Source organism: Prionailurus bengalensis, chromosome B3 (genome assembly GCF_016509475.1).
Source record: "Prionailurus bengalensis isolate Pbe53 chromosome B3, Fcat_Pben_1.1_paternal_pri, whole genome shotgun sequence".
NCBI lineage: Eukaryota > Metazoa > Chordata > Mammalia > Carnivora > Felidae > Prionailurus > Prionailurus bengalensis.
The window spans coordinates 22,999,501-23,143,679 of NC_057355.1; the positions used below are offsets into that span (position 1 = coordinate 22,999,501).

Genomic DNA, 144,179 nt, shown 5'->3' on the forward strand with positions numbered 1-144,179 from the left:
ACCATTATAGAGTGCATAGTTATTTAAACTTAGCTAAATATTTAACAATTTGTTGATATTCATTCCTTTATTCATTTTTATGCTTTCAGCTGTGATCATTTTACTTTGGTGTAAATTAACTCGAGTTAATATCTCCATTTGGATGTGCTGGTAATTAATATTCATTTTTTGTTGTTTCAAAATGATATTTATTTTATCTTAATTTTTAAGGGATATGGTTTAAAAAATGCCCATGAATTCATTGAAATTTCTCACATTGAAAGATTGATTCTAATACCCTCTCTTGGGACTTTGCATGTTGGCTCACTTCTGATGAATAGGATGTGGTGGGAGTGATGCTGTGTTACTTCTGAGGCTAGGCCATAAAAAGGTGATATAGCTTCCACTGGGCTTTCTTCATTTTAGGACATGTGCCTTTAAATCCCTGACCATTATGTAAGAAGTCTAGCTACCACAAGCTACACTGCAGAGAGATAACATAGAAAGTGATATTGGAAAAGTCCCAACTTTTGAGTCTTCTCAGCACCAGACATGGTGAAATGAAGAAGCTCTTGAGATGATTCCTGCCTATAGCAGAGACTCCTGAGTGAGAACTACCTAGCTGAACTTCATCAACCCCGAGGACCATGAGAAATTATAAATATAAATGATCATTATTGTTTTATACCACTAAGCTTTGGTTGCTTTGTACTGAAAGGTATCTGGTACAGGTTATTTTTACTGGTATCAATTTCTAGGTAGGCAATTACTCCTTTTCAGTATTTAAAGAATATTATCTTAAAAAGTATATTCTGGATTGCATAATTTCCGTGGCACTGAGTTTTTCAATATTCTTGTTGCTGTATTTGAAGGTAATACATTAAGATTCTCCTTCCTTCATCTCTTGGACTGCCCTTTAAGATTTTCCCTCTTTTGGCTTACAGCTATTTTGCTAGGATGTACTTTGATGTGATATATATTTCATTTTTGTTGTTGTTGTTGTTGTTGTTCTATATTGCTTATATTTCATTACACTTGAATATGTTTCTTGATGTTTATTGCCAGTTTTGGAAATTCTCACTTTGGAAAATTCTTATTGTCTTTTTAAGTGTTACTTTGGCTGCATTCATCTCTCTTCTTTTATAATACTCAAATTACACAGTAGACTTTCAATCATTTTTATATGTTTCCTTTGTTTATTATTGTATTTTTCATACTCTTTGTCTTTTGGAGCTTATTGGAATATTTTCTATTGAACTGTGTTCAATCAGATGCTTTACCTGTATGTTCTTAATTACAGTTATTCTATTTTGTCACTTCAGAATTTCTATTTGATCCTTTTTTCTTTTTATTCTATGCCAACAATTTTAACCTTATCATCTTTCCTTGGTTATATTTATTAGTATTTTAAAAGCTATTTTGACTGTTCTTTTATCTAGAGTTCCTATGGTACTCCTTTTGACTTTTCTTCCAGTCTCTTGTTTTTTTGGTATGCATGCAGATTTTTAGTTGAATTCTGATTACTTTGTATAAAAATATGGAAAAATTTATTCTTTACAACATTATCATTATCTTTTGCTTTTTTAAATTTTTTTAACATTTATTTATTTTTGAGACAGAGAGATACAGAGCATGAACTGGGGAGGGTCAGAGAAAGAGGGAGACACAGAATCGGAAACAAGCTCCAGGCTCTGAGCTGTCAGCACAGAGCCCGACACGGGGCTCGAACTCACAGACCACGAGATCATGACCTGAGCTGAAGTCAGACCCTTAACCGACTGAGCCACCCAGGTACCCCATATCTTTTGCTTTTTTAAGCCAGTTATGTTTGGTGGCAGATCATTTTAATCTTTTTAAAGTGTTTCAAATATAAGTCTTTAGGCAGAATAATATGCACAAAAAAGAAATAAAAGAAATCCAGATTAGAAAAGAAGAGGCAAAATTGCACATTTTTTCACTTAGCATGATTTTTCAAGGTTCATCCATGTTGTAGCATGTGTATGTACGTATTTTTTTTAATTTTTTTGATGACATTATTTATTTTTTTTAATTTAAATTCAAGTTAGATAACATACAGTGTACCCTTGGCTTCAGGGGTAGAACCTAGTGATTCATTACTTTCATATAACACCCAGTGCTCATCCCAACAATGCCCTCCTTAATGCCCATCACCCATTTAATTTATCCCCCCAGCCACCTCACCTCCAGAAACCCTCAGTTTGTTCTGTGTATTTAAGAGTCTCTTATGGTTTGTCTCCCTCTCAGTTTTTACCTTATTTTTCCTTCCCTTCTCCTATCTTCATTTGTTGTGTTTCTCAAATTCCACATATGAGTGAAATCATGTATCTTTCTCTGACTACTTTTGCTTAACATAATATGCTCTAGTGTATACAGGTTGTTGCAAATGACAAGATTTCATTCTTTTTCATCACTAAGTAGTATTAGATTATATATATATATATATATATATATATATATATATATATACCACATCTTCTTTATACAGTCATCAGTTGATGGATATTTAGGCTCTTTCCATAATTTGGCTATTGTTGATAGTGCTGCTACAAATATTGGGGTGCCTGTGCTTCCTTGAATCAGCATTTTTGTATCCTTTGGATAAATACCTAGTAGTGCAATTGCTGGGTCATAGAGTAGTTCTATTTTTAATTTTTTAAGAAACCTCCATACTGCTTTCCAAATTGGCTGCCCCAGTTTCCCATACCACCACAACACAAAGGATTCCCCTTTCTCCATGTCCTCACCAACATCTGTTGTTTCCTGAGCTGTTCATTTTAGCCATTCTGACAGGTGTAAGGTGGTATCTCATTGTTTTGATTTATATTTCCCTGAAGATGAGTGATGTTGAGCATCCTTTCATGTCTGTTAGCCATCTGGATGTCTAATTTGGGAAAATGTTTATTCATGTCTTCTTCCTATTTCCTCACTAGATTATTTATTTGGTTTTTTTTTTTTTTTGGAGGGTGTTGAGTTTGATAGATTCTTTATAGATTCTGGTTAATAACCACTTATATAATATATAATTTTCAAATATCTTCTCCATTTCATCTGTTGCTCTTTAGTTTTGTTGATTGTTTCCTTTATCTCGATGATGTCCCAATAGTTCATTTTTGCTTTTGTGTCCCATGCCTCCAGAGACATGTCAAATAAGGAGTTGCCACAGCCGAGGTCAAAGAGGTTGCTACATGTTTTCTCCTGTAGGATTTTGATGGTTTCCTGTCTCACTCTTAGCTCTTTCATTAATTTTGGATTTACTTTTGTGTATGGCGTAAGAAAGTGGTCCACTGTCTTTCTTCTGCATGTCGATGTCCAGTCCTCCCAGCATCATTTACTGAAGAGACTGTCTTGTTTTCCGTTAGATACTCTTTCCTGCTTTGTTAAAAATTAGTTGGCCGTATATTTGTAGGTCCATTTCTGGGTTCTCCATTCTATTCCATTGATCTATGTGTCTGTTTTTGTGCTAATACCGTACTGTCTTGATGATTATAGCTTTGTAATACAGCTTAAACTCCAGAGGAGAAGTAGGGAGGCAGGGATTTTCCTTGTCCCTCAAACACAGCTATATTGGGATCAGATCACTTGGAACACCCAAGAAGTTGATCTGTGGAGGGGTAGAAGGACCTCCACAGTTGGAGCAAGACAGCTTGACAGGAGTGAGGTGTGAGGAAGTGAAGAGAGGAGATAAAATGGCACAACCATGGAGGAGAGGGAACCCTTTCTGTGGAGAGACAAAAGGAAGAGAAAGGGAGAGGGGTTGTGAAAGTGTGGCTTTGAGTTAGCACAATAGGAAAACCTGGGGAACAAGGTTTTGGACTGGGGAACAAGAAGTATGGAATGTGCTAGTTCTTTTTGAAAACAGCCTTTGGAGCTGAAACTCAGAGGTTTTGGAGGTTCACAACATTCCCCTGAGTGGAGATGTGGCGTGCACTCCTGGGGAGGAAGGAGCTGGCCCTGGAGTGCATAGTGTGGTGTAGCAATCTCCAGGGCACACTGGGAGAACAATCGTTCACAGAGTATTTTGGAAAGATGGTTTATTGCCTCTGCAAGGACAAAAAGACCCTGCAGGTGCAAGCCAAAAGCCTTTTATCAGCAGGTGGTGGGGCTCTACTCCGGAGGAGGGGAGCATATCTGGATCTGCACTGTGTTGGGTCTTTTAAGATTTTGGGTTTTGAACCCCAGCTGAATGCCAAGAATCCACAGAATTGTGGTCCAGGACAAGCTGACTGCCCTTGCTATTCTGTTAGGGCTGAAATTGAGAATTTAAAGTAATGATCATAAAGATACTCACTGGGCTTGGGAAAAGAGAGGAAGGCATCAGTGAAACCCTAAATGAAGAGATTTTTAAAAATCAGAGATGAAGAAAACAATAAATAAAATGCAAAACTACACTAGATAGAATAAATAGCAGGATAGAGGGAGCAGAGGGACAAATTAACAAACAGGAAGACAGAGTAATGGAAAGTAATCAATATGAGAAAGTGAGAGAAAAAAATAGGCAAAATGAGAATAGACTTGGGGAAATCAGTGACTCCCTCAAGCATAATAACATGTGCATTATAGGGATCCCAAAAGATGGAAAAAAATGGGACAGAAAATTTTTAAAGAAAAAAAAATAGCTGGCAATGTCCCTTACCTGGGGAAGGAAACAAATGTCCAGATCCAGAGACATACAGCTACCCCAACAAAATAAAACCAAGGAGGTCCACTGCAAGACACATAGTAATTAAATGGCAAAAAGTAATGTTAAAAAATTTAAAAGCACCAAGAGAAAGCAAGACAATTAAACACAAGGGAAATCCCATAAGGCTCTCATATTTTTCATCAGAAACTGCAGGCCAGAAGGGAGTGACATGATATATTCAAAGTGATGGAAGAGAAAAATCTGCAGCCAAGAATAACCTATCTAGCAAGGTTGTCATTAATAATAGAAAGAGAAAGAGTTTCTCAGACAAATAAAAACTAAAAGAGTTTTTGATAACTAAATGTGCCCTACAGGAAATATTAAAGGCTACTCTGTGAGTGGAAAAGAAAGACCATGAATAAGACTATGAAAAGTAGGAAACACAAAAGCAGTAAAAATAAGTATATCTGCAAAAAATCAGTCAAGGGATACACAAAATAAAGAGATGCAAATTATGACACAATATACCTGAAGTGTGGAGGGATAGGAATAAAGAATGAGTTCAAATTCAATTGACCATCACCTTAATATACATTGTTATATACAGAAGATGTTATATACAAACCTAGTGATTACCACGAATCAAAATACAATAACAGATATACAAGTAATAAAGAGAAATTAATCCAAGTATATCACTAAACAAAGCCAGAAAACCATAAAAGAGAGCAAGAGAAGTAAAGATCAAAAAAGAAGTACAAAACAACCCCCAATAAAACAAGTAATAAAATGACAATAAATAAATATCTATCAATAGTTACTTTGAATGAGGCAACAAGATGGCAGCAGAATGAAAGGACCCAAGACTCATCTCATCCCATGTACACAACTGGATAGCTATCGAATCATCCTAAATATCCCACAAATCAACCGAAGACTGACAGTACAAACTTCACAACTAAAGGAGAGAAGAGGCCACATTGAAGATGGTAGGAAGTGTGGATATGTGGTTTAGGGGAGAAATGAATCCCAGTACTGCATAGGGGAAGGAGCCATGGTCACAGAGAAAGGCAAGAGAGAGAGGTGCACTCAGGGGAGTGCACAAGAATGTTTCCCCAAAACCATTGGCTTGGAAAATGAGAGGGGCTAAATTTTGTGAGTTCTTGCAACTAGTGGGGTTTAAAGTCTGGAGTTTTAAAGGGCAGCAGGATTGACTGGGATAGAACCAAAAGGGCACTGCCCTACCTATGGAGAGAAGGCAGGCAAAAACACACAGGGGCAGTGTTGAAACAGCAATCTAAAGAATGCTGAGGCGCATGGTAGGGATGTTATTTGCTCTTCTGGGAGCATGCCACTGAGAAGCAGTGATCACAGAGATGCCTCTCTGTGAATAAATGAGCTGGCTGGCACCAATGCCCTCCCCTACTCCTTAGCATAAAAACAGAGCAACCCTTAGGAAGTAGCCCAGCACTGACAGTGGCTGCCTCACTTGCTTATACCAAGACCCACTGCTCTGCACTCTGCAGTAGTAACCTTCTCAGTCAAGCTTATCTCAGTCCTAGAGCAGCAGGTCTCTCCCCCAGAAGACCAGCAAAAACCCCTGCCTACAACAGGTCTCCTAACCAGACAGTTCTGCAAGGGCCTCAGTTCTGGTGGAAGTGGTGTCAGGTATCGTTCCACAAACAGACAAGAGAATACCTAGTTAAACTTCACCACATTCAGGCTAGGGACCAAACATTGTCCACTCCAGGCAAGGAAAGCCTCTGCAGATGACTAACCTGAAGGCTAGATCAAAACACAACAGCAGAGAGCATGCAGTATATATTAGAGACACTTAGTGAAGCACCAGACCCTGGACACTGCATGACCTCTTCTTCATAAGGCCATTACTTTCAGGAACAGGAGACATAACTGGATTTTCAAACACAAACAACAAGGTAGAGGCTTAGATAAAATGTGAAGATGGAGGAATTTATCCCAAATGAAAGAACAAGACTGGGCCATGGGCCCAGAGATGTAAGTGAAACAGATATAAGTAACATGTCTAATGGAGAATTTAAAGCAATAATTATAAGGATACTCACTGGGCTTGAGAAATAATAGAAGACATCAGTGAGACCCTTTAACAATAGTATCAAAAAGAATAAAATAGGAATAAACTTCAGATAAATTTTGGTTTTCAATTGGGTTAAATTATAGAATTTTATCATTAAATTTGCTCTTTAATTTTATTTATTTTTCTGCTTTTGGCTTCTATTCACTTAAAACCATGTGTTTTTTGTGTAAGTTTTTATTTAAATTCAAGCTAGTTAAGGGGTACCTGGGTGGCTCAGGCAGTTAAGCATCTGACTCTTGATCTGAGCTCAGGTCATGATCCCAGGGTCGTGGGATTAAGCCTCAAGTTGGACTCTCCACTGAGCTTGAAACTTACTTAGGATTCTCTGGCCCTCTCCCCCTCTTGTGTGCTCACTTTGTCTCTCTCTAAAATAAAAATTAAAAAAAATAAACTCCAGTTAGTTAACATACAGTGTAATATTAGCTTTGGGTATACACAGTATAGTGATTTAACAATTCCATACAACACCTGGTGCTGACCATGACAAGTGAACTCCTTAATCCCCACCACCTATTTAACCCATTCCCCACCCCCTTACCCTCTGGTAACCATCAGTTTGTCTCTGATAAATCACTAGAACTGACTTTCTTGGTTAGGGAAAGGGAGGAGGATAGGCCAGTGGCAAGTGCCTCTTGTTCCAAGCCTCCAAATATACCTCCCAGGATTGGGGTTTGCGCTTAGGGAACTAAAGAAACCTCTCCTTGGGACAGCACATTTAGACCTGTAGTACAAACCATCAGTCCCTTCTTATGTTGATATTCAACTGCATTTATTAAGTTCAGAGAACATGGGAAGAGGTCTTGCAATATTCAAGTGATAGAATTACTTTGACAACTGTTCTGATAGAAGGGTTCAGGGGTTGAATATTTCTTTCCTTCTCCCCTTTGGATTAAACATTGGGCTACTGGCCCCAAAGTGTGTGACATAGCACCTTATTCAGGTAGCACCTGAAGGGTAGCAAGACAGCTGGTGACAGCTGCAGAGTACACAGTAGGAAAGAAGACAAGTAGTTTGCTACCCCTGCCTGAACAACATTGACAATGTGATTTGGGTGCCACTTTTACATCATGAGCACATTCTACTAACACCTTCTACCACAGGGCTTTCTCTAGAACACAAGGATAAACTAGAGTTCTTCCCCAAATAATAAGTACTGACACCCCAAAAATAACAGACACCTAGAACAGGCTTCTGCCAAACACAGGGTGTGACTGGAAACACAGCTGAATGCCCACCCCTGGAAAATACGACTCAAGTAGATTATCATTCTGATTGCCCTAAATTGGCCCCCCACCTGGGCCATATACAGTCCCTTGGGTTTAACCAATTAGCAGTAATTATCTTGAATATTTGGACACCTAGGAAATTTGGAAAAGGAGAGGTATGTATGGCAACCACCAGCAGACATAGCAGCAAGGCTAAACTGTAGTTACATCACCAGGTGGAAATTCTGTCCCAAGCCACTTCTCCAGTGGTCTGGAACCAATAGTAATCCTAGAGCAGTCCTCTTACAAAGCTACCCAAAAGTCAGTGTGAATGGCCTAGTGGTCCTGCTTGTAAAGCCACTTGGGGTGTGGACCTAATCAACTATTCAAAAAGGGGAACTGACCGGCCTCTGTGCAGGACCTCAAAATTGAGTCAGAGGAACTTTAAAGACACTATATGACAGAGATATGTTATAGCCAACTTGAAGACATAAGATAAACCTTCCTTCCGAATTTTGTTTGGATATCCAGATTGATAATGACACACACAGGCCAAAAACATATGGAAAAGTTTATTACTCACAAAATGAAGGCTTTCTAAGAGAGTAGCACAGCTCCCAGGCAGGTCCAAAAATGCCTTGAGATAATAGGGGAAAGAGACTGGCTTGAAGTTTGTACAGTGGTTGGACATGCATGGATTGAATTTATCACATGTTCCAAAGGGAGGAGGATTCAGGCTTTCTTATCATCTCACCCAGTTGTGAGGCAGAAGTGGAAGAGAATGGGGTGGGGCTGAAAAGCTTAAAAGTTAAAAGTTAAATGTCAAATATAAATGGTGCTTTATAAACACATAGCTTAAAGCCCGCAATATGGCCGGGATATGATAGAAGATAAACATCTACCTTGAGTCCGAGGTAAGCAAGTTGTCTCCATTAAGGTATTTCAAACCTGCAACCACAGATGCTAAATATATGTGCACATGTACATATATACATGGAAATGTATATCCATGAACAAAATATGTTTATATCATATATATGTATATATATGTATATATATGCATATATATACATATATATATATATGTATTTCAGATTTTCTAAACGAAAATATGCCATAGGTAATAATCCATTTTTTCTTTTTCTGGGAACGATTTTAATTCAAAACATCAAATATATTCAGATGGAAGTTTAACTGATCTAAGTGTTGTGGAGTTAGAAGCAAATTCACCTGCACTCTGAAAACTATAAAATATTGATGAAAGAAATTGAAGATGACACAAACTAATGGAAAGATACTTCATGCGTATGGATTGGAAGAAAATAATATTGTTAAAATGTCTATGATACTCAAATCAATCTACAGATGTAATAAAATACCTATCAAAATATTTATCACAGCATTTAATCACAGATGTAGAGCAACCCTAAAATTTGTATGTAACAACAAAAGACTGTATAGCCAAAGCAATCTTGAAAAAGAAGAACAAACTGGAGGTGTCACAATCCCAGACTTTTAAGTTATATTAGAAAACTGTAGTCACAAAGACAGGATGGTACTGGCACAAAAAATAGACACACAAATCAATGAAACAGAATAGAAAACCTGGGGGCACCTGAGTGGCTCAGTCAGTTAAGCATCTGCCTCTCGCTCAGCTCATGATCCGTTTGTGAGTTCGAGCCCCGTGTCAGGCTCTGTGCTGACAGCTCAGAGCCTGGAGCCTGCTTTGGATTCTGTGTTTCCCTCTTTCTCTCTTTCTCCTTCAAAAATAAATAAACATTAAAAAGAAAGAATAGAAAACCCAGAAATAAACCCACAAATGGCCAGTCCGGGAAATACACATCAAAACTACAATAAGATAGCACCTCACATCTGTCAGAATGACTAAAATTAAAAAAAAAAAACATAGGAAATGACAGGTGTTGGTGAGGAATGTGGAAGAAAGGGAACATTTGTGTCCTTTTGGTAGAAATGCAAAGTATTGCAGCCACTCTGGAAAATAGTGTGGATGTTCCTCATAAAGTTAATAATAGAACTGCCCTATGATTTACTAATAACACTGCTGGGTATTTACACAAAGAAAACAAAAACATGAATTCAAAGGGATGCATTCACTCCCATGTTTATTGAAGCATTATTTACAATAGCCAAACTATGGAAGCAGCCAAAGTGATGATGTGATACATACACACACACACACACACACACACACACACAGGGAATATTACTCATGCATAAAAAAGAATGAAATCTTGCCATTTGCAAAGACAGGGGTGGTCTAAGGAGTATAAAGTTAAGTGAAACAAGTCAGTCATAAAAACACAGATGACAATATGATGTCACTCATATATAACATTTAAGAAACAAAACAATGGGGAAAAATAGAAACCAAAATCAAACTCTTAACTATAGAGAACAAACTGATGGTTTCCAAAGGGGAGGTGGGTGGAGGATAGGTTATATAGGTGATGAGGATTAGGAGTACACTTGTGATGTACAATACTGGGTATTGTATAAAGTGTTGAATCACTGAATTGTATACCTGAAACTAATATTAAAATGTATGTTAACTAATTGGAATTTAAATAAAAAGTTTAAAAAATAAATGTTCAATTAATCTTTGGCAAAGGAGGAAAGAACATACAATGGGCAAAAGAGAGTGTTTTCAAAAAATGGTTTTGAGAGAACTGGACAGCAACATGCAGAAAAATGAAACTGGACCACTTACTTACACCATACACAAAAATAAATTCAGAATGGGTTAAAGATCTAAATGTGAGACTTGAAGCCATGGAAGTCCTGGAAGAAAGCACAGGCCATTATCTCTCTTATATCAGTTGCAGCAAAATTTTCAAGATGGTCTCCTGAGGGAAGGCAAATAAATGCAAAAATATGGGCGTCTGGTTGGCTCAGTTGGTTAAGCATCCAACTTTGGCTCAGTCATGATCTCATGGTTCATGGGTTCAAGTCCTTTGTCAGGCTGTATGTTAATAGCTCAGAGCCTGGAGTCTGTTTCAGATTCTGTGTCTCCCTCTCTCTCTCTGCTCCTCCCTGGCTCACACTCTGTCTCTCTCTCAAAAATAAGTAAACATTAAAAAACATTTTTAAAAAGCAAAAATACAATATTAGGAGTACGTAAAAGAAAAAAAAAACTTCTGCACAACAAAGGAAACAATCAACAAAACTGAAAGGCAAGCTACAGAGTGGGAGATTTTGCAAATGACACATCTGATAAAGTGTTAGTATCAAAAACATATAAAGAAACTACACAACTCAACATCAAAATATAATCTAATTGTATGGAATTGTTGAATCACTATATTGAACACCTGAAACTAACATAACACCGTATGTTACCTACACTGGAATTAAAATAAAAACATTTAAAATTTAAAACAACAACAAAAAAGAAAATGAGTCCAGAGGAATTAAGATAGTGATGTAGTAAGGGGACGCTGGGCTTGTCTAGTCCCTCTAACATACCTAGATCAACGTCAAATTATTTTGAACACCTAGGAAATCGATCTGAGGATTAAGAGAACAATATGCATAATTTGTGGGAGAAAACATGGGAGGTATATGGTGCAGAGGAGAATTTGGGGGAGAGAAAAGCTGCAAAGGGTGCTGCAGAGGGGTGGCCGCCCTTTTTGCAGAGAGGTAAAACAGAGGGGGAGAGGGAGCAGTGTGTTGGGTTTGCACAAGGAAAACATTCCCCCCAAACCATTGACAGGGAGTCCTTAGGAACTGAATATTGCAAGTTTTTGCAAACAGTGGACCTGAAGTTCTGAGTTTTTGGAAATCGACACCATTTTCTGGAGTGGGCAAATGGTGCTCCTTGGTAGAAGGAGGGGAAGCCTTGGAGTGGACAGTGGAAAGCGTGGTGTGGGGAATCCTCTGGGTTTCACTTGGCAAGGAAGTTTCCCTTCCCTGAATGCATTTGGAAGAGGGTATATTGCCTCTGCAAGGACAAAAGATTCAGCTGCTGCATTTGAGTGGCAGTTCAACTTCAGGGGAAAGAGTGTTTGCAGAAGACAGATAAAATGGTCACAGCTTTTCACTGTTCTTCACCATAAACTCTAGACACTTGCTCAGTTGTGAGACCGCTTTTCTGGGACAGAATAGTGCCAGGCGCAACACTGTGAGGCTATCCTCCAGAGTCGGTGTAATGGGTCTGTGTCCTGATCAGCCTTTTAAGATTTGGAGCATTGAATCCCAGTCATGTGCCAGAGATAAAACACCAGGGAGCTATGGCATCAGGCACGTCTATGACCAAGGCACAGAAGGGTTAAGGTCAGGGATCTAATGGAAGCCTGTGACACAGGAGGGTAGATTGTTCCCTTGTCTTTCAGGGCTATCTGAACAGGGGTGGGAAACAGCTTGCCTACCTGGGGACAAGAGAGTAGGGTGATGCCATCTGCTTTGCCCACAAACATTGTCAGACTTCAGCGAATAACAGTGTCCCCAGTGGAGGTTGGAATTGTTTACACCAAACCCTACCCACCCATTCTCCCCCGTGCCCACCCTGCACACTACAGGGTCATCTTTATGAGGGCAAGTCTCGCAGTGGACCTCCTCCCTAGAGGACCAAAACAGGAACCCCTGCATGCACCAAGTCTACTGATTACAGAGTGCTCCAAAGTATCACCTTCAGTAATAAGATCAGTCTTTTGTTTTTTGGTTTTTGTTTTTGTTTTTGTTTTTTAAATCAGGCTTATAATTGTTGTTGTAGTTGTTCATTTATTTGTTCTTTTGTTTCTTTTTTTCTTGTTTTTGGGAACAGGATTCTTCTTTCTTTTTCTTCTTTTTGCCTTATTTTTCTTTAAAATCAGGCTTATAATGTTATGTTTTGTGTTTGTTGTTTTTTTTTTGTTCCCTAATTTTTATCTTTTTTTTTTTTTGGATAAGGCTTAAAAAAAAAAAACCCATGCTTGTTTGAACAAATATATCAAAACACACTTAGATAAAAGTCCAAACACTCCCTACTGAAAACAAAGAGGAGCTCTGCAGGCGACTAACCAGTGGGAAAGAGAATCCAAAATACAACAACAGAGTGTACACAGCTTACACCAGAAACACTTCCTGAAGCACTGGACCCTGAACAATGTATAATCCCTTATTAATATAGCATTACTTTCAGGAGCAGGAAACATAACAAGCTTCATAACACACAAAATACAGAAATCTAGACAAAATGATGAGATGGAGGAATTTTCCCCCAAAGAAAGATCAGGAAGAAACCATAGCCAGGGATTTGCTCAAAACAGATAGAAATAATATATCTGAACAAGAATTTACCACAGCAGTGATAAGAATACTAGATGGATTTTTAAAAAGCATAGAAGACTCCAGAGAAACCCTTGCTTCAGAGATAAGAGACCTAAAAACTACTTGGGGCAAAATAAAAAATGTTAAAGCTGACTGGATGTAATTACAATTGAAGAAGCAGAGGATCAAATAGGTGACATAGAATATAAAATTATGGAAAATTATGAAGCAGTAAAGAATAAAGAAAGAAAAATATTAGATCAAAAATTTAGAATTAGGGAAATCAGAGATATTTTAAAACACAATAATATCTGTATCATAGAGTCCCCAAAGAATAAGAGTGGGGAAAAATGAAAAGGTTTATACGAACAAATTATAGCTGAGAACTTCCCTAATCTTGGGAAGCAAACAGGCATTCAAGTCCAAGAGTCCCAGAGAACTCCCTTCAAAATCAACAAAACAAGTCAACACCAAGACATATCATAGTGAAACTTGAAAAATACAAAGATAAAGAGAGAATTATGAAAGTAGCTAGGCACAAAATGTTCATAACCTACATGGGTAGATAGATAAAGTTAGCAGCAGACCTGTCCACATAAACTTGGTAAGCAAGAAGGGAGTGGCATGGTATATTTAATATGCTGAATGGGACACATATGCAGCCAAGAATACTTTATAAAGCAAGGCAGTCATTCAGAATAGAAGGCAGATAACGAGTTTCTAAGAGAAGCAAAACCTACAGTTCATGAAAACTAAGCCAGCTGTGAAAGAATTATAAAACGAGACACTTTGATCAGGGAAGAGAGGCCAAAACCAAAAAAGACTAGAAAGGAACAGAGACAATCTACAGGAAGAGCGACTTTACATGTAATACCGTAGATATCTATCAGTAATTACTATGAATGTAAATGGACTAAGTGTTCCAATAAAAAGACACAGGGTGTCAAAATGGATGAAAAAAAAAAAGCCTTGTCAATATGAAGGTTACAAGAGACTCTTTTTGCCCCAAAGTCACCTTCAGATTGAAAGTGATGGAGTGGAGAGACATTTATCATGCTAATGGAGGTCAAAAGAAAGTTTGTGTAGCCATAATTATGTCAGACAAACTAGATTTTAAATCAAAGACTGTAACAAGAGATGAAGAAAGGCACTATATCATAATAAAGAGGTCTACCCAAAAAGAAGTGCTAAGAATTGTAAATATTTATGGACCCAAATTAGAAGAATCCAAATATATAAATCAATTAATAACAGAGGTTCTTGGGTGGCTCAGTTGTCTAAGTGTCTGACTCTTGATTTCAACTAAGGTCATGATCTTGTGACTTGTGAGTCTGAGCCCCACATTGGGCCTTGGGTTTTCTCTCACCCTCTCTCTCTGCCCTTCCACCACTCCCATGCATGCACAAAGCATGCATGCATGGGTGTGTTCTCTCTCTCAAAATAAATAAACATTAAAAAATAATAAACATAGAGACACTCATTGATAATTGTGTGACAATAGTAGAGCACTTTAACACCCCAACTTACAGCAATGGACAGATCATATAAGCAGCAGATCAACTAGGAAACAATGGCTTTCAATGACACACTGGACCAGATGGACTTAATAGATATATTCAAAACATTTCAACCTAACAGCAGAATAAACATTCTTTTTAAGTTCACATGGACATTCTCCAGAATAGATCACATACTGAATGACAAATCAGCCCTCAACAAGTACAAAAAGATTGAAATAATACCATACATATTTTCAGACCACAATGCTATGAAACTTGAAGTCAACCACAAGAAAAAAATTGGGGAAGACCACCAATACATGAAGATTAAAGAATATCCTACTAAAGATTGAATGGCTTAACCAGGAAATTAAAGAAGAAACTAAAAATTACATGGAAGCAAATGAAAATGAAAACACTGCAGTCCACAATTTTTGGAATACAACAAAGGTGGTCAAAAGAGGAATACACACACACACACACACACACACACACATACATATAGCAATTCAGGCCTAACTCAAGAAAAAAGAAAAGTACCAAGCACACAACCTAACTTTATACCTAAAGAAGCTGGAGAAAGAACAGGGAATAAAGCCCAAAACCAACAGAAGAAGGTAAATAACAAAGATTTGAGTAGAAATAAATGATATCAAGTTAAAAAACATGCAACAAAACTAAGAGCTGTTTCTTTGAAGTAATTAACAAAATTGACAAACTCCTAGCCAGACTTCTCAAAAAAAGGAAAGAACTCCCCCAAAATACAATCATTAATAAAAAAGGAGAGATCACAACCAGCACCACATAAATACAATAATTATAAGAGGATATTATGAGCAATTATATGCCAAAAAATGGACAATCTGGAATAAATGGATAAATACCTAGAGATATAAACTACCAAAACTGAAACAAGAAGAAATAGAAAATTTGAACAGACTCATAACCAGTAAAGAAATTGAATCACTAATCAAAAATCTCCCATCAAACCAAAGTCCAGGCCCAGATGACTTCCCAGGGGAATTCTACCAAAAATTTGAAGAAGAGATAATACACTTTCTTTTGAAGCTGTTCCAAAAAATAGAAATCGAAAGAAAACTTCCAACCTCATCTGTGAGGCAAGAATTTCATTGATTCTACAACCAGACAAAGACTCGACTGAAAAGGAGAATTAGAGGCCAATATCGTTGATGACCCTGGATTCAAAAATTCCCAACTAGATACTAGTAAATTGAATTCAACAGTACTTTAAGATAATTATTAACCACAATCAGGTGGGATTTATTCCTGGGCCTCTGGGATGGTGCAAAATTGGCAAATCAATCAATGTGATACACCACATTAATAAAGAAAGGATAAGAATCATATGATCCCATCAGTAGATGTGGAAAAAACATTTGAAAAATACAGCATTTTTCATGATAGAAACACTCAAGAAAATAGGAATAAAAGAAACATACCTCAATATCATAAAAATCATATGTGAAAGGCCCACAGCTAATATCATCTTCAATGGGAGAAAACCTGAGAGCTTTCCTCCTAAGGTCAGGAACATGACAGCCATATCCACTGTCACCACTCTTGTTCAACATAATACTAGAAGTACTAGCCTCAGCAATCACACAACAGAAGGAAATAAATGGCATACAAATTGGCAAGGAAGAAGTTAAACTTTAACTCTTCACAGATGACATAATACTGTATGTGGAAAACCCAAATACTACACCAAAAATTGCTAGAACTGATACATGAATTAAGCAAATTCACAGGATATAAAATCAAAGTAAATATATCTGTTGCATTTCTATACACCAATAATGAAGCAGCAGAAAGATAAATCAAGGAATCAATCCCATTTACAATTGCACCAAAAGCCACCAGATAACTAGGAATAAACCTAAGCAAAGAGGTAAACTATCTGTGTGCTGAAAATTCTAGAACACTTATGAAAAAACTTGAAGAAGACACAAAGAAATGGAAAAAGAGTCCATGTCTATGCTAATGGATTGGCAGAGAAAACATGGTTAAAGTGTCTATAATTCCCAAAGCAATCTACACATTCAATGTAATCCCTACTAACATAACATCAACATTTTTCCTAGAGTTAGAACTAGCAATTCGAAAAAGTTTATGGAAACAAAAGACCCCAAATGGCCAAAGTAATACTGGGGGGGGGGGAAGCAAAACAGAGGCATCACAATTTTGGGCTTTTAGCTATATCATAAAGTTGTAGTCATCAAGACAGTATGGTACTGATACAAAAACAGACACATAGAGAATAGAATAGAGTAGAATAGAATAGAATAGAATAGAATAATAGAGAACCCAGAAATGGACCCACAAGTGTATGACCAACCAGCCTTTGATAAAGCAGGAAAAGAGTATCCAATGAAAAAAAGACAGTCTTTTGAGGAAATGGTGCTGGGAGAACTGGACAGTGACATGCAGAATAATAAAACTGGACCACTTTCTTATACCATACACAAAAATAAACTAAATATGGATGAAAAGCCAAAATGTGAGACAGGGAAACATCAAAATACTGAAGAATACAGGCAGCGACCTCTTTGAACTCAGCCACAGCAACTTCTTACTACACACATCACTGGAGGCTAAGGAAACAAAAGCAAAAATGAACTATTGTAATGTCATTAATCTAAAAAGTTTCTGCACACTGAAGGAAATAGTAAACAAAATTAAAAAGGCAACCAATGGAATGGTAGAGGATATTTGCAAGTGACATATCAGATAAAGGGTTAGTATCCAGAATCTATAAATGCTTATCAAATGCAACACCAAAAAATAAATCATCCAGTAAAGAAATGGGCAGAAAACATGAATAGACACTTTTCCAAAGAAGAAGTCCAGATGGCTAACAGACACATGAAAAGATGCTCAGCATTACTCATCATCAGAGAAATACAAATCAAAACCACAACGAGATATCACCTCACACCAGCCAGAATGGCTAACATGAACAACTCAGGAAACAACAGATGTTGGCAAGGATGTGGAGAAAGGGGAATATTTTGGCACTATTTGTGGGAATGCAAACTGATGCAGCCCCTCTGAAAAGCAGTATGGAGGTTCTTCAAAAAAAAAAAAAAAAGAACTACCTCACAACACAACAATTGCACTGCTAGGTATTTATCCACAGGACACAAAACTGCTAACTTGAAGGGGGACATGTTCTCCAATGTTTATAGCAGTGCTATCTACAATAGCCATATTATGAAAAGAACCCAAATGTCCATAGACTGATGAATGGACAAAGATGTGGTTTACAATGGAATATTACTCAGTGATCAAGAAGAATGAAATCTTGTTATTTGCAATCATGTGGATAGAACTAGAGTGTATTATGTGAAGCAAAATAAGTCAGTCAGAGAAAGACAAATGATTTTAGTCATATATGGAATTTAAGAAAAAAAATGATGAACCTAGGGGAAGGGAAGAAAAAATAAGATAAAAACAGAGATGCAGACAAACAATAAGAGACTTTTAAATACAGAAAACAAACTGAGGGCTGTTGGAGGGGTGGTGGGTGGGGAATGAGCTAAATGGGTGATAGGCATTAAGCAGAGCACTTAATGTGATGAACACTAGGTGTTATATGTAAATGATGAATCACTGGGTTCTACTTATGAAAACAATACTACACTGTATATTAGCTAACTTGAATTTAAATAAATAAATTAAAAAAAAAGAAAATGCAAGAATAATTAAATTCACACATTGAAAAGAATGAAGAAAATTTAAGACAGTTTGGAGAAGGAAAAAAGACACAGAAGATTAAAATTAGGACAGTGTACAAGAAAGTAAGTGTTACAAAGCAGTGCAAGAATGCTTCTGGAAGAAGACAGTCTTGAACCCTGTACTTCATCATTCATCCCAAAATAAAAATTTGACAAAAGCTTTTGTGGGAGGTACTTATAACATCTCATCTGGTGAAGGAGGTGGAGCCTGCTCCTGAAGACCTGGATTCAGAGACTCATCACCTGGTGGATGAGGTAAAAATGTTGTTAGTGTTGTTTTTAACATCAGCAAGATAAATCCTTAACACTCAAGTCAAATGTCATATGTACACTGTTCACAGTGAGTAGCCAAGAGGAGCAGGGTTTTATTCTGTTCTTAACTACACCTGCATCTTAAGGCTTAAAGTCAGCATCTGATATAGACATCACCACAAGCTATAGTGGCAGTTGGTCACACTTCACTAAAGCCAGTAACTGTGTTCATTGATTTAATGCGTAATTACTAGTTGGTAGATGAAGCTCTTCAGTTGATTAACAATCTGATAAAAGAAACCTAGTAATGATCCTTCACTTTACAAGTCCTTGCTGGTAGGACAATCTCTGTGACAGGTTGCATTGAATTATGTCTTCCTTGTAAATGGTGAGCCCACCAGCAAGGATTACTGATGGACAGCTGGTGAAGTTGGTTGTTTTTATATATTTTTATGTTCAAGACTTTGTTTTTTAAAAAAGAAACTGTAGGGGCTCCTGGGTGGCTCAGTTGATTAAGTGTCCAACTTCAGCTTAGGTCATGATCTCATGGTTCATGGGTTTGAGCCCTGCATCAGGCTCTGTGCTGATGGCTCAGAACCTGGAGCCTGCTTTGGATTCTGTGTCTCCCTCTCTCTCTGCCCCTCACCTGCTCGTGCTCTCTCTCTCTTGCAAAAATAAACATTGAAAAAAAATTTTAAAAAGAAACTGTAATCATTTTTAATCACAAAGAAAGAAAATGTATTTTTACTAAGTATACCAAAAGTCAAATTTAAGGGTTTTAAGGATAAGCATATATGAACAAGTGGAGATCTAATGAAATTGAAAGTGTGCACTTACTTCCCACAATACATGTGATGCTTCTGAGGCATTTACAAACCCAGGACAAAGATACAGTACATCTGTGCCAAGTATTTCTGCAATGCTTCTAACCTAATACAATTCCATGTCTTTTTTGTCTACAGTCTACAAGGCCTATAGTATAGTTTGTGTGTTTCCAGTATGTTTTTCCAAGCAATGAGCTGAAGAGTAGAATAAGACCATGAGGAAATCGTCAAGATTCTGATTCCTTGTAAATGTTGTTACATAATATATCTACTGGATCTTATAGCAAAGGCAAAGCAACAAATTCAGAATCATGTAGTGTAGTGTTGCTCTACTCACCTTGTTTCTCTATGGTCTTATGTAACATCATCTCTTGAAACAAACGTCTTATCTGTCAGTCTATTTGAACCTGGATCATCAATTTCAGCAAAGTTAACTGCTTTTCCTTTTGTCCCCCTTTTCCTTGAGTTCTACTGCAAGTGTAAAATGTCTGAATTAAGAAATTCTGACTATAGCTGTCTACCAGTTTTTCATCTCTTCCCCTCAAAATGGTTGAGAGACTGAGAAAAGACACAGGAAATGTATATAAGAAAGCAAGACATTTTTTGAAATATAACTGTTAAAATATTAATGCACTTTTGAAATTGAATTTATCACTACATTTAGGCAAATTTTATATTGTACAGAATGAGTATTTTATTTTTATATTAGTTGTTACTGTTGCTTTATCTTGTAGAAAGTTTAGTTAAGATAGTCCATGGTACAGTAGTCCCCCCCCCACCTGTGGGGGGATATGTTCCAACAACCCCAGCAGATGAAACCTCAGATAGTACAGAACCTTATAGATGGTATGTTTCCTACACTTAACTACCTATGATAAAGTTTAGTTTATAAATTAGGCACAGTAAGAGGTTAACAACAATAATTAATAATAAAATAGATAAATTATGACAATAGACTAAATAAAAGTTACACAAATATGATCTCAAAATATCTTACTGTAGTCTACTCACACTACTTCTGATGATGATATGAGATGATAAAATGCCCATGTGATGAAATAAAGTGAAGAAAATGACCTAGGCATTGTGATGTAGCATTAAGCTATTATGAACATTCTGACCATATATCAGAAGGAGGATCATCTGCTTCCGGACAGCAGGTGACTGGAGGTAACTGAAACCATGAAAAGTAATAACACAGATAAAGTAGATCTACTGTAAGGTACTGACTGCCTCATATTTCATTTTATTTGGCCAAGAGCGGTGTAGGGACTTGAAATGACACTATCACCCTAATGCATGTTCTAGATAACGGCTCTTAGAATCACAAGTAAATATAAGTTCCTGGTATGACTTTATCAAAAGCTCTTCTTTTAAGATTTTGTTTTGGAAATTTATTTATTTTGAGAGAGAGAGAGAGGGCTCAAGCAGGGAAGGGGCAAAAAGGGAGAGTCAAGCAGGCTCCACACTGTCAGCACAGATCCTGGTACGGGGCTTGATCCCATGAAAAATGGGATCATGACATAAACTGAAATCAAGAGTCAGATACTCAACCAACTGAGCTACCTAGGTACTCCAAAAGCCCATATGATCACTAGTGTACCCTGCCTTCCAGAGCTTTCCCCTTGTATGACCCATAGATAAGACCCCATCAAGGTTGCCAAAACCCCACTCTTTTGATTTGGATTTACCAATTTGGCCCTTGTCTGGGAACTCCAATGAACTTTACCCACAGACTCTAGTGAAGGTATGTTCCCCAGGTTCTAGGCCTCAGCCTACCTTGATCTTCCAAGGTCGTTTCTCCAGGTATGTTCTGTACCTCCTCCAAGTCCTCTGAGCAATAAAGTTTCTATTTTAATTTCTCTTGTAATCCGTTATTTAACAGATAACAGAATCACCCTCCATGTAGCACCCTGTGCTCCACTTAACAAATGTTCATTTGATAAAATCATAGCAATTGGCATCACCACATAGGATGGTAGAGTAGGCCTTCAGACACAAATCGCTGACTAACTGACTCTTCCACGTGGGAAGTCCTATTTGGGGGAGGTCCACTGTTTGCTGGCCTTTGTGTCACTTCACACTGCAACTTACTACCTATGCAGAGTGCTGTTGCATCTTCCCATCCTTAGATGCAAGTTCTGAAACAACCAGGGTCCTCCTGAGCCAGGCATGGAGCATTGCTCATCAGTCCTAGTTTTAGGTACTATAGATATATCTTCTGCTTGTTAATGCCCCAAATAAGGTAATTCCCCCACTGGGTGTTAGGTTTCAGGTATATTTCCTAACTCTAAGCACAGATCCAGCTGCTGACTGTCAGGTGAACTGGCTAAGATTTTTACAAGTTCTGCAGTGTTAATTAAGGCTCAGTACATGAGAGTAGCAACCTCAAACTCAAGGGTATGCTACCAGATGAGTGTTCTAGGGAGTGCCCTTGGAAGCATGAGAGACAGACTCTCCTCTAACCATGGTGTTTTCAGGTGGCACCAGGACCCTGAGTCTTAGCCAGTATGATTGGAACACCCTGGCTCAGGACGTCATGGCTCCTCACAAAGGCAAGTGCAGCCTGGGTCTTTAATCCTTCTGTATACTTTGCTGCTGTATTGCTGTATACTTTTCTGCTGTCTGCAAGTCATCCCTGGAACCTATGGGGTATTGTCAGTTTTAAACCTGGTGCATGGTGACATAAGGTCTAATGGCCCATATAAAAAGCCTGTGTACCTAGTGTTGAAACTACCTAAAGTTCTGGAAGAATTTTGCAAGTTTCTCATTAAATATAAAATAATTGTAGAATAAGACTGTATACAGCTCAGTGCTGTGGTATACCAACATTGCAAAGCACTGGTTTTATGCTTTGGGGGTCTCGGGTCCAGCCCCAATGATCCTGATACCACTGTATTACTGGTAGCTGACCATAACCCCAGTGAAATTGATTAGGACATCCCAAAGAAAGAAGTGAGCACCTAAATCTGACCAAGTGTGTCCACCACAGATCTTGTCAATAATAATTCTTAAGTTTAAATCTAGAATTGAAAACTGAAACTTGAAACTTTTGACATCTTGAGATTCAAAACATTTTAAAATAATTTGTAAAGCAGGAAGAAAGAAAAGGGACAGACTGGTAATTCAGAGTATTTAATACTTCTCTAAACTGCTAGTCACCACAGAAATGAGGCAACTAGGCAGAATTTCCACAGACCCCAAAATGCATAACATTTGTAAAGAGCTTTAGTGTCTAGGGTCTGCTATCAGGAGACATAGGCCTGGCCCCTAATTCATTTTAGATAAAGAAGTAAATGACCATTTGCTCTAAACTATATTCAACTATATTCAGCCTTTGGGCAGTATTGATATTGCTTGCCCTGAAGGAAGCCATCCCCACACACTAATCAAATGCAAATGCTCTTCTTTATTGTAACTATTGTTCTTGTGTGCAGTCTGGGTAATAGGGTTACTAGAAAAACCCCTTAGGTCTAGCACTGTCTCAGGAGATGTGCTAGAAGAAAATTACCCAGGTGCATTAGTGCATTGCAGGATGGCTGAGCACCAGGTGCTGGCAGACCCTGTTAGAGGAGATTGAACTATCATGACATTAGGCATGGATTCTGATCCAGAACTTGTGTCTCTCTATATTAAATGGTGCCAATGAAAATAATGCCTAAGTAACTCACTCCCTCTTCATACCATGCCTGAAATGATATCCCAAGCAGAATGGCCCTTCCAATGTAACCAAATGAGACCCATATAGCTGGCAGGTTTATGCTCTAATGTTCTTTCTGTAATTCTAATGGGAAAATCTCTGTTGTAAAGCTGCCGTTTACAAATTTACCTATAATTAGCTTACCAAAGAGCCCAGAATCTATATGCATTATGGATGAGTATCCACAAAGCTCCATCACAGACATTAGTTTTTTGCAAGATGCACCCCTGATGATCTGACAGAGCTCACTGAGATTGGCTGAACTAGCAGTAGAGCCCATACTTCTTGTTCCATCCAAAGCCATGCCTCTATCACAATTTAATACCTGCCAACCACTCCTAGTCTTCATGGGTCTACATCTGGGAAAGCTACTTTTTCCTGAGCTGTCCCATCCTCAAGCATACCAGCTACTCTGACATCATTGTTCCAGCACATGAATTCACCATTGGAGATGACCTCACCCCAGATGGAAATGACACAACCCAAGAGGAGGAAAAGGGAAACAATGCACCCCAACCTTGATGGACATCAGGAATTTCTTCTATGGTGACTGTTGACCTCAAGACCAAGTTGCCAAAACGCCTCTAGTTGAACGACCCTGAGGATTCTATAGGATCTATTGTTCCAAAACAGCTAAGTACTTGCCTCACAAATGTTTTCTCTGTCAAATGCTTGCAAAACTCTAAGTCCTCTGCTGATTGCCTGGCAACACTAAACATCATTTTACCTTATGGCAAGCCAAATAATGCATAGTTGACCTTTGAACAACACACGTTTGAACTACATGAGTCCACTTATACATGGATTTTTAAATAAGTATAATACTATAAATGTATTTTCTCTTATAATTTTAATAACTTTCTTTTCTCTAGCTTATTTTATTTTAAAAATATAGTATGGGAAGAGCCAAGATGGCAGAACAGCATGGAAGGTTTTTTTTTTTTTTTGTTTTCTTGTTTTCTTGTTTTTGCATCTTGAGTCTATGAAATACAACCAGATCAACACTAAACCATCCCGCATACCTAGAAAACTGATTTGAGGATTAACACAACAATCTGCACAACCTGAACCACAGAACTCAGCAGATATGTGGCACAGAGAGGTGAACTGAGGGAGAGAGAAGCCATGGAGGGCAGGGAGGTGTTTTTGCTTGTGGAGAGAGGACAGAGATGAGGAGGCTACAGGAAAAAAACTGCCCTCTCCCCCCCCCCAAAAAAAAGCAGCACAAAAGAAAGTGGAAAAGTGGAAATAGCTGTAGGTACTGAACTAAAAAGGGACAAAGGAGAGGGTTTAAATTCCGTTAAGACTCTATAAACAGGGCATATGCAAAGTCTGAAACTTCACAGCTTAATACGTGGTCGTGCTCTGGTAGGAAGGACAAATCCCCAGGAGCAGAGTGAGGTCCAGGCAGTCCTCAGGCCACACAGGGAGAGGCGGTTTCACTGCTGGGAAGACATTTGGTAAAGGCTGTGCAGCCACCCCACAGGCAAAGGTCCCAGCAGACCCCAGAGAATAACCATATTTGCTGGTGCTGGAACAAAGTCCTTAAGGGTGAAGCCTGATGCCAGATGTGTGTTATGATTTTCCATAATCCCTGAAACACTGCTATTACATGATTGCATGAACTTTTTCTGAGAAGGCTGGTACCCAGCCACAGGGCATTGGTAACAGCATGGTCCTGCGAACATTCCTGGGTGCAGTCAGCACCTGGCCACTGCTCAGTGAGAACATGCCCCAGAAGATCTGAGCAGATCAAAGTGGCCATCCCTAAGAAGTGAGGGGTTTGGAAACACAGCCACATCTGGGATAAAACTCAGGAGGAGGTGCAGTCTGGTAACCTGATGGTTTGGCCATGGACTGTAAAAGCAGGAAGTAAATGGAAGACAGAGAGAAAAATGGATGCGTGATTGCTGATAGGAGAGAAAAGAGTTCTGATACTAGAGGCTGGGTAGCTGGGGATGCCATTTTCACCCCTCCCGCACATGCACATACACACCTAAAAGCGCCATAAAAATCCACTGCAATAAACTAAGCAGCGCCATCTAGTGGACAATGGAGCCATTATACTAAGCCCCTCCCAACTGGGCCAGCCTTTGTTTTGAGGAACACTTCATGACTCTCCACCTACTTAGATTATGGACTACAAAGTGCTTCATTCTTTGACTTCTAGGGGAAAATGATCTAATTTCAACTGTATTTCAGCCTGTTTGCTTGTCCATCTATTCAATTTTCCTTTTTTTTTTCTTTTTCGTTTCTTTTCTTTTTCTTGAATACAGAAAGAGAAAAAAATATTTTTATTTTCAATTTTCAATAAAAATATTTTTCATTAATTTTTGCAATATTTTTTATTTTTTTGTAAATTTTTCAAAATGTATTTACTTCCATCATTTCCTTTAATTCTATTCCACTGTATCCAGTTTCCATTTTTTCAAATTTCACACTCCCCCCCCCCTTTTTTTCTCTATCTATCAAGCTCCTTTCAACAACCAGACCAAAACACACCTAGGATCTAAAATCGTTTATTTGATTTGTGTGTGTGTGTGTGTGTGTTTAATTTTTTAATTTTAATTTTCTTACCTCATTAATTCCTTTTCTTCCTTCAAAATGATGAAATTAAGGAATTCACCCCAAAAGAAAGAGGAGGAAGAAACGATAGCCAGGGACTTAATTAACACAGATACAACAAGAGGTCTGAACCAGAAATTAGTATCACAATAATAAGAATACTAGCTGGTGTTGAAAATAGATTAGAATCCCTTTCTGCAGGATAAAAGAAGTAAAAGCTAGTCAAGATGAAATTAAAAATTCTATAACCTAGCTGCAATCTCGAATAGGTGCCACAGCGGAAAGGATGGATGAGGCAGAACAGTGAATCAGTGATATAGAGGACAAACTTATGGAGAATAAAGAAGCAAAAAAAAAAAAAAAAGAGGATACTAAGGAAAAAGAGCACAATTTAAGAACTTCTCTAATTCTTAATTGTCTAGATTAACATTATTTGTTAATGAACAACAAATAATCATGTTGTTCATTAAAAAGGAACAAGATCAGGGGAGGAGCCAAGATGGCAGAACAGCATGGAAGTTCTTTGTGTGTCTCGCATCCAGGAAATACAGCCAGACCAACACTAAACCATCCTACACACGTAGAAAACTGATTGGAAGATTAACACAACAGTCTGCACAACCTGAACCACAGAATTCAGCAGATACAAGGCATGGAGAGCTGAACTTGGGGAGCAAGAAGCTGCAGAAGGTAGGGATCCCCTTTTGTGGGTGGAGAGAGGATGGAGACCGGGGCGGGGGGAGCATATGGGAAAAGCACCCCTTGCCAAAAACAGCTGGAGAGAAAATGGAAAATTGGAAACAGCCACAGGGACTAAACTAAAAAGGGAGAAAGGAGAAAGGAGATGGTTTAAATTCCATTAAGACTGTAAACAAGGGGAGAACAAAGGCTGCAACTCTGCAGCTGGATACCTGATGGTGCTTTGGTGGGAAAGGAACAGAGTGGAGTCCAAGAGGTTCTCAGGCCACACAGGGAAAATTGGTTCCACTGCTGGAAGGACATTTGGTAGAGACTGTTGAAGCCACCAGGTCCCAGCAGACCCTGGAAGGCAGCCACATTTGCTGGTGCTGGGGCAAGGTCATTGAGGGTGAAGCCTGGTGCCAGATGTGTGTTGCAATTTTCCATAATCCCTGAAACGCTGATGCTACCCTGTCTCAGGAACTTTTTGGGGGGTGGGCTGCCACCTGGCCACAGTCTCAGAGCACCGGCAACAGCAGAGTCCAGCGGGCCTTCCTGGGTGCAGCAGACATTCGGCCATTGCTCATTCAGCCATTGCTTGGTGAGACCCTCCCACAGAGGGGCAGAACCAGTTAAAGCCGCAGTCCTTCCAAAGTAAGGGCCAGGGAAAACAGCCGTATCTGACACAAAACTTGGGAGAGAGGTACTGTCTGGGGCCTGGTCACAGTGAAAAAGTGGGGAATGGACGAGAGCTGAAGACAGAGGACCTGTGGGCGATTGCTGATCCAGGAGAACAGATTGGGTGGCTGGGTAGCGCCATTTTCACCACTCCCGTGCATGTGCATGCCCTCAGACGAGCACTGCAACAATCCAGCCCAGTAGGCTAGCAAGGCCATCTTGTAGAGAGCAGAGCAGTTACACTCAGCCCTGCCCAACTGGGCCAACTTTGCTCTTCAAGAACACAAGCCTCACTGCCAGCTTAATTTATGAACTATAAAGAGCTACATGGACGGACCTCTATGGGAAAACAAAGCAATTTCAGTCCTACTTCTGTTAGCAGGTTCATCTATTCAATTTTTTTTTCTTTTTTTTTCTCTTTTTTCTTTTTCTCTTCTAAAATTCTTTTCTTTTTCAATACAGAAAGAGAAAAACCTCATTTTTATTTTCAGTTTTTATTAAATATATGTTTTTAATTTCTATTACTATATTTTTTATTTTTGTGTAAAGTTTTTCAAATTCTACTTCCAACATTTTATTTTAGTCTACTTCAGTGTACTCAACTTTTCAAATTTTCAAAAAATTTCCTTTTTTTTCTTTCTTTTTCTTTTTTCTTTCTCATTTATTTTTTTCTCTTGAATGCAGAAAGAGAAAAACTTCATTTTTACTTTAAATTTCTTTAAAAATATTTTATTTATTTTTATTACCATATGTTTTCCTTTTATGTAAAGTTTTTAAAATTCTATCTTACTCCCATCATTTTATTTTGTCTACTACAGTGTATTCACTTTTTCAAATTTAAAAACGATTTCCTTTTCTTTTCTTTTCTTTTCTTTTGTATCTTTTTTCTGTTTCTTTTCCTTTTTCTTAAATACAGAAAAAGAAAAAATCATATTTCATTTAATTTTTATTAAAAATATTTTTCTTTCATTTTTTTCTACTATATTCTCTACTTTTGTGTATATTTTTTCAAATTCTATTTTACCCACATCTCCTCATTTTAGTCTACTTTAGTGTATTTATTTTTTCAAATTCTCAAACGATTTTCTTTTTTTTCTCCTCCCCCCCTTTTTTTTCTATAATCTGTCAAACCACTTTCAACACCCAGAGAAAAACACACCTAGGATCTAACATCATCTATTGGATTTTTGTGTGTGTGTGTTTAAGTTTCAATTTTAATATTTTTTAATTTTAATTTTTTTGCATTTCAACGTCTCTACCTCATTAATTCCTTTTCTCCCTTCAAAATGACAAAATGAGGAAGTCACCCCAAAAGAAAGAGCACAAAGACTACAGCCAGGGATTTAAACAACACAAACACAAGCAAGATGTCTGAACCAGAATTTAGAATCATGATAATAAGAATACTACTTGGAGTTGAAAATAGATTAAAATCCCTTTCTGCAGAGATAAAAGAAGTAAAAATAGAATGAAATTAAAAATGCTATACTGAGCCACAATCATGGATGGATGCAGTGGCAGCAAGGATTGACGAAGCAGAACAGAGATTCAGCGATATAGAGGACAAACTTATACAGAATAATGAAGCAGAAAAAAAAAGAGGGAGATTAAGACAAAAGAGCACGATTTAAGAATTAGAGAAATCATGGACTCATTAAAAAGGAACATGAGAATCATAGGGGTCCCAGAGGAGGAAGAAAGAGAAATAGGGGTGGAAGGATTATGTGAGCAAATCATAGTGGAAAATTTTCCTAACCTGGGGAAAGACACAGACATCAAAATCCAGGAAGCACAGAGGACTCCCATTAGATTCAACAAAAACCGACTATCAACAAGAAATATCATAGTCAAATTCACAAAATACTCAGACAAGGAGAGAATCATGAAAGCAGCGAGGGAAAATAAGTCCCTAACCTACAAGGGAAGACATATCAGGTTTGCAGCAGACCTATCCACAGAAACTTGGCAGGCCAGAAAGGAGTGGTGGATAATATTTAGCGTGCTGAATCAGAAAAATATGCAGCCGAGAGAGGTCAGAAGATGGCGGCATAGGAGGATGCTGGGCTCACCGCGCGTCCTGCTGATCACTTAGATTCCACCTACACCTGCCTAAATAACCCAGAAAACTGCCAGAGGATTAGCAGAACGGAGTCTCCGGAGCCAAGCGCAGACGAGAGGCCCACGGAAGAGGGTAGGAAGGGCGGAGAGGCGGTGCTCGCTCCACAGACTGGCGGGAGGGAGCTGGGGGGGAGGGGCAGCCTGCCGGCCAAGCAGAGCCCCTGAGTTTGGCTGGCAAAAGCAGAGGGGCTGGACAGACTGTGTTCCCATAGCCACTGCGACTTAGCGTCTGGGAGGTCATAAGTTAACAGCTCTACTTGGAAAGCGGGAAGGCTGGAGGACAAAGGGAGGGAGAGCTGCTGAGCCCCCGGACAACAGAGCTCAGTTTGGTGGGGAACAAAGGCACACGCCAGCGCCATTTCCCTCACCCATCCCCCAGCCAAAATACCAAAGGGAACCAGTTCCTGCCAGGGAACTTGCTGGCTCTGCGCAAACACCCAACTCTGTGCTTCTGCGGAACCGCCCTCTGGCAGCAGATCTGACTCCCTCCCGATGCCACAGGGCCCCTCCTGAAGTGGATCACCTAAGGAGAAGTGAGCTAAGCCTTCCCCTCCTGCCCCCACGCACCTTGCCTACCCACCCTGGCTAATACGCCAGATCCCCAGCACCACAAACCTGGCAGTGTGGAAGTAGCCCTGATGGGACACGCCACCCCACAGTGAATCCCGCCCCTAGGAGAGGGGAAGAGAAGGCACACACCAGTCTGATTGTGGCCCCAGTGGTGGGCTGGAGGCAGACATTAGGTCGGACTGCGGCCCCGCCCACCAACTCCAGTTATACACCACAGCACAGGAGAAGTGCCCTGCAGGTCCTCACCACACCAGGCACTATCCAAAATGACCAAACAGAAGAATTCCCCTCAGAAGAATCTCCAGGAAATAACAACAGCTAATGAGCTGATCAAAAAGAATTTAAATAATATAACAGAAAGTGAATTTAGAATAATAGTCATAATATTAATCGCTGGGCTTGAAAACAGTATAGAGGACAGCAGAGAATCTCTTGCTACAGAGATCAAGGGACTAAGGAACAGTCACGAGGAGCTGAAAAACGCTTTAAACGAAATGCATAACAAAATGGAAACCACAACGTCTCAGATTGAAGAGGCAGAGGAGAGAATAGGTGAACTAGAAGATAAAGTTATGGAAAAAGAGGAAGCTGAGAAAAAGAGAGATAAAAAAATCCAGGAGTATGAGGGGAAAATTAGAGAACTAAGTGATACACTAAAAAGAAATAATATACGCATAATTGGTATCCCAGAGGAGGAAGAGAGAGGGAAAGGTGCTGAAGGGGTACCTGAAGAAATAATAGCTGGGAACTTCCCTGAACTGGGGAAGGGAAAAGGCATTGAAATCCAAGAGGCACAGAGAACTCCCTTCAGATGTAACTTGAATCGATCTTCTGCATGACATATCATAGTGAAACTGGCAAAATACAAGGATAAAGAGAAAATTCTGAAAGCAGCAAGGGGTAAACGTGCCCTCACATATAAAGGGAGACCTATAAGACTCTTGACTCATCTCTCTTTTGACACTTGGCAGGCCAGAAATGATTGGCACGATATTTTCAGTGTGCTAGACAGAAAAAATATGCAGCTGAGAATCCTTTATCCAGCAAGTCTGTCATTTAGAATAGAAGGAGAGATAAAGGTCTTCCCAAACAAACAAAAACTGAAGGAATTTGTCACCACTAACCCAGCCCTACAAGAGATCCTAAGGGGGATCCTGTGAGACAAAGTCCCAGAGACATCACTACAAGCATAAATCATACAGACAACACAATAACTCTAAACCCGTATCTTTCTATAATAACACTGAATGTAAATGGATTAAATGCACCAACCAAAAGACATAGGGTATCAGAATGGATAAAAAAACAAGACCCATCTATTTGCTGTCTACAAGAGACTCATTTTAGACCTGAGGACACCTTTAGATTGAGAGTGAGGGGATGGAGAACTATTTATCATGCGACTGGAAGCCAAAAGAAAGCTGGAGTAGCCATACTTATATCAGACAAACTAGACTTTAAATTCAAGGCTGTAACAAGAGATGAAGAAGGACATTATATAATAGTTACAGGGTCTATCCACCAGGAAGAGCTAATTATAAATGTCTATGTGCCGAATACCGGAGCCCCCAAATATATAAAACATTTACTCATAAACATAAGCAACCTTATTGATAAGAATGTGGTAATTGCAGGGGACTTTAACACTCCACTTAGAGAAATGGATAGATCATCTAGACACATGGTCATAAAGAAACAAGGGCCTTGAATGATACATTGGATCAGATGGACTTGACAGATATATTTAGAACTCTGCATCCCAAAGCAACAGAATATACTTTCTTCTCGAGTGCACATGGAACATTCTCCAAGATAGATCATATACTGGGTCACAAAACGGCCCTTCATAAGTTTACAAGAATTGAAATTATACCATGCATACTTTCAGACCACAATGCTATGAAGCTTGAAATCAACCACAGGAGAAAGTCTGGAAAATCACCAAAAGCATGGAGGTTAAAGAACACCCTACTAAAGAATGAGTGGGTCAACCAGACAATTAGAGAAGAAATTAAAAAATACATGGAAACAAACGAAAATGAAAATACAACAATCCAGACACTTTGGAATGCAGCGAAGGCAGTCCTGAGAGGAAAATACATCGCAATCCAGGCCTAACTCAAGAAGGAAGAAAAATCCCAAATACAAAATCTAACAGCACACCTAAAGGAACTAGAAGCATAACAGCGAAGGCAGCCTAAACCCAACAGAAGAAGAGAAATAATAAAGATCAGAGCCGAAATAAACAATATAGAATCTAAAAAAAAACTGTAGAGCAGATCAACGAAACCAAGAGTTGGTTTTTTGAAAAAATAAACAAAATTGACAAACCTCTAGCCAGGCTTCTCAAAAAGAAAAGGGAGATGACCCAAATACATAAAATCATGAATGAAAATGGGATTATTACAACCAATCCCTCAGAGATACAAACAATTATCAGGGAATACTATGAAAAACTATATGCCAACAAATTGGACAACCTGGAAGAAATGGACAAATTCCTAAACACCCACACTCTTCCAAAACTCAATCAGGAGGAAATAGAAAGCTTGAACAGACCCATAACCAGCGAAGAAATTGAATCGATTATCAAAAATCTCCCAACAAATAAGAGTCCAGGACCAGATGGCTTCCCAGGGGAGTTCTACCAGACGTTTAAAGCAGAGATAATACCTATCCTTCTCAAGCTATTCCAAGAAATAGAAAGGGAAGGAAAACTTCCAGACTCATCCTATGAAGCCAGTATTACTTTGATTCCTAAACCAGACAGAGACCCAGTAAAAAAAGAGAACTACAGGCCAAAATCCCTGATGAATATGGATGCAAAAATTCTCAATACGATACTAGCAAATCGAATTCAACAGCATATAAAAAGAATTATTCACCATGATCAAGTGGGATTCATTCCTGGGCTGCAGGGCTGGTTCAACATTCACAAATCAATCAATGTGATACATCACATTAATAAAAAAAAAGAGAAGAACCATATCATCCTGTCAATCGATGCAGAAAAGGCCTTTGACAAAATCCAGCACCCTTTCTTAATAAAAACCCTTGAGAAAGTCGGGATAGAAGGAACAGACTTAAACATCATCAAAGCCATTTATGAAAAGCCCACAGCTAACATCATCCTCAACGGGGAAAAACTGAGAGCTTTTTCCCTGAAATCAGGAACACGACAGGGATGCCCACTCTCACCGCTGTTGTTTAACATAGTGCTGGAAGTTCTAGCATCAGCAATCAGACAAAAAGGAAATCAAAGGCATCAAAATTGACAAAGATGAAGTCAAGCTTTCGCTTTTTGCAGATGACATATTATACATGGAAAATCCGATAGACTCCACCAAAAGTCTGCTAGAACTGATACAGGAATTCAGCAAAGTTGCAGGATACAAAATCAATGTACAGAAATCAGTTGCATTCTTATACATTAACAATAAAGCAACAGAAAGACAAATAAAGAAACTGATCCCATTCACAATTGCACCAAGAAGCATAAAATACCTAGGAATAAATCTAACCAAAAATGTAAAAGATCTGTATGCTGAAAACTATAGAAAGCTTATGAAGGTAATTGAAGAAGATATAAAAAATGGAAAGACATTCCCTGCTCATGGATTGGAAGAATAAATATTGTCAAAATGTCAATCCTACCCAAAGCTATCTACACATTCAATGCAATCCCAATCAAAATTTCACCAGCATTCTTCTCGAAACTAGAACAAGCAATCCTAAAATTCATATGGAACCACAAAAGGCCCCGAATAGCTAAAGTAATTTTGAAGCAGAAGACCAAAGCAGGAGACATCACAATCCCAGATTTTAGCCTCTACTACAAAGCTGTCATCATCAAGACAGCATGGTATTGGCACTAAAACAGACACATAGACCAATGGAATAGAATAGAAACCCCAGAACTAGACCCACAAACGTATGGCCAACTCATCTTTGACAAAGCAGGAAAGAACATCCAATGGAAAAAAGACAGTCTCTTTAACAAATGGTGCTGGGAGACCTGGACAGCAACATGCAGAAGGTTGAAACTAACCACTTTCTCACACCATTCACAAAAATAAAGTCAAAATGGATAAAGGACCTGAATTTGAGACAGGAAACCATCCAAACCCTAGAGGATAAAGCAGGAAAAGATCTCTCTGACCTCAGCCATAGCAATCTCTTACTTGACACATCTACAAAGGCAAGGCAATTAACAGAAAAAATTAATTACTGGGACCTTATGAAGATAAAAAGCTTCTGCGCAGCAAAGGAAACAACCAACAAAACTAAAAGGCAACCAACGGAATGGGAAAAGATATTTGCAAATGACATATCGGACAAAGGGCTAGTATCCAAAATCTGTAAAGAGCTCACCAAACTCCACACCCGAAAAACAAATAACCCAGTGAAGAAATGGGCAGAAAACATGAATAGACACTTCTCTAAAGAAGACATCCGGATGGCCAACAGGCACATGAAAAGATGTTCCACGTCGCTCCTTATCAGGGAAATACAAATCAAACCACACTCAGATATCACCTCACGCCAGTCAGAGTGGCCAAAATGAACAAATCAGGAGACTATAGATGCTGGAGAGGATGTGGAGAAACGGGAACCCTCTTGCACTGTTGGTGGGAATGCAAACTGGTGCAGCCGCTCTGGAAAGCAGTGTGGAGGTTCCTCAGAAAATTAAAAATAGACCTACCCTATGACCCAGCAATAGCACTGCTAGAAATTTACCCAAGGGATACAGGAATACTGATGCATAGGGCCACTTGTACCCCAATGTTCATAGCAGCACTCTCAACAATAGCCAAATTGTGGAAAGAGCCTAAATGTCCATCAACTGATGAATGGATAAAGAAATTGTGGTTTATATACACAATGGAATACTACATGGCAATGAGAAAGAATGAAATATGGCCTTTTGTAGCAACGTGGATGGAACTGGAGAGTGTGATGCTAAGTGAAATAAGCCATACAGAGAAAGACAGATACCATATGGTTTCACTCTTATGTGGTTCTTGAGAAACTTAATAGAAACCCATGGGGGAGGGGAAGGAAAAATAAAAGAGGTTAGAGTGGGAGAGAGCCAAACCATAAGAGACTGTTAAAACTCAGAACAAACTGAGGGTTGATGGGGGTGGGAGGGAGGTTAGGGTGGGTGATGGGTATTGAGGAGGGCACCTTTTGGGATGAGCACTGGGTGTTGTATGAAAACCAATTTGACAATAAATTTCATATATTGAAAAAAATAAAGAAAAATATGCAGCCAAGAATTCTTTATCCAGGAAGGCTGTCATTCAAAATAGAAGGAGAGAGAAAAAGTTTCCCAGACAAAGAAAAATTAAAGGAGTTTGTGACCACTAAACCAGCCCTGCTGGTTAAAACCAGCAATTTAAAACCAGAAATTTTAAGGGGGACTCTCTTAGGGGAGAAAAGATGAAAATATAGAGCAATAAAAGATTAGAAAGGACCAGAGAGCACCACCAGAAACTCCAACTCTACAAGCAACATAATGGCAATAAATTTATATCTTTCAGTACTCACTCTAAACGTAAATGGACTCAAAGATCCAATTAAGACATAGGTAACAGAATGGATAAGAAAACACGATCCATCTATATGCTGTTTACAAGAGACCCACTTTAGACCTAAAGACACCTACAGATTGAAAATAGGGGATGGAGAACCATCTATAATGCTAATGGTCAACAAAAGAAAGCCAGAGTAGCAATACTTATATCAGACAATCTAGACTTTAAAATAAAGACTGTATCAAGAGATGCAGAAGGGCGTTATATCATAATCAAGGGGTCTATAGACCAAGAAGACTTAAAAATTGTAAACATTTTTGCACCAAATATGAGAGCACCCAAATATATAAATCCATTAATCAAAAACTTAAACTCATTGACAGAAATACCATAATAGTAAGAGACTTCAACACCGAACTCACAGCAATTGATATATCATCTAATCAAAATATCAACACGGAAACAATGGCTTTAAGTGACACACTGGACCCGATGGATTAACGGACATTTTTAGAACATTTCACCCTAAAGCAGTAGAATATACATTCTTCTCCAGTGCACACGCAACATTCTCCAGAATAGACCATATACCGGGACACAAAATACCCTAAGTAAGTACAAAAAGATCGAGAACATACCATGCATATTTTCAGACCACAATGTTATGAAAGTCGAAATCAACCACAAAAAAAGATTTGGAAAGGTAAGAAATACTTGGAGACTGAAGAACATCCGACCAAAGAATGAATGGGCTAAAGAGGAAATTAAAAAGTATATGGAAGTCAATGAGAATGATGACACCACAACCCAAAACCTCTGGGACACAGCAAACACGGTCATAAGAGGAAAGTATATAGCAATCCAGGCTTTCCTAAAGAAGGAAGAAAGATCTCAGATACACAACCTAACCTTACGCCTTAAGTAGCTGAAGAAAGAACAGCAAATAAAACCCAAAACCAGCAGAAGACAGGAAATAATAAAGATTAGAGCAGAAATTAATGCTATCAAAACCAAAAAACACAGTAGAACATATCAATGAAACCAGAAGCTGGTTCTTTGAAAGAATTAACAAAACTGATAAACCACTAGCCAGTTTGATCAAGAAGAAAAAGGAAAGGACCCAAATAAGTAAAATCAAGAATGAAAGAGGAGAGATCACAACCAATGCAACAGAAATAAAAACAATCATAAGAGAATATCCTGAGCAAGTATATTCCAATAAAATAGGCAATATTAAAGAAATGGACAAATTCCTAGAAACATACACACTAGTAAACTGAAACAGGAAGAAATAGAAAATTTGAACATACACATAAACAGTTAGGAAATCAAGTTAGTAATAAAAATTCTGCCAAAAAACAAGAGTCCAGGGCCAGATGGCTTTCCAGAGGAATTCTACCAAACATTTAGGGTTAGAAGGGTTAAAACCTATTCTCTTGAAACTGTTCCAAAAAATAGAAATGGAAGGAAAACTTCCAAACTCTGTCTATGAAGCAAGCATTACCCTGATTCCAAAACCAGACAGAGACCCCACTAAAAAGGAGAACTATAGACCAATTTCCCTGATGAACATGGATGCAAAAATCCTCAACAAGATATTAGCCAACCGGATCCAACAATACATTAAAAATATTATTCACCACGATGAAGTGGGATTTATACCTGGGATGCAGAACTGGTTCCATATCCACAAAACAATTAACGTGATTCATCACATCAATAAAAGAAAGGACAAGAATCATATGATCCTCTCAATAGATATAGAGAAAGTATTTGACAAAATACAACATCCTTTCTTGATAAAAACCCTCAAAAAAGTAGGGATAGAAGGAGCATAACTCAAGATGATAAAAGCCATATATGAGCGACCCACCGCTAATATCATCCTTAATGGGGAAAAACTGAGAGCTTTCCCCCTAAGGTCAGGAACAAGACAGGGATGTCCACTCTCGCCACTGTTATTCAACATAGTATTGGCAGTCTTAGCCTCTGCAATCAGACAACACAAAGAAATAAAAGGCATCCAAATTGGCCAGGAGGAGGTCAAACTTTCACTCTTTGCAGATGACATGATTCTCTATATGGAAAACCCAAAAGATTCCTTGAAAAACCTGCTAGAACTGATTCATGAATTAATCAGGATATAAAATCAATGCATAGAAATCGGTTGCATTCCTATACACCAACAATGAAGCGACAGAAAGAGAAATCAAGGAATCAATCCCATTTACAATTGCACCAAAAACCATAAAATACCTAGGAATAAATCTAACCAAAGAGGTGAAAAATCTATACCCTGAAAACTATAGAAAGCTGATGAAAGAAATTGAAGATGACACAAAGAAATGGAAAAATATTCCATGCTCCTGGATAGGAAGAACACATATTAAAATGTCATTACTACCCAAAGCTATCTACATATTCAATGGGATCCCTATCAAAGTAACACCAGCATTCTTCACAGAGCTAGAACAAATAATCCTGAAATTTGTATGGAACCAGAAAAGATCCTGAATAGCCAAAGCGATCTTGAAAAAAACAAAAAAAACAAAAAACAAAAAACCTAAGTAGGAGGCATCACAATCCCAGACTTCAAGCTATACTACAAAGCTGTAATCATCAAGACAGTATGGTACTGGCACAAGAAAAGACACTCAGATCAATGGGATATAACAGAGAACCCAGAAATGGACCCACAAAAGTATGGCCAACTAATCTTTGACAAAGCAGGAAAGAATATTCAATGGAATTAAGACAGTCTTTTCAGCAAGTGGTGCTGGGAAAACTGGACAGAGACATGCAGAAGAATGAACCTGGACCACTTTCTTACAACATACACAAAAATAAACTCAAAATGGATGAAAGACCTCAATGTAAGACAGGAAGCCATCAAAATCCTCGAGGAGAAAGCAGGCAAAAACCTCTCTGATCTTGCCCGCAGCAACGTCTTACTCAACATGTCTCCAGAGGCAAGGGAAACAAAAGCAAAAATGAACTATTGGGACCTCATCAAAATAAAAAGCTTCTGCACAGCAAAGGAAACCATCAGTAAAACTAAAAGGTGACCGACATAATGGGAGAAGATATTTGCAAATGACATATCAGATAAAGGGTTAGTATCCAAAATCTATAAAGAACTTATTAAACTCAACACCCCCAAAAACAAATAATCCAGTGAAGAAATGGGCAAAAGACGTGAATAGACACTTGTCCAAAGAAGACATCCAGAGGGCCAACCAACACATGAAAAAATGCTCCACATCACTCATCATCAGGGAAATACAAATCAAAATCACAATGAAATACCAACTTACACCTGTCAGCATGGCTAACATTAACACCTCAGGCAACAACAGATGTTGGTGAGGATGCGGGGAAAGGGAACTCTTTTGCATTGTTGGTGGCAATGCAAGCTGGTGTAGCCACTCTGGAAAACAGTATGGAGGTTCCTCAAAAAACTAAAAATAGAACTACCCTATGACCCAGCAATTGCACTACTAGGCATTTATCCAAAGAATGAAGGTGCGTGTTTCAAAGGGACACATGCACCCCTATGTTTTTAGCAGTACTATCAACAATAGCCGAAGTATGGAAAGAGCCCAAATGTCCATCAATGGATGAATGGATAAAGAAAATGTGGTATACATATACAATGGAGTATTACTCAGCAATCAAAAATAATGAAATCTTGCCATTTGCAACTACGTGGATGGAACTGGAGGGTATTATGCTAAGTGAAATTAGTCAGTCAGAGAAAGACAAAAATAATATGACTTAACTCATATGAGGACTTTAAGAGACAAAACAGATGAACATAAGGGAAGGGAAACAAAAATAATATAAAAACAGAGAGGGGGACAAAAAAAGACTCATAAATATGGAAAACAAACTGAGGGTTGCTGGAGTGGTTGTGGTAGGGGAGATGAGCTAAATGGGTAAGGGATATTAAGGAATCTACTGAAACAATTGTTGCACTATATGCTAAGTAATTTGGATGTAAATTTTAAAAAATAAAAGATAAAGTTAAATCCCCCCCCCAAAAAAAAATTCCCCCCAAAAAATTAAACGACTTTGTGACCACTAAACCAGCCCTGCAAGAGATTTTAGAGGGACTCTATGAGGGGAGAAAAGACAAAAAAAAAATACCAAAAGCAGCAAAGACTACAAAGGACCAGAGAACATTACCAGAAACTCCACTCTACAGGCAACACAATAGCAATAAATTCATATCTTTCAATACTTACTCTAAACATCAATGGATTAATGCTCCAATCAAAATACATAGGGTAACAAAATGGAGAAGAAAACAACATCCATCTATATGCTGTTTACAAGAGATCCATTTTAGACCTAAGGACACCTTCAGATTGAAAATATGGAAATGGAAAACCATCCATCATACTAATGGTCGACAAAAGAAAGCCAAAGTAGCCATACGTATATCAGACAATCTAGACTTTAAAATAAAGGCTGCAAAAAGAGATGAATAAGGGCATTATATCATTGTTAAAGGGTCTATCCACCAAAAAGACTTAGCAATTATAAACATTTATGTCCCAAGCATGACAGAACCCAAATATATAAATCAATCACAAACATAAAGAAACTCATTGGTAATAATACCACAATGGTAGGGAACTTGAATACCCCACTTACAACAATGTACTGATCATCTAAACAGGAAATCAACAAGGTAACAATGGCTTTGAATGACACACTGGGCTAGATGGACATAACAGATATATTCAGACATATCATCCTAAAGCAGCAGAATATACATTCTTCTCCCAAGCACATGGAATGTTCTCCAGAATAGATCACATACTGGGACACAAATCAGCCCGCAACAATACAAAAAGATTAAGATCATACTCAACATAGTTTCAGACCAGAATGCTATGAAACTCCAAATCAACCACAAGAAAAAAATTTATAAAGATAACAAATATTGGAGACTAACGAGCATCCTGCTAAAGAATTAATGGGCTCACCAAGAAGTTCAAGAGGAAATTAAAAAGTACATGTAAGCCAATGAAAATGATAACACAACAGCCCAAAAACTCTGGGACACAACAAAGGGGGTCACAAAAGGGAAGTATATGGCAATCCAGGCGTTCCTAAAGAAAGAAGAAAGGTCTCAGATACACAACCTAACCTTACAGCTTAAAGAGCTGGAAAAGAACAGCAAATAAAATCCAAAACCAGCAGAAGACAGGAGATAATAAAGATTAGAGCAGAAATCAATGCTATCGAAACCAAAAAAACCAAACCAAACCAAACAAAACAAAAATAACAGTAGAACAGATCAAAGAAACCAGGAGCTGGTTCTTTGAAAGAGTTAACAAAATCGATAAGCCCCTAGCCAGTTTGATCAAAAATAAAAAGGAAAGTATCCAAATAAATAAAATCAATAATGAAAGAAGAGAGATCACAACCAACACAGCAGTAATACAAACAATAATAAGAGAATATTATCAGCAGTTATACGCCAATAAAAGGGTCAATCTGGAAGAAATGGACAAATTCCTAGAAACATATATACTGCCAGCACTGAAAAAGGAAGAAATAGAAAATTTGAACAGACCCATAACTGGTAAAGAAATCAAATTAGTAATCAAAAGTCTCTCAAAAAAACAAGAGTCCAGGGTCATATGGTTTTCCAGGGGAATTATTCCAAACATTTAAGGAAGAGTTAACACCTATTCTCTTGAAGCTGTTCAAAAAAAATAGAAATGGAAGGAAAACTTCCAAACTCATCCTATGAGGCCAGCATTACCTTGATTCCAAAACCAGACAAAGATCCCACTAAAAAGAACTATAGTCCAATTTCCCTGATGAACATGGATGCAAAAATCCTCAGCAAGATATCAGCCAACTGGTTCCAACAATACATCAAAAAAAAAAAAAATATATATATATATATATATATATATATATATATATATTCACCACGACCAAATGGGATTTATACCTGGGATGCAGGGCTGGTTCAACATCCACAAAACAATCAATGTTGTACATCACATCAATAAAAGAAAGGACGAGAAGCACAGAATCCTCTCCATAGATGCAGAGAAAACATTTGACAAAACACAGCAACCGTTCTTGTTAAAAACCCTCAAGAAAGTAGGGATAGAGGGATCATTCTTCAAGACCATGTAAGCTATATATGAAAGACCCACTGCTAATATCATCCTCAATGGGGAAAAACTGAGAGCTTTCCCCCTAAGGTCAGGAACAAGACAGGGATGTCCACTCTTGCCACTGTTATTCAACATAGTATTGGAAGTCTCAGTAATCAGGCAACACAAAGAACTATAAGGCATCCAAATCAGTCAGGAAGAGGTCAAATTTTACTCTGCAGATGATATGGTACTCTATATGGAAAACCCAAAAGATTACACCAAACAACTGCTAGAACTGATTCATAAATTCATAAAAGTTGCAGGGTATAAAATCAATGCACAGAAATTGGTTGCATTCCTATAAACCAATAATGAAGCAACAGAATGAGAAATCAAGGAACCGATCCCATTTACAATTGCACCAAAAACAATAAAATACCTAGGAATAAATCTAACCAAAGAGGTGAAAAATGTATACACTGAAAAATATAGAAGGCTTTTGAAAGAACTGGAATAAGTCACAAAGAAATGGAAAAACATTCCATGCTCTTAGATAGGAAGAGCAAATATGGTTAAAATGCCCATACTACCCAAAGCAATCTACATATTCAATGCAATACCTATCAAACTAACACCAGCATTCTTCACAGAGCCATATAAAACAATTCTAAAATTTGTATGGAATCACAAAAGACCATGAGTAGCCAAAGTGATGTTGAAAAAGAAAACCAAAGCAGGAGGGATCACAATCCCAGACTTATCCTCTACTACATAGCTGTAATTCTCAAGATAGTATGGTATTGGCACAAAAACAGACACATAGATGAATAGAATAAAATAGGGAACCCAGAACTAGACCCACAAGTGTATGGTCAACTAATCTTTGACAAAGAAGGAAAGAGTATCAATGGAAAACAGACAGTCTCTTTAGCAAATGGTGCTGGGAGAACTGGACAGCTACATGCAGAAGAATGAAACTGGAGCACTTTCTTACACTATACATCAAAATTAACTCAAAATGGATGAAAGACCTAAATGTGAGACAGGAAACCACAAAAACTATAGAGGAGAAAACAGGCAACAACATCTTTGACCTCACCAAGAAGTTAAAGAGCACACAGCAATTTCTTGCTCGGCAGGTTTCCAAAGGCAAGGGAATTAAAAGCAAAAATGAACTATTGGGACCTCATCAAGATAAAAAGCTTCTGCACTGTGGATTGCTAGATGTAAGAGTGACTGGTGCCACTCCCACTGCTACACCTTGCTTCTTGGACCCATGAAACTTGGCTGTGGTAAAAACAGCAACATACTGAATGTTGATTCAGAGTATATATGCCCTTTATTTATAACATTGCCTTAGTCTCACAAAGTACTGTCATCTATCTGGCACTGTAACTAAGTCTTAAAGAGGCCATTCCACTGTTCTGTCATGGCAACTGACTCAGGATGGTGGAAAACATGGTATGATTATGAATTTCATGAACATGGAATCATTGATACATTTCATTTCCTGTGACATGATGAGTTCCTTGATCAGAAGCAATGTTGTTGGAATAGCATAATGGTGAGCAAGGTATTCATTAAGTTTTCAGAAGGTAATTTTGGCAAAAGCATCACAAACAGGGAATGAAAATATGTATCTAGAGTATGTGTATATTTCAATAAGAATAAAACACTACCTTGGGGCACCTGGGTGGCTGAGATGGTTAAGCGTCTGACTCTTGATCTTGGATCAGGTCATAATCTTAGTTCATGAGATGCAACCCTGCATCAGGTTCTGTGCTTACAGCACAAACCTGCTTGGGATTCTCTCTCTCCCTCATCTCTACCCCTCCCCCACTCACACACAATATTTCTCTCAAAATAAATTTTTAAAAAACATTAAAAAATTAAAAAAAGAAAAGAATGAAACACTACCTCTGCTGTGATGGAGTCTAATGGAATCAAGTTGCCACCAGCTTGCTGGCTGAACACCCTGGGAAATGATGCCATATAAGAGAATCCGTGTTGGCCTCTATGGCTGGTAAATGGTCACTCAGCAGTAGCCATAAGCATATTGGCCTTTTTGAGCATAAATCCATGTTGTTGGGCCCATGATATCTTCCATCCCTGCCAACATGGCCACTGCATCCATGAGCCCATTGAGTGATGATGGGTGGCAGGGGAAAACATTGACTGCTATCCATAGAATGGGTCATCGTATCCACTATATTGTTAGAATCATCCTCCTCTGATAAGGGAACCCTTTGTTGAGCATTTACATGAGACTCAAATATTTTCACATTTTGCCCATTCAAAAAGATCTAACTGGTTCCAGCTGCTTCTTCTCCCCCCACTGCCATCAGTCACCAAGGATCATCTATCCCTTGGTGCAGACAAAAAAGCAAGTAGCAATTGGTCAGGAGAATAGCATCAAAGGAATTACAGACATTTTTTGAATATGACAGTGTTGAGCTGAATGCAAAATGAACTTTGTTATCTACCACCAAAGGCAGAAAGTGGAAAATGCCCTGCACTATATTGGCTGTCTGGTTTAACTTGCAACAAACAAAATTTTATGTCAAAGTCTGGTCATCATCAAGATACCTCAGAACATGGTTGTAGTCATTGTTCAAGATACCAGCCCTTGTGGTTGCAATATTAAAGGAGAACATGAGAGCTGGGATTTTGACACCAGTGCTGGGTTTTTTTGTGGGTGCCACTGAAGATCCTTGGAAAACTAATTGCAGAATGTACTTTTATGTAACTGAGGAACTTCTCCAAATCATAAATGCCATTTTCCAGTGGATATCCAAAGGATGTCTATTTTTGGACACTCCATGGGGAACTTTGTGCTTTGAAGAATCCTAGAAAGTACAAATCTCTGCCAACATTTGCTCCAATTTGCAACCCAGTGATCTTTTTGCCCTTGGGGTAAAAAAGCCTTTAGTGGATATTTGGGAACAGATCAAAGTAAATGGAAGGCTTATGATGCTACTCATCTTGTGAAGTCCTACCCGGGTTCTCAGCTGGACATACTAATTGATCAAAGAAAAGGTGATCAGTTCCTTTCTGATTGACTGTTACTAATTGATAAGTTCATAGCTGCCTGTACATAAAATAAATTCCTGTTGTTTTCAGATTATGAGAATTATGAACGTAGCTAAATATTTCATTGCAACCGTTATTACTGATCACATCAGACATCATGAAAAGTATCTGAATGTATTAAAAACTTCACATAAGAGAATTTCTCTAGGATTATAACATTGTCATAAACAGAATTACATGGAAAAGGGATTTCAGAACATCAGATTTCATAGTGCTAAAAATGCATAATTCCATAGTTGAAAGACTTTCTGAATAAATATATAAAACATGAAAAATAAAAAAAAGGTCAACCCACATACCTCTTTCTGAGACCTCCTTATCACCAATTTTCCAATAATGTTCTTTCCAGTCTCTGACCAACGAGCCAAACCAATGGCCACATCCTAGGAATCAGTATATTATCTCAAGTCTGGTAATTTTTTCTTCCACGCAGAGTGAACCATAATATATACTTATCAAAATTCTGCTCACTGGGAGGTTTTCTCTTCATCTTAGTCTTTGTAATTGCTGCAGCTATTTATTTTCACATGGCGTCTGCATAACATGCAAATTATCTGTGAACAGAGCCTGATCTGTGAACAGAGAGCTCTCTCTGTCAGCTGATTGTAGAGAACTGTCTGTGAGACCACAGGTACCGGCTAGAAGAGAGAAGGTAGTGTAACAGGAATGAGAATTATGGGCATTTGGGTCACTTCCACATGCAAATTACTTGTGCTCCTGGGCCTGCTTAAGCCTGATCTTAGGCAGACTCTCAATCAGTAGTGTCTATACCACTTCTGTTTGATGATGGAATGCATCTGTGGTTGGTGAATAAAACAATATCCGTTTCATGATGAACACATAACATGGTAATTTAGTATCCAACAGTTAGTATTTCATTCTCTACTAAGGCCCACTAGCAACTAAAAGTTGTTTCCCAGAAGGAGGGTAGTTATCAACAGAGGATGGCAGAACTTTTCTTGAAAACCCTGGGTGCTGTGATTCATCTGTAGGGACCTGCCAAAGTCATTTTTATCTGTCACTGACACATCAAATATCATTGGATCTGTGGTGTCATATAGTCCAAGTTTCCAGAGAAGCTTGTATGGCTGCTTGGATCTGTTGAGGAGCCTTCTCTTATTATGAGCGCCATTCAAACCTAGAAGTTTTGGGGGTAAGTTGTTAGATGGGCTAGAGTAACACATACAAATGACAAATATGTTGTCTCTAAAATTCAAGGATGCCCACTGGATGTTGTGTCTCAGCTTTGGTTGTAGCAGGGGCCAACGCAACAATTCACCCTTCATCCTGGAAGGGATAGCTTGACATGGTCCATACCACTGGACTTATAGGTAGAAGGCCACTGAATTTCAGTTGGATTTATTTCCCACACTGTGACTTGCACGTGTTTTACCAATACCTCTGGAGTACTTGCTACTTCTTGCTCACTAGTTCAATCAGCATGATGTCATCAAGGTACGACCAGTGTGATATCTTATAGAAGACAAAGGTGAGCAAGATCCCTATGAACTAAATTATGACACAAGTTAAATTTATACACCCCTGAAGTAGGATAGTGAATGTGTATTGCTACTTTGACAGCTGAAAGCAACTGCTTCTGATAGTCTTTAATAGCAGATAGAAGAAAAGAGCATTTACAAGATCAATAGCTACATACCAGGTACTGAAGTATATGTTTATCAGCTTAAGCAATGAAACTATATCTGATACAGCAGTTACAATAGAAGTTGCCATCTAGATAAGCTTGTGATAATCTGCCATTATTCTCTAAGATATATCTGTTTCCTGAACAGGCCAAGTAAGTAAGATGTGTGAAAATTAATAAGAGAAAATATCATTTAGAATGAAGTTGGGAGGCCAGCAGGGGGGCCCTCATACCCAGCCACTAGTCCTCAATTGGAGACCCCACAGGAAGAGATTTACCTCACTAGTGGATACTACTTTACAATCCCAGCAGGAATAAGAAAGGTTTCCTCCTTCCCCAGCAGCAGCCCAGCCAATGAGAGACTGTCACAACTCAGCCAATAAGAGGCCACTACAGGGGTGCCTGGGTAGTTCAGTCGGTTAATCCTCTGACTTTGGTTCAGGTCCTTATCTTGTGGTTCATGAGTTCGAGCCCCAAGTGGGGTTCCGTGCTGACAGCTTAGAGCCTGGAGCCTGCTTCAGATTCTGGTGTCTCCCTTTCCCTCTGTGCCTCCCCTAATTGTTCTCTGTGTCTCTCTCAGAAATAAACATTAAAAAAATTTAAAAAGCCACTACACTTGGAACTCCCAGTTTACTCCAGTGGACTTTTTGTTTATAGCATCCCTCCCAGCTTCCTCCTTTACTCTGTAAAAGAGCATTCTTCTCTTTGGTTCTCCAGACCTGACTATAGTTTTGCTGTACCTTGTCCCAAGAATTGAAATTCTCTGCTATTACTGAATAAACCCATTTTTTGCTGGTAAAATAGTTGGCAGTTTTAAGGTTTACAGTTTAATGGAACTATGGTGGCAGTCAACAATCCTGTGCCCTTCAACTCCTTGTTCATTGCATTTTTATCCACAATCCCTACAGGAATACGTATTGCTCTTGGTTTAGTAAAGACAGTCTGGTTTTAAAGTGTAGGTTTTATTATTATTCAGGTGTGGTGAGATAATTGCCATTGAAATGGTAGTTCATTACTCACAGTTCCTACTAGACAGGCACATGCTATGAAACACAGGGCCACATGGGGAAGCACTGAAATCTCTCATGAGGTGGAATTAATTGGGAAAAAAGATGGACAAAAGAGTTTATTATAGCTTCCCCAGAAAGGAAGGAATGAAGTAGAGTAAGGAGGTTTAGGATTGGCTAGTTTGAACAATGTCAGTGATATCTGAGGTATAGAAGCTGTCCCCAGTTGCTGAGTACCTGGCCATAGGTTGATAAAGACAGATAAATAGGGGCCTATGAGTGGGAGCCCTATGAGAGCACAATAGAAGAACTGGTTGAAGATGGGCTCTGGATTGACTGGTTTTCTCCCAGGGAGTTATTTGCTATTCCTATGAATTAAATAATTCTATGAGGGGCAGTCCTTTTCAGTGTCAGCAAGGCTCCAAGATTTTGAAGCATCATTAAAAAAAAAAAAGAAGAAAAGAAAGAAAAAGAAAAACATGCTTACTTCCAGTGGCTTCCACTAGGACTTTCCTTTTCCCTAATACCCCTCACTCCACAGCACAAGAACCAACGAGGAGAATCTGCCAGTTGCTGAGTATGTCTAATACAATTACACATTCCAGACTGGTTTAATAACCATAGGATAAACTTACAGACCCGTACACCCACTGTGAGATGGACTTAAGCTCTAACTCCATCAATCAACCTCCATTAGCCCCTACACTGGTGGGCCACTGTGACATTATGGGTCTTTTGGAAGTAGTTTCAATTCAGAGACAGTGTCCAGTAATCCCCCAAAGGTCTTATTATTTCCTATTTTTCGGTGAACAATCACCCCAATGAAAGGTCATAGTTCCATAGTTGAAAGGCTGGGAGAAAGATTAACAGCATCATTTTGGGTAGCACAGTGAGGTTCTTCAAGATCTGGCCTCCTCTTCATTCAAGGGGTTCTGGATCTGTAAACTGGATCAAGTATGGGAAATGATTGAGAAACCAAAATTCTATGTTTTTTATGATTTAAGTTAGACTTTTGCTCACATGATCTAGAACTGTTCCACTTCTACAGACCATGTAAGAATTTAGTAGACATCCCATCTCTTTTACTTTTAAGAACTTCCCGATTAACTAGCCAAAAGCATAAGTCTCTACAAATCAGACTTCTAAATGCTGCTTGGACTGTGCTGTCCATTATGCTAACAATGCCAACTTGCTCTTGGATACTAAGTGCCTCCACTTGGCCTCTGCCACCAAAAGAATCTGATTGTCCCAATTGCATTTAGGTTTCCCAGTTTGGTGGTAGCAGTTCTCATTCTAATTTCTGACCTACAGAGAAGAATTCGAAAGCTCTCCAAAGAACTTCTCAAAGATGACTACTCTTCCTGCACAAATTTATTTCCAATAATTGTGGTGAAAATTGTGCTGTCTGAATCTCCCAGGGTAGTTGAGCGGATCTGACATGATAAATCCTCTCTAACGTTCCAATCACCCTTAGCCTTTGGATTCCTTCCCATACAGTGTATTGAAACAGTTATGGCATCTAAATTTATTGTGCCCCACTCTTAGTTTATGTTTCACCCAACCAATCAAACAAACTTCCATAGTCCTTTATAACGCCTAGAGTTACAATATTAAATCTATGATATCTGCTTAGTGAACCTATGCCAATAAACTCAACCTCATCCAGCTTTGTGTTCCTTCCACTGTTCCATTACCTCACATGCTTTCTATCCATTCCTACGTATATCCCTCATATTTCTGTGAATATAAATTGGGAAAAAGTCATGTACTTTTTTTAGAATGTCTTTTCATGAGTCATACTTTATATATACCTTTTGGAGCCTGTTGGAACTAATTCAGAAAATGCATCCTTATGATTCTGTTCTTCTAGAATTACACTTGGTACCAAAATATGTGTACTTCCGGGTTCTTAAAAAAAATGAACTAGTAGGGTGTGTGTGTGTGTGTGTATGTGTGTGTGTGTGTGTGTGTAGAGACAGAGAGAGAGAGAGAGAGAGAGAGAGAGAGAGAGATTTACTTTTTACTTTTAGGAACTGGCTCATGCAAGTATGAACGTTAGTAAGTCAGAAATTTGTAGGGCAGATTGGTAGGCTAGAGACCCCAGGAAGAGTTAATGCTGCAGCTCAAGTCTGAGAGCAATATGGAGACAAAATTCCTTTTCTCTGGTGGATCTTAGTCTTTTTTTTAAAGGCTTCAACTGACTATATAAAGCCTACCTATGTTATAAAGGATAACCTAATTTGCTCAAAGTCTACTGACTTAATAATAATGACATCTAAAAAATGCCTTCACAATAATATCTACACTGGTGTTTGACCAGCAACTTGGTACCATGGTCCATTCAAGTTGATGGATAAAATTAACCATCAAATGCTACAACTCTACAAGTGAGCACTCAGTGGAGGAAAGGAGGCTACAGCTGAGATCTTCTTGGTTGGCTTCTCCTGGGTGAAACCACAACCCTACGATAAGAGCTATATAAAACCACCAGCAGACATAGATTTCAATCTCAACTTTGCTATGTCCCATGAGAGCTACAAGCATAAGTTTTCTCACATAAAATGGAAATGATATGATACATCAGGGACTAATTGTGAGTATTAAATGATAAAATATATGTAATATAACTGACATAAATTTTGATACATCATAGGAACTTAATAATAAATATTAAAGCAATTATGATGGTGATGGTAAAAATGATGATTACAGTGTTAATGGTCATGATATATTTATTTTTAACAGAGGTATAAAACTGGATGTCAAGGTCAAATTCAATATAAAGTCATGTATTATTTTTTCTGTACAAAAATTAAAGACAAATTATATCAGCTTCCAACTTTTTAAAATGTGAGATTTTACATAAAATTGTATCTTTAAGCTTCTTGTGGAAATTCCAAAATGGACCTCCTGGCCCTAAATTCTCATAGAGCAACAACTGGCAAGGACTGAGTAGATCTGCCCCTTTCCAACTAGGACGTATTCTCTCTAGTCTTCACTAGCCAATTCATTCACTTACTTTCCTGGACCTTGTTGGCATTTACTTTTTCCCACTCTAGCATTTTGCAGTTTATAAAGAGTAATGCAACATATTGCTATTAAGCATGTATTTCATTCTGGTGTTTTGACATTTGGGGTTTTACTGACCCTGAGGAGACCATTCCTCCCCTGACTAGCCAACTTCTAGAGAAGATATACAACTCATTTTCATATGTAAAGTTACCAATATAGAGCCTTATTCTTTCTTAGAGTCCTATCCTTTCTTTCATCCCATTCCTTCTACCTACTAATTACGTAAGTGTTCCCCAGGTGGCCGTGTGTGGTGTGTACACCATCCTCATGGAAACTGTGAGTAACAAACTATCTTTTCAATGGCAGTTTTCTCTTGATCTTCTTGCCTCAACATACTGGAATAACACCAAGACTTACATCAATCTGGGAAAGTGCCGCCTTGCTTGCACTTGATACCACTGCTGTCTGCCTTTGCCAGCTGGTCTTCAAGTCCCAACATTAATTTGGAACTTGAAAGTTGAATCCTCCCTTATTTATGGTCTGAGATGTGTTATTTGCCTATTGTCTCTAACAATACTCTTAGGAACACCTGTTTTCTTAATAAACTAGGTAGGTTTCCAAAGGATTCTTTAGAGGAAGCCAAGTATGAATTCCCTTCAAGTTCCATAGAATGATTCTGATTCACTGAACAGACAGCACTGATAGAAAGTGAGCAAACCAAGTTTTTGCTCTTTTCCCACACATTTAAGCCTACTCCAATGAGTAGGTGGAGAATGATTTTCAGAGATTCTCTTGAGTTGTGAGTCATATATTGGGTCACTATGAGAGTATCTGCCTCATGGACCATGGCCCTCCACAAAATGTATTATTCTGAACATAAACTTTGTGCAGTTTTTTTGCCTTGCTGTTATTGCAAATTGTCCCCTGACCAACTGTGATATAAGGTATAACTTACTTTAACTGAAGTTAAAGTTCCCATAGTCATAGCACCCATTGTCCTAAAATATGCCATAGTCGGCACTCATGCTATAATACAATGAATAATGCATTAAAATTAAGCTATATCTTTGGCATTTACAAACTTATTAATAAAATGTACTAGACCCTGAATGTAAATTAAATAGGACATTCAAGAATTAAGACCTCTATAAAACATAGTTAACAAAGAGGTATTATATGCATTGCTTCTTGACTTTAATCCAATGTTGCATGTTTTAAAAATGGAGAAGAATAAAGGGCACTTCATAATCGATTATTACAACTGTAATGCTGTGATCCAGTCCAGTAACGTCCTCACATCCAATATTCAGTATTATTAAAATTACTGATTCTAGACAACGAGTAAATATTTTTCTATTATATTTTTGGCTGATATGTTCCATGCAGTGCTCTTTTGTGTTATTATCAGAAAATCAATAATGATGCTATCTGATAGGAATGCCTGAGAACACTCTCTTAGGCCCATGTTACCTATTATGAGCTCCCAGTAACATTTCCCCAAATGGAACCAACAATGTAGTTGGACCAGAACTAGTGGTTCTTTTTTTTTTTGCCTTTTTTTCTTGTATTTAAATCCAAGTTAGTTAACATATAATGTAATAGTGATTTAAGAAATAGAATTTAGTGATTCATCACTTACATATAACACTCAGTGCTCGTCCCAACAATAGTCCTCCTTAATGTCCCTCACCCCTTTAGCCTTTCCCCCCAACCCAACACTTCACCAGAAAACTTCAGTTTGTTCTCTGTATTTAAAAGTCCATATGGTTTGTCTCCATCCTGCTTTTAGCTTATTTTTGCTTCCCTCACTCTATGTTCATCTGTTTTGTTTCATAAAAATTAGCATTTTTTGTATATTTTGGATAAATACTAGTGAAATTTCTGGGTCATAGGGTAGCACTATCTTTAATTTTTTGAGGACCCTACATATTGTTTTCCAGAATGGCTGCACCAGTTTGCATTCCCACCAGCAGTGAAAAAGAGATCCTCTTTCTCTGCATCCTCACCAACAGATGTTGTTGCCTGAGTGTTAATTTTAGCCTTTCTGACAAGTGTGAGGTGGTATCTCGTTGTGGTTTTGATTTTGTTTTCCTGATGATGAGTGATGTTGAACATCTTTTCATGTGTCTGTTATCCATCTGGATGTCTTCTTTGGAAAGGTGTCCATTCTTTCTACCCATTTCCTCACTGGATTATTCTTTTGGGTGTTGATTTATCTGTTCTTTTTTTTGGGGGGGGTGGACAGAGAGAGACAGAGCATGAACGGGGGAGGGGCAGAGAGAGAGGGAGACACAGAATCGGAAACAGGCTCCAGGCTCCGAGCCATCAGCCCAGAGCCTGATGCGGGGCTCAAACTCCTGGACCGAGAGATCGTGACCTGGCTGAAGCCGGACGCTCAACCGACTGCGCCACCCAGGCGCCCCGATTTATCTGTTCTTTAGGTGACTTGGGTGTTATTTATAGATTTTGTATACTAACCTTTTATCTCATATGTCATTTGCAAATATCTTCTCCCATTTCATTGGTTACATTTTGGTTTTGCTTATTGTCTCCTCTATGCAGAAGATTTTTATCATGTTGAAGTCCCAATAGTTCATTTTTGCTTTTGTTTCCCTTGCCTCTGGAGACATGTCAAGTAAGAAGTTGCTGTGGCCGAGATCAAACATATTGTTGCCTGTTTTCTCCTCTAGGATTTTGATGGCTTCCTATAGTACATTCAGATCTTTCATCCATTTCGAGTTTATTTTTGTGTATGGTGTTAGAAAGTGGTCCACGTTAATTATTCTGCATGTCGCTGTCCAGTTGTCCCAACACCATTTGCTGAAGAGACTGTGTCCAACCCCCTTCCTTTGGATATTGTTTTGGATAAATATCTTTGGATATTCTTTCCTGGTTTGTCAAAGATTGATATTCCATATGTTTGTGGGTCAATTTATGGATTCTATATTCTGTTCCACTGATCTAAGTGTCTGCTTTTATGCCAGTACCATACTGCCTTGATGATTACAGCTTTGTTATACAGCTTGAAGTCCAGAATTGTGATGCAACCAGCCATAGCTTTCTTTTTCAACATTAGTTTGGCTATCCTCAGTGTTTTGTGGTTCCATACAAATTTCAGAATTGTTTGTTATAACTGCGAAAAATGTTGGTGCTATTTTGATTGGGATTACATTGAATGTGTAGATTGCTTTGGGTAGTATTGACATTTTAACAATATTTGTTCTTTCAATCGATGAGCATGGAATGTTTTTCCATTTCTTTGTGCCGTCTTCCAGTTCTTTCATAGCCTTCTATAGTTTTCAATGTATAGATATTTCACTCTTTGGTTGGCTTTATTCCTTGGTATTTTATGATTTTTGGAGCAATTATAAATGGGATAGATTCTTTGATTTCTCTTTCCGCTGTTTCATTATTGGTATATAGAAATGCAACAGATGTTTGTACATTGATTTTATATTCTCCAACTTTGCAGAATTCATATATCAGTTCTAGCAGTTTTTGGTGGAGGCTTTTGGGTTTTCCAGGTAGACTTTCATGTCAACTGTGAAAAGTGAATGTTTGACCTCTCCCTTCCAAATTTGGATGCCTTTTATTTATTTTTGTTGTCTAATTGCTGAAGCTAAGACTTCCAACACTATGTTGAATAACAGTGGTGAGAGTGGTAAGAGTGTCGTGTTCCTGATCATAGGAGGAAGCTCTCAGTTTTCCCCATTGAGAATATTAGCTGTGGGTATTCTGTATATGGGCTTTGTGATTGAAATATGTTCCTTGAATCCCTACTTTCTCAAGGATTGTTATCAAGAAATGATGCTGTATTTTGTCAAATGCTTTTTCTGCATCTTGAGAGGATCATGTGGTTCTTATCCTTTCTTTTATTAATGTGATGTATTGCATTGATTGATTTGCAAATATAGAACCAGGCCTGCATCCCAGGAATAAATTCCACTTGTCTAGGTGAATAATTCTTTTAAAGTATTGTCCAATTTGGTTTGCTAGTATCTTGTTGAGGATTTTTGCATCCATGTTCATCAGGGAAATTTTTCTGTCGTTCTTTTTTTTAGTGTTGTCTTTGTCTGGTTTTGGGAATTAAAATAATGCTGACCTTGTAGAATGAGTTTGTAAGTTTTCCTTGCATTTATGTTTTTGGGAACAGCTTCTAAAGAAGCAGTGTTAACTCTACTCTAAATTTTTGATAAAATTTCCCTGGTAAGCCTTCTGGCCCTGGACTTCTGTTTTTTTTGGGAGAATTTTGATTACTGATTCATTTTTTTTTACTGGGTTTGGGTCTGTTAAAATTTTCTAATTTCTTCCTGTTATAGTTTTTGTAGTTTATATGTTTCTAGGAATTTACCCATTTCCTCCAGATTGCCCAATTTGTTGGGTTATATTTGCATATAATATTCTCTTATAATTGTATTTCTGTGGTGTTGGTTATGATCTCTCCTCTTTCACGAGTGATTTTATTTATTTGAATCCTTTCCTTTTTCTTTTTGACCAATCTAGCTAGGGGCGTATCAATTAATTCTATCAAAGGAAGAGCTTCTTGTTTCATCGGTCTGTACTAGTAGGCTTTTGTTTTTGTTTTTTGATTTTTTTATAACACTGATTTCTGCTCTAATTTTTATTATTCTCTTTCTTCTATTGTTTTTGGGTTTTATTTCCTGTTCTTTTTCCAGACGTTTTAAGTGTAAGGTTAGGTTGTGTATTTGAAACTTTTTTTTTCCTTCTTTAGGAAGACCTGCCTTCCTATATACTTCCTTCTTACGACCATCTTTACAACATCCCAGAGATTTGGTGCTTTTGTTTTTTAATTTTCATGGCTTCCATGTACTTTTAAACTTACTCCTTAATTTCTTGATTAATCTATTCATTCTACAGTAGGATGTTCTTTAATCTCCAATTATTCCTGGTCTTTCCAATTTTTTCTTGTGGTTCATTTTGAGTTTCATACCATTATGGTCTGAAAAAATGCAAGATATGATCTTGATCTTTTTGTACTTGTTGAGGACTGATTTGTGAACCAGTAAGTGTTTTTTCCTGGAGAATGCACCATGTGTACTCAAAAAGAACGTTTATTCTGCTATTTTAGGATTAAAGTTTCTGAATATATCTGTTAAGTACATCTGGTCCAGTGTGTCATTCAAAGCTATTGTTTCCTTGTTGATTTTTTGTTTAGATGATCTGTCCGTTGCTGTAAGTGGGGTGTTGAAGTCTCCTACTATTATGGTATTATTATCAATGAGATTCTTTATGTTTGTGATTAATTGATTTATATATTTGGGTGCTTTCACGTTGGGCAGATAAGTATTTACAGTAGTTAGTTCTTCTTGGTAGGTAGAACCCTTAATTATGATATAATGCCCTTCTTCATTTCTTATTACAGTCTTTATTTTAAAATCTAGTTTGTCTGATATAAGTATGGCTACTCCAGCTTTCCTTTGATGATCATTAGCATGATAGATGGTTCTCCATCCACTTACTTTCAATCTGCAGGTGTCTTTAGGTCTAAAATGTGTCTCTTGTAAGCAGCATATGGATGGGCCTTGTTTTCTAATCCATTCTGATACCCTGTGTCTTTCGATTGGAACATTTAGTCCATTTACATTTAGAGTGAGAACTGAAAGATAGGAATTTAGTGCCATTGTGTTGCCTGTAGAGTTGGTGTTTCTGTTGATGCTTTCCAGTCCTTTCTAGTCTTTTTTGCTTTTGGTATTTTTCGTTTTATTTTGTCTTTTCTCCACTCAAAGACCCACCCTTAAAATTTCTTGCAGGGCTGGTTTAGTGATCACGACCTCCTTTAGCTTTGTTTGTCTGGGAAATTCTTTTTGTATCCTTCTATTTGGAATGGCATTCTTGCTGGATAAAGAATTATTGACTGCATATTTTTCTCATTCAGCATGTTGAATATATCCTGCCAGGTTTCTGTGGATAATCTCTTTGCTTATAGAATACAGACTTTTTCCCTTGCTGCTTTCATAATTTTTTTTCCTAGTCTGTGTATTCTGTGATTTGACTATGATATGACTTCGTGATTGTTAGATTTGTTGAATCTAATGGGAGTTCTCTTTGCTTCTTGGATTTTGATGTTTGTGTCCTCCCTCAGAATAGGAAAGTTTTCCATTCCACTTCACTCACATAAACCTTCTGCCCCTTTTTGTTTCTTTTCAACTTCTCGGACTCCTATGATTTGTATGGTATTCCTTTTTAATAAGTCACTGAGTTCTCCAAGTCTTGTACACTGATTTTGACTGGTTTTGACTGGTTTTCACTTTATTTCCCTCTTTTTTTTTTCTGGTACATTTTTCTCCATAATTTTATCTTCTATATTGCTTATTCGCTGCTCTGCTTCGCTCATCCTTGCCATCGTGACATACATTCCAGATTGCATCTTGGTTGTAAGCATTTTTAATTTTGATCCGATTAGAATTTATTTCTTTTTTTCTCCACAGAAAGGGATTCTCCTGTCTTCCATGCTTTTTTTAAACCCCAGCTAGTACTCTTTTTATCAAGGTTCTAAATTCTATTTGACATCACACTTACATTTGTATTAATTAAGTCCCTGGCTGTCATTTCTTCCTGTTCTTTCTTTTGGTGTGAATTCCTTCATTTTGTCATTTTGGAGGAAGAAAAAAATTAACAAAATAAAAAACAAAAAATAAAGAATTAAAAACAAAACACAAAATCAAATAAAGAAAGCTATATCCTAGGTGTATTTCAGTCTGCTTGTTCAAACAATCTTGATAGAACAGAGAAAAAGGGAAAGAAAAGAAAAAAAAAGGTAAGAAAAATTTTAAAACCCTATAGAATAAAATAACAAAAATGAAGCAGAATAAAACATTAAAAAAATTTTAAAAACTAAAGTAATAAAATTTTCTCTTTCTGTATCCAAGAAAGGGAAAGAAAAGAAAGAAATAAGAAAGAAAACAACTTAATCAAAAACAAGCAAAGAAAATGAACAAATAAATGACCTTACAAGCAGAATGTAACCCAGAGGGAGTTACATTATTTCCCCTATTACTGAAAGTATGAAGCACTCTATAGTCTGTATGATAAGCAGGTGAAGTGACTTGTGCTGGTCTTCTGGGGGAATGTGCTTAGAAGGCGCAGTTGGGCAAGACTTGATGTAGTGGCTCCATTCTCCACCAGGCGGTGCTGCTTAGCTTACTGGGGTGGATTGATATGCATGCATGTGCAGGGCAGAGGTGGAAATGGCTTCACCCAGCTCCCCAGTCTATTGTGCAGGAACTTCAGGTTCTCACTGACTGGTGACCAAGCACTCCTCCTTTGTCTAAGGCCTCCATCCACTCCCCGCCTCTACCTTGTCTGTGTCAAAGCTGTCTGCCTGCCAGTCAGCACCTTCCTCCAGAGTTTTACCTCAGATGGGGTTGTGTTTAAAAGCCCCACATTTCAGAGACCCTTGCGGCTTAGACCCATGCCAACACTCTATGGAGGTTCTTGCTGAGCAATGGCTAAGTGCACCGAAAATGTCATGTGATCATTCAGTGGCAGAGATTCAGAGATTATGGCAAATCACAACACACAGCTAGTGCAAGGTTTTGTTGCACTCTGAAGTCTTTTCCCCAATATCAGCAAACATGGCTACTCTCTGTGGTCTGCTGGGAATTTTGCCTATGGGGAGGCCCTATGGCCTGCACCAAATGCACTTCAAACAGGGGAACTAATTCTTCCCATGTTGTACACAGATCCCTCAGACTGTGTGGCCTGCTCCTGGGAATTAGCTCAATTTCCTCACCAGAGCACCACCAGGCACTGCACTCCAAAACTACAGACTCTGTTCTCCACTGTTTATATAACCCTGGTGGTATTGAAACCCTCTCCTTTTTCCAAGTCAATGGTTTTAGGGAACATATTTCTTGTTCAGTGCCCTGTGTTTTCATTCTCTCTTTCTCTCCAGCAACTTTTGGGAGAGTGATTTTCTTGCACAATCACAATGCACTGTACTGTCCCCCCTTTCACTTTCTCTCTCTTTCTTCTCTCCATGAAAACTGCTCTGTACCATCTATAGTCTTTTTTCTCCCCCATGTACAAGCAAAGTTCTGGGGTTCCAGTTACACAGATTGTTGTGTTAATCCTCAGATCAATTTCCTAGGTGTTCAAAATGGTATGGTTCTGATTTAGCTGCATTTCAGGGATAAGACAAGCTCAGGGTCTCCATGCTGCTCCACCACCTTAACTCCTCCTCCCTTGTGTTTGTTATAATTACAAGATGCATCTCAGCAACAACCATCAGAGAACTTACAAAAAAAATAAGGTTTATTACTTGCAAGTCCTAGGAATTACATGGCTCTCCTGGGGCCACACAGTATGGTTACACCCAGAGAGAGAAAAAAAAAACTTGAGAGAGAGAGAGAGAGAGGGAGAGATTGATCACTGGAACCTGGAACTCTATTTTTATTGTGGCTAAAGGTTGGGCACCTAGGATTTCACGGCTTTACTCTTTATTCTCAAATTTAGGTGGAGTTACGATGGCAGAGGATTAGAAGAACCCTAAGCTTATTTCGTCCCTTGAGCACAGCTAGATAGTTATCAAATCTTTCTTAACACTCAACAAATCAATAGGATGTCTGAGAGAACAAAAAATGCAAGTTTATGAGTAAAAGAGCAATCCTTTTGTAAGATAGGAGGTGCGGGGAGTTGACTTGGGGAGGTATAAATGTGGGTAAGGTGGTGGGGAGGTATCCCTTGCTTATGGAGGTATTGCAAAGTATTATAAGCAGCAGAGTTCAAAATCTGAACTTTTGGAAGTCCACTACTATGTGGAAACAAAATAAAAAAATAAATTATTGGGATTTCATCAAAATAAAAGGCTTCTGCACAGCTATGGCAACCTATTGAATGGGAGAAGATATTTGCAAATTACATTTCTGATAAAGGGTTAGCATCCAACATTTATAGAGAATTTATCAAATTGAACACCCAGAAAATGAATAATCCAATTTAAAAATGTACATAAGACATGAATAAACATTTTTCTAATGAAGACAAATAGATGGCCAACAAACACATAAAAGGATTCTCAACATCACTCATTATTAGGAACATACAAATCTAAACTACAATGAGATATCAGCTCACACCTTTCATAATGGCTAAAATCAACAGCACAAGAAACAACAGGTGTTGGTGATGATGTAGAGAAGAGGATCCCTCTTGCATTGTTGATGGGAATGCAAACTGGTGCAGCTACTCTGGAAAACAGCACGATATAGCAATTGCACTACTATATATTTACCAAAGAATACAAAAATACTAATTCAAAGGGATATGGCACTGCAATGTTTATTGCAGCATTATCTTCAATAGCCAAATTATAGAAATAGCCCAATTGTCCATCAACTAATGAATGGATAGCAAAGTTGTGGTACACACACACACACACACACACGCAAGAATATTACTCATTTATTAAGAGAGTGAAATCTTGTTATTTGTAATAACATAGATGGAGCTACAGAGTATAATGCTAAGTGAAATAAGTCAGCCAGAGAAAGACAAATACCATATGATTTCACTCATATGTGGACTTTAAGAAAGAAAACAAATGCACAACAGGGAAAAGGAGAGGCAAATCAAGAAATAGACTCTTAACTACAGAGAACAAACTGATGGTTAACACAAGAAAAAGTAGAGAGGAGGTGGATATATAAATGATGGGTATATAGGTGCACTTGTGATGCTGTTTAATCACTCTTTAATCACTATATTGTATACATAAAAGTAATATTACTCTGTATGCTAATTAACTGGAATTATTTTTAAAACTAAAAAAATATATATATCACTTAACCCTATTAAGTGGGATTTAGTCCTGGGATGGAAGGGTAGTAATATTTGCAAATCAGTCAATCACAAATATAAGAAAAAGGATAAAAAACATGATAATTTGGATAGATGCAGAAAAAAAAACATATGATAAAGTAAAACATCAATTCATGATAAAAGCCCTGAACAAAGGAGGTTTAGAGGGAGTATATCTCAACATACTGAAGGCCATCTATGAAAAATGCACAGGAAGCTGATGCACTGAGTGGCTCAGTCAGTTGAGAACCTGACTCTTGATTTTGGTTCAGGTCATGATCTCATCATTCATGAGATGCAGCCCTGGGTTGGACTCTGAGCTGATAGTGTGGAGCCCGGTTGAGAGTCTCTCTCTCTCTCTCTCTCTCTCTCTCTCTCTTCTTCTCTCTCTGCCCCTGACTTCAAAATAAATAAACAATAAAAAAGAAAGAAAAAATGCGCAGTGAACCTCATACTCAGTGGGGAAAACTGATAGCTTTCTCTCTAATTCCTGGAAGAAGACAAGTATGTCCACTGTCACCACTTTTTTATTCAACATAGTACTGGAAGTCCTAACATAGTAATCAGATAAGAAAGAGGAATAAAAGGCATCCAAATTGGTAAGAAAGAAGTAAAATTTTCACTATTTGCAAATGACATGGTACACTATATAGAAAACCTGACAGACTCCAGCAAGAAAAAAAAAAACAACAAAAAACAACTCCTAGAATGGATAAACGATCAGTGAAATTACAGGATACAAAATCAATGTTCAGTAATCTATTGCATTTATATATGCTCATAATAAAACCACAGAAAAAACCTCCGAAGATTTTGTGTCTTTGTTGGTATGTTTCCAGAATGCTTGTTACCCAGCTCAGGAAAACTGCTTGGTTTTCATCCTTCCCATGAGTTATTTCTTCTATCTTATAATTTACAGGTTTCATCATACATTATTTTATTCCTTCTGATTAGCAGGTTATGTAATGTCTCATGTAGTCTGGCCAATATTATCCTCATAATTCCAGTGGGGATCCTGTTCTGGCACCTCATCACCACCCACTTGTTAAATCTCTTGATGAGAGTTGACAGTCACTAGACTATCTGTATAATTTCTACTTTTTCTTACAATATGATTCTTCTCATTAAAGGTACAGCAATGAGATAAAATAACAGCATCCTGTCAGGTCAGCAAAACTGTCAGCTTCATGCTGATGAATCATCCCTAAATTTATAGGTTTTATGATAATCTACCAAATTTGTCCTTAAAAATTCTTAGGTTCCCCATGGAGAAGAGGGCATGTATCCTAGAAACTCCTCCATTATTATCAACTATTTCTCCAAGGGGATAGTGACTCTGAGTAGTGGGTGTAGTAAAGGTGGAGGCTAACTTACAGTCTGATTGCAACTTCATCTGAGATAGCTTTGAGACTCTTGGTTCCATCCCTGTTTGTCCTCTAAAGGCTTGACTAGGATAAGGGGAAGGTTCTTGGAGGGTTAAAGGGGGATATAGGAGTCTGAAAAGAATTTGAACATGTAGGTTGTGGTGGGTGCTGAAAGAGGGGATTTGAAAGTAAGTCTTATTCAGAATCTTTGGAATCCAAGACAGAGATAGAGTCCACACAGGCATTAATTAATGGCAGTAATTAAACAAATTAAAATCCTGGTATAGTTTCATGAAACCCTGCATGTAAGGAATCCCTAATGACTTTTAAGACTGCTTGTAAAATAAGTCCACCTGTAGAATGATATTAAAGTTAAGGGATCCACTTAGTGCCCATTTCTCCTGGTCAAAGTTTATTGGGGCCAAGTGATGTCACAAAAGAAAACTAACTTATTTTGCTCATCTAGTTTAATATGGTCCTGATTATTCAATGTGCAACCAAAGGAAGAGTCTTCAGGGAAGCATTGGGTGCTCCCCATTTTCTGTATTATTTATGAGCTACTATTATGTATCTTATTTCCAGGATGGAGTGCCTAGGTTCAGACATTGGTTAGATTACACTCTTGGATTTGGTCCCAGGCATTCTTAGCATTCAAATCATGGAGAAGAAAGAGAAATGACAAGGGGTTCCCATGATCTGAGACTATAAGCTTGAAAGTGGTTCCAGATGTCCCCAACTTTACTCAGCCAAAGTCCCATTTACTTCTTAATCTAACTGCTTTTGGATCAAGAAACAATAAGGTGTTTAACGAAGAAGTGCAAGAGGAGATACAAGTGTCTGGGCTTCTTAAGGCTCATTTCTGGGAGTTATCCATATATTCTTCACAGAGACAAGAGACTCGAACTGGATACTTGACATGGTTGGCAAGATGACATAAGAGATTACCAGTTTCCCTTCCTCATAAGTGGGGACAGAGGGTGAAGAATCAAGGAGTGTCAAAGAAGGAAACAAAATTGGAGTTTTCAGGCTAGAATCAGGCATAACATGGCATGGGAAGCTGACAAAACAGAATGAGGGGTTTTGGAGAGAAGATGGCAGCGTAAGAGGCTGCTGGGCTCACCATGTCCTGCTGATTGCTTAGATTTCACTCACATCTGCCTAAATAACACAGAAAACCACCAGAAGACTAGCAGAACAGACTCTCCAAAGCCAAGCATAGACAAGAGCCCACAGAAGAGGATGGAAAGGGTGGAGAGGCAGTGCATACTACACAGACTGGTGGAAGGGCACCGGGGCAGTGCAGGGGCAGCCTGCCCAGCAAGGTAGAGCCCCCGAGTCTGACTTGTAAAAGCAGAGGGGCTGGACTGCATGAGTTATGACAGCCAGTGGGACTTAACATCTGGAATGTTAAAAGGCAACAGCTCTGCTCTCTGAGAATGGGGAGAGCAAGAGGACAACAGAAGGGAGAATTGTTGAGCCTGGGGAGACAGAGCGCGGCTCAGCAGGGGAACAAAGGTGCTGGCAAGCACCATCTCCCTCTCCCATCCCCCAACCAAAATTCCAAAGGGAACCAGTTCCCGTCACCAAACTTCTTTGCACCACGCAAACACCCAATGCTGTGCTTCTGTGGATCCATCCTTCCTATGGTCTGCCTCCCTCCTGGTGCTGCAAGGCCCCTCCCACAGGAGATCACCAGCAGCAAAGCAAGCTAAGCCTACCCCTCCCATCCCTGTGCACCTTGTGGATCCACCCTGGCTAATACGTCAGATGTCACTGAAGCAACACCACAAGCCTGGCAGTGTGCAAATAGCCCAGGCAGGGGCCACACCACTCCACAGTGAGTTCTGCCCCTGGGAGAGGGGAAGATAAGGTACACACCAGTCTGACTGTGGCCCCAGAAGTGGGCTGGGGGCAGACGTCGGGTCTGACTGTGGCCCCGCCCACCTACACAAGTTACTCTGGACAGTACAGGGGAAGTGTCCTGCAGTTTGGAGCCACCCCAGGGACTACCCAAAATGATGAAATGGAAGAATTCTCCTCAAAAGAAACTCCAGGAAGTAGCAACAGATAACAAATTGATCAAAAACGATTTACATAATATAATAGAACAAGAATTTAGAATAATAGTCATAAAATTAATCACTGGGATTGAAAAAAGTATAGAGGACAGCAGAGAATCTATTGCTACAGAGATCAAGGGACTAAGAAATAGTCATGAGGAGCTAAAAATGTTATAAATGAAGTGCAAAATAAATGGAGGCAACCACAGCACGGATTGAAGAGGCAGAGGAGAGAATAGGTGAATTAGAAGATAAAATTATGGAAAAAGAGGAAGCTGAGAAAAAGAGAGATAAAAAAAATCCAAGAGTATGAGGGGAGAATTAGAGACTAAGTGATGTAATCAAATGGAACAATATCCGTATCATAGGAATTCCAGAGAGGAAGAGAGAGAGAAAGGGGCTGAAGATGTACTTGAACAAGTCATAGCTGAGAACTTCCCTGATCTGGGGAAGGAAAAAGGCATTGAAATCCAAGAGGCACAGAGAACTCCCTTCAGACGTTACTTGAATCGATGTCTTGCATGACATATAATAGTGAAACTGGCAAAATACAAGGGTAAAGAGAAAATTCTGAAAGCAGCTAGGGATAAACATGCTCTAACTTATAAAGGCAGACCCATAAGACTAGTGACAGACCTATATACTGAAACTTGGCAGGCCAGAAAGGAATGGCAGGAAATCTTCAATGTAATGAACAGAAAACTATATGCAGCCAAGATTCCTTTATCCAGCAAGTCTGTCATTCAGAATAGAAGGAGATATAAAGGTCTTCCCAAACAAACAAAAAATGAAGGAATTAATCACCACTAAACCAGCCCTACAAGAGATCCTAAGGGGGATTCTGTGAGTGAAATTTTGGAAGGACCACAAATTACCAGAGACATCACTACATGCGTGAAACCTACAGATATCGCAATGACTCTAAACCCATATCTTTCAATAATAACACTGAATGTGAATAGACTAAATGCTCCAACCAAAAGACATAGGGTATCAGAATGGATAAAAAACAAGACCCATCTATTTGCTGTCTACAAGAGGCACATTTTAGACCTGAGGACAACTTCAGATTGAAAGTGAGGGGATGGAGAGTTATCTATCATGCTACTGGAAGTCAAAAGAAAGCTGGAGTAACCATACTTATATCAGACAAACTAGATTATCATTTAAAGGCTGTAACAATAGATGAAGAAGGGCATTATATAATAATTACAGGGTCTATCCATCAGGAAGAGATAACAATTATAAATGTCTATGCACCGAATATGAGACCCCCCAAATATATAAAACAATTACTCACAAACATAAGCAACCTTATTGATAAGAATGTGGTGATTGCAGGAGACTTCAATACTCCACTTACAACAATGGATAGAACATCTAGACAGAGAATAAATAAAGAAACAAGGGCCCTGAATGATATATTGGATCAGATAGACTTGAGAGATTTATTTACAACTCTGCATCCCAAAGCAACAGAATATAATTTCTTTCCGAGTGCACATGGAACATTCTCCAAGATCACAAAACAGCCCTTAGTAAATATAAAAGAATTGAGATCATACCATGCACACTTTCAGACCACAATGCTATGAAGCTTGAAATCAACCACAGAAAAAATCTGGAAAACCTCCAAAAGCGTGGAGGTTAAAGAACACTCTACTAAAGAATGAATGCATCAACCAGACAATCAGAGAAGAAATTTAAAAAATATATGGAAACAAATGAAAGTGAAAATACAACAATCCAAACACTTTGGGATGCAGCGAAGGCAGTCCTGAGAGGAAAATACATTGCAATCCAGGCCTATCTCAAGAAACAAGAAAAATCCCAATACAAAACCTAACAGCACACCTAAAGGAAATAGAAGCAGAACAGCAAAGACACCTCAAACCCAACAGAAGAAGATAAATAATAAAGATCAGAGCAGAAATAAACAATATAGCATCTAAAAAAAACTGTAGAGCAGATCAATGAAACCAAGAGTTGTTTTTTTGAAAAACATAAACAAAATTGATAAACCTCTAGCCAAGCTTCTCAAAAAGAAAAGGGAGTGGTACCAAACAGATAAAATCATGAATGAAAATGGAATTATTACAACCAATCCCTCAGAAATAGAAGCAATTATCAGGAAATATTATGAAAAATTATATGCCAACAAACTAGACAACCTGGAAGAAATGGACAAATTCCTAAGCACTTACACATTTCCAAAAGTCAAACAAGAAGAAATGGAAAACTTTAACAGACCCATAACCAGCGATGACATTGAATTAGTTATCAAAAATGTCCCAACAAATAAGAGTCCAGGACCAGATGGCTTCCCTGGGGAATTCTACCAGAAATTTAAAGCAGAGATAATACTTATCCTTCTCAAGCTGTCCCAATATAGAAAGGGAAGGAAAACGTCCTGACTCATTCTATGAATCCAGAATTACTTTGATTCCTACACCAGAGACCCAGCAAAAAAAAAGAGAACTACAGTCCAATATCCCGGATGAATATGGAGGCAAAAATTCTCAATACGATACTAGCAAATCGAATTCAACAGCATATAAAAAGAATTATTCACCATGATCAAGTAGGATTCATTCCTGGGCTGCAGGGCTGGTTCAACATTCGCAAATCAATCAACGTGATACATCACATTAATAAAAGAAAAGAAAAGAACCATATGATCCTGTCAATCGATGCAGAAAAAACATTTGAAAAAATTCAGCATCATTTCTTAACAAAAACACTCAAGAAAGTCGGGATAGAAGGAACATACTTAAATATCATAAAAGCCATTTATGAAAAGCCCACAGCTAATATCATCCTCAATGGGGAAAACTGAGAGCTTTCCTCCTGAGATCAGGAACACGACAGGGATGTCCACTCTCACCGCTGTCATTTAACATAGCGTTGGATAGTGCTAGCATCAGCAATCAGACAACAAAAGGAAATCAAATGCATCAAAATTGGCAAAGATGAAGTTAAGATTTCACTTTTTGCAGATGACATGATATTATACATGGAAAACCCGATAGACTCCACCAAAAGTCTGCTAGAACTTATACAGGAATTCAGCAAAGTCGCAGGACACAAAATCAATGTACAGAAATCAGTTGCATTCTTATACACTAATAGTGAAGCAACAGAAAGACAAATAAAGAAACTGATCCCATTCACAATTGCACCAAGAAGCATAAAATACCTAGGAATAAACCTAACCAAAAGATCTGTATGCTGAAAACTATAGAAAGCTTATGAAGGAAATTGAAGAAGATATAAAGAAATGGAAAAATATTCCATACTCATGGATTGGAAGAATAAATACTGTTAAAGTGTCAATATTACTCAAAGCAATCTACACATTCGATGCAATCCCAATCAAAATTGCACCAGCATTCTTCTTGAAGCTAGAACAAGCAATTCTAAAATTTGTTTGGAACCACAAAAGACCCCGAATAGCCAAAGCAATTTTAAAGAAGAAGACCAAAGTGGGAGGCATCACAATCCCAGACTTTGGCCTCTACTACAAAGCTGTCATCATCAAGACAGAATGGTATTGGCACGAAAACAGACACATAGACCAATGGAATAGAATAGAAACCCCAGATTTAGACCCACAAAAATATGGCCAACTAATTTTGACAAATCAGGAAAGAATATCCAATGGAAAAAAAGACAGTCTCTTTAACAAATGGTGCTGGGAGAACTGGACAGCAACATGCAGAAGGTTGAAACTAGACCACTTTCTTACACCACTCACAAAAATAAAGTCAAAATGGATAAAGGACCTGAATGTGAGACAGGAAACCATCAAAACCCTAGGGGAGAAAGCAGGAAAAGACCTCTCAGACCTCAGTCATAGCAATTTCTTACTTGACACATCCCCAAAGGCAAGGGAATTAAAAGCAAAAATGAACTATTGGGGCCTCATGAAGATAAAAATCTGCACACCAAAGGAAACAACCAACAAAACTAAAAGGCAACTGACAGAATGGGATAAGATATTTGCAAATGACATATCAAACAAAGGGCTAGTATCTAAAACCTATAAAGAACTCGACAAACTCCACACACAAAAAACAAATAATCCCATGAAGAAATGGGCAGAAAACATGAATAGACACTTCTCTAACGAAGACATCCAGATGGCCAACAGGCACATGAAAAAATTCTCAATGTCGTTCCTCATAAGGAAATACATATCAAAACCACATTTAGATACCACCTCACGCCAGTCAGAGCAGCTAAAATGAACAAATCAAGAGACTATAGATGCTGGAGAGGACATGGAGAAACTGGAACCCTCTTGCACTGTTGGTGGGAATGCAAACAGGTGCAGCTGCTCTGGAAAACAGTGTGGAGGTTCCTCAAAAAACTCAAAAATAGATCTACTTATGATCCAGCAATAGCACTGCTAGGAATTTACCCAAGGGATACAGGAGTGCCGATGCATAGGGGCATTTGTACCCCAATGTTTATAGCAGTGCTTTCACCAATAGCCAAATTATGGAAAGAGCCTAAATGTCCATCAACTGATGAATGGATAAAGAAATTGTGGCTTATATACACAATGGAATACTATATGGGCAATGAGAAAGAATGAAATCTGGCCTTTTGTAGCAACGTGGATGGAACTGGAGAGTGTTATGCTAAGTGAAATAAATCATACGTAGAAAGACAGATACCATATGTTTTCACTCTTATGTGAATCCTGAGAAACTTAACAGAAGACTATGTGGGAGGTGAAGGAAAAAAAAATATCTAGAGAAGGAGAGAGCCAAACCATAAAAGACTCTTAATAACTGAGAACAATCTGAGAGTTGATAGGGGGTGGGAGGGAGAGGAGGCAGGGTGAATTCTAGAGAAGACTTTTATTGTGTCCTATGCCCAAGCATAAGGGAGACAGAACAGAGGGAAGGTACCTTCAGTCTGACTCCACAAAGACTGGGGAAAGTTTTTAAAGAGGATAAGGGAGGAAAAAAGTGACATCTAAGCACATAGAGGTGGGAAGACAGGGGAAAAGTTGGGTATGCAGCCATAGAGGACAGAACATGCTTCATCATGCATCACATGTATCATTAACATGTTAAATATCCTCCACGGGTGTGATTTTAATATTAAAAGCAAGAAAAAATCAATGAAAGATCAGCACTGGGGCCCACCATGGCACAGACTAGTTTGGTCTTGTCTTCACACAAGTCTTGGTAACAGAGTCCCCCTTTGGTAAATATCCTCTTTCCTCAATTCTGCAAGATATGGTACTCAAATGGCACAGGGTGTTAGCTATTAAGGAATGCTGGATTTCAAAATTAGGATTTAGGGGACCTAAGTTCAGTTCCCGCTCTCTCTCACAGGTATGGTCAAACAGTCTAAATGGGGAGTATTTGTAGGCAGGAAGTTGTCTGCTTCTGAATGCACATTTTTCCAGAATAGAAGAATAAGATATAATACTCCCTACATTTAGCAGGCGATCTACTCACTCTCTGAAAGTCCTTATGGTATAGTTTAGGGTCAGCAGCCAAGCTCCAGTATTTGAACAAAAAAGAATAGTTCAATGGGTACATTTGGTATATTTTAGTCAATTATTCCAGGACAGTCTGAGTCTCCACCGGGGATTTTCACCAAGTTCACTATCGGTGAAAATTAATAAAGAGAAACCTCACTAAAATGGAGTGGAGTGGGCAGTGGGGAGAGCTCATGCCATATCACTGCTTATTAGCCCTTTGCAGATGTAACAAGAAGAAGCCTATAATTTTCTAGATGAAAACTTTTCTCTTTGCTCGGCAACAACCCAGCCAGTGAGAGACCATCACAACCTATTCAATGAGAAGCCACTACTATTTGAACTCCCAGTTTATTCTTATGGACTTTTTTTTTTATAACAGCCTTCTCAAATCTCTCCTTTCTTCTATAAAAGAACATACTTTTCCTTTTTGTCTCCAGGCTTGCCTGTGGTTTTGTCGTATCTTCCATGTCCCAAATTGCAACTGTCTGCTATTGTTGTAAACCCATCATTGCTGGTAAAATAATTGACAGCTTTATTTTTAAGGTTAAAATGATTTAGTGACAGGGAAGTGGGATCAAGAGGGGCCACCCAACAACTCTTAGGCTGATACGTGAGCAAACAGGTGCAGGTACCCACATAGTCCACTGAATACATTGCTTTCTTGCAGCACTGGAGTTTAGGATAAGTCTCTCCTGGATTTTTATCTCCAGTCCCTTTGTGCTTTGAGCTCTCTAGGTTTTATTTGTAATTTGTTTTAAGCTTTGTCCCTTCTGAAAGTACTCTTTGGCCTTTAGTGTGACTCCTTTTTGGAACTAACCTGTTCTTATTGGAACTTTGCCTGTTGGACCTGGGTTGGCCCTGGTCCAATTCCTTTTGGAAGTGGGTTGTTCCTGTTGAAACTGTGCTGTTATTTTTTTTATTTTTTCTCTAGAGAAAAGCCTCTAAGAAATGGGCTCCTAATCATCAAAATGCTTGAGGGTGCTATCACCTTCTAGGACCCTGGCTAGTCTTGTGTTTTAAAACAGTACTCCTCCTTTTTCACATTTTTAACAAAGTGGATTGACTACCAAAAGTAATTTATAACCTCAGTAGCCATTATGGAGAATGTTCAATCTCCTCAAACTTGTTTTCTCAAAATTAAATTAAAAAGCTACAGCCAAAACATAGGAGACTCTTAAAAACTGAGAACAAACTGAGGGTTGATGGCAGGTGAGAGGAGGGGGGGGTTGGTGATGGTTATTGAGGAGGGCACCTGTTGGGATGAGCACTGGGTGTTGTATGGAAACTAATTTGACAATGAATTTCATATTTAAAAAATCCCAAAAAATATTAATCTTAAGGCAAAATTCTTTTATTTTGAGAAATTTATCAGTGGAGTATCACTTAGATTAAGATGTAAAGCTGTATTTACTATCAACTATAGCTAAAGTATGGAAAGAGCCCAAATTTCCATCGATGGATGAATGGATAAAGAACATGTAGTATATATATACAATGGAGTATTACTCGGCCATCAAAAAGAATGAAATCTTGCCATTTGCAACTATGTGGATGGAACTGGAGGGTATTATGCTAAGTGAAATTGGTCAGTCAGAGAAAGACAAAAATCATATAACTTCACTCATGAACTTTAAGAGATAAAACAGATGAACATAAGGTAAGGGAAGCAAAATAACATAAAAACAGGGAGGGGGACAAAATAGAAGAGACTCATAAATATGGAGAACAAACTGAGGGCTATTGGAGGGGTTTTGGGAGGGGGGATGGGCTAAATGGGTGTGGGACACTAAGGGATCTACTCTTGAAATCATTGTTGCACTATATGCTAACTAATTTGGATGCAAATTTAAAAAAAATAAAATAAAATAAGAAGTTCTATAGAGAAAGAAAATAATGTAAATCAGAAATATATATATATATATATATATATATATATACATAAAGTAAGAAAGAACATCAGAGAACATATAAATAAAGGTAAATTATTTCTCTATTTTTTCTTCAAAAAATAATAAAAAGCTACAGCTCTCCCCATTTTTTAAAACTGAATGGGAGACCAATTTAATTTGTACCTAGAGGCTGACAAATGTTTTTAGGATTATTTTTTAATGTTTATTTATTTTTGAGAGAGGGAGTGGCAGAGAGAGAGGGACACAGAATATGAAGCAGGATCCAGACTGTCAGCACAGAGCCCAACACGGGGCTTGAGCTCACAAACTGCAACATCTAACCCTAACCCTAACCCTAACCAGTTCTCTTGCACCCTAGATGAGTCACTTAAAAGAAAGACTTCTAAAGTTCTTTATTTTCAACTCTGGAAAATAAAGTCCCATAAATAAATCAAGTACCTCACTGTTTCTGATATTATTGTCAACAACCAGGACATTAGGAAAAAAACAAAAACACAAAAACAAAAAAAAAAAAACAACCCAAAAACACAACAAACAAACAAACAAACAAACAAAAACCCTCTTCACTGTTGGTGGGAATGCAAACTGGTGCAGCCACTCTGGAAAACAGTGTAGAGTTTCCTCAAACGATTGTAAATAAAATTACCCTACAACTCAGCAATAGCACTACTAAGAATTTATCCAAGGGATACAGGAATACTGATTCATAGGGGCACATGTACCCCAATGTTTATAGCAGCATTTTCAACAATAGCCAAATTATGGAAAGTGCCTAAATATCCATCAACTGATGAATGGATAAAGAAGATGTGGTTTATATATACAATGGAATACTACTTGGCAATGAGGAAGAATGAAATCAGGCCATTTGCAGCAACGTGGATGGGGGAAGGGAAGGGTAAAAATAGTTACAAACAGAGAGGGGAAGTGGCAAACCATAAGAGACTCTTAAATACAGAGAACATACTGAGGGTGGATGGGGGCGTAGGGGGAGAGGGGAAAATGGGTGATGGACACTGAGGAGGGTACTTGTTGGGATGAGTACTGGGTGTTGTATATAAGCAATGAACCAGGGGAATCTACCCCAAAAACCAAGAGCACATTTTACACACTTTTTTTTTGCCAATTTGACAACGAATTATTTTTTTAAAAATCATATTTAAATAGCTTTTCTGTATGAATTTTTATGTTCAAGTATGTAATATTAGCATAAACAAAATTTCTCAATGATTATAAAAAAAAGGGGGAGCGCCTGGGTGGCTACGTCGGTTAAGCGTCTGACCTTCCGCTCAGGTCATGATCTCGTGGTTTGTGAGTTTGAGCCCCTCGTCAGGCGCTGTGCTGACAGCTCGGAGCCTGGAGCCTGCTTCAGATTCTGTGTCTCCCCATCTCTCAGCCCCTCCCCTGCTCATGCTCTGTCTCTCTCTGTCTCTCAATAATAAATAAATGTTAAACAATTTTTTTAAAAAAGAAAAAATTATTAGCAAATTAAGGAATTCAGGTGCTTAAGCCCTCTGGCCAGTCTCTCCAATGTCCTCCTAATTCCCAGTGATGGGGCTCTGAGGAAATACAAGGGTTCTTTCCAATACTTTTTTAATCAGCACAAAGAAACCACTCTCCAGATTGGGAATAAATATCTCCTTATTGACATGGGAGATATATTCTTTGGTGCTCTACCCCACTGCTATAAAGCCACTGCTATAGAATACTAAAACAGTTCAAATACTGGGGATATTAAATAAAACTTAACATGTACCTGTCTCTGAACCTATCCCCCCTTTTTATTTTGGCCCTTTGAGATCTACCAACCCTTTTTTCCTTAATTTTCACACCCGTATTCATTTATTGAGATGAAATTTTTAGAAAAGCATCATTTCTTCCAAAATGGAGACATACTTCTAGAGTTTTTACAGTAGTAATCAAAATAGCCAACCAGTTAAATTAAATGACCCTAGAACACCTTTTATTTGTTTCATCTCTGATAGTACTATAGCTGAGTCTGGGGACACTGATTATTTGACCCTATTGGATAAGTTTCTGCTCTCTTTAGGGGTGAAACTTTTAACTGTTATTTGTAGAATCTACAGTGCACCTCCCACAAAGATTCAAATAGATCTTTCAAAACTTCTCTCCAGAATTAATCAATACCCTATAAAGAATACTTTCAAGGCATCAAACACATAACAGAAAATTACAAGGCTCAAGGCCTCATTATCCTCTGCACTAGTCCCTGTAATACCTGTATTTTACCTGTGAGAAAACCCAATGCTGAAAATGGAAATCTTTCCAGGACCTTTGAGCAATAAATAACATTTATTATAATTGTCACCCTCTTGTTCCTAATACCCGTCAGATACTGACATCCATTCCCACTGAAAGCAACTTTTTTACTATAATTGATCTATGCAGTGCCTTTTTCAGTTTTACATTTGATAATCATAGACAATATCTTTTTGCTTTTGGTTGGTAAGAACAGAAATACATTGTGGACAGTAATGCCCCAGGGTATCACCGAGATTCCTTATTTTTCAGAAATATTAAAAGCTAATTTGAATACTATAAAGCTTTCGGTGGGCTCCACTTTGTTCAATACATGGATTGTTTGCTTTTCTGCTTCTTTTCTCAAACCTCTTCACAGGAAGATAATATCCACCTGTTACAACCTTGTTCCTTTAAGGCCCTACAGGAACTTAAAATCTCCAAAGAAAAAATTGCAGTTTGCTTCAACTCAGGTTCAGTAATTAGGGTATCTGATCTCAGAATAAAAAAACAAACAAACAAACAAACAAAAAACATATTTAGATCCAGAACAAGATCCCTCACAAAGGCTTACTGTTGACAGATCACCTTTTGACTTTCTAAGAAACCTACATGAAATCCTATAATCTATGGTGATTTTTCATGGAATGATGATGATTCTTATTTAAAGGATGAAAATGGTAAGTATTACATTGGGCAAGCAATTGCAATTGTTTATTAAGTCATCAAAGCATCATTTTATATATGTGGCTGATTTGGCAGGGCAAGCTGAGTCATAAACCCTTAATTGAAACTTAGGTACTTGTATCTTAGCCATGAATAACACCACAAAAATTTATACCAATAGTCTGTATGCATTTGGGATAGCTCATAAATTCATAATGTTGTGAAAACAATGCAGTTTCCTTACTCAGATGAAAATAAAATTAAAAGTCTTCGGTGTCCAAAATGCATTAGATGGCATGCATTTGCTGACAGGTCTCATTATTATTAAGTTTCCTGGGCATTCCAGACTCAACTCTCTGGAGGCTGAAGGGAACCATCTCGCTGATATTTCTGCCAAAACCACTGCTATCAAGAAAACCAATAGCCAAACTATAACTTAACTAATGTGAGTTCACTCTTTGGTGAATTACAGATAGAGACTACATCAAGTGGAGTTGTCACACAAAGGAAACTTTATTTGCAGCAAGTAAGGAAATCATGCAACTTCCAAAGCTGTGATGCCTCAAGCAGGGTTGAGTGAGTTTCTTTTATTTAGGGTTAGGATAAATATTCAGAAAGGGGAGTTTTATCATCATATGTCGTGGTGGGCACAAAGTTGTACATATATATCAAGGAAACATGTCTATACATACATTACATGTTATATTACTGAGGTTTGTGCTCTTCTCTGGACAGAGGTTTTGACATTTTAATGAGGTAGAGGTTAACTGTTGGTCACTTCATGGTCCATCTGTACAGGCATGAATTGTTCAAGTTCAAATTGGCCTAGGCTGGTTGGAGTTCTTCCTGTTGTTTACCGCTAAAAGATAAGGCCAAACACTCCTGTGAAGAAGAAGAGGGCTCAGTGGAGGTCTTTCTGGTAACAAAATCCCTCCCCTGGTTTTATTTTGCTCCTCATTAGTGAGGGGCATCAGGTGAAAGTCGTCTGTAGCTACTTCCTGCTGAACATGGATATAGTCATAGGATTGATAGAAGAGCAGAATTTTTTTCTCAGCTAGTTTTAGGTATGTTTGTGGGTCACCAAGTTTAACCCCAAGGTGTTCATACCCTTTTTCTACTACCATCTGTAATTTTATGGCCTCTATGCAGTATGCACAAATTGTACCATACACTTAAGTATGCAAGGTCCAAATAGTAAAAAAAGTAGTAGGATTAATAGTGACCTCAGAAAGGAAAGAAACCATGTAATACTGGATAGTGCTGTTTTATAGCCTGCAGAACCTCACCAGGGAATTATCTCTTTTGGTTAAAAGTATGTAGCCAAGTTTCCTTGTCCAGAATATTTTTATATATTTATCTATACTTTACTTGAAGTATTAATAGAGGTATAGCATGAGGTGTGTATATATATATATATATTTTTTTAAATATCTATATAATATAGTTATAATGTTATATAGTTTATAATATATAGTATATAATATATTATATATAAATATATAATGATAAATTATATATATTATATAAATATATATATATAATTATAATATAATATAATTTCCCTCTTCCATATGCTAATAAGTAGTCTATGGTCAGTCTATTGTCTAACACTGGATTCTAAGGAATCCAGAGAAATGTTTAAGTATTTGAGGGTGTTGCCTATATTTTTATCTAATGTCCCTAGTGTATTAGATTCCTTAGAGTAACTTTATGATATATGAAACTTCCCCAAATCGTGGCTAATCCAAAAGCCAATCCAATGCCAGCCTGGATCAGTCCTAGGGCTTTTTTTCCCATTGAAAAGATTAGTATGATTGCATATGGTAATTCTTCTGGGACTCATTAGACCCAAAGTACATTGTCCAAGAAACTGGACATTATCAATGCACACATGAACAAAAATTGTGAACATAAAATTTCCAGCTGGAGAACAGCCCATTTGAAGCTAATGATTGGGTGATCCACAAATGAATAATATACCCTTGATTGTGTGCAGAATCTGCAGGACTGGGTTGAGTCAAGCCAGTTAAACAACTTGAGGCCCCAGATTGGGCTGCCTCTGCATATAGAAGACAAAGGTCCATTCCATGTGACTGCATGATTTATTTGAACCCAGGTCATCACTGTTAAATGCCTTGGGTGGTAAATAGAGAAGTTCCCCAAATCCTGTAGGTTTGGCCAATCCTGTCCATGCCGTACACTGATCTTTCTGCAGTTGTACTATTATATTCCTTTTCTGAATACCAGCGAGTCTCATTTGAAAATTAATTATCATAAACATTAAAAGGAACTATAGAAAATAGACCTTCTTGACTACCATTACCTGTATCAGAAGTGCATTTATAACATGGTTTTTGCATTGAGATGCAATTTAAGAATGATATTCTCTTCCACTCCATTTGGTATCATTGATAATAGAAGCAAGATTTACATGTTGAATTTCTCTGTGGCTATGGAAGGGGGAGTTTCAAATGATTTAGGGGAATGCATAACACATTTTATGTCAAGATCATTTATACAGGATGAAATACATACCTTCCAATTTTGGTTTGTAAATCCAACAGTTCTTTAGGTAGTTTCCCTTTGCTGTGATCTTACTTATATTTACTAGGAAACTTACCTCCCAAGGATGCTCCAGTGTATTTATAGTTTTTGACATCTTTAGGATAATAGTGACAAGAACCAACATGAGGAAGATATTTGTTTTACTTTTTATTTATTTTTTTCTTTGTTTTAATTTAAATTCAAGTTAGTTGAAACCAATACTGTAATATTGGTTTCAGGAGTAGAATTTAGTCATTCATTACTTAGATATAACATCTAGTGCTCACCCTAACAAGTGCCCTCCTTAATTTCCATCACCCATTTAGTTGATACACCCACCCATCTCCCTTCCAGAAACACGCAGTTTGTTCTGTTTATTTAAGAGTCTCTTATGGATTACCTCCCTCTCTGTTTTTATCTTATTTTCCCTTCCTTTCCCCTATGTTCATCCTTTTTTTTTGTTTCTTAAATTCCACATATGAGTGAAATCATATATTTGTGTTTCTCTGACTGACTTATTTAGCTTAGCATAATATACTCTAGTTCCATCCACATTGTTGCAGATAGTAAGATTTTATTCTTTTTGATAACCTAGTAATATTCCATTATGTATATATACACACATACATACACATATATATCTGTATCTTTATCATCTATCTATATCTATCTATGTCTATATCATCTATTTATATATATTTCCTTGATTTGGTTACTATTGATAGCACTGCTATAAACATTGGGGTGTATGTGCCCCTTTGAATCAGCATATTTGTATTCTTTGGATAAATACCTAGTAGTGTAATTGTTGGGTCATTATTTTTAATTTTTTGAGGTACCTCCATACTGATTTACAGAGTGGCTGCACAAGTTTGCATTCCCAACAACAGTGCAAAACTGTTCTCCTTTCTCTGCATCTTCACCAACACCTGTTGTTTCCTGACTTGTTAATTTTAGGCATTCTGACAGGTGTGAGGTTGTATCTCATTGTGGTTTTGATTTTGTATTTCCCTGATAGTAGGTGTTTGTTTTAAAATCAGAGCAGAGAGAGCAGGAAGAGCTGCCAGCCAGCCACCAGCCCCATACAGCTCAGCATGAAGGAGGGCAGGAGCTAGGGAAAGAGGGCAGCAGGAGTAGAAGTGCCAGGTCAGGGAAAGGAAGAAATAAAAGGAGCACTGGAGGAGGAAAAGCCAGTGATTGAGTGAGGGTGCACATGAAAATTCCTGGTAAGTGCTTTAGTAACATTGTGATTATTTAGGAGAATGCCCTTCTTCCTGGGGGACAACAACTGAAGAGTTTAGAGCATTTTCATTTGGACCCATGAATGCCCAATGAACAGATACTTGACACCTACATGTAAACTTCAGATCTTAGCACAACCATAAGGCTTGTCCTTTGTGTGAGGAGGAGATAGCTCATGTTCTGTGGAAATGAGCCAGTAGCAACAACTTGATGCAGTTGCTGGATCTGGTTTGGAAGAAGTGGAATTGAGCTGGGAATATTACCTAGAAGAGACAGAGTCCACTGTAATTCCCCATGGATCTTTTAAACATGTGGACACACATTTTCAAAATAGGTTTGATCCTGGGATAAGACTGGAGGTGGCTGTGAAAACAGACCTGGAAACCAACTGGGCTGGTCACCACCATCATTACCACCTGTGAGCAGTTGCTCCTCCTCCCCTGCAATACCTATGGTGATGGCCAGAGGGCAGACTTCTGGTGTGACATCAAGAAGGCTGACTTCTACCTGGTTGAAAGGTGTGAGCAGAATAAGAAGACCATTGAGGGGAGTATAGGTGGCTCAATCGGTTAAGCATCTGACTCTTGGTTTCAGCTCAGGTCATGATCTCATGGTTTGTGAGTTGGAGCCCTGCATCGGGCACTGTGCTGTCATGCAGAGTCTGCCTGAGATTCTCTCTCTCCTTCTCTCTCTGCCCCTCCTCCTCTCTCTCTCTGTCTCAAAATAAATAAACTTTAAAAAAAGACCATTGAAACTCCAGAAGACATCAGAGATAGTGTCTGATTGGGATGAGTTTCTGCGGCAGACCCTGAGGAGAGGTTTCAGTCCCCCTGGTGCACTGGTAGAGGGCATCTATAATGGAAGGAATCCTTTAGATCTCATTGATCCTGGCTCTAGGTTAGAATGTTAAGCTTTCCAAGACTCACTGATTACTTGATTTTTACTGAAGCTGCATTAGAAAGAACTTGAAAGTTCTGATAATTTTGAGAATTTGGTTGTATTACTTGGATCCATTTCTTCATCAGGTAGGTTGGGCTGCTCGGTAAGGATATGAGCTTTAGCCCCCACTAGCCATCTGACATCTGAAGCCAAATGACAAGAGAGTTTGCCAAAGTGAAAGATGAGGAGGAAGAGCAATTGCCATCATACTTATTTAGGGACAAGTGATTAGCACTCATTTATTCTCTGTAAATATGAAATGGGAAGCTGTGGACCCCTGGTCACCTTGTGGGATCTCTCCTACTACAGTAGTAAAGCTTTCTTATGAGAAGTACTTCTTGGTGGAAATGGATGATTTGAAATCAGAAAATCATTCAAGGTGATCTTTTGTATGCCATGCCCACAGTCCTGGTATTTTCCCCATGCAATGGAGTCTGAAAAATGCTTTACACCTCAGCCACCCTCCTGGATACCCTGGCCAAGAATTTGATTGGACCAAATACCTCAAACAGTGTGGTGCTGAAACTACTCCCCAGAGGTGCCTTTTTCCGCTAATTTCTGAGCATGAATTTAAAGAGAATATGAAGCTTGAGACAGTGAACACTCTTATCCCTGAAGAAGTGTGTGTTGCCACCATTACTGAAGTGAGAGGCTCCTACCGGTGGCTCCAGGTGGGTTCTAAGGAGCTCATACATGAATGTACTATAATTGTAGAATCCATGGATGTATTTCCTTTGGGCTGGTGTGAAACCAATGCCCATGCCCTCAGTGCCCCTAACAGAACACAAGTACACAAGTGGAGGAAATTTTTCTGGTTCAATCAGAAAAACAAATGACATCCTCCAGCACTATCAATGAGAGCCTGATGAATTAAGAGCAGAACTCCCCAGATGATTAATGGAAAATGACACTTTACAAGGATATACTTCAACCACCGTTGCTTCTCAGGGCTATATCTTAACTAAGAATCCATGAGCTGCCTCAATTTGTAGGACATGGTAACTATATTCTGGTCCTCAGAGAGGTACTCACTTTACTTATCAATGCAGCCTATAAACCCAGTCATGTCCTTCAAGAGTTGCAGCTGAATAAATATTCTGTGTGGCATGGATGTAGGGAGGTTCTAAAAGTCAAATACAAAGGAAAGAGTTACTGGGCTACTGCTGAGGTAGTGAAGATAGTGGGTTTGGTGCCTGAGTTCTGCTGTCAAACCTACATCAGACTGGAGATCTGTCCTCATCTCCCCATCCCTTGGGTGGTTCTTACCAAGTATTCTTAGAACTGCTCTGTGCTTACAAAGACCAGTATACACACTGTATGGGAAGAAGAAAAATAAAAGAATTGGGAGGCCACCTGGTGAGCATAGTAAGTTATCATGTGCCCTGAAAAAAAAAAAAACAGTAAGAGGAGGAAGAGGCAGAAAAATATTTTGACGCATAGAAGAAATACTTCTCTGCATCTGTTGATAACGCCTCAGGAGGCTTGCCCCAGGGAAGTGGGAGTGAAAATGAGGATGACCCAGGTGTAAAGGAGGAGGATTTCCTAAGTGAAGGCAATATATCTGAGCAACAGGACGAGCTATAGGAAGAGTCAGAAGTGTCAGGAAAAAAAAATCATGTTACTCTTCTCCCATCCAAAACGAGATATATGCATTGGGGCATCCAGATAGACAAGAAAAAAAGAGCTTCACACTTTTTCATTTTCTGATGATGAGAATAAACCTCCTTCACCAAAGGATTGAAGCTGCTGAAAGGCTTCACCTGGACAGTAACCCCCGAAGTGGCAAGTGACAGATATTGTTGTGTTCATCATATACATTGATCATGCTCCATTAACAAGAATATTTCTAGACCAGGAAATTGATGGGCAGGCCCTGTTGCTCCTTACCCTCCCAAGAGTGTGTGGGCTTAAAATTGGGCCCTGAAATCGAACTCTGCCATCACATAGAGAGGATCAAGTTTGCTTTTTATGAACAGTTTGCCAACTTAGAAGGACAACTGAAGTGGGCTGTGTCTTTGAAACACAAATGTAGCAAATCCTCCTCCCCAATCTACAAGTGAAGCTGAAACAGTCCTGGGGGCTTTGGCCCTGCAGAGTTGGCTTGGTATCTGCACCTTCAGGGAAAGAGGGCCCACATTGAGGAAGCAAATCCTGCATAGAAGTGGCTATCCTGCCAGGGTAAATGTGGGCATCTCTTGGTCAGAGGGTTGCAATTTCAAAGAAGATAAAGGTTGTGAAGAAAAGATTCATGTAAAAAGAATAAGCATTTCCAGAAGTGTAGCATGGAAATGAAGAAAAATTTAGTCTGCTGGGAAGCACCTTTATTATTGTTTTCTTTTTGTTTGGTTCCTTCCCATTGTAGACTGAAACTTGTTCTCTGCTTTCTCTTTCTTGGAAACAGTCAACATAGCTTTAAGTTAGCAGTGATTTGGGACTGTGCCTAAGGCACATCAGTGATTCATTGTCATTGTGTTTTTAAGCTCTTTAAAATTAAAACACTTCATTTTTGGATGATTATGTGGCTCTAGGGTTTTGAATTGTACAGTCACACTTTGCTCCATTTTAAAATATATTCATAAGGAAAAAATAAAATAAGATCCAAGCAGGGGAGACTAGAACATTAAATAATTTGTCATGTATTAACAATAAGCTGTAACATTTATTATCAAATAGTCTCAGAGACAATGATTTAATCTTTTGTTTTTAATTTCCATTTTCTTTTATTTAATTTACATCCAAGTTAGTTAGCATATAGCACAACAATTATTTCAGGGGTAGATTCCTTAATTCCCTTACCCATTTAAAGCATTCCCCCTCCCACAACCCCTCCAGTAACCCTCTGTTTGTGCTCCATATTAAGGAGTATCTTATGTTTTGTCCCCATCCCTGTTGTTATGTTATTTTTGCTTCCTTTCCCTTATGTTCATCTGTTTTGTATCTTAAAGTCTTCATATGAGTGAAGTCATATGATATTTGTCTTTTTCTGACTGACTAATTTCGCTTAGCATAATACCCTCTAGTTCCATCCACCTAGTTGCAAATGGCAAGACTTCATTCTTTTTGATTGCTAGTAATACTCCACTGTGTGTGTGTGTGTGTATGTGTGTGTGTGTGTGTGTAAACACACCACATCTTCTTTATCCATTCATCCATCAATGGACATTTGGGCTCTTTCCATACTTGGGCTGCTGTTGATAGTGCTGCTATAAACATGGTGGTGCATGTGTCCTTTCAAAACAGCACACCTGTATCTCTTGGATAAATACCTAGTAGTGCAATTGCTGGGTCGTAGGGTAGTTCTATTTTTAGTTTTTTTAAAAAGCTCCATACTGTTTTCCAGAGTGGCTACACCAGCTTGCATCCCCACCAACAATGCAAAAAAGATCCTCTTTCTCAGCATCCTTGCCAACACCTGTTGTTGCCTGAGTTGTTAATGTTAGCCATTCTGACAGGTGTGAGGTGGTATCTCATTGTGGGTTTGATTTGTATTTCTCTGATGATAAGTGATATTGAGCATTTTGTCATGTGTCGGTTGGCCATCTGGATGTCTTCTTTGGAGAAATGTCTATTGATGTCTTTTGCCCATTTCTTCACTGGATTATTTGTTTTTTGGGTGTTGAGTTTGATAAATTCTTTATAGATTTTGGATACTAATCCTTTATCTGATATGTCATTTGCAAATATCTTCTCCCATTCTGTTGGTTGCCTTTTAGTTTTGCTGAATGTTTCCTTTACTGTGCAGAAGCTTTTTATTTTGGTGAGGTCCCAATAGTTAATTTTTGCTTTTGTTTCCCTTGCCTCTGGAGACGTGTTGAGTAAGACATTGTTGCAGGCAAGATCAGAGAAGTTTTTGCCTGCTTTCTCCTTGAGGATTTTGATGGCTTCCTGTCTTACATTGAGGTCTTTCATCCATTTTGAGTTTATTTTTGTGTATGTTGTAAGAAAGTGGTCCAGGTTTATTCTTCTGCATGTTGCTGTCGAGTTTTCCGAGTACCATTTGCTAAAGAGACAGTCTTTATTTCACTGAATATTCTTTGTTGCTTTGTCAAAGGTCAGTTGGCCATACGTCTGTGGGCCTGGAAGCAAACAATAAGACTGAGTAAACAAGAAGAGTGGAACTAGTAACAGATAGAAATTACTGTGGTATAGGGTCACCCAGGTGGCTCAGTTGGTTGAGCATCCGACTTCAGCCCAGGTCATGATCTCACAGTTCATAAGTTCGAGCCCCGAGTCAGGCTCTGTGCTGACAGCTCAGAGCCTGGATCCTGCTTCAGATTCTGTGTCTCCCTCTCTCTCTGCCCTATCCCCATTCATGCTCTGTCTCTCTCTGTCTTAAATTTTTTTTTCAACGTTTATTTATTTTTGGGACAGAGAGAGACAGAGCATGAACGGGGGAGGGGCAGAGAGAGGGAGACACAGAATCGGAAACAGGCTCCAGGCTCTGAGCCATCAGCCCAGAGCCTGACGCGGGGCTCAAACTCCCGGACCGCGAGATCGTGACCTGGCTGAAGTCGGACGCTTAACCGACTGCGCCACCCACGCGCCCCTGTTTCTCTCTGTCTTAAATAAAACATTAAAAAAAATTTTTAAATAAAAAAAGAGAAATTACTGTGGTATAAATCTGAACACCCATAGCCATTGAGGCTCTGCTCACCTTGTGATTGTCTTCTTAATACAAGTTTTAGGTCAGTGACTGGCTCACAAGGTTGATTATCGTCATGTGGTTGCTGGTAGCATGTACTGCTGGGTCTTGGTGTAGATGCCTTTTTATTCTATTATGATGGATCCGAGTTACAACTTCCTTTAATTTCATTTCATTTTATTTTATTTTATTGTAAAGTTTTTATTTTAATTCCAGTTAGCTAATGTACAGTATTATATAAGTTTCAGGTGTGCAATATAGCCATTCAACACTTCTATACATCACTCGGTACTCATCATGACAAGTGTGCTTCTTAATCCCCATCGCCTATTTCACCCATTTACCCACCCACCTCCTCTTTGTAACCATGAGTTTTTTCTTCATAGTTAGAGTCTGTTTCTAGGTTTCTCTCTCTCTCTCTGTCTCTCTGTCTCTCTCTTGCTTGTTTGTTTTGTTTCTTAAATTCCACATATGAGCAAAATCATGAGTAAAATCATATGGTATTTGTCTTTCTCTGACTGACTTGGTTCACCTAGCATTATACTCACTAGCTCCATCCATGTCAAATGGAGGTTACAGTCTTCCTGAAGACTTCAGTCTGCAATGGCACAATTTCATTATTTTTATGGCTGAATTATATTTATACAGGGCCTTGTGCATATAGGTGGATGGTTGTTGTCCTGGAGTGACCCACTTTTCCAAATTTTGAGGTATACCCAGTCCCCAGGTATATATGGGTGAAATTTAGTTTTAGTGGGTGGAGGGAGGAAAAGTTTTCCATTCTTGTTGATTACATTCACCATCTTTCATAGCTAATTATATGCTTAATGGCTAGCTAAACCTCCATGTCTGGGTGAGGAGGAGTCAAGATATTTTGTAAAGGGCCTCCCACTTGTCATTTTGAATAGACCAAGCTTTAGTTTGTGCTTTGAAGCAGCTCTCCTTCTGGTAAGAACCACTTGTAGTAACTTTAACCAATTTTTCTGTGTTTCCTGGCATAGCTTTGGCAGGGTCTTTTTCAGAGTTATGTTAGCCTGTTCTGTCTTCCTGGAAGACTTAGGTCTCCAGGTAGACTCTAACCTCAATTTGATATTTAAGGCTTTTCTTACCTCAGAAATGATTTGTTTTAATTTTTATGTATTTATTTTTTAAATTATAGTATAATTAACATACAGCGTTATATTAGTTTCATGTGTACAATATAGTGATTCAATAATTCTATACATTATTCAGTACTCTAGAAAGTAAAATACTAAGTGAAATAAAAGAAAGAAAATTACCCTATTATTTCACTCATATGTGGAATTTAAGAAACAAAACAAATTTTAAAAAAGACCAAAATACTAAGTAATTTTTGAAGGTCAATTGCCAAGGTCATTCAAAATTAATGATTATTATTATTATTATTTTATTAAGGCTTTTGTTACTTTATTAGCTCTTTCTATCCTTTAAGCAAAGGCCTCAGACCATGAAGTGAATGTATCCACAAACACAAAAAGCACTGGCATTACAGTAAAGTCTGTTCACAGAAACTCCCCTGGCATTATCCCCCAGATCTGTATTGCTATAGCTAGAGGGGGTAACAAAGGTCTGGATCATACATTATATATCTGGCATTAAGCACATTGGTTTGTTATTTTCTCAGTAAGTTCCTTCATTCCCGGGGTGCTCATAATCTTTATTAATCACAAGTATAGAGCTTCCCTATCATAAAAGGCTGGGTCATGTATACTCTTAAGGAGTCCCTAAGGAGTCTGATTAGGTACCCAGATTCTCATATTGTCATTTGTCATTCATTCTCTGATTATTTGAGATAATTGATAGCCTAATTTGATACCTTCTTTTATCTCATTCTAGGAATATGCTTGAGTGAGCGTATATAGTGGTAGGGAGGGAATTAATGGCATTTGTAAAATCTTCCCAGAGTTGGTGGGCTTATCTGAAGCCACATCAGCCATATTATTTTCCTTTATTACTTCTGAATGTCCTTTTTGATGACCTCTGCAACGAACCATTGACAATTATTTAGACTTAGATACTGCTTCTAGAAGCCTGTGGATTTCCTTGCCATATTTAATTTCTTTATTTTTACTATTTAACAGTTTTCTTTCCCTCCATATGGCTTCACAGGAATGTATTACAGAGAAGACATATTTAGAATGAGTGTAAATAGTTAACATCTTGTTTTTCTCCAGTTCTAGTGCTCTGGTTAGAGTAATTATTTCTCTGTTTTGTGCTGAGGTGCCTGGGACCAGTATCTTAGACTCTACAAGAGTATTTAGGAGAACTACTGCATATCCTTCCCTCCTTAGTCTGTTTTCCATAAAACTGCTAACATCTACAAATAATATTTCCACTGCACTGGACAGAGGCTCACTCTGGAAACCTTTGTGACTAGAGTAAACTTGATCAACTACTTATGGAAAATCCTGGGTATCTCAGTGATAAAGGTTGGAGTGGCTGGATTTAAGGTGTGACATGGCTTTAGCTTTATTTGGGGTTTATTTATCATCATGGCCTGATATTTTAGTATTCTATTTGGAGACAGCCACAGACATCCCTTGATTTCTAGTAAACTAGAAGCCTGGTGTGGGGTCCAAACTATCATAAGCTGGTCTGTAGTTAGTTCTCCTTCTTTTTTTAAGTTTATTTATTTATTTTTAGGGTGGAGGGGCAGAGACAGAGAATCCAAATCACGTTTCGTGCTGTTAGCACAGAGCCCCACAAAGCCTCTATCTCAGTAACCCCGAGATCATGACCTGAATGAAGATCAAGATTTGGACTCAGAGGAGTTGAGATGGCAGAGCAGTATGGAAACTCTGATCTTGTCTTATCCCTGAAACACAACTAGATTAGCACCAAACAATTTTGAACACCTAGGAAATTGATCAGAGGATCAATGCAACAGTCTGCATAACTTGAGCCACAGAACTTGACAGGTACATGGTGTACAGAGGTGAATTGGGGGTAGAGGCTGCAGAGGGTAAGAATCCTAGAGAGGAGAGAGTACAGAGAGTAAGAGAAAGGGAGAGAGTGTGGCACAATGGGATTGTGTAAGAAAAGTATTCCCCACAAAAGAGCTGAAAATAAATAGAAAGAAAGAGTGAAAACACTCACAGGGGGCTGAACAAAATATGTTCTGCTAAGCCACTGACAGGAAGGAAAGAGCGGGTTTCAATGACATAAGGATTCTATAAAGAGTGGAGTGCAGAGTGTGAAGTTTTGGAGTTCAATGCCTGGCGATTCTTTGGTGAGGAAGCAGGGAGAATCCCTGGGAGCAGGCAGTATGTTCTGAGGGGTCTGTGTAACACACAGGGAGAAGTGATTCTCCTGTTTGGAGTGCATTTGGTATAGGCCATATGGCCTCACCATAAGCAAAGGTCCCAGCAGACACCAGAGAGCAACCATATTTGCTGCTGTTGGGACAAAGACACCAGAGTGCAGCAAAACCTGGTGCCAGCTGTGTGTTGTGATTTGCCATAATCTCTGAACCTCAGCCACTGCACAATCACATGAATGTTTTCTGGGGCAAGTGGCACCAGGCCATTGCTCAGTCAGATCCGCCCTTAGACAGCATGGGTCCAAACAAGTGTGAGGCTTTGAAACACAAATTCATCTGAGATAAAACCCTGGAGGGAGGTGCTGCCTGGCAGGGGACAGCTTGGACACAGACATTGTAGCAGCAGGGAGTGAGCACAGGCCTGAGACAAAAGAGAGGAACTTGAGTCCAAGTCAGTGAGAGTGTGAAGTTCCTGCACCAGAGACTGGGGAGCTGGGTGAAGCTATCTTTACCTCTCCTGCATGTGGGCATGTGTGCACACACGTGTCCATACACATGGTTCCATCCCAGTAAGATAAGCAGTGCCACCTAATGGAGAACAGAGCCATTACATGAAGCCCCGCCCAACTGTGCCCTCCAAGCACATCCCCCAGGAGACTAGTACAAATCCCTCCACCCGCAGTGTGTATGGACTATAGAGTCCTTCATACTTTCAGTCCTAGGGGAAATTGGATGTAATTTCATCCAGGATTCATTCTGCTTGCAGGATCTTTTATTTGTTAATTTTCTTTATTTCTGTTTTTGCTTATTTTTTTCTTCTTTCTTTCTCTTTATTGGATACAGAAAGAGAAAAAAATATTTTATTTGTTACTTTACTTTTTATTGTTTAAATGTTTTATTCTATTTCATTTTGGTTATTTTATATATATATACATATATATATGTATATATATATATATAGTAATGTTTATTTATTTTTGAGAAAGAGAGAGGGACAGAGGATGAGTGGGGGAGGGGCAGAGAGAGAGGGAGACACAGAATCTGAAGCAGGCTGCAGGCCTTGAGCTGCCAGCACAGAGCCCAATGTGGGGCTTGAACTCATGAACTGTGAGATCATGACCTGAGCCAAAGTCAGACACTTAACTGGCTGAGCCACCCAGACTCCCCTATATAATATTTTTCTAACTAAAAAAATTTTCTTACCTATTTTTTCTTTTCTTTCCCTTTTCTCTCCATTAAGCTTTTTCAACAAGCAGAATGAAACACATCTAGGACCCATCTTCATTTATTTAATTTTTTGGTTTGTTTTTTTAATTTTTTAATTTAATTTTTTTAAGTTTATTATTTTTTCTTTCTCCAAAATGAAAAAAAAATGAAATTCACACCAAAAGAAAAACAGGAAGAAATGATGGCCCAAGACTTAATAAACACAGATATAAGTAAGATGTCTGAAATAGAATTTAAAACCATGACTATGAGAATACTAGCTGGGGTTGAAAAACACATAGAAAACAGCAAAGAATCCCTTTCTGTGGAGATAAAAGAACTAAAATCTAGTCAGGCCAAAAATAGAAATGTTATAACTGAGATGCAATCTTGAATAAATGCCACAACAGCAAGGACGGATGAAGCAGAGTAACGAATCAGCGATGTAGAAGATAAAATTATGGAAAATAATGAAGCAGGAAAAAAGAGGGAAACAAAGGCAAAAGATCATGATACAAGACTTAGATTACTCAGTGACATTAACAAGTAATAACATCTGAATCATAGGACTCCCAGAAGATTAAGAGAGAAAAGGGGTCAGAAGATTTATGTGAACAAATTATACTGGAAAACTTTCCTTATCTGTGGAATGATACAGACATCAAAATCCAAGAAGCACAGAGAACTCCCAGTAGATTAAACAAACACTGATCATCACCAAGGTGTATCGAAGTCAAATTCACAAAACACACAGGCAAGGAAAGAATTATGGAAACAGCAAGGGAAAAAAGTCCTTAACCTATAAGCAAAGACAGACCAAATCTGCATCAGAACTATCCACAGAAACGTGGCAGACCAGAAAGTAATGACAGGATATATTCAAAGTGCCGAACTGGAAAAATAGTGCAGCCAATAATTCTTTATCCACAAGGCTGCCATTCAAAATAGAGGGAGAGATAAAGACTTTCCCAGAGAAACAAAAACTGAAGGAATTTGTGATCACTAAACCAGCCCTGCAATAAATTTTAAGGATGGGTCTTTGAGTGGAGAAAAGACAAAACAAAACAAAAAAGACCAAAAACAAAAAAGACTAGAAAGGACCAGAGAAAATCACCAGAAATACCAGCTCTACAGGCAACACAATGGAACTAAATTAATATCTTTCAGTACTCACTCTAAATGGACTAAATGCTCCAATAAAAAGACATAATGTATCAGAATGACTTAGAAAACAAGATGCATGTACATGCTGCTTACAAGAGACTCATTTTAGACCTAAAGACAACTGCAGATTGAAAGTAAGCAGATGGAGAACGATCTATCATGCTAATGATCATTAAAGGAAAGCTGGATTAGCCATACTTATATCAGACAAACTAGATTTTAAAATAAAGACTGTAACAAGAGATGAAGAATGGCATTACATCATAATTAAGGGTTCTACCTACCAAGAAGAAATAACAACTGTAAATACTTATCTGCCCAACGTGTAAGCACCCAAATATATAAAGCAATTAACCACAAACATAAAGAGATTCATTGATAATAATACCATAATAGTAGGGGACTTCAACACATCACTTACAACAATGAATAGATCATGGAAGCAGAAAAATCAACAAGAAAACAATGGCTTTGGATGACACACTGGACTGGATGTATTTAACAGATAGAGCCAAACATTTCATCATAAAGCAGCTGAATATATATTCTTCTCCAACGCACATGGAACATTCTCCAGAAAAGATCACATACTGGGTCACAAATCAGTCCTCAACAAGTACAAAAAGATAGAGATCATACATTCCATATTTTCAGACCACAACACTATGAAACTCAAAATTAACCACAAGAAAAAATTGGAAAGACCATAAATTCTTGGAGATTAAAGAACATTCCATTGAAGAATGAAGGTATTAACCAAGAAATTAAAGAGGAAATGTAAAAGTACATGGAAAAAAATGAAAATGAAAACGTGAGAGCCCAAAACCTCTGGGATGCAGCAAAGGCAGTCCTAAGAGGGAAGTATATATCAATCCAGCCTTCCTAAAGAAGGAGGAAAGGGCTCAGATTTATCTAACCTTAAACCTGAAAGATATGGAAAAAGAACAGCAAATAAAACCCAAAACGAGCAGAAGAAGGGAACTAATAAAAATTAAAGAAAAAATGAATGTTAACAAGCAACAACAACAAAAAGAACCACACTAGAACACATCAAGGAAACCAGGAGCTCATTCTTTGAAAGAATTAAGAAAATTGATACACCCCTAACCAGATTGGTCAAAAAGAAAAAGGAAAGGACCCAAATAAAATCACTAATAAAGAGGAGAGATCACAACCAACACCACAGAAATACAAACAATTATAAGAGAATTTTATGTGCAAACATAACCCAACAAATTGGGCAATCTGGAAGAAATGGGTAAATTCCTAGAAAGATATAAACTAACAAAACTGAAACAAGAAGAAATTAGAAAATTTTAACAGACCCATAACCAGTAAAAAAGTTTAATCAGTAATCAAAACTCTCCCAAAAAACAAGAGTCCAGGGCAAGAAGACTTTCCAGGAGAATTCTACCAAACACTGAAAGAAGAGTTAACACCGCTTCTTTTGAAGCTGTTCCAAAAAATAGAAATGGAAGAAAAAGTTACAAACTCATTCTGTGAGGCCAGCATGTCTTTGATTCCAAAAAACAAAGACTTCACTAAAAAGAAGAACTACAGACAAATTTCCCTGATGAACATGGATGCAAAAATTCTCAACAAGATACCAGCAGACAGGATTGAACAATACTTTAAAAGAATTATTCACTTAGATCAAGTGGAATTTATTCCTGGGATGCAGGGATGGTTCAATATCAACAAATTAATCAATGTGATACATCACATTAATAAAAGAAAGGATAAGAACCACATGATTTTCTCAATAGATGCAGAAAAAGCATTTGACAAAATACAGCATCCTTGCTTGATAAAAGCTAGAAGGAGCATACCTCAAGATGATAAAGATGATACAAAAGACCCACAGCTATCATCATCCTCAATGGGTAAAAACTGAGAGCTTTCTCCTTAAGGTCAGGAACACAACAGGGATGTCCATTCTCACTTCTCACCACTACTTTTCAACATAGTGTTGGAAATCCTAGATTCAGCAATCAGACAATAAAAGAAAATAAATAAAAGACATCCAAATTGGCAAGGAGGAAGTCAAACTTTCACTTTTTGCAGAGGAAAAGTGAAATCTATCTATCTATCTATCTATCATCTATCTATCTATTTTGAGAGAGGGAGAAAACATAAGCGGTGTAGAGGCAGAGACAGAGGTAGACAGAAAAATCCCAAGCAGGCTCTTCACTGTCAGCACCGAGCCCGACGCGTGTCTCAAAACCCATGAACCATGAGATCATGACCTGAGCGGAAATCAAGATTTGGCCACCCAGGTGCCCCTAGGACTTGGATTTTTAATTTGTTCTGTTTCCAACTCATTGTGCCCTCATACTTAACAAAAATGTCTCACACTAAAAGAAAAACAACACACTCTGGCACATAAAAGAAATATATTTTTTAAGAACTTTGATCCTATTTCACAGTTCAAAGTCTCCAGAAACATCTTGTCTTTCCTTTTCCTGAGACTCCTTTTGTCTTACAGTTTTCATTAGAAAGGACACCCTTTTGGGTATTAACACAGAAAAAGGGGTTCTGGTATGAGTAAAAATTTTACTGGCTGTCTTTCCACCATTAAGGTTATATAGAGGTGAGGGTCTGATTTTCCAAGACCAACTGGAGAGCCCATGACCCGATTATATATCATCTTCAGTGAGGAACAATTAAAATAATTCAGTTTTTCTCTTCTACCTTCCCTTTCAGATTTGGACAATCCCATTTCCAATGCCTCTCCTGCTTACAATCTGCATATTGACTGGACCTCAAATTTGTTGGTACCCTCTTGGTCCCATGGAGGGAGCACACAGCGCTCACCTATAGTGTCTTTTCCTCTCATTGGTTACTTTGTGCAGCTGTAGAGCTACTCCAATTAGATCAGCTTGTTTTTTCTTGTCTTCTTTCTCTCCCTCCATCACATCCTGATTATTGTACACCCTGAAAGCTGACTCTATGAGCTGAGTGGGATTAGTGTGGAATCTAGAGCCAATTTTTGAAGTTTCCTATGGATTTCTGGAGCACTTTGAGATGTGAACTAGGTACTGAAAACCATTTGACTACCTTAAGCCTTCCAAGTTTGTAATCCATGTCAGGCAATCCTGAAGCCTTTCCAAAAAGACTGATGGATTCCCAACTGTCCCTTGTTGACTCTCCCTTAATTTTGACAAGTTTATAGGAGATATACTAATCTCTTGCACAGCTTTAAAAAGAAGGTTATGAAAGCACCCTAAACTCTCTCTCCCATCAAAGGAGTTAGGATTCCATTCAGAGTCAGCATCCAGCACTGTCTCTTCACTTGGTCTCTAAGAGCCTGATCTGGCTGATATTCTGTATCAGCTTATTCCCTGGCTTTTGCTAGCAAAGATTTTTCTTCTGCCATTAGAAGAGTGGTTAGAAAAGCTTAAAAGTCTTCCCAGGTCAGATTGTGCGTAGAAAAGATACCTTGCATTGAATTTATAAACTCAATGTGGTTAGCCCATACCCCTTTGGTGTATGACTTCCAATTGTATATGTCTGAAGTATAAAATGGGAATTGCACACTATAAGATACCTGTTTCCAACAGGTACTTGCCTCAGTGAAAGTATTCAAGTCTCAGACTTAAAACTGGTCTCTAAACTGGAAGTGATATCTGGTAAGGGAGGATAAAACTATACAGGAGAAGTCAGAAATTGATTTGGGGGCATTAATAAAGATTAGGGCAGGCGCTGACATAGCTGAAGGAGCTGGGGTCTGAGTGTCAGGGAATAAGGGAGGAACTCATTAGGACCCAGTGGCCAATTTAGAGGTAGAGGCAGGGATTGGGAAAAAAGACCTCTAACTTTATGTGGACCTGAAGGAGTGGTTCTTCATCATTTACGTATTTTTTTAAAATTTTTTAATGTTTATTTATTTTTGAGAAAGACAGGCAGAGCGCATGTGAGGGAGGGGTAGAGAGAGAGGGAGACACATAATCTGAATCAGGCTTCAGGCTCTGAGCTGTCAGCACAGATCCTGATGCAAGGCTCAAACTCACAAACTGTGAGATCACAACCTGAGCTGAAGTTGGACGCTTAACTGACTGAGCCATCCACACACACCATCAAACTGGTATTTTAGTATAGAAAGCATTTTTGTAGGATTTTAGCTTTGGTTTTTAGTTTAAAAAATTTACATTTCCCTTGTATGTATATTCATATTTCCCTCATTTTGATATAATGCCATAAAGCACTGAATATATGCAATCCCATCCCATTTTTTCCTCTTAAAATAAATAAGCCCATTTGCAATCTCATACTAAAATTTAAGTTTCCATTTTCTGGCCACTTCTCTTCATGCTCCAAAACATATTGTGGCTAGGCTGTTTCATAGGAGAAAATCATCTGATTTGGGGATGGGGGGGTACCTGAATGTTTTCCAATTCTGGATAATACAGCTCAATGGGTTTACTTTTGTATAAAGCTTGTGCTTTGGATATTCTTCAATCCTTTCTTAGGATCTCCTTGCACACTCCCAAAGGTTAGTGATGACACAAATATCACATGATCTTGCCCACAATATGTTTGAGACTTGGCAGACTTGAAACCAGGCCCACAAGGAAAGAGGGGAAATGTCAGGGTGTTCAAGTGGCTCTGCATAGTCTTGTATTAAAGAGTAGGGAGCTGGTACATAGGCTGCTTCCTCAACTCCCTCAACACCTGGGTAGTCCCAAAGAGTGTACTCAGGAAGTGGCTCAGGAAAACCTGACTTAGATTGAGTAATTCAAAGTGCACTTTCTTCCTTAGGAGGAAAAAGAAAATCTCATGACAAGTTCTGTCTGATGTCTTGGCAGGGGTCCCAGAGGGAGGGCTCCCTGGACAACAGTTCTTCTTCTTCTTTTTTTTTTAATTTTATTATTTCTTTTTAATTTACATCCAAATTAGTTAGCATATAGTGAAACAATGATTTCAGGAGTAGATTCCTTAGTGCCCCTTACTAATTTAGCCCAACCCCACTCCCACAACCCTTCCAGTAACCCTCTGTTTGTTCTCCATATTTATGAGGCTCTTATGTTTTGTCCCCCTCCCTGTTTTTATATTATTTTTGCTTCCCTTCCCTTATGTTCATCTGTTTTGTCTCTTAAAGTCCTCGTATGAGTGAAGTCATTTGATATTTGTCTTTAAAACTCTAATTTCACTTAACATAATACCCTCCAGGTCCATCCACATAGTTGCAAATGGCAAGATTTCATCCTTTTTGATTGCTGAGTAATACTCTATTGTATATATATACCACATCTTCCTTATCCATTCATCCATCTATGGACATTTGGGCTCTTTCCATACTTTGCTTCTTGTTGATAGTGCTGCTATAAACATTGGGGTGTATGTGTCCCTTTGAAACAGCATAACTATATCCCTTGGATAAATACCTAGTAGTGAAATTGCTGGGTCGTAGGGTAGTTCTATTTTTACTTTTTTGAGGAACCTCCATACTGTTTTTCAGAGTGGCTGCACCAGCCTGTATTCCCACCAACAATGCAAAAGAAACCTTTTTCTCTGCATCCTTGGCAACACCTATTGTTGCATGAGTTGTTAATGTTAGCCATTCTGACAGGTGTGAGGTGGTATCTCATTGTGGGTTTGATTTGTATTTCTCCGATGATTAGTGATGTTGAGCATTTTTTCATGTGTTGGTTGGCCATCTGGATGTCTTCTTTGGAGAGTGTCTATTCATGTCTTTTGCCCATTTCTTCACTGGATTGTTTGATTCTTGGGTGTTAGAGTTTGATAAATTCTTTATAGATTTTGGATACTAACCTTTTATCTGATATGTCGCTTGCAAATATCTTCTCAAATTCTGTCAGTTGCCATTTAGTTTTGCTGATGGTTAACTTCACTGTGCAGAAGTTTTTATATTGATGGTGTCCCAGTAGTTCATTTTTGCTTTTGTTCCCCTTGCCTCTGGAGATGTGTTGAACAAGAAGTTGCTGCGGGCAAGATCATAGAGGTTTATGCCTGCTTTCTCCTCGAGGATTTTGGTGACTTCCTGTCTTACATTGAGGTCTTTCATGCATTTTGAGGTTATTTTTGTGTATGTTGTAAGAAAGTGGTCCATGTTCATTCTTCTACATGTAGTTGTCCAGTTTTCCCAGCCCCACTTGCTGAAGAGACTGTATTTATTCCATTGGATATCCTTTGTTGGTTTGTCAAAGATTAGTTGGCCATACGTTTGTGGGTCAATTTCTGGGTTCTCTGTTATATTCCATTGATCTCAGTGTCTGTTCTTGTGCCAGTACCATACTGTCTTGATGATTACAACTTTGTAGTATAGCTTGAAATCTGAGATTGTGAAGCCTCCTGCTTTGGTTTTCTTTTATAAGATTGCTTTCGTGGGGGCGCCTGGGTGGCGCAGTCGGTTAAGCGTCCGACTTCAGCCAGGTCACGATCTTGCGGTCCGCGAGTTCGAGCCCCGCGTCGGGCTCTGGGCTGATGGCTCAGAGCCTGGAGCCTGTTTCCGATTCTGTGTCTCCCTCTCTCTCTGCCCCTCCCCTGTTCATGCTCTGTCTCTCTCTGTCCCAAAAATAAATAAACGTTGAAAAAAAAAAAGATTGCTTTCGCTATTCGGGGTCTTTTCTGCTTCCATACAAATTTTAAGATTATTTGTTCTAGCTCTGTGAAGAATGCTTGTGTTATTTTTATAGGTATTGCATTGAATGTGTGATTGCTTTTAGTAGAATCGACATTTTAACAATATTTGTTCTTTCTAACCAGGATCATGGAATCTTTTTCCATTTTTTTGTGTCTTCTTCAATTTCTTTCATAAACTTTCTATAGTTTTTTAGCGCATGAAGTTTTCACCTCTTTGGTTAGACTTATTCCTAGGTAGTTTATGGTTTTTGGTGCAATTGTAAATGGAATCAATTCCTTGATTTCTCTTTCTGTCACTTCATTGTTGGTGTATAGGAATGCAACTGGTTTCTGTGCATTGATTTTATATCCTGCAATTTTGCTGAATTCATGAATCAGTTCTAGCAGTTTTTTCAAGGAATCTTTTGGGTTTTCCATATAGAGTATCATGTCATCTGCAAAGAATGAAAGTTTGACCTCCTCCTGGCCGATTTGGATGCCTTTTATTTCTTTGTGTTGTCTGATTGCAGAGGCTAAGACTTCCAATGCTATGTTGAATAACAGTGGTGAGAGTGGACATCCCTATCTTGTTTCTGACCTTAGGAGGAAAGCTTTCAGTTTTTCTCCACTGAGGATGATATTAGCATTGGGTCCTTCATATATGGCTTTTATGATCTCATGGTATGATCCTTCTATCCCTACTTTCTTGAGGTTGATGTTAACCCTTCCTTAAATGTTTGGTAGAATTCCTCTGGAACACCATCTGGCCCTGGACTCTCTTTTTTTTTTTTTTGGCATATTTTTGATTACTAATTTGATTTCCTGTTTATGGGTATGTTCAAATTTTCTATTTCTTCCTGTTTCAGTTTTGCTAGTGTGTATGTTTCTAGGAATTTTTCCATTTCTTCAAGATTACCCATTTTATTGGAATATACTTGCTCAGGATATTCTCTTATGATTGTTTTTATTTCTGTTGTGTTGGTTGTGATCTCTCCTCTTTCATTCTTGATTTTACTTATTTGGGTCCTTTCCTTTTTCTTCTTGATCAAACTGGCTAGTGGTTTATCAATTTTGTTAATTCTTTCAAAGAACCAGCTTCTGGTTTCATTGATCTGTTCTACTGTGTTTTTTGGTTTTGATAGCATTAATTTCTGCTCTAATCTTTATTATTTCCTGTCTTCTGCTGGTTTTGGGTTTTATTTGCTGTTCTTTCTTCAGCTACTTAAGGCGTAAGGTTAGGTTGTGTATCTGAGATCTTTCTTCCTTCTTTAGGAAAGCCTGGATTGCTATATATTTTCCTCTTATGACCGTGTTTGCTGTGTCCCAGAGGTTTTGGGTTGTGGTGTCATCATTCTCATTGACTTCCATATACTTTTTAATTTCCCCTTTAGCCCATTCATTCTTTGGTCTAATGTTCTTCAGTCTCCAAGTATTTCTTACCCTTCCAAATCTTTTTTTTTGTGGTTGATTTCGAGTTTCATAACATTGTGGTCTGAAAATATGCATGGTATATTCTCGATCTTTTTGTACTTACTTAGGGCTGATTTGTGTCCCAGTATATGGTCTATTCTGGAGAATGTTGCATGTGCACTGGAGAAGAATGTATATTCTGCTGCTTTAGGATGAAATGTTCTAAATATATCCGTTAATCCATCGGGTCCAGTGTGTCACTTAAAGCCATTGTTTCCGTGTTGATATTTTGATTAGATGATATATCAATTGCTGTGAGTTCGGTGTTGAAGTCTCTTACTATTATGGTATTTCTGTCAATGAGTTTAAGTTTTTGGGAGTTGCGGCAAGATGGTGGCTTAGGAGGATGCTGGGCTGTCCGCACGTCCTGCTGATCACTTAGATTCCATCTACATCTGCCTAAATAACCCACAAAACCGCCAGAGGATTAGCAGAACGGAGTCGCCAGAGCCAAACGCAGACGAGAGGCCCACGGAAGATGGTAGGAAGGGCAGCGAGGCGGTGCGCGCTCCATGGACTGGCGGGAGGGAGCCGGGGCGGAGGGGCGGCTCGCCGGCCAAGCAGAGCCCCCGAGTCTGGCTTGCAAAAGCGGAGGGCCCTGAAGGACTGTGTTCCCACAACAAGCGCGACTTAGCGTCTGGGAGGTCATAAGTTAACAGCTCTGCTCAGAAAGCGGGAAGGCTGGAGGACAAAGGGAGGGAGAGCTGCTGAGCCCCCTGACAACAGAGCTCAGTTTGGTGGGGAACAAAGGCGCTCGCCAGCGCCATCTCCCCCGCCCATTGCCCAGCCGAAATTCCAAAGGGAACTGGTTCCTGCCAGGGAACTTGCTCGCTCCGTGCAAACACCCAACTCTGCGCTTCTGCAGAGCCAAACCTCCGGCAGCGGATCTGACTCCCTCTCGCTGCCACAGGGCCCCTCCTGAAGTGGATCACCTAAGGAGAAGCGATCTAAGCCTGCCCCTCCTGCCCTGGAGCACCTTGCCTACCCACCCCAGCTAATACGCCAGATCCCCAGCATCACAAGCCTGGCAGGGTGCAAGTAGCCCAGACGAGCCACACCACCCCACAGTGAATCCCGCCCCTAGGAGAGGGGAAGAGAAGGCACACACCAGTCTGGCTGTGGCCCCAGCGGTGGGCTGGGGGCAGACATCAGACTGACTGCGGCCCCACCCACCAACTCCAGTAATACACCACAGCACAGGGGAAGTGCCCTGCAGGTCCTCACCACGCCAGGGACTATCCAAAATGACCAAGCAGAAGAATTCCCCTCAGAAGAATCTCCAGGAAATAACAATAGCTAATGAGCTGATCAAAAAGAACTTAAATAACATAACAGAAAGTGAATTTAGAATAATAGTCATAAAATTAATCGCTGGGCTTGAAGACAGTATACAGGACAGCAGAGAATCTCTTGCTACAGAGATCAAGGGACTAAGGAACAGTCACGAGGAGCTGAAAAACGCTTTAAACGAAATGCATAACAAAATGGAAACCACCACAGCTCGGCTTGAAGAGGCAGAGGAGAGAATAGGTGAACTAGAAGATAAAGTTATGGAAAAAGAGGAAGCTGAGAAAAAGAGAGATAAAAAAATCCAGGAGTATGAGGGGAAAATTAGAGAACTAAGTGATACACTAAAAAGAAATAATATACGCATAATTGGTATCCCAGAGGAGGAAGAGAGAGGGAAAGGTGCTGAAGGGGTACTTGAAGAAATAATAGCTGAGAACTTCCCTGAACTGGGGAAGGAAAAAGGCATTGAAATCCAAGAGGCACAGAGAACTCCCTTCAGAAGTAACTTGAATCGATCTTCTGCATGACATATCATAGTGAAACTGGCAAAATACAAGGATAAAGAGAAAATTCTGAAAGCAGCAAGGGGTAAACGTGCCCTCACATATAAAGGGAGACCTATAAGACTCGTGACTGATCTCTCTTTTGACACTTGGCAGGCCAGAAAGAATTGGCACGAGATTTTCAGGGTGCTAGACAGAAAAAATATGCAGCCGAGAATCCTTTATCCAGCAAGTCTGTCATTTAGAATAGAAGGAGAGATAAAGGTCTTCCCAAACAAACAAAAACTGAAGGAATTTGTCACCACAAAACCAGCCCTACAAGAGATCCTAAGGGGGACCCTGAGAGACAAAGTCCCAGAGACATCACTATAAGCATATAACATACAGACATCACAATGACTCTAAACCCGTATCTTTCTATAATAACACTGAATGTAAATGGATTAAATGCGCCAACCAAAAGACATAGGGTATCAGAATGGATAAAAAAACAAGACCCATCTATTTGCTGTCTACAAGAGACTCATTTTAGACCTGAGGACACCTTTAGATTGAGAGTGAGGGGATGGAGAACTATTTATCATGAGACTGGAAGCCAAAAGAAAGCTGGAGTAGCCATACTTATATCAGACAAACTAGACTTTAAATTCAAGGCTGTAACAAGAGATGAATAAGGACATTATATAATAGTTACAGGGTCTATCCATCAGGAAGAGCTAACAATTATAAATGTCTATGTGCCGAATACCGGAGCCCCCAAATATATAAAACAATTACTCATAAACATAAGCAACCTTATTGATAAGAATGTGGTAATTACAGGGGACTTTAACACCCCACTTACAGAAATGGATAGATCATCTAGACACACGGTCAATAAAGAAACAAGGGCCCTGAATGAGACATTGGATCAGATGGACTTGACAGATATATTTAGAACTCTGCATCCCAAAGCAACAGAATATACTTTCTTCTCGAGTGCACATGGAACATTCTCCAAGATAGATCATATACTGGGTCACAAAACAGCCCTTCATAAGTTTACAAGAATTGAAATTATACCATGCTTACTTTCAGACCACAATGCTATGAAGCTTGAAATCAACCACAGAAAAAAGTCTGGAAAACCTCCAAAAGCATGGAGGTTAAAGAACACCCTACTAACGAATGAGTGGGTCAACCAGGCAATTAGAGAAGAAATTAAAAAATATATGGAAACAAATGAAAATGAAAATACAACAATCCAAACGCTTTGGGACGCAGCAAAGGCAGTCCTGAGGGGAAAATACATTGCAATCCAGGCCTATCTCAAGAAACAAGAAAAATCCCAAATACAAAATCTAACAGCACACCTAAAGGAACTAGAAGCAGAACAGCAAAGGCAGCCTAAGCCCAGCAGAAGAAGAGAAATAATAAAGATCAGGGCAGAAATAAACAATATAGAATCTAAAAAAACTGTAGAGCAGATCAACGAAACCAAGAGTTGGTTTTTTGAAAAAATAAACAAATTGACAAACCTCTAGCCAGGCTTCTCAAAAAGAAAAGGGAGATGACCCAAATAGATAAAATCATGAATGAAAATGGGATTATTACAACCAATCTCTCAGAGATACAAAAAATTATCAGGGAATACTATGAAAAATTATATGCCAACAAACTGGACAACCTGGAAGAAATGGACAAATTCCTGAACAACCACACTCTTCCAAAACTCAATCAGGAGGAAATAGAAAGCTTGAACAGACCCATAACCAGTGAAGAAATTGAATCGGTTATCAAAAATCTCCCAACAAATAAGAGTCCAGGACCAGATGGCTTCCCAGGGGAGTTCTACCAGACGTTTAAAGCAGAGATAATACCTATCCTTCTCAAGCTATTCCAAGAAATAGAAAGGGAAGGAAAACTTCCAGACTCATTCTATGAAGCCAGTATTACTTTGATTCCTAAACCAGACAGAGACCCAGTAAAAAAAGAGAACTACAGGCCAATATCCCTGATGAATATGGATGCAAAAATTCTCAATACGATACTAGCAAATCGAATTCAACGGCATATAAAAAGAATTATTCACCATGATCAAGTGGGATTCATTCCTGGGATGCAGGGCTGGTTCAACATTCGCAAATCAATCAACGTGATACATCACATTAACAAAAAAAAAGAGAAGAACCATATCATCCTGTCAATCGATGCAGAAAAGGCCTTTGACAAAATCCAGCACCCTTTCTTAATAAAAACCCTTGAGAAAGTCAGGATAGAAGGAACACACTTAAACATCATCAAAGCCATTTATGAAAAGCCCACAGCTAACATCATCCTCAACGGGGAAAAACTGAGAGCTTTTTCCCTGAGATCAGGAACACGACAAGGATGCCCATTCTCACCGCTGCTGTTTAACATAGTGCTGGAAGTTCTAGCATCAGCAATCAGACAACAAAAGGAAATCAAAGGCATCAAAATTGGCAAAGATGAAGTCAAGCTTTCGCTTTTTGCAGATGACATGATATTATACATGGAAAATCCGATAGACTCTAGCAAAAGTCTGCTAGAACTGATACATGAATTCAGCAAAGTTGCAGGATACAAAATCAATGTACAGAAATCAGTTGCATTCTTATACACTAACAATGAAGCAACAGAAAGACAAATAAAGAAACTGATCCCATTCACAATTGCACCAAGAAGCATAAAATACCTAGGAATAAATCTAACCAAAGATGTAAAGGATCTGTATGCTGAAAATTATAGAAAGCTTATGAAGGAAATTGAAGAAGATTTAAAGAAATGGAAAGACATTCCCTGCTCATGGATTGGAAGAATAAATATTGTCAAAATGTCAATACTACCCAAAGCTATCTACACATTCAATGCAATCCCAATCAAAATTGCACCAGCATTCTTCTCGAAACTAGAACAAGCAATCCTAAAATTCATATGGAACCACAAAAGACCCCGAATAGCCAAAGCAATTTTAAAGCAGAAGACCAAAGCAGGAGGCATCACAATCCCAGACTTTAGCCTCTACTACAAAGCTGTCATCATCAAGACAGCATGATATTGGCACAAAGACAGACACATAGACCAATGGAATAGAATAGAAACCCCAGAACTAGACCCACAAATGTATGGCCAACTCATCTTTGACAAAGCAGGAAAGAACATCCAATGGAAAAAAGACAGCCTCTTTAACAAATGGTGCTGGGAGAACTGGACAGCAACATGCAGAAGGTTGAAACTAGACCACTTTCTCACACCATTCACAAAAATAAACTCAAAATGGATAAAGGACCTAAATGTGAGACAGGAAACCATCAAAACCTTAGAGGAGAAAGCAGGAAAAGACCTCTCTGACCTCAGCCGTAGCAATCTCTTTCTCGACACATCCCCAAAGGCAAGGGAATTAAAAGCAAAAGTGAATTACTGGGACCTTATGAAGATAAAAAGCTTCTGCACAGCAAAGGAAACAACCAACAAAACGAAAAGGCAACCAATGGAATGGGAAAAGATATTCGCAAATGACATATCGGACAAAGGGCTAGTATCCAAAATCTATAAAGAGCTCACCAAACTCCACACCCAAAAAACAAATAACCCAGAGAAGAAATGGGCAGAAAACATGAATAGACACTTCTCTAAAGAAGACATCCGGATGGCCAACAGGCACATGAAAAGATGTTCAGCGTCGCTCCTTATCAGGGAAATACAAATCAAAACCACACTCAGGTATCACCTCACGCCAGTCAGAGTGGCCAAAATGAACAAATCAGGAGACTATAGATGCTGGAGAGGATGTGGAGAAACGGGAACCCTCTTGCACTGTTGGGAATGCAAACTGGTGCAGCCACTCTGGAAAGCAGTGTGGAGGTTCCTCAGAAAATTAAAAATAGACCTACCCTATGACCCAGCAATAGCACTGCTAGGAATTTATCCAAGGGATACAGGAGCACTGATGCATAGGGCCACTTGTACCCCAATGTTCATAGCAGCACTCTCAACAATAGCCAAATTATGGAAAGAGCCTAAATGTCCACCAACTGATGAATGGATAAAGAAATTGTGGTTTATATACACAATGGAATATTACGTGGCAATGAGAAAAAATGAAATATGGCCTTTTGTAGCAACGTGGATGGAACTGGAGAGTGTGATGCTAAGTGAAATAAGCCATACAGAGAAAGACAGATACCATATGGTTTCACTCTTATGTGGATCCTGAGAAACTTCACAGGAACCCATGGGGGAGGGGAAGGGAAAAAAAAAAAAGAGGTTAGAATGGGAGAGAGCCAAAGCATAAGAGACTTAAAAACTGAGAACAAACTGAGGGTTGATGGGGGGTGGGAGGGAGGAGAGGGTGGGTGATGGGTATTGAGGAGGGCACCTTTTGGGATGAGCACTGGGTGTTGTATGGAAACCAATTTGTCAATAAATTTCATAAAAAAAATGAGTTTAAGTTTTTGATTAATGGATTTATATATTTGGGTACTCTCACATTTGGCACATAAATGTTTACAATTGTTAAGTCTTCTTGGTCTATAGACCCCTTGATTATGATATAATGCGCTTCTGCATCTCTTCATACAGTCTTTATTTTAAAGTCTAGATTGTCTGATATAAGTATGGCTACTCTGGCTTTCTTTTGTTGATCATTAGCATGATAGATGGTTCTTCATCCCCTTACTTTCAATCTGAAGGTGTCTTTAGGTGTAAAGTGGGTCTCTTATAAACAACATATAGATAGGTCTTGTTGTCTTATCCATTCTGTTACCCTATGTCTTTTTATTGGAGCATTGAGTCCACTGAGGTGTATAATGAGTAATGAAAGATATGAATATATTGCCAGTCTGTTGCTTGTACAGTTGGAGTTTCTGGTGGTGTTCTCTGGTTCTTTCTAATCTTTGTTGCTTTTGGTATTTATTTATTTATTTATTTATTTATTCATCTTTTCTCCCTTCAGTGAGTACCCCTTAAAATTTCTTGCAGGGCTGCTTTAGTGGTCACAAACTCCTTTAAATTTTCTTTGTCTGGGAAACTTTTTATCTCTCCTTCTATTTTGCATGACAGCCTTGATGGATAAAGAATTCTTGGCTGCATATTTTTCTGATTCATCATATTGAATATATCCTGCCGCTCCTTTCTGGCCTGCCAAATTTCTGTGGATAGGTCTGTTGCAAACCTGATCTGTCTTCTCTTGTAGGTTAAGGACTTTTTTTTATCTTGCTGCTCTCATGATTCTCTCCTCACCTATTTTGTGACTTTGACGGTGATATGCCTTGTTGATGGTCGGGTTTTTTTCTTTTTTTAATCTCATAGGAGTCCTCTGTGCTTCCTGGATTTTGATGTCTGTGTCTTTCCCCAGGTTAGGATAGTTTTCTGCTATGATTTTTTTACATAACCCTTTTACCCCCATTTCTCTCTCTTCGTCTTCTGGGACCCCTATGATTCTGATGCTGTTCCTTTTTTTAGATTTGTTTTTAACATTTATTCATTTTTGGAGAGACAGAGAGAGAGAACAAGCAGAGGAGGGACAGAGAGAGGGGGAGACACAGAATTCGAAGCAGGTCAGCACAGAGCCTGATGCAGGGCCTGAACTCATGAAATGAGAGATGACCTGAGCCGAAGTCAGACACTCAACTGACTGAGCCACCCAGTATCCCCATGATTTTGTTCCATTTTAATGAGCCACTGATTTCTCTACTTCTTAAAACATGCTCTTTTGCTTTAATCTCCCTATTTTTTTTGTGCTTCATTATTCTCTATAAGTTTGTCCTCTATATCGTGGATTCTCTCTTCTACTTCATCCATCCTTGCCGCCGTGGCATCCTTCAGTGATTGCAGCTCAGTTATAACATTATTTATTTCATCCTAACTAGTTTTTACTTCTCTTATCTCTGCAGAAAGGGATTCTAATCTATTTTCAACTCCAACTAATATTCTAACTATCATGATTCTAAATTCTGCTTCAGAGATCTTGCTTCTATCTGTGTTGGTTAAGTCCCTGGCTGTCATTTCTCATGCTCTTTCTTTTGGGGTGAATTCCTTAAGTTAGTCACTTTGGGTTTTTTTTGTTTGTTTTTGTTTTTGTTTTTTTGATATCTTACAATTTTATTTGTCAATGATACATCAATAAAGCTGGAAAAGTACATTCTCAGACCATGGAATTTGACTTTACTTAATATATACAATAATTAATGATTTTGAAGAGTGCTAGTTTTGTTTTAATTAGCCTGAAACTTCCTTAAAAATCTACTATTTCTTTTTTTAATTTAATTTAATTTAATTATTTTAATATATGAAATTTATTGTCAAATTGGTTTCCATACAACACCCAGTGCTCATCCCAAACGGTGCCCTCTTCAATACCCACCACCCACCCTCTCCTCCCTCCCCCCCCCCATCAACCCTCAGTTTGTTCTCAGTTTTTTTTTTAATTTTTTTAAGGTTTATTTATTTTTGCCAGACAGACAGAGCATGAGTGGGAGAGGGTCAGAGAGAGAGGGAGACACAGAATCAGAAGCAGGCTCCAGGCTCTGAGCTGTCAGCACAGAGCCTGATGCGGGGCTTGAACTCACAGACTGTGAGATCATGACCTGAGCCGAAGTCGGGCGCTCAAATGACTGAGCCACCCGGGTGCCCCTGTTCTCAGTTTTTAACAGTCTCTTATGTTTTGGCTCTCTTCCACTCTAACCTCTTTTTTTTTTTCCTTCCCTTCCCCATTGGGTTTCTGTTAAGTTTCTTGGTTCCACATAAGAGTGAAACCATATGGTATCTATCTTTTTATGTATGGCTTATTTCACCTAGCATCACACTCTCCAGTTCCATCCACGTTGCTACAAAAGGCCATATTTCATTCGTTCTCATTGCCACGTAGTATTCCATTGTGTATATAAACCACAATTTCTTTATCCATTCATCAGTTGATGGACATTTAGGCTCTTTCCATGATTTGGCTGTTGTTGAGAGTGCTGCTATAAACATTGGGGTACAAGTGCCCCTATGCATCAACACTCCTGTATCTCTTGGGTAAATTCCTAGTAGTGCTATTGCTGGGTCATAGGGTAGGTCTATTTTTAATTTTCTGAGGAACCTCCACACTGCTTTCCAGAGCAGCTGCACCAATTTGCATTCCCACCAACAGTGCAAGAGGGTTCCCGTTTCTCCACATCCTCGCCAGCATGTATAGTCTCCTGATTTGTTCATTTTGGCCACTCTGACTGGCATGAGGTGATATCTAAATGTGGTTTTGATTTGTATTTTCCTGATAAGGAGCGACATTGAGCATCTTTTCATGTGCCTGTTGGCCATCCAGATGTCTTCTTTAGAGAAGTGTCTTTTCATGTTTTCTGCCCATTTCTTCACTGGGTTATTTGTTTTTTGGGTGTGGAGTTTGGTGAGCTCTTTATAGATTTTGGATACTAGCCCTTTGTCCGATATGTCATTTGCGAATATCTTTTCCCATTCCATTGGTTGCCTTTTCGTTTTGTTGGTTGTTTCCTTTGCTGTGCAGAAGCTTTTTATCTTCATAAGGTCCCAGTAATTCACTTTTGCTTTTAATTCCCTTGCCTTTGGGGATGTGTCGAGAAAGAGATTGCTACAGCTGAGGTCAGAGGGGTCTTTACCTGCTTTATCCTCTAGGGTTTTGATGGTTTCCTTTCTCACATACAGGTCCTTTATCCATTTTGACTTTATTTTTGTGAATGGTGTGAGAAAGTGTCTAGGTTCAACCTTCTGCATGTTGCTGTCCAGTTCTCCCAGCACCATTTGTTAAAGAGACTGTCTTTTTTCCATTGGATGTTCTTTCCTGCTTTGTCAAAGATGAGTTGGCCATACGTTTGTGGATCTAGTTCTGGGGTTTCTATTCTATTCCATTGGTCTCTGTGTCTGTTTTTGTGCCCATACCATGCTGTCTTGATGATGACAGCTTTGTAGTAGAGGCTAAAGTCTGGGATTGTGATGCCTCCTGCTTTGGTCTTCTGCTTCCAAATTCCTTTGGCTATTCGGGGCCTTTTGTGGTTCCATATGAATTTTAGGATTGCTTGTTCTAGTTTCGAGAACAATGCTGGTGCAATTTTGATTGGGATTGCATTGAATGTGTAGATAGCTTTGGGTAGTATTGACATTTTGACAATATTTATTCTTCCAATCCATGAGCAGGGAATGTCTTTCCATTTCTTTATATCTTCTTCAATTACCTTCATAAGCTTTCTATAGTTTTCAGCATACAGATCTTTTACATCTTTGGTTACATTTATTCCTAGGTATTTTATGCTTCTTGGTGCAATTGTGACTGGGATCAGTTTCTTTATTTGTCTTTCTGTTGCTTTATTGTTAGTGTATAAGAATGCAACTGATTTCTGTACATTGATTTTGTATCCTGCAACTTTGCTGAATTCATGTATCAGTTCTAGCAGACTTTTGGTGGAGTCTATCAGATTTTCCATGTATAATATCATGTCTTCTGCAAAAAGCGAAAGCTTGACTTCATCTTTGCCAATTTTGATGCCTTTGATTTCCTTTTGTTGTCTGATTGCTGATGCTAGAACTTCCAGCACTATGTTAAACAGCAGCGGTGAGAGTGGGCATCCCTGTCATGTTCCTGATTTTAGGGAAAAAGCTCTCAGTTTTTCCCCGTTGAGGATGATGTTAGCTGTGGGCTTTTCATAAATGGCTTTGATGATGTTTAAGTATGTTCCTTCTATCCCGACTTTCTCAAGGGTTTTTATTAAGAAAGGGTGATGGATTTTGTCAAAGGCCTTTTGTGCATAGAATGACAGGATCATATGTTTTTTCTCTTTTTTTTTTGTTAATGTGATGTATCACGTTGATTGTTTTGCGAATGTTGAACCAGCCCTGCATCCCAGGAATGAATCCCACTTGATCATGGTGAATAATTCTTTTTATATGCCGTTGAATTCGATTTGCTAGTATCGTATTGAGAATTTTTGCATCCATATTCATCAGGGATTTTGGCCTGTAGTTCTCTTTTTTTTAATGGGTCTCTGTCTGGTTTAGGAATCAAAGTAATACTGGCTTCATAGAATGAGTCTGGAAGTTTTCCTTCCCTTTCTATTTCTTGGAATAGCTTGAGAAGGATAGGTATTATCTCTGCTTTAAACGTCTGGTAGAACTCCCCTGGGAAGCCATCTGGTCCTGGACTCTTATTTGTTGGGAGATTTTTGATAACCGATTCAATTTCTTCACTGGTTATGGGTCTGTTCAAGCTTTCTATTTCCTCCTGATTGAGTTTTGGAAGAGTGTGGGTGTTTAGGAATTTGTCCATTTCTTCCAGGTTGTCCAATTTGTTGGCATATAATTTTTCATAGTGTTCCCTGATAATTGTTTGTATCTCTGAGGGATTGGTTGTAATAATCCCATTTTCATTCATGATTTTATGTATTTGGGTCATATCCCTTTTGTTTTTGAGAAGCCTCGCTAGAGGTTTGTCAATTTGTTTATTTTTTCAAAAAACCAACTCTTGGTTTCATTGATCTGCTTTACAGTTTTTTTAGATTCTATATTGTTTATTTCTGCTCTGATCTTTATTATTTCTCTTCTTCTGCTGGGCTTAGGCTGCCTTTGATGTTCTGCTTCTAGTTCCTTTAGGTGTGCTGTTAGATTTTGTATTTGGGATTTTTCTTGTTTCTTGAGATAGGCCTGGATGGCAATGTATTTTCCTCTCAGGACTGCCTTTGCTGCGTCCCAAAGCGTTTGGATTGTTGTATTTTCATTTTCGTTTGTTTCCATATATTTTTTAATTTCTTCTCTAATTGCCTGGTTGACCCACTCACTCGTTAGTAGGGTGTTCTTTAACCTCCATGCTTTTGGAGGTTTTCCAGACTTTTTCCTGTGGTTGATTTCAAGCTTCATACGACTGTGGTCTGAAAGTATTCATGGTATAATTTCAATTCTTGTAAACTTATGAAGGGCTGTTTTGTGACCCAGAATATGATCTATCTTAGAGAATGTTCCATGTGCACTCGAGAAGAAAGTATATTCTGTTGCTTTGGGATGCAGAGTTCTAAATATATCTGTCAAGTCCATCTGATGCAATGTGTCATTCAGGGCCCTTGTTTCTTTATTGACCGTGTGTCTAGATGATCTATCCATTTCTGTAAGTGGGGTGTTAAAGTCCCCTGCAATTACCACATTCTTATCAATAAGATTGCTTATGTTTTAGAGTAATTGTTTTATATATTTGGGGGCTCCGGTATTCGGCACATAGACATTTATAATTGTTAGCTCTTCCTGATGTATAGACCCTGTAATTATTATATAATGCCTTTCTTCATCTCTTGTTACAGCCTTAAATTTAAAGTCTAGTTTGTCTGATATAAGTATGGCTACTCCAGCTTTCTTTTGGCTTCCAGTAGCATGATAAATAGTTCTCCATCCTCTCACTCTCAATCTAAAGGTGTCCTCAGGTCTAAAATGAGTCTCTTGTAGACAGCAAATAGATGGGTCGTGTTTTTTTATCCATTCTGATACCCTATGTGTTTTAGTTGGCGCATTTAATCCATTTACATTCAGTGTTATTATAGAAAGATACGGGTTTAGAGTCATTGTTATGTCTGTATGATTTATGCTTGTAGTGATGTCTCTGGGACTTTGTCACAGGATCCCTCTTAGGATCTCTTGTAGGGCTGGTTTAGTGGTGACAAATTCCTTCAGTTTTTGTTTGTTTGGGAAGACCTTTATCTCTCCTTCTATTCTAAATGACAGACTTGCTGGATAAAGGATTCTCGGCTGCATATTTTTTCTGTTCAGCACATTAAAGATCTCGTGCCAATCCTTTCTGGCCTGCCAAGTTTCAAAAGAGAGATCAGTCCCAAGTCTTATAGGTCTCCCTTTATATGTGAGTGCACGTTTACCCCTTGCTGCTTTCAGAATTTTCTCTTTATCCTTGTATTTTGCCAGTTTCACTATGATATGTCGTGCAGAAGATCGATTCAAGTTACGTCTGAAGGGAGTTCTCTGTGCCTCTTGGATTTCAATGCCCTTTTCCTTCCCCAGTTCAGGGAAGTTCTCAGCTATTATTTCTTCAAGTACCCCTTCAGCACCTTTCCCTCTCTCTTCCTCCTCTGGGATACCAATTATGCGTATATTATTTCTTTTTAGTGTATCACTTAGTTCTCTAATTTTCCCCTCATACTCCTGGATTTTTTTATCTCTCTTTTTCTCAGCTTCCTCTTTTTCCATAACTTTATCTTCTAGTTCACCTATTCTCTCCTCTGCCTCTTCAAGCCGAGCTGTGGTGGTTTCCATTTTGTTATGCATTTCGTTTCAAGCGTTTTTCAGCTCCTCGTGACTGTTCCTTAGTCCCTTGGTCTCTGTAGCAAGAGATTCTCTGCTGTCCTGTATACTGTCTTCAAGCCCAGCGATTAATTTTATGACTATTATTCTAAATTCACTTTCTGTTATATTGTTTAAATCCTTTTTGATCAGCTCATTAGCTGTTGTTATTTCCTGGAGATTCTTCTGAGGGGAATTCTTCCATTTGGTCATTTTGGATAGTCCCTGGAGAGTTGCAGACCTGCAGGGCACTTCCCCTGTGCTGTGGTGTATAACTGGAGTTGGTGGGTGGGGCCGCAGTCAGTCCTGATGTCTGCCCCCAGCCCACCGCTGGGGCCACAGCCAGACTGGTGTGTGCCTTCTCTTCCCCTCTCTTAGGGGTGGGATTCACTGTGGGGTGGGGTGGCCCGTCTGGGCTACTTGCACACTGCCAGGCTTGTGGTGCTGGGGATCTGGCGTATTATCTGGGGTGGGTAGGCAAGTGCACAGGGGGCAGGAGAGGCAGGCTTAGATCGCTTCTCCTTAGGTGATCCACTTCAGGAGGGTCCCTGTGGCAGTGGGAGGGAGTCACATCTGCTGCCGGAGGTTTGGCTTCATAGAAACACAGAGTTGGGTGTTTGCACAGAGCGAGCAAGTTCCCTGGCAGGAACTGGTTCCCTTTGGGATTTTGGTTGGGGGATGGGCAGGGGAGATGGCGCTGGCGAGCGCCTTTGTTCCCCACCAAACTGAGGTCTGTCGTCCAGGGGCTCAGCAGCTCTCCTCCCTTTGTCCTCCAGCCTTCCCACTTTCTGAGCAGAGCTGTTAACTTATGACTTCCCAGACGCTCAGTCGCGCTTGCTATGGGAACACACTCCTTCTGTCCGGCCCCTCAGCTTTTGCAAGCCAGACTCAGGGGTCTCTGCTTGGCTGGCGAGCCGCCCCTCCTGCCCGGCTCCCTCCCGCCAGTCCATGGATCGTGCACCGCCTCGCCGCCCTTCCTACCCTCTTCCGTGGGCCTCTCGTCTGCGCTTGGCCCCGGAGACTCCGTACTAAGTTAGTCATTTTGAAGGGATAAAAGGAATTAATGATGTAGAAAGAATTAAAATTAAAAATATTATAATAAAAAATATTAAAATTAAAAATTAAACACACACACACACACAAAATCAAATAAATGGTGCTAGATCCTGGTGTTTTGGTCTGGGTGTTGAAAGTGTCTTGATAGATTAGACACAAAATCGGGCAGGAAGAAAAAAAAGAAATCATTTGAAATTTTGAAAAAAATGAATACACCAAAGTAGACTAAAATGATATGGTGGAAGTAAAGTATAATTTGAAAAATTTACAAAAAACTAAAGCATGTAGTAGAAAACATTAGAGAAAACTATTTTCAATAAAAATTTTTAAAAAATGAATTTTTTCTCTTTCTGTATTCAAGAAAAAGAAAATAAATGAAAAAGAGAAAAAAGAAAAAAGAAATTATTTAAAAATTTGGAAAAGTGAATACAGTGTAGTAGACTAATATAAAATGATGAAAGTATAATAGGATATGAAATTTTTTTCACAAAAGTAAAAAATATAGTAAAAAATAAAGAAAAATATTTTTAATAAAAATTGAGAATAAAAATTTGCTTTTTCTTTCTGTATTCAAGAAAAAGAAAATAAATGAAAAAGAAAAAGAGAAAAAGAAATTTTTTGAAAATTTGAAAAAATGAATACAGTGAAGTAGACTACAATAAAATGATGGAAGTATAATAGAATTTGAAAAAAATTTACACAAAAGTAAAAAATATAGTAAAAAAATTAAATAAAATATTTTTAATAAAAATTGAAAATAAAAAATGAATCTTTTCTATTTCTCTATTGAAGAAAAAGAAATGAAAAAGTGAAAAAAAGAAAATGGAATAGATGGACCTGCTAACACACTGAAATATCACTGAAATTACTTCATTTTCCCCTAGAAGTCAGACCATGAAGCACTTTATACTCCATAAACTAAGCAGGTGGTGAGACTTGTGTTCTTGAAGAGAGAGATTGGACCAGTTGGGCGGAGCTTAGAGTAACAGCTCCATTCTCCACTAAATGGCGCTCCTAGCCTACTGGGGTGGATTGTTGTGGCACTGGTAGGTGCGTATGTGCATGTCCAAGAGCAGTGAAAATGGCGTCACCCAGCTACCCAGTCTCTAGTATTGGAACTCTGTTCTCCCCCATCATCAATCATGCACCCGCCCTTTGTCTTCACCTCTTGTCCACTCCCTGCTTTTACACTGTCCATGACCAAGCCCCAAGTAGTATCTCTCTCCTGAGTTTTGTCTCAGGTGTGGCTGTTTTCCCTGGCCCCTTACTTCTGAGGGACTGTGGCTTTGATCCGTTCTGCCCCTCTGTGGAGGGTCTCACCAAGCAATGGCCAAATGCCAGCTGCACCCAGGAATGCTTGTGGAACCATGCTGCTGCTGATGCACAGAGACTTGGCTAGGTGGCAGCCAACCCCATAAAAAAGTTTGCGAGATAGTGTAGCAGCAGAGTTTCAGGGATTGTGGAAAATCACAATACACATCTGGCACCAGGCTTCACCCTTCATGACCTTGTTCCAGCACGAATGAATGTGGCCGTTCTCTGGGGTCTGCTGGGATGAGGTGTCCTCAACAGTCTCTACCAAATGTCCTTCCAGCAGTGGAACCATTTTTCCCCATGTGGCCCGGGAACCTCCCAGACCCCTCTGCTCCTGGGGATTCACCTTTCCCACCAGTGCACCACCAGGTATGGAGCTGTGGAGTTGCAGACTCTGTGCTCCCCTTGTTTGCAGTCTTAATGGAATTTAAACCCTCACTTTTCTCCTTTCTCCATTTTTAGTTTAGTCCCTATGGTTCTTTCCAATTTTCCACTTTCTCTCCAAGCTGCTTTTGGGGAGGGGTGCTTTCCCCCTTTTCTGCCCCCGCCTCATCTCCATCCTCTCTCCACATGCAAAAGTGGCTCCCTGCCCTCCATGGCTTCTCTCTTCCCAAGTTTGCCTCTCTGTGCTGCATACCTGCTGAATTCTGTATTTCAGATTGTGAAGATTGTTGTGTTAATCCTCAGATCAGTTTTCTAGGTGTGCAGCATGTTTTAGTGTTGGTCTGTCTATATTTCATGGATGAAAGACACACAAAAAACTTCCAAGCAGTTTCACCATCTTGGCTCCCCTCCATTTGGCTATTTCTAATGAATGCCTTGGACAACAGTTCTTAAATGAAGAAACAGAGATAGTAAAGCACTCCCGTGTATTCTTAGAATGTATTTGGGGGCCCAGAATACTGGCAAAAGTCCCTGATCACACTGTCTCTACAGTATGAAGTCTTAAAGGTCAGCAGGCTTGGATGGGCTAGAGCCCGGAGGACACTGTGCTGCTCCTAGAAACAAAGTTGGCAAAACAAACAAAGAAACCTGGAGGCTGGAGGCTGGAGGCTGGAGGCTGGAGGCTGGAGGCAGGCTGCATGGAAACAGTGATCTGAAAAATGCCTGGGGCACACAGGGATATTATTTGGTTTCTTGGAGTGCTTCCCTGAGAGGCAGTCTTCACAAAGATATCTCTCAGAGGACAAAGGAGCTGGCTGATGCCATTCCCCACCTGCTCCATAGCATAAACACAGAGCCACCTGTGGGAAGCAGCACAGAGTTGACACTGTCTGCCTAATTTACTCACACCAAACCCCCACCCTTATGCTCTGGTGGAACTGGTCTTCTCAGTCAAGCTTTCCTCAGTCCCAGTACACAGAAGGTCCCTGTTTCAGAATACCAACACAAAACCCTTCCTACACCATGTCTCCCAATCAGAGAGTTATGCAAGGCCTCAGTTTTAGTGGAAGTATTATCGGGTCTCATTTCACAAGCAGACTATAGCACACTCGGTTAAAGCTTGCCAAAATCTGGGCAGGGACCAAACACTGCCTACAGCAGATAAGGAGAGCTTCTGCAGAAAATTGGCCTGAAGGATAGAGCAGCCCAAGAACAACATCAGAACACACAAAAAGTACACAAGATATACTCCCTGAAGCAGCAGGCTTTGGACATTAATGATCTCACTTTCATAAAGTGAGATAAGGAAACATAACAGGCTTTTCTAACACAGAGAAGAAGGCAAAGCCTAGGGAAAAAAATGACAATACAGAGGGATTCATCCCAAATGAAAGAACAAGATAAAGCCATGGCCAGATATATAAATAAAACAGATATAAGTAACATGCCTGATTAAACATTTTTTAAAGTTTATTTATTGTGAGACAGAGTGAAAGAGAGGGCATGCAACCAGGGGAGGGACAGAGAGAGAAGCAGAGAATGAGAATCCCAAGCAGGCACCACACTGTTAGCACAGAGCCCAACTCAAGATTCAAATCCATGAACCAGAATAAGATCATGCATGACCTGAGCCAGAATCAAGAGTCATATGCTTAACCAACTGAGCTACCCAGGTGCCCCGCCTGATGGAGAATTTAAAGCAACAACCATAAGGATACTTGCTGAACTTGAGAATGAAAGACTTTAGGGAGACTCTTACTGCAGAGATAAAGAGTTAAAAAAGAATCAGAAATGAAAAATGTATTGAATGAAATTGTAAACAGTCTTGATGCAATAACAGGCTGTAAGACACGGAGGAACAAATTAGTGATATGGAAGACAAAAATAATAAAGAATAATGACACTGAACAAAAGACAGAAAGGAAAATTATGGAAAACAAGAAGAGACATAGGGATTTCAGTGATTCCATCAAACATTATACCATTCGTATTATAGGAGTTCTGGGAAAAGAGAGAAAAATGGGGCAGAAAATGTATTTGATCAGACTTAAGAGGAGTTAAGATGGCACAGTGGTAGGAGGGCCTTTGGCTAGTCTCATCCCTTGAACACAGCTAGATCAACATTATACCATTCTGAATACCTAGGATATTGATGTGAGGATTAAGAGAACAATCTGCATAATCTGAGGGAGAGAACATGGTAGGTATGAGGTGTAGAGAGGAGAATTGGGGGATAGAGAAGCCACAGTGCTTCAGAGGGATGGGAGTCCTTTTCACAGAGGATAAAGAGAGAGAACAGCAGGTCAGGTTCATGCAAGAAAAGCACTCCTCCAAAACCACTGATGGGGGAATTGTGAGGAACTATCACATGGTTTTGCAAATAGTGGAGCTGAACTTCTGAGTCTTTGGAAGTCTGCACCATTTGCTGGAGTAGATCTTGGCAGGCAGCAGTGTCCCAGAAGAGAAGCAGGGGAGGTCTGGGAGTGGATAGAAAACAGCACAGTGTGGGAATATCCTGGGTTTCTCTGGAAGAGAGCATTCTTCTTAATGGAATGCACTTGGAAGAGGGCATATTGCTTCTCCGAGGATAAAAGACCTGACTGTCACCTTTGAGCAGCCATTCAACAGCAGGGGACAGAGGAACATACAGAGGGCGAATAAAGTGGTCACAGTTTTTGCTGTGCTTTGTTATAAGCTCTAGGCACCCACATGGAATTGGGCTACTGCTTTCCTGGGACAAAACAGCTCCAGAAACAGTGCTTTGAGACTCTCCTCTGAAGGAGGGGAGTTGGTCTGCCCTTTGCTGGTTCCTTTAAGATTTGGAAATTAGAGTCAGTGGGGGGCCAGAGATAAAACACAGGAGAGCTATGGCACTGGGTGTGTCAACAGCCTGGGCATAGAAGGGTTGAGGGAAGAGATCTTATGGAAGCTTGGGACACAGAAAGGAAAATTATTCGTTTGTGAAGGCTACTTGAACAGTAGTGGATGCCAGCTCCCCTACCCAGGATGAAAGAGCAGTGTGACACCATTTTCCCCTATTCCCCAGCACAGTGGAATTTCAGCGAGCAACACAGAGACCCCAGTCAAGGCTGGGGCCACTTACCCCTAACCTCACCCTCCCTGGGCCCTACATGGACATCTTTACAAGGGCAGGTCTGATTTTGAACCAGCACAGAGGGCTTCTCCTACAGAGGACGGACACAGCCTTCCACCACATGCATCAAGTCTACTGATCATAGAGCACTCTAAAGCATCAGCTTCAATTCTTGTGGAAATAGGACCAGACTTTTTTCTTTTTTCTTTCTTTCTTTCTTTCTTTCTTTCTTTCTTTTTTTCTTTCTTTCTTTCTTTCTTCTTTCTTTCCCTCTTTTCTTTATTTTCTTTTTTTTTCTTTTCTTTCTTTTTTTCATCAGGCTTATAATTCTTTGTTCATTTGGGTTTTCTTTGGCTAACTTTCTCCTTTGTTGGATAAGGCTTTTTTTTTCTTTTCTTTTCTTTTCTTTTCTTTTCTTTTCTTTTCTTGGCTTGGCTTTTTCTTTCTTTGGCTTTTCTTTTTTTCTTCTGTTTTTTCTTTATTTTCCTTTGGAGTCAGGCTTATGGTTTGTTGTTTGTTTTTTTTTTGTTGTTGTTGTTCCTTTCCTTTCTCTCTCTCTCTCTCTCTCTCTCTCTCTCTTCGTCTCTCTCTCTTTCTCTCTCTCTCTCTCTCTTTTTTCGAACCAGGCTTTTTTTTCTTTTGTTTTAAAAACAGGCTTATTTTACCAAACAAATCAAAGCACACCTAGTTAAAGGTCCAAACACTCCTCACTGCAAGCAAGAAGGAACTCTACAGAGGACTGACTTTAGGGAAAGAGTAGCCAAAGCACAACAGCAGAGTAGCAGAGTGCACATAGCACACACAAGAAACAGTAAAGTGCCATGCCATGGACATTGTATAACCCCTTCTTAATACGGTATTACTCTCAGAAACAGAAAACGTAACAAGCTTTCATAGCACACAAAAGACAGAAACCTAGACAAAATGACAAGACTAAAGAATTCTCCCTCAAAGAAAGATTAAAAGCCACAACCAGGGATTTGCTCAAAACAGATAGGAATAATATATATGAAGAATTTAGAACAACAGTCATAAGAACAGTATCTGGGTTTGAAAAAAAAAAAGCATGGAGGACGCCAGAGAAACCTTTGCTGTGGAGAAAAAAGACTTAAAAACTAGTCAGGCTGAAATAAAAAATGCTATAACTGAGATGAAAAACTGACTGGAAGTAATCACGACAAGAATGGAAGAAGCAGATAATCAAAAAGGCAAATAGGTGACATAGAAGATAAAATTATGAAAAATAATGAAGCTGAAAAAGACAGTGAAAGAAAACTAATAGATCATGAATATAGACTTAGGGAAACCAGAGATTCTATAAATCACAATAATATCCATATCATAGGAGTCCCAGAAGAAAAGAGGGAAAAAAGGACAGAAAATTTATGTGAGAAAATTATAGTTGAACTTCCCTAATCTGGGAAAGGAAACTGGCATTCAAGTCCTAGAGGAAAAGATAACTCCCTTCAAAGAAAAAAAACAAAAACAAAAACAAACAAACAAACAAAAAACCCTCAATACCAAGACATATCAAAGTGAACTTGCAAAATACAAAGATAAAGAGAGAATATTGAAAGCAGCTAGGGACAAAAGGTTCTTAGCTTACAAGGGTAGACATATAAGGTTAGCAGCAGACCTGTCCACAGAAACTTGGCAAGCCAGAATGGAGTGGCATACACATTTAATGTGCTGGATGGGATGAATATGCGACCAAGAATACTTTATTGAGCAAGGCAGTATTTCAGAATAGAAACAGAGATAAATAGTTTCCCAGACAAGAAAAAACTAAAGAAGTTTGTGAACACTACACCAGCTATGTGAGAATTATTACAGGGGACCCTTTGAGCGGGAAAGAACAAAAGCACAAAAAGGCTATAAAGAAAGAGAGACAATCTACAGGAAGAGCAACTTTGTAGGTAATGCAGTTGAACTAAATTCATATCAATAATTACTATGAATGTAAGTGGGTTTATTGCTCCAATCAAAAGACATAGCATGTCATAATGGATAAAAAAAGGATCAATTGATATGTTGCTTACAAGATACTCATTTTAGACCCCAAAACACCACCATATTGGAAGTGAGGGGGTGTAGAACCATTTATCATGATAATGTGCATCAAAAGAAAGCTGGAGTACCAATACTTATCTCAGACAAGCTAGGTTTTAAACCAATGACCGTAATAAGAGATAAATAAGGTACTAAATCAAAATAAAAAGGACTATCTAACAAGATCTAACAATTATAAATATTTATGCCCCAAATTATGATAATCAAATACATAAGTTAATAAAAACTTAAAGAAACTCATTGATCATAATACAGTAATAGTAGAGGTATTTAACACTCTACTAATGGACTAATCATCTAAGCAGATCAACAAGGAAACAATGGCTTTGAATGACACACTGGACCAGATGGACTTCACAGATATATTCATAACATTTTACCCTTAAGCATCAGAATACATGTCATTTTATTTCTTTTTTTTTAATGTTTATTTATTTTTGAGAGACAGAGAGAAACAAAGCATGAGCAGGGGAGGAACAGAGAGAGAAGGAGACACAGAATCTGAAGCAGGCTCCAGGCTCTGACCTGTCAGCACAGTGGGGTTGAACCCACAAACCACAAGATCATGACCTGAGTCGAAGTTGGATGCTTACCAACTGAGCCCCAGAGCCCTAGAATACATGTTCTTTTCAAGTGCACATGGAACATTCTCCAGAATTGTTCACATACTGGGTCATAAATCAGCCCTCTACAAGTACAAAAATATCAAAATCACATCATGCATATTTTTAGATCACGACACTATGAAACTTGAAATCAACCACAAGAAAAAATCTGGAAATCCCTCAAGTACATGGAGGTTACAGAACACCCAACTAAAGAATGAATGGGTTAAGCAGAATATTAAAGGATGAAAAAATATAGGTAATCCAATGAAAATGAAAGGACAACAGTAAAAAAAAGAAAAAAAAGAAAGAAAGAAAGAAAAAGAAAGAAAGAAAAAGAAAAAGAAAAAGAAAAAGAAAAAGAAAAAGAAAAAAACCTTTGGGCTGCAGCAAAGGCGACCATAAGAGGGAAATATATAGCGATACAGGCCTTACTCAAGGAAAAGAAAAGTCTCAAATACACAACTAACCTTACCTAAAGGAACTGGAAAAGGACAGCAAGTAAAGCCCAAAACCACCAGAAGAAGGGAAATAATAAAGATTAGAGCAGAAAGCAATGAAATAGAAATTAAAAAATAGAGTAGAGCAGAATAATGAAACTAGAAGCTCTGGTTCTTTAAAAAAAAAATAACAAAATTGATGAACTCCCAGCCAGTCATATCAAAAAGAAAAGATAAAGATCCCAAATAAATAAAATCACGAATATAAGAGGAAAGATCATAATCCACATCACAGAAATACGATTGTAAGATAATATTCTGAGCGATTATATGCCAAAAAATTGGGTAATATGGGAGAAATAAATTCATGGAAACATATAAACTACCAAAACTGAAACAGGAAGAAATAGAAAATTTGAACAGACCCATAACCAGAAAGAAATTGAGTCAGTAATCAAAAATCTCCCAACAAACAAAAGTACAGGGCCTGATGGCTTCCCAGGGGAATTATACCAAACATTTAAAGAATTAATACCTATTCTTTTGAAACTGTTCCAAAAAATAAAAATGGAAGGAAACCTTCCAAACTCATTCTATGAGGCCAACATTACCTTGATTTCAAAGCCAAGACCCCAGTAAAAATGAGACTTACAGACCAATATCCCTGATGAACATGGTTGCAAAAATTCTCAACAAGATACCAGAAAATAAAATCTAACATTACATTAGAAGAAATATTCACCATGATCAAGTGGTAATTATTCCTGGACTGCAGAGCTGGTTCAATGTCTGCAAATCAATCAGTGTGATACACCACATTAATAAAATCAAGGATGGGAAACGTATGACCCTGTCAATAGATGAAGAGAAAGCATTTGGAAAAAAAAAAACACAACAGCAGCATCGTTTCTTGATAAAAACCCTCAAGAAAGTAGGAATAAAAACATTCCTTAACATCATATATTAAAGAACCACAGTTAATATCATTTTCAATGGGGAAAAACTGAGAGCTGTTCCCCTAAGGTCAGGAACACAACAGGCATGTCCACTCTCACCACTCTTGTACAACATAGTACTGGAAGTCCTAGCCTCAGCAATCAGACAACACAAAAAATGAAGGGCATCCAAATTGGGAAAGAAGAAACAAATTTTTCACTCTTCACAGATGACAAGATGTGCTACATGGAAAACTGCAAGATACTCTACCTAAGAACTTCTAGAACTGATGCATGAATTCTGCAAAGTCGTAGGATACAAAAGCAATGTACAGAAATCAGTTGCATTTCTGTACACCAATAATGAAGCAGCAGAAATAGCAATCAAGGAATCAATCCCATTTACAATTGCACCAAAGCCCATAAGATACGTAGGAATAAACTGAATCGAAGGGGTAAAAGATCTGTTATAGAACACTTATGAAAGAACTTGAAGACAGAATGAAATGGAAAAACATTCCGTGCTCATAGATTGGAAGATCAAATACTGACCCAAAGCCATTTCCACGTTCAATTCAATCTCTATCAAAGTATCAACAACAGTTTTCATAGAGCTGTTACAATTAAAAAATATATATATGGAACCAGAAAAGACCCAGAATAACCAAAGTAATGTTGGAAAAGAAAAAGGAAAGCTGGAGGCATCACATTTCCAAACTTCAAGATGTATTACAAACCTGTAATCATCATGAGAGTATGGTACTGGCACAAAAACAGACACAAAGATCAATGGAACAGAATAGAGAACTGAACCCAAATATGGACTCACAAATATATAGTCAACTATTCTTTGACAAACCAGGAATGAATATCCGATGGGAAAAGACAGTCTCTTCAAGAAATAGTGTTGGGAAAACTGGACATCCACATGAAAAAGAATGAAACATTTCCATTTTTTTACACCACACATTAAAAAAAAAGCTGAAAAGAAGTGCCTGGGTGCTCAGTTGGTTAAGTGTCCAACTTTGGCTCAGGTCATGATCTCATTACTCATGAAGTTGAGCCCTGAGTTGGGACCTGTGTTGACAGCTCAGAGCCTGGAGCCTGCTTCAGATTCTGTGTCTCCCTCTCTCTTCCCCTCCCCTACTTGTTCTCTCTATCTCTGTCTCTCTGTCTCTCTGCCTCTCTGTCTCTCTCTAAAAAATAAATAAACATATTTTTTTTAAATAAGCTGAAAATGAATTAAGGACCTAAATGTGAAACCTGAAACCATAAAAAGTATAGAGGACAGCACAGGCAATGATTTCTATGACATCAGCCTTAACATCATTTTTGTATATATGTCTCCTGAAGCATAAGAAACAAAAGCAAAAGTAAACTATTGGGACTATATCAAAATAAAATACTTCTGTACAGCAAAGACTGCAATCAGAAAAACTAAAAGGAAACCTACCGAATGGGAGAAGGTATGTGCAAACGTAACATCCAAGAAAGGGTTAGTATCCCAAAGTATATAAAGTAGTTACACCAACTCAACAGTAACATAAAACAAATAATCCAATTAAAAATGGGCAGAATATATGAACAGACATTTATCCAAAGAAGACATCCAGATGGCCAAAGATACATGAAAAGATATTCAGTATTGCACACCATCAGGGAAATATAAATCAAAACTACAATGAAATATCACCTCATGCGTGTCAAAATGGCAAAATACACACACACACACACACACACACACACACACACACAAGAAATAACAGGTGGTGAGGATGTGGTGACAAGGAACCCTCTTGTACTATTAGTGAAAATGCAAACTGATATAGCCACTTAGAAAACAGAATGGAAGTCCCTCAAAAAATTAAAAATAGAACTACCATATGATTCAGTAATTACACTATTTACCCAAAGAATTAAAAAAAAGCATTAATTAGAAAGGATAGATGCACCCCTGTGTTTATTGCCACATTACTTACCTTAGCCAAATTATGGAAGCAGCCTAAGTGTCCATGGATAGCTGAGTGAATAAAGAAGATGTAATATATAAAGAGATGTTATCCAGCCACAAAAAAAGGTATGAAATCTTTTCATTTGCAACAAAATGGATGGATATAGATAGTAAAATGCTAAGTGAAATAAGTCAGAGGAAAATACCATATGATTTCACTCACATGTGGAATTTCAGGGGGAAAACAAGCAAAGGAAAAAAAAAAGAAAACACAGAGAGAGAGAAACCAAGAAATTTCCTCAACTATAGAAAACAAATAGGTGGTTACCAGAGGGGAAGTGGGTGGAGGGATGGATAATATAGGTGAAAGGGATTAAGAGTACACTTCTCTTGATGAGCATGGAGTAATACATGAAACTATCGAATCCTTGTATTGTACACCCAAAACTAATATAACACTGTATGTTAACTATGTTAAAATAAAATTTTAAAAAAAAGGTTAAAAAAAACCCACAGCTCCACAAAGACTCTTTAACCTTGCTAAAATTTCTCTTATAAGTCTTGGTAACCAGCCCTTATTTTACAAATCTCCAGGGAGTATACTCTTAGATTCACATGACACATTTAAGAAAGCACCAAACTGGGCATGCACACCATCTTGTGATCTAAAAGTAAAGATTTTCTGGAATTGGAGCAGACAACATCTGATAAGACAGCTTTCCCAAAATGCGTGAACCAGGCTTGTGTACCTTTTTTCCACTGTTGCTTCTACTCTCTCTCTTTTGTGGAAAGACCATGCCCTTGTCCATATTTACCAAACACCGTAAAAGGAGAAACCTTTTCCTTTCATTGAAACCTTTCGGAAATAGCCTCATCATAATCCTATGACCAAGTAATCTTTTTACTTCCTTTCTTATAAAGGGTTAAAATATTCAGAATTCACAAAGGTTTTTCTTTCATCTTGATTATTAATTCACTCTAGATTCTTATCCAAATTCATGTTTTTTACCTTATAACTTTATAGACAGTATTACTGATAATGTATTTTGTTTCAAAACATTCTTTTAAATTTTTTTTAAAGTTGATCTATTTTTGAGAGGGAGAGAGAGACAGAGCATGAGCAGGGGTGGGTCAGAGAGAGAGGGAGACACAGAATCAGAAGTAGGCTCCAGACTCTGAGCTGTCAGAACACAGCCTGATCCGGGCTTGCACCCATGAACCAGGAGATCAAGAGTTGAAGTCAGACACTTAACCAACTGAGCCACCCAGGAGCCCCACCAAAACGTTCTTTTGAGATAACAATACTTATGTATTTGTGTTTATGTTTCAAAACATCTTTAATATTTTTGTTTCGCAAAAAATGTGTCAGTTATTTCTTTATTTATACTCTTGTACTGTGTCTTCCGAATTTGTTCTTCTCTTGCTGTATTCAACTGTCCTATTTTCTTTTTGTAACATATCAGAAAACCCCCATTGGTTCACCTAGTTAACCCTCTATTTAGCTGGTGACCTACATGTTTGAGTTCTTGGTTTATAACCATCCTGCAATTTAGAATTCTCATTGTATTTTGATTTAATACTTGTTGTCTGGCAAACATTTGTAAAAATGATGTACTCAATAAGTGATGCTGGTGCAACAATTTGACATAATCTCCAATCCTTACAACCTTGAGAAACTATAGGTTTTACATGAGAAGTGTCAGAGTGTCTCCTCTTAAGCTTCTTTTTTACTTAAATATGGTCTTTAGTGGTTTACAACTGCAATGTACTTTGCCTCTGACATGACGACCAGGAAAATCTTCCCTGGAACTGAAGAACAAAACCACTAAATAATGAAAACTTGACACTTTATCAGTGATGCTTTTGAGGAAATATCTTGATCAAAAGGGGTAAACATAAAAATTAATAGAGAAAAATCTCACTAAAATGGACTCAGGAGTTCAGACCAGGGAGAAATCATACCATACCACTGCTTATCAACCCTTTGCAGAGCCAAGAAGAAAAGGGGTGTCTTGCATTCCCAACAGGAAAAAGACTATAATGTACCACTACAGGAGGAGGAAAGGTTTATTTGTTTTCCTGGTGAGCAATAACTCAGCGAGTTTGAGACCTTCACAACTTAACCAATGAAAAGCTACTGCACTTTGAACTCCCAGTTTACTCCAAAGACTTTCTGTTAAAAAAATAAATAAATAAAAATAAAACCTCTTCCAATACCTCCTTTCTTCTATAAGAGTAGCCCTTTTGGGGTTCCTGAGTGGCCCAGTCGGTTAAGCATCCGACTTCAGCTAAGGTCATGATCTTATGGTTGGTGTGTTTGAGCCCCATGTCTGACTCTATGCTGACAGGCTCAGAGCTTGGAACCTGCTTCAGATTCTGTGTCTCCCTCTCTTTCTGCCCCTCCCCCTCTCTTTCCCTCTCTCTCTCTCTCTCAAAAATAAACATTATATATTTTTTAAAGTAGCCCTTCTGCTGTTGTTGTTGTTCTCCAGATTTTCTTATGGTTTTGCAGTAACTTATATGTCCCAAATTGCAATTATCTGTTATTTCTGAATAAAATATTTTTTTTTGCTGGTAAAATAACTACTATTTTTAGTAGTTATTAGAAGTAGTAGTAAAAATACTATTTTTTATGTTAACACCATGAACTGGTGAGTGGGGCCATTTGGGCAAGCAATGAGGTTTCTGACATGGTTACATGTCCCTGGAATGTCATCTTTACTGACAGCTCTACATCCTTGAGGCATAGGAAACTAACGAAAAACTTTTGGGCTTGGATGATGTCATTTGATATGGTGTCCCACCAGTATTGAGTCTTTCTCACTCAAAGGGAAGGTCCTCCAGAGTGTTGGCAAAATAGAATATGTGTGATCCATGTAGTTATCCAGTTGGGGTATTGGTCATGGGAGGGAGGTGGACTGGCATAACATAACTTAGAGGCTTCCCTGAAGAATGAGCTGCATATCTGGTACAGATTATTATGAGCTTTCTGGGATCAAAGGCATATTCAGCAACTGAATCAGTGGCTTCTAATTCATTTCCCAAGGAGCTCACCCAGGGCATATAAAGATTCTGGACACGTTTATATCCCAGACTAAGAGAGATGTGGAGATGCTATTTAGGAAATCCTGGAAACAAACAGTGATGGCGATGGACAAATCATGGGGGCACAGCCACTGTAACCAGATAGGTTTTTGTATGGACAATCATAAAGCCAGTTAGCTTGTAGCAATATTTGATGTACAAAAAACAGGGGAAAGTCATTTACACATTGCTGCCTTTAGAAAGCCCATTGCCTGAAAAAGAATTCAATCCATCTGCTCTCATACTCAGTTGTATACTTTCCTAAGCCCTTCTTTGTTTTATTTTTTTAATGTTTATTTATTTTTGAGCTCGGGGGGGGTGCAGAGAGAGAGGGAGACACAGAATCTGAAGCAGGTTCCAGGCTCTGAGCCTGTCAACACGGAGCCTGACATGGGGCTCAAACCCACAAACTGTGAGATCATGACCTGAATCAAAGTCAGACACTTAACTGACTGAGCCACCCAGGCACCCCCTCAGGCCTTCTAACAGGGCTTTCCAACATTCCCCACTTTTCTACCTAGTGGGTGCAATTGTGGGCTGGAATGGTATTGTTCCAGCATTATATCTGTGTGATGGTTAGGCCTGAGGTATTTACCAACAACCCTATCGCCCAGGCCATATAAAGCAGTAAGAATAGCCAAAACCAAATCAAGTATTGGCATTTTATGAGCTTGGGTTGATTCCCTTCTGGCTGAGGATGAGTGTGGTTGCTCTCAGGGAGAAAGTCATGGGTTACCTCATTCAGTGTGGGGTAAGACTTGCAGGGCTTGTAGCTTTCTTGCACACTCTCATCTCCAAATATGGAGAGTTTCTTTCCCTCTTTAGACACCCTAAATACACCCTCTTTAGACAACTGTACCACTTGTTGGTCCCAGGATAGTGGCTTCCACTTTCTGTAAATCTGTAAGGGAATTTAGTGTCATTAGCCAGCCCTTGTAGTAACTATATTTAGGGAGAGTGGCTGGCATGAAGAAGGCTCCCTCTGGAGAGTCCTCATCATTTTCAGTGTTTCCAAAGAAATTATATGACATTAACTTGGTGGGCTTTTGGCCTGGAGGCATCCAATAATGAGTGGATGATATTGGGTTATCTAGTCTTAATCAGGTTATGAAGCATGAAGCAGAATATAAGATAATTGGGAAATCAGAGCAGAAGGGGGCAGTGGAGTCAGAGAATAAAATAAAAAGGACATTGTATTGGATAATAAAAGCTTGAGGCTTGCCAGAGATGACCCAAAGTGGAATTTTGAGGGATACGTAATAAATAATATGTGGGGTTAAAGGCCCTGGGGTTGAGAGCTAAATAAGATGTGGGCTTGAGAAAGTTTAATTTATTTCAGAGACCACTTGTGCAGAAGTAATTTAAAGAGAGTCTCATTAAGGATGCCATTATGACACTCAATCATGCCAGTTGCCTGGGGGCAGTAGCCTAGATGAAAGTCCAAAGAATATTAAATTTGACATCCCACTGTTGAGTTTCCTAAGAGGGAAAGTAGGTGCCTTTGTCATAGGCAATAATTTTTAGTGATACAAAGCAAGCAAGAATAGGGGCACCTGGGTGGCTCAGTTGGTTAAGCATACAACTTCAGCTCAGGTCATGATTTCATGGTTTGTGGGTTTGAGCCCCATGTCAGGCTCTGTACTGACAGCTCAGAGCCTGGAGCTTGCTTTGGATTCTGTGTATGTATGTCTCTCTCTGCCCCTCCCCTGCTCATTCTCTCTCTCTCTCTCCAAAATAAACAAGCCTTAAAAAATTCAAACCAAGCAAGAATAAATTTAGTAAAGGAAGTTATTATTTCCTTTGAGGAGGAATTCTGTGTAAGGTTTACCAAATAAGTCTTATGTAAAAATTGGTGATTGTGCCTACATACCTGGAAGCCTCAGCTGAAGGGGGAAGTGGGTTGATGAAATCAATTTACCAGCTGTCGTATGGTCATTCTCCCTAGGGAATGTGTCTCTATTTAGATAGTCTCCATCATTGGGTTTGGGAGTAGAAAATAGACTAATTTGTCACAACCTTGCCTGCCCCTGAGGAGAGGGGAAGGACCTTGCTTGTGCCCTGTTAAGGTATGGGTTTCCTGGTAACTCCCGGTTGTGTGGGACCATTTTGTAAGCTGGTAGGAAGGGTTGGTGCCCTTAGAAGTCTGTGCCAGGCAGATTGTAGCAGGATAGTGATGAAATTTGCGATATTGTTGACAATGGCTTCCAATGTAAAGCAGTTAGTGTGAATAGAAATATGAGTAACAATGATAGGAATGGGCAATTTTCTTATTCCTTCTATATCTGGGTGCCCTTCATGTGAACCTGCCTTTTATGAAATGATCTTGCTTTGTATAGCTAATCCCCCCTTATTGATCAGATCAAACCAAAAGGTCATTAACCACAACCCAAGATTCTGTGAAAATGTGGACCTTCAAAAGACCCCTTTTTATGATCTTCTTAAAGGCTAGGTGAATAGCTACAAGTTCTGCCAATTAGACTGAGCCAGGATGGGAAGGAGGAGGTCATCCTTGACTAGAGGTAACCAAGGCTTTGTGGAATGCCATGGTCTTCCAGCAAGCTTCATTGTGTACAATTATGGCACTATCATTGGTGAAGAACAACAACTTCCTGAAAATTTCAGAAGTTGGTCTCAATGAGATACCCAAGTAGCAAGAGGAGGAGGAAGTTGGAGTTCCCTAATGCTTCCTAAGGAAGCTTCCTAAGTCTCTAAGGAAAGGGGCTCAGCATGAGGGAAGCCACACCCTCCTGTATTTGGAAAAGTCTTGGTAAGGGGTTTATCCCTGTCTTGAAGGTACCATTTCCCTTTTAGCAAAGAGGCATCAGTGGCCATGATGAACTCCATTGAGAAGTATCTCTAACCCATGGCATTATAGGAACTTTTATAGGGAGTAAGTAGTAACAGGAAATTATAGTTAGGAAATTCTACACCTGAAACTAATATTATACTGTATGTTAACTAACTGGAATTTAAATTAAAACATACACACACACACACACACACACACACATATATACAGTCTTTAAATAGAAAAAAAAAAGAGCCCGATAGAATGCCAAAATTGACTCAAAGGGAGTTTATCAAGTTTCCCCTGGAGTTAGATGCTTAGTTCAGAATTCCTTAAGAAGTCAGGTAAACTCATGTTTGTTCCAGAGACTCTATGGTATGGACAAGGACTGCTCAGAATATGGAGACAGGTGGGACTAAAAGTTGGGCCTGTTAGACTGTCTACTGGGCAGCTTCCAAAACACACTAATTGTGGCTTCACTCTAATTGAAAGTGGCAGACTTGCATGTGCTTGCATATATAAAGCAAATAATTAGTGAGAGATGAGAGATGTTGCTCTAGAACAGGAAAAGACCTAGTATGCCATTATGCCTATCTAAGTGCAGTGGATGGTTTAATGGTGCATAACTGATTTTTAAATTTTGGTAGGGGAATTTAGGGCCCCTAGAGGATCAGATGATACCCAGAAACTTGACAGATGAGACTAGACTTTGATCTAGAGGGGATTATTGCCCAACCACATTCATGTAGGTGGTTAGTGAGACTGGGCAAATAGGGCTATACCACTTCCCTTGAGGGATCTCCAAACATCATGTCATCAATATAATGTCAAAAATGGCACTTTTCAAATTGTAATATATTCAAATCCTGATGGAAGAATTTATGTGAGACTGCAAAGTGGTTTAAATATACTATTGGGATCTATGTAAATGTATATTGAGCTCCTTCAAAAATTAAAGCAAATAGGGCCTGAGATACCTTTATGATATAAACAGAATATATTAGCAAGGTCAATGACCACAAAGGATGCTTATTGGGACTAATATATGTTTTTAATCAATTCTATGATATTAAGATTTGGAACCTTGATTTGGGAAATCTGAGCATTGAGATTTCCATAGTCAGTAGTCAGGTGACATTCATTAATGGCTGGCTTAACTACTGGCTAAACAGAGCCATTGAAATTGTAAATTGTGGGATTAATAATTCCTTCAAGCATATTTTTAATGACAGGGTGTAGATATTCAATGCTTTATTTAAGAATTTAAGTTGAGGGGTGCCTGGGTGGCTCAGTTGATTAAGTGTCCAACTTTGGCTCAGCTCATGATCTCATGGCTTATGAGTTCAAGCTCCGCATTGGGCTCTGTGCTGACAGTTCAGAGCCTGGGGCCCACTTTGGATTCTGTATCTCCTTCTCTCTCTGCCCCTCCCCTGCTCATGCTCTATCTCTCTCTTTCAAAAATAAATAAACATTAAAAAAAAAGAATTTAAGTTGGTACTGTGGAGTGTTTACGATCTTGACCAGGGGAAGATGAGCTACCAGAGACCATTTGGCAAATCCCACCAGGAAAGCCAAGAACTTGGGCTTGTTTGAGTGGCATGACATAATGTCAATGTATCCATATGTATAATTAAAAAATAAAAGAGCCATCTGGGTGGCTCAGTCGATTAAGTGTCCAACTCTTGGTTTCGGCTCAAGTCATGATCTCAAGGTTCATGGAATCAAGCTCCGAGTTGGGCTCTGCACTTGCTGAGTGGAGCCTGCTTGTGAATCTCTCTCTATGTCTCTCTGTCTCTCTCTCTCTCAAAAACAAACAAACAAACAAACAAACATAAGACAAAGAAAAAGCCAGGTAGACATCACCAGATGTATCCATTAAATAGTTACATCCAAATGGGTGTGTTCATCTTTGATTGTTTTACTGGAGTAGGTAGAGAGATCTCTATTGGGGGAGCTACATAAATTTTATGGAATGGCAATAACTTGAGCCCTGGTGTCTTATAGGGCCAAAAAGCACTGTGCACTTTTATTGTCCCACTGAACCTCCAGTGTAGTATAAAGGTGATTATCCCCAGGACATGGGACAGGCTCCAGGGAGCTACTAATTTCCTAGAATAGGTACATAGGTGCTAACTATCCTGGAGGTTATGGAAGGGGTCAGAGGAAGTGGCAGGGGCTGGGTTAGACCCAGAATGGTTAGTGGGTGGCTGTGGGACAAGAGAATGTATGGCAGAAGGGGTTATAAGCTGTTAGAATGCTAGTTTCAGAGCCTGGAGTTAAGAGACTGGCTGTTTAGAAATTCAGTGACCAGTAACTCAAAATTTTGTAACTCAGTAAAGGTTGCATGTGTGTTCTCATAAGGGGCAAAATTAGGTTAGAGGTTTATTGGAAAAAGAATGGGGACCCCTTTCCACTGAGAGAACTTTGTTGGAGGGACCTTCCTGTGGAAGTGGTAATGGAGGGGCAAGAGGCTGAAGTAACTGGGTGTCTGGATAAGAATCCCCTCTACATCTGGCAGCCATGTCAATGCCTTCCAGTACCTTTTGGATGGTTTTGGCAGTCCTAATAAAACCCAGTATTGATGTCCTATAATTAAGAGTAGAAGCCTGTAAAAATAGTTCTCTGTACTGAGAGTAAAGTGGGCCTTCTTCATGGTAAAAATAAGAGAGATGGATGGATTGCAGGAAGATGGCGGCGTAGGAAGACGCTGGGCTCACCGCGCGTCCTGCTGATCACTTAGATTCCACCTACACCTGCCTAACTAACCCAGAAAACCACCAGAAGAAGGGCAGAACAGAGTCTCTGGAGCCAAGCACAGACGAGAGGCCCACAGAAGAGGGTAGGAAGGGCACAGAGGCGGTGCGCGTTGCACGGACTGGCGGGAGGGAGCCGGGGCGGAGGGGCAGCCTGCCGGCCAAGCAGAGCCCCCGAATCTGGCTGGCAAGAGCAGAGGGGCTGGACAGACTGTGTTCCCATAGCAAACACGACTTAGCATCTGGGAGGTCATAAGTTAACAGCTCTGCTCAGAAAGCGGGAAGGCTGGAGGACAAAGGGAGGGAGAGTTGCTGAGCCCCGGGAGGACAGAGCTCAGTTTGGCGGGGAACAAAGGCGCTTGCCAGTGCCATCTTCCTCGCCCATCCCCCAGCCAAAATCCCAAAGGGAACCAGTTCCTGCCAGGGAACTTGCTTGATCCGCGAAAATACCCAACTCTGTGCTTCTGCAGAGCCACCCCTCCAGCAGAGGGTCTGACTCCCTCCGGCTGCCACAGGGCCCCTCCTGAAGTGGATCACCTAAGGAGAAGCGAGCTAAGCCTGCCTCTCCTGCCCCCCGTGCACCTTGCCTACCCACCCCAGCTAATACGCCAGATCCCCAGCACCACAAGCCTGGCAGTGTGCAAGTAGCCCAGATGGGCCACCCCACCCCACAGTGAATCCCACCCCTAAGAGAGGGGAAGAGAAGGCACACACCAGTCTGGCTGTGGCCCCAGTGGTGGGCTGGGGTCAGATATCAGGGCTGACTGTGGCTCCGCCCACCAACTCCAGTTATACACCACAGCACAGGGGAAGTGCCCTGCAGGTCTGCACCTCTCCAGGGACTATCTAAAATGACCAAATGGAAGAATTCCACTCAGAAGTATCTCCAGGAAATAACAACAGCTAATGAACTGATCAAAAAAGATTTAAATAATATAATAGAAAGTGAATTTAGAATAATAGTCATAAAATTAATCGCTGGGCTTGAAAACAGTATACAGGACAGCAGAGAACCTCTTGCTACAGAGAGCAAGGGACTAAGGAACAGTCACGAGGAGCTGAAAAACGCTTGAAATGAAATCCAAAACAAAATGGAAATGACGACAGCTCGGATTGAAGAGGCAGAGGAGAGAATAGGTGAACTAGAAGATAAAGTTATGGAAAAAGAGGAAGCTGAGAAAAAGAGAGATAAAAAAATCCAGGAGTATGAGGGGAAAATTAGAGAACTAAGTGATACACTAAAAAGAAATAATATACGCATAATTGGTATCCCAGAGGAGGAAGAGAGAGGGAAAGGTGCTGAAGGGGTACTTGAAGAAATAATAGCTGAGAACTTCCCTGAACTGGGGAAGGAAAAGGGCACTGAAATCCAAGAGGCACAGAGAACTCCCTTCAGACGTAACTTGAATCGATCTTCTGCACGACATATCGTAGTGAAACTGGCAAAATACAAGGATAAAGAGAAAATTCTGAAAGCAGCAAGGAATAAACGTGCCCTCACATATAAAGGGAGACCTATAAGACTCGTGACTCATCTCTCTTTTGAAACTTGGCAGGCCAGAAAGAATTGGCACAAGATCTTTAATGTGATGAACAGAAAAAATATGCAGCCGAGAATCCTTTATCCAGCAAGTCTGTCATTTAGAAAAGAAGGAGAGATAAAGATCTTCCCAAGCAAATGAAAACTGAAGAAATTTGTCACCACTAAACCAGCCCTACAAGAGATCCTAAGGGGGATCCTGTGAGACAAAGTACCAGAGACATCACTACAAGCATAAATCATACAGACATCACAATGACTCTAAACCCGTATCTTTCTATAATATCACTGAATGTAAATGGATTAAATGTGTCAACCAAAAGACATAGGTATCAGAATGGATAAAAAAAACAAGACCCATCTATTTGCTGTCTACAAGAGACTCATTTTAGACCTGAGGACACCTTTAGATTGAGAGTGAGGGGATGGAGAACTATTTATCATGCTACTGGAAGCCAAAAGAAAGGTGGAGTAGCCATACTTATATCAGACAAACTAGACTTTAAATTTAAGGCTGTAACAAGAGATGAAGAAGGGCATTATATAATAACTACAGGGTCTATCCACCAGGAAGAGCTAACAATTATAAATGTCTATGCACCGAATACCGGAGCCCCCAAATATATATAACAATTACTCATAAACATAAGCAATCTTATTGATAAGAATGTAGTAATTGCAGGGGACTTTAACACTCCACTTACAGAAATGGATAGATCATCTAGACGCATGGTCAATAAAGAAACAAGGGCCCTGAATGACACATTGCATCAGATGGACTTGACAGATATATTTAGAACTCTGCATCCCAAAGCAACAGAATATACTTTCTTCTCGAGTGCACATGGAATATTCTCCAAGATAGATCATATACTGGGTCACAAAACAGCCCTTCATAAGTATACAAGAATTGAAATTATACCATGCATACTTTCAGACCACAATGGTATGAAGCTTGAAATCAACCACAGGAAAAAGTCTGGAAAATCTCCAAAAGCATGGAGGTTAAAGAACACCCTACTAACGAGTGAGTGGGTCAACCAGGCAATTTGAGAAGAAATTAAAAATATATGGAAACAAACGAAAATTAAAATACAACAATCCAAACGCTTAGGGATGCAGCGAAGGCAGTCCTGAGAGGAAAATACATCACAATACAGGCCTATCTCAAGAAACAAGAAATATCACAAATACAAAATCTAACAGCACACCTAAAGGAAATAGAAGCAGAACAGCAAAGGCAGCCTAAACCCAGCAGAAGAAGAGAAATAATACAGATCAGAGCAGAAATAAACAATACAGAATCTAAAAATCTGTAAAGAGATCAATGAAACCAAGAGTTGGTTTTTTGAAAAAATTAACAAAATTGACATACCTCTAGCCAGGCTTCTCAAAAAGAAAAGGGAGATGACCCAAATAGATAAAATCATGAATGAAAATGGAATTATTACAACCAATCCCTCAGAGATACAAACAACTATCAGGGAATACTATGAAAAATTATATGCCAACAAATTGGACAACCTGGAAGAAATGGACAAATTCCTAAACCCACACTCTTCCAAAACTCAACCAGGAGGAAATAGAAAGCTTGAACAGACCCATAACCAGCAACGAAATTGAATCGGTTATCAAAAATCTCCCAACAAATAAGAGTCCAGGACCAGATGGCTTCCCAGGGGAGTTCTACCAGACGTTTAAAGCAGAGATAATACCTATCCTTCTCAAGCTATTCCAAGAAATAGAAAGGGAAGGAAAACTTCCAGACACATTCTATGAAGCCAGTATTACTTTGATTCCTAAACCAGACATAGACCCATTAAAAAAAGAGAACTACAGGCCAAAATCCCTGATGAATATGGATGCAAAAATTCTCAATATGATACTAGCAAATCGAATTTAACAGCATATAAAAACAATTATTCACCATGATCAAGTGGGATTCATTTCTGGAATGCAGGGCTGGTTCAACATTCGCAAAACAATCAACATGATACATCACATTAATAAAAGAAAAGAGAAAAACCATATGATCCTGTCAATCGATGGAGAAAAGGCCTTTGACAAAATCCAGCACCCTTTCTTAATAAAAACCCTTGAGAAAGTCGGGATAGAAGGAACACACTTAAACATCATCAAAGCCATTTATGAAAAGCCCACAGCTAACATCATACTCAATGGGGAAAAACTGAGAGCTTTTTCCCTGAGATCAGGAACACGACAAGGATGCCCACTCTCACCGCTGCTGTTTAACATAGTGCTGGAAGTTCTAGCATCAGCAATCAGACAACAAAAGGAAATCAAAGGCATCAAAATTGGCAAAGATGAAGTCAAGCTTTCGCTTTTTGCAGATGACATGATATTATACATGGAAAATCTGATAGACTCCAGCAAAAGTCTGCTAGAACTGGCACATGAATTCAGCAAAGTCACAGGATACAAAATCAATGTACAGAAATCAGTTGCATTCTTATACACTAACAATAAAGCAACAGAAAGACAAATAAAGAAACTGATCCCATTCACAATTGCACCAAGAAGCATAAAATACCTAGGAATAAATGTAACCAAAGATGTAAAAGATCTGTATGCTGAAAACGATAGAAAGCTTATGAAGGTAATTGAAGAAGATATAAAGAAATGGAAAGACATTCCCTGCTCATGGATTGGAAGAATAAATATTGTCAAAATGTCAATACTACCCAAAGCTATCTACACATTCAATGCAATCCCAATCAAAATTGCACCAGCATTCTTCTCGAAACTAGAACAAGCAATCCTAAAATTCATATGGAACCACAAAAGGCCCCGAATAGCCAAAGGAATTTTGAAGCAGAAGACCAAAGCAGGAGGCATCACAATCCTAGACTTTAGCCTCTACTACAAAGCTGTCATCATCAAGACAGCATGGTATGGGCACAAAAACAGACACATAGGCCAATGGAATAGAATAGAAACCCCAGAACTAGACCCACAAACGTATGGCCAACTCATCTTTGACAAAGCAGGAAAGAACATCCAATGGAAAAAAGACAGTCTCTTTAACAAATGGTGCTGGGAGAACTGGACAGCAACATGCAGAAGACCACTTTCTCACACCATTCACAAAAATAAACTCAAAATGGATAAAGGATCTAAATGTGAGACAGGAAACCATCCAAACCCTAGAGGAGAAAGCAAGAAAAGACCTCTCTGACCTCAGCCGTAGCAATCTCTTACTCGACACATCCCCAAAGGCAAGGGAATTAAAAGCAAAAATGAATTAGGAAGATAAAAAGCTTCTGCACAGCAAAGGAAACAACCAACAAAATGAAAAGGCAACCAACGGAATGGGAAAAGATATTTGCAAATGACATATCAGACAAAGGGCTAGTATCCAAAATCTATAAAGAGCTCACCAAACTCCACACCCGAAAAACAAATAACCCAGTGAAGAAATGGGCAGAAAACATGAAAAAAGACACTTCTCTAAAGAAGACATCCGGATGGCCAACAGGCACATGAAAAGATGCTCAACGTCGCTCCTTATCAGGGAAATACAAATCAAAACCACACTCAGATATCACCTCACACCAGTCAGAGTGGCCAAAATGAACAAATCAGGAGACTATAGATGCTGGCGAGGATGTGGAGAAATTGGAACCTTCTTGTACTGTTGGTGGGAATGCCAACTGGTGCAGCTGCTCTGAAAAACAGTGTGGAGGTTCCTCAAAAAATTAAAATTAGATCTACCCTATGACCCAGCAATAGCACTGCTAGGAATTTACCCAAGGGATTCAGGAGTGCTGATGCATGGGGCACTTGTACCCCAATGTTTATAACAACACTTTCAACAATAGCCAAATTATGGAAAGAGCCTAAATATCCATCAACTGATGAATGGATAAAGAAATTGTGGTTTATATACACAATGGAGTACTACATGGCAATGAGAAAGAATGAAATATTGCCCTTTGTAGCAATGTGGATGGAACTGGAGAGTGTGATCTTAAGTGAAATAAGTCATACAGAGAAAGACAGATACCATATGTTTTCACTCTTAGGTGGATCCTGAGAAAGTTAACAGAAACCCATGGAAGAGGGGAAGGAAAAAAAAAAAAGAAAAGAAAAGAGGTTAGAGTGGGAGAGAGCCAAAGTATAAGAGACTCTTAAAAACTGAGAACTGAGGGTTGATGGGGGGTGGGAGGGAAGGGAGGGTGGGTGATGGGTATTGAGGAGGGCACCTTTTGGGATGAGCACTGGGTGTTGTATGGAAACCAATTCGACAATAAATTTCATATATTGAAAAAAAATAAAACAAAAAAAAATAAAAATAAGAGAGATGATTGAGCTTGCGAAGATGGCAGAGTAGGAGAAACCTGAGCACAACCCATCCCATATTTACAACTAGATATCATCCACATTCAAGTCAATAACCTTAGGAGTGATCCAAAGAGTGGCAGAACTACAGGAGTAAATAAGAGAAGAATCTGCATCTGAAACATTATGAAGGTCAGAAAGGTGTAAGAGTGCTGTGTGAAGGAGGGAAGGAGCTAGCTATGAGTGAAGAAGGCAGAGAAATGGACACTTGAATCATGGAGCTCACATGTGGAAGACCAATCCCTATAACATTTGGCTTTAAAAGCCAGAAGGGCTGGGAGGTGGGGAGTTAAGATGACAGAAAAGCAGGGAAATCCTAAGTTTGTCTCATCCCTTGAACACAGCTAGATTGTTATCAAATCATTCTGAACACCAAAGAACTCAATTAGAGGTTTGAGAGAACAAAAACTGCAAGTCTGCATGTAAAAAGGTGAGCATTTCCTGGAAAGTAGGAGGTGTAGAGAGTTGATTTGTGGGAGAGAAACCTGCAGGTATGGTGTCATTGAGGAAGCCTGCTTACGGAGGCTACCACAAAGTATTATAAGCAGTGGAGCACAAAATCTGAACTTTTAGAAGTCAGCTACAGTAAGGGATGTATCTAGTTTAAAGGTGCTCAGGTGGAGAAGTGGGGAGGAATCCCAGGAGTGACAGCGTGGTCTGAGGATCCCCTGTATCACAAGAAAGACAGGTGGCCCCAATGTGCTATGCTGTTTCCAAGCATAGGAGTGGGTTACTGGTGCCCACAGGGGGGCCAGATTTCTGCTCTGTTTTTGACATAAACCGTGAGCTATTGGGCAGTCCTGTGACCACTTACCTCACATGGGCTGGCAAAAACGTGCTGAGACCCTCCCCCAAAGGAACAGAGTGGATCCACACCAGACAATCCCTAAAATTTGGAGTTTTGAAACTCAGTAGTGCACCTGAGATAAATAAAAAAAAAAGCTTGGACACAGGCAAGGTGAATGCAGTGTTCTGATGAAAACTGGGGATACAAGAGGGGTGATTGATTTCTCTTCTGTGACCATTTCCTAGAGAGTGGCGGGGCAGGGCCACTATCCAGAGCTGGAGGGGGCGGGCCTCCATGTTCATCCTCCCCACTAGCACTGAAAAACTTCAGGAAACAAAACAGCGCCACCTAGTGGATGCTGGAGCTGCTTACACTAAACCCCACACCCTGCACCCTGGAGGCACATTTCCACTGAAACAAATCAGCCTGAGAATCCATGCAGCAGGCCCTCCACCAGAAGACCAGCACAAGCAACTTGCCTATACCAAGAGGCTGAGTAATATTCCATTATATATATTAAAATAAATAAGTGAACTTAAAAAAAAAAACAGATGAACATAGGGAAGGGGAAGGAAAAATAAATCAAGATAAAAAAAAAAAAAAAAAAGAGAGGGAAGGGTGCCTGGATGGCTCTGTCAGTTAAGTGTCTGACTCTTGATTTCATCTCAGGTCATGATTTCATGGTTCCAGAGTTCAAGGCCCACATTTGGCTCTTCACTGACAGCACAGCAGAGTCTGCTTGGGATTCTCTATCTCCCTCTCTCTGCCCCTCCCCAATGCGCTTTCTCTCTGTCAAAAATATATAAATAAACTTAAAAAAAAAAAGAGAGAGAGGGACAAGCCATAAGACATTGAGGGTTGATGAAAGGGAGATGGGTGGGGGGATAGGCTAAATGGGTGATGAGAATTAAAGATGGCACTTGGGATGAGAACAGGGTATTATATGTAAGTGATGAATCACTAAATTCTGTTCCTGAAACTAATGCTCCACTATATGGTAATTAACTTGTATCTAAATTGAAGAATAAGAAAGAAAGAAAGAAAGAAAGAAAGAAAGAAAGAAAGAAAAGAAAAGAATGAAAACTTAGGCTCATAACCTGCAAAAAACATTCTATCAGTAATCAAAAAACTTCCACGAAACAAAAACCCAGAGCCAAATCGCTTTACAGATTATTTCTACCAAATATTTAAAGAAAGTTAATGCCATTATTCTCAAAGTAATACAAAAAAAAAACATAAAAGAAAGGAAAACTTCCAAATTCATTCTATGAGTCCAGCATTGCCCTGATACCAAAAGCAGATAACAACACCACTAAAAAAGAGAACCACAGAGGCCTATCTGAATGACCTTCATCATGTCTGGTATGACCATGTTCTCTCAGATGAGCATCACTGGGCTATTGGCCTGGGCTGTGTAGATGCAATGGATCCAAGTTCAAAATGGCAACTTTAAAATGTACTGCCTGTAGGGTTAAATTGTAGGGCTAACCTGTAGCCTTGAGAAAGAACAGCTTTGTTTTGACATGATAGGTTAAGAGATAACAGCCTTGTCCTATCAATCAAGGGGACAAAAGTTCAAGGAAAATCAACTGGATTAGAGTTTGATTGGATTGGGGCAAGGGCATATTGAGAACTTTGAAAAAGTGGCGCCCGGAGGCAGGGTCAAGGAGGTCAACTGGTTGTGGCTTAACTGCAGAAGGTCTGAACTGTTTCCACCCCCATCTGGGAACTATTTCTTTGTTCTGTTCCCAGGTGATGATAAAACGAGGTGGTTGGCTATAAAAACTCTGTACCCAGGCTGTTTGAGGCCGCATTCTGATTAAGAGTGTCTGTCCCGATCGGTCGGCCTTGCCTCATTGCAATAAACTTTTGCTGTGACTGTCACTGGTACCCGTAGCATTGTTTTAGAAGTTGTGTGGATGCAACACTGCCAGGTAATTAAAGTCAATCAAAAGCATCCAGAAAATTACCAAGTCTATGAAAATGATTCCAGCAGCAACATATACCCAAGCAGATAGGGAGCTAAAACCAGCTCAAGTGTATTGAAGTAGGATCTTTGGCCCTCTATGAAAAAGCTGATATTAAGGTGTCTGAAGACAAGAAGAAACACCTTCTTATTGATATGTCCTCAGATTGAGGGTTCTGTGGTAGTATTCATTCCTCAGTTCCTAAACAGATGAAAACTGAGGTGGCCACATTCACAGCAGCTGAGAAAGAAGTTACACTTGTTGGAATATGTGGTAAAATCACCAATATACTTCATAGGACTCACTCTGACAAGTTTGTGGTGACCTTCAAAGAAGTGGGAAGAAACTTCCTGTGATTGGAGATGCATCTGTCATTGCCCTTGAATTACTAAATTCCAGATATGAATTTGGTGAAGACTATACCATCTTTAATCTGTTTAGGTCTGTTATCTCCTACAAGATAGAAGAAAAGGTCATCTTGTCCCTTGATATCATTGCAAGTGCTGAGAGCACTTCTTGAGGAATGGCCTTAGATACTTCCCCTAGGTTCTTAGTTGCCCAAGAAGACATTTCTGTGGGAAGGAACAAGTGTCCCTTGTTCTTTAGAAGTGAAAATCAGTCTCTCATAAATGCTACCAGCCTGGTTCCCAGTAGATCAGAAGAGAGAGTAGAACAAAGAAAGTATGGTTCCTAAGCAAATCTTCAACACAAGGGAAGAAAGAGTTGAAGACTCACCGATGAAGAGTGCTGCTCAACATATAGTTATCTGGTCCCTTGTGGTCACAAAAAAAGATATTGCTGGGTGGACTGGGGAGACTCTCAGGCCCTGAGCTCTCCACCCAATCTGCCCCCTGGGACTTCATTGGAAGATTGTGGTCTCCTGGCAAGAAAGAATTAAAGAATGGACCAGACAATGGTTGAGCAGTGCAAGTGAGAAAGTTTATTAAAGTGAGGGTACACTTAGAGATGTGAGAGCAGGCGAACTTAAGGGAGAGCTGTGCCCGGGGTTTGGGTCTTCTATCTTGTATTACAGTTGTTAACTCAGAGGTAAAACAATTATTATTTGAGGAGAGGATTACTTTGAGAGCAAGGTTTCTTTCCTTTTTTCCATTACTTGGTCAGGGTTTCTGCCCGTCTTTGAATTGGCCTGGGTAGTTTCATCTGGCTTTTTTGTAGGATTGTTTGTGGAATGTGGCAAACACAGGTCGCTAACTTTCCTAATAATGGGACTTGACTGACCTTTTGATGGCCTCAGGCGTCCTGTTAAAGCCTAATTAACTTCTTGCTTTAATGACAGGAAGGAAAATCCTGTAGAGCCATATATTTGTACCAGGGTTCACTCTCCCCTTACCTGGGTATTTATTGCCTGCCACTGAGCCCATCCTTCCATCACAGCGATTCCTGCTAAGGCTCACAGAGAATGGAAAACATTAGATTTGGATATCTCTTATTGGCAAATTTGGCATGGTCCAATGAGTTTATTACTTCTATGACAATAGTGACCCAAAGATCCTCTCTATTTTTATTTTTTTTAATTTTAAATCCAGTTAACTGCCAGTGTTTTATTAGTTTCAGGTGTACAGTATAGTGATTCAACACTTCCATAAATCACCCAGTCCTCAACATAAGTGTACTCCTTAATCCCCATCACCTATTTAACTCAACCTGCACCCCCTCCCCTCTGGTAATGATCAGTTTATTCTTTATAATTAAGAGTCTGTCTCTTGGTTTGTCTCTCTCTCTCTCTCTCTCTCTCTCTCTCTCTCTCTCTAATACCCTTGTCTCATTTGTTTCTCTTTTTTTAAGTTTATTTCTTTATTTTGAGAGACGTAGAGAGAGGGCGAGCTGGGGAGGGGCAGAGAGAGGTGTGTGTGGGGGGGGAGAGAATCCCAAGCAGGATATACACTGTCAGTGCAGAGCCCAATGCTGGGCTCAATCCCATGAACTGTAAGATCATGACTTGAGACAAAATGAAGAGTCAGATGCTTAAATGACTGAGCCACCCAGATACCCCTCATTTCTTTGTTTCTTAAATTCTAGATATGAGTGAAATTGTATGTTATTTGTCTTTCTCTGATTGACTTATTTCATTTAGCATTATGCTCTCTAGTTCTATCCTTGTCATTGCAAGTATAAAGATTTTATTATTTTTATGGATAACTAATATTCCAGTGTGTGTGTGTATGTGTGTGTGTGTGTGCCACATCTTTGGTTTTTTTTTCAAGTTTTTAATTCCAGTTAACAAACAGTGTAATATTAGTTTCAAGTGTACAATATGGTGATTCAACACTTCCATACAACACTTCCGTATGTATGTTCCATACAACAACAATATGTTGTTCCGTACAACAAGTGCACTCTTTAATCTGCATCACCTATTTAAGCCATTACCCCACCAACCTCCCTTCTGGTAACCAGCCACTTATTCTTGATAGTTAAGAGTCTTAACTCTCTCTCTCTCCCTTTGCTCATTTCCTTTTTTCTTAAATTTCGTGTATGAGTGAGATCATGTGGTATTTGTTGCTCCTCTGATTGATATATTTTGCTTGTCATAATACTCTCTAGCTCCATCCATGTTATTGAAAATAGTAAGATATAGATAGATAGATAGATAGAGATATAGATATATAGATAGATAGATCACATCTTCATTATCTATATTATATAGATGATAGATAGATAGATAGATAGATGTGATATATATGTGTGTGTAATGTATACATGTATATACATATATGTATACATATACATATACATGTATGTGCATATGCATATGTATATGTATATGTATACGTATATGTATGTGTATATGTATATACTCTGTCCCAGGGGACAGATTGGGTGAAGACCTCAGGGCCTGGGAGTCTCCCCAGTCCACCCAGCAATATCTTTTTTGTGACCACAAAAGGACCAGATAACCGTACATTGAGCAGCACTCTTCATTGGTGAGTCTTCAACTCTCACCTCCCTTGTGCTGAGAGTTGCTTAGGAACCATATTTTCTTTGTTATACTCTCTCTTCCTGATCTACTGGGAATAGTAGTAGTCTGTTAGTATTTATGGGACACTTATTTTCACTCCTAAAGAATAAGGGGCACCTGTTCCTTCCCACAGAAAGGTTTTCTTGATCAACTAAGAACCCAGGGGAAGTATCTAAGGTCATTCCTCCAGAAGTGCATTAGTCCCATGGGGAACTCCCTCTCATGGTAATTAATTTCTGGTGACCCAGGCATGCACACACACTCTGAGTACTCCAGTACTCCAAGCCCCCCTGCTTATTTCAGACTTCCAGTAGGAGAAACTGAGACACATAAAAGAGTGATTCATGGCCATTCATATGAGTGATGCTTACAAAGAGCACCCTGAGATCCATCACATTGATCCCTAGGTGACTCTTGATATTCCCAGTCTATCTCTATCTCTGCAAAAATCTCTCTTAGTTATGGGACACTCTGACCACCCAGCCCCCAGCCCTGGGTCTAGCTTCAGCCATTTCCTCTCATACCTTTCTGAACTATCCTTTGTTGAAGGTGGGGCACTAAGACCTGTGAGATGTTTTGCCACCTATAACAAAGGTCTTGCAAGAGGACCAAGTCAGACTGTTGCATCTGTGTAAGATAATGTAAAACAGGCTATAAACTGTTTTACTCCCTGGAAAAGGACCCCACTTATTGAGATTTATCCCTGTGGGTCTGTCTTAGTTGACACTTAATTAAGTGTAATGCAACCCAAATAATTCAGGGATAAAGAGAGAATTGGAAGATAGAGGTTAATTTCACCAGAACTGACTGCAAAGTGGGAGAGATCAACAGATACTATAGACAAGTAAGAAATATTTAAACAATCAAAAATACCCCTGCCTTTTGGTGGCAGTTGTTTGCCACCAATTGTTGAACACCTGATCAGAACAAGGAGAATGGGACATTCAGAGATCTTAGAGTCATGATGATGCCATTCCTGAGGGATTTACCCCAGCATGTCAGGGATAATTTTTAGCATCATCTATACTGAGGTCTTCAGGAAGCCTTCTTCTCTCAGGGCCAGAAGGTGTTAAGATAAAGCACAGGCTTTGGTATTCCAGGACTGGCAGGGCCATCACACAGCATGCTAACCACAGCTGTGATTACAGGGTGATGTATGGACAGCAGGTTAAGGACAGCCATGGTCCACTCATCATCGGAACTCTCTGAAAGAGATCCCACCTGAGATCCTACCAAGTTAATGATAGAGAGATAACTCTCTTTGGAAGAATAGAACTCAAGTCTTCTATTAATGGGAGCCCTTATTCACTTGCTCCTTTTCTCATTACAGGAGTCAACTCTCTCCCTGAAGACAATGGGAATTTCCACCTCTATCCCCAAAGACTCCCGGGATACATTTTGACATACTAGGATCAGCTCTGATTAAAAAGCCTAACATGGAAAATTCTTATCTTCTTTTGTAACACTGTTTGGCTTCAGTATAAGCTAGTGAATGGGGAAATCTGGCTGGAAAATGGTAGTCTTAACTATGACACTATATTGCAACGTGATCTTTTCTGTAAGCAACTAGAAAAATGGGTAGAAATCACTTATGACCAGGCCTTTATGGTCCTCAGGGATGACACTAACAAGTATAAAACATGCACAGTGAGGAGGGATCATTTAGAAATTGATCCCAAGAAAGGAATTCTCACAGTTGCTCCCCACACGGAACAACCCAAGACCAAGAGTGACACCCCAGATCCATCAGCTCCATCAGAAGCAACTACTCACATCAACCACATCAACCAATCTATTCTCCTTTACCAGATTCATGCCAAGAGAAAGACCTCTTCTGCCCCCTACATGGAGTTTTGGGTGGACCTCAGGGGACCACAAGAGTATATGTTCCCTTTTCAATGTCAGATTTCAGGGAGTGCCGTGAGCAATTATGCCAGCTTTCTGAGGATCCCAGCAAATGTACTAGGAATTCAGGAACCTGACTCAGTCTTTTGAATTAACCTGGAAGGAGCTTATGGTCAATCTCTTTCACTGCTGCCAACACAGAGGAGCAATTCCACATCCTGGCAGAAGCACGAACCTTGCAG

At 39.0% G+C, this 144,179-nt stretch overlaps 4 pseudogenes; all 4 read left to right on the forward strand.

The window, feature by feature from the left end:
* Positions 1-3,915: 3,915 nt before the first annotated feature.
* Positions 3,916-44,751, forward strand: LOC122467993 (annotated as a pseudogene).
* Positions 44,752-77,811: 33,060 nt separating this feature from the next.
* On the forward strand, positions 77,812-80,622 carry LOC122467994 (annotated as a pseudogene).
* A 58,467-nt stretch (positions 80,623-139,089) lies between these two features.
* LOC122467995 lies at positions 139,090-139,632 on the forward strand (annotated as a pseudogene).
* Positions 139,633-143,697: 4,065 nt separating this feature from the next.
* Positions 143,698-144,179, forward strand: part of LOC122467996 — a 4,036-nt pseudogene continuing 3,554 nt past the window's right edge.